General features: G+C 38.0%; 1 protein-coding gene and 1 pseudogene across 1 annotated transcript; one reads left to right on the forward strand and one right to left on the reverse strand.

The window, feature by feature from the left end:
- Positions 1–3,446: 3,446 nt before the first annotated feature.
- On the forward strand, positions 3,447–49,901 carry LOC127442786 (exostosin-2-like; annotated as a pseudogene).
- A 152-nt stretch (positions 49,902–50,053) lies between these two features.
- On the reverse strand, positions 50,054–80,163 carry LOC127442780 (homeobox protein aristaless-like 4). The gene is made up of 4 exons (XM_051700965.1): positions 79,509–80,163; positions 65,071–65,384; positions 56,124–56,252; positions 50,054–53,320 (listed from the first exon to the last, which is right to left on the reverse strand). Exons 1-4 carry the CDS (start codon positions 79,852–79,854, stop codon positions 53,003–53,005), a joined length of 1,107 nt encoding a protein of 368 aa, XP_051556925.1. The 5' UTR covers positions 79,855–80,163; the 3' UTR covers positions 50,054–53,002.
- Positions 80,164–130,926: the final 50,763 nt, after the last annotated feature.

A 130,926-nucleotide genomic window follows, 5' to 3' on the forward strand; every position in this document is an offset into this window, starting at 1 on the left:
AAATGAACAGAGCTGCAATAATTTACAGAGTCCTCCTCTTCCTCCGATAATATAGGTGGCTGAAGCAGAGTCAGTCCATATTCAGTCACTGATATGATGCGACATGGATGAGTTTATAATGTAATCCCAGTTTCTAGGGACAATTAAACAATGTGGTGCACATACCTTTGACATAAGTGCTGCAGCCAGCCACATCTCCAGGATCAGAGCAGCAGCCCCCGACTCTACTCCGTATGACAGGGCCATCCACATCATTCTCAGGAACCAGCTCTTCTGCAGGTGTGTACTCTTTTGTTGGGATTAACAACTTCTGTCTTCTACACTGCAGCTCTTCTCTTGTTGACTAAAGTATGCGCATCCTTGCTGTTATTCAATTCTAAGACACTTTAATATACTGTAATTTAGCCCATAGACAACTCATTACCTTGAATTCACCTTCACTTGCATCCACGTCCTCTTAGGGCCCATAGGGTTGGACCTGTAATCGAAAAGGTGTAATTATCAGTACAGTTAGAAGACAGACAATGTCATTTTATTGTTGGTCAGAACAAGTATACTTCATGTATACAGTATAAAGCAGGGGTCTTCAACAGAGGGTCCACAAATTACAGTCATGGGAAAAAGTACACCTTCCTTTTTTTTTAACATATCAGGACATAAAGAAAATAATAAAAAAAATAAATCATCTGGTCCTTAGCAGATCTTAAAATTAGGTTAATACAACCTCAGATGAACAACAACATGACATATTACACCATGTCATGATTTATTAAAAACAAAGCCAAAATGGAAAAGCCATGTGTGAAAAAATAAGTACACCTTGATTCAATAGCTTGTAGAACCACCTTTAGCAGCAATAACTTCAAGTAATCGTTTTCTGTATGACTTTCAGTCTCTCACATCGTTGTGGAGGAATTTTGGCCCACTCTTCTTTACAACGTTGCTTCAGTTCATTGAGGTTTGCAGGCATTTGTTTATGCACAGCTCTCTTAAGGTCCTGCCACAGCATTTCAATCGGGTTAAGGTCTGGACTTTGACTGGGCCATTGCAACACCTTGATTCTTTTCTTTTTCAGCCATTCTGTTGTAGATTTGCTGGTGTGCTTGGGATCATTGTCCTGTTGCATGACCCAATTTCGACCAAGCTTTAGCTGTCAGACAGATGGCCACACATTTGACTCTAGAATACTTTGGTATACAGAGGAGTTCATGGTCAACTCAAGGACTGCAAGGTGCCCAGGTCCTGTGGCTGCAAAACAAGCCCAAATTACCACCCCTCCACCAGTGCTTGACAGTTGTTATGAGGTGTTTGTGCTAATATGCTGTGTATGGTTTTCGCCAAACGTGGCGCTGTGCATTATGGCCAAACATCTCCACTTTGGTCTCGTCTGTCCAAAGGACAGTGTTCCAGAAGTCCTGTGGTTTGTTCAGATGCAACTTTACAAACATAAGCCATGCTGCCATGTTCTTTTTAGAGAGAAGAGGCTTTCCCTGGCAACCCTTCCAAACAAGCCATACTTGTTCAGTCTTTCTAATTGCAGTGTCATGAACTTTAACATTTAACATGCCAACCGAGGCCTGTAGAATCTGAGATGTAACTCTTGGGTTTTTTGCAATTTCTCGGAGAATTGCACGGTCTGACCTTGGGGTGAATTTGCTGGGACTACTCCTGGGAAGGCTGGCAACTGTCTTGAATGTTTTCCACTTGTGAATAATCTTTCTCACTGTAGAATGATGGACTTTAAATTGTTTGGAAATGGCCTTATAACCCTTCCCAGATTGATGGGCAGCAACAGTTGCTTATCTACGGTCATTGCTGATGTCATTCCTCCTTGGAATTGTATTAACACACACCTGAATGCTCCAGACCAGCAAACTGCTAAAACTTCAGCTTTTATAGAGATGGTCACACTTGCTGATGATCATTTAATCAAGGGTATTTGATTAGCAGCACCTGGCTACTACTTACCCTCTTAATTCCTATGGAAGCAGTAAGGGTGTACTTAGTTTTTCCACACATGGATTCTCCATTTTGGCTTTATTTTTGTTAAATAAATCATGACATGGTGTAATATGTCATGTGTTGTTGTTCATCTGAGGTTGTATTAACCTAATTTTAATACCTGCTAAGGACCAGATGATTTTTATTATATCCTGAAATGTAAAACCATAAAATTCAAGGAGGGTGTACTATCTTTTTCCCATGACTGTATTTCTTAATCTAAAAAAAATTTTTTTGTGAAGAATTAAAATATGCATTAAAAAAAAAAAAATACAGTATTAATCTCATGCAAAACTTAGTTGAGCAGCAAAAAATCAGCTAAATGTTTTATTGTGCCTCCCACATAAAATGTATCAAGTCAATGATTATTAATTTTGTCAGTGTGATTGTCCAATTATTTGACCTGCCCTTGCTATGTTTTCTTGTTTTTGTAGTCATTTTCTGATTTTGTTATTCATTAATTTGATGTTTTTTTTTTTTTTTTTGCTTTCATATTTCTTTTATGTCTTTGTAAAGCGACCCTGAGAGTGTTAGAAAGGCACTAAACTTGTTATTATTAAGTCAAGTTAAAATGTAGCCTAATGTACAAGAGTATATATATATATATATATATATATATATATATATATATATATATATATATATATATATATATCAATAATGATTATTTCAATTGCTTTGCAGTATATGCATCATAACAAAGTATGTAAATACTTTAAGCCAGACTTCAAATGCAGCACTGATATGCAACAGGGGGTCCCGGCTCCATCGCAAACACATAAACTTAAGCATTTAACTGCTATTTTACGCCACGCATCCTGTCTGACTTTAGCAGCTGCTACAGTGTTCCCTTTGGTTTTTATTAAATGCCTTATTTCATCATATCCTTCCATCATGAACTGCAGTTCAGAAGCGCTGAAATAAGCCACACGCTGTTTAGCCATGTTGAAAGTTATCACTGTTTTTGTGTTCGGTTAAGCGAACTTTTGACTCTTCAGTTATCTTAATAAGCAACAGTCTGGTTTAAATGATCTAGATACTTAAATCCGAGATACGTATTGAAAGAACCGACAATCCCCCATATCAGTTATCGAGCTAGCTCAATCCGGGATATGGCAACTAATCCGGGTTTTGTTAAACCACAAAGACTGTGGGCAGGACCCAACCAGGGGAGTTTCTCTGGTGTAAACACATTGAATATAAAGATTAAGCACAGCTCTAATCTTTACACATTAATAACTTTTAAAGTGATTTGTATTCATGTTGCGCCATAAGTAACAATAAGATAAAATGGTGGCTAAAACTGATCAAATGAACGTTGTTATGCTATGGTTGTGGCCGAAAACCTCGTGAGCTGCCTATCTTGACACCGTCGAAACGCCTACGTCATGCCTTAAAATGCTGTCTAGCTAGGTGGCTGACTAGCTGGATTTGAAACACGTTCATTCTCCCAATACAGCAGACGGCGCGACAGACCTCGACCTAAAAGAAGACGACTTCACAGCAGTACACACGAAGAAGAGAGAAATGCTTGCATGTCACCTGTCGGTTTGGAGGGAGGAAAATTATGTCCCATCTCACATTCATTCATCACATCCATACTTAATGAAATTATGAATTTAGCGTACTTAGATTTAAGGCCGCAAACCGGACACAGTGAAGGTTTGTTGATGATTTTGTAATGGCTAGCCAACCTGCTAACCTTAGCAGTTAGAGTGTGTTTTGCATTTATATTCCTACTCAAGACAGTCAATTAAGCTGTTCTTGTAAGGATGTTTTGTTACTAAATGTAGGAGGTGTAACCGCTTTAGAAAATGGTCAGCAGCACTATAACATTTCATATGTGTTATTAGTTTACAGTCAATTAGAGCACTCTGTGTTAATAAATTACCTGCCACACTATTTTTGGGTCATTAATACGTCCCTAGTACAATTATGCAAATTATAATGTTTACTTTGACCAGATTTTACCATTTTAGTAAGCTTGTTAAAAAGAATAAAGACCCTTTATAACATTGCACACTGCTGTGGGGCTAGAAGTCCAAATTTATATAATTTAATAATTTTAATTTCTTGCACTAGTATCATTTCCTCTTATCCCTTACAGTTAAGTGCTTAGTTTTACATTCTCTCGCATACATGTATTTATTTGTGGTGTATGTGTCATTTTAATACTGATTGTGGAGTTTTTGTCATGCTACTGTGACTTTTAATTGAAAATCTATGTTATGAAATGATAACAAACACTGGAGGTGGTATCAGCCATTCAGTAAATAATGTTGGGGCTATTTGAAGTGTGAAACTCTTCTGCTTTATTTACATTTTCCTTTGTTTTGTGATGTTAAATGTATATCTCTGACAAACCATGGTGGCTAATTTATCCACTGATTGTGACCTGTATGACTTATAAAATCTTAAATGCATCTCTTCAGTGATGAAACATAAAGATGCTTATAAAAGTATGTTCAAAAGTATTTCAAAAGTTTCAAAGCTCACTGAATTGTAGGAATGGCGCACTTATGCAATGTCCTTGAAAAAAATTGTATGATAGGGTCTGACATTTCTAGATGTGTATCATTGTGTTTTTTGTGTCTTTGCAGTGGTTTCGGCTCTGGACATGCTCATTGTGGGTGCTTCAGTGAAGTATGGCTCTCGTGGCCCTGCGCTCATCCTCCGAATGAAGACTAAGCACCGGATCTATTACATCAGCCTATTCTCTGTGGTTTTACTGCGGATGATCGCAACGGGGATGTTCCAGTTCTGACCGTACTCCATTGAGTCCTCAGCAGAATGGAGTCTGGACCGCCGCAGTGTGCATGATGCCCCTTTGGTCAGGATACCTGTGAGCAGCCCTATTCCAGAGAGGGGTGACCTGAGCTGTCGAATGCACACCTGCTTTGATGTGTATTGCTGTGGATATAATCCCAAGAATAAAATCAAGGTGATGTACAGGCAGATACTTACTATTGTGTAACTGATGAATGTTTATGTAAGTTTGGCTGTCATTGCAGTGCTTCTCTAAACATGCCTTGATCTATTTGTTTCATCTATTTGTATGCAGGTGTACATCTATCCTCTTCAGCGATTTGTGGATGAGGTAGGGGTCCTGATTTACAGCACTGGCCTGTCCCAAGAATACAATGATCTGCTGAGTGCCATCTCGGACAGTGACTTCTACACTGATGATGTGACCAGAGCGTGCTTGTTCATACCCTCCATTGATGTGCTGAATCAGAATTCCCTGCGGATTCGGGAGACTGCTCAGGCTCTAGCCATGTTGCCAAGGTAGATATGTTTATCCCTCAAAGTCTGCAAATCAGTCTTGCCTACTTGTGCTCTATAGTTTTCTCGATGTTTCAATTGATCTGCTGCTATCTCTTTTTTTTCCCTAAACTGCTGCTCTGTTACAGTGCCACTGCTGGCACTCTCTATATTTTACATATAACACTTACATTTACGCTGTTTTAACTGTCTGTTTGTGAACTGCGCACTGCACTCAGCATTTTTAATTATACATTTACAGATGGGACGAAGGCATGAACCACTTGCTGTTTAACATGCTTCCTGGAGGACCACCTGACTACAACACGGCTCTGGATGTACCAAGAGACAGGTAAGATTTTCATTCTGAGCTAATATCTATACGCAAGCTTGATACTTTACCTTTTCTAAGGTATTTTTGCATATGAAATATGTGACTTGCAACAGTATTCAGGTCCTTTTTTTGAACTGCAGTTCATATGCCTTTATTTCCCAGTTATTTTTTTATTTTTATTTTTTTTCAGTTCTCCAGTTCATATTGGCAGTCAAAGAATTCATTGTTTCCACACTGATTGCAAGCCATCCAGATCCAAGGTCTGCTAAGTAGCCTGAAACCGCAATACACAACATTATGGCCTGTGGCTTGGATGGCATTCTTTTGTTAGAACACAGTATTTAGTCTTTTGTCTCATCTTTCCACAGTAATTCTTCTAATAGATGTGTTGATCATCTAGGTAGTTTTTGAGTCTGCTTGGTAATTCTTTATGTATTGTACTTTAGTTTAGAATTGTCCTTTTGGTGAATTCTTGAATGCTGACATTAACAAATGCTCTCCCCTTTTATTAACGTGAAGTTCCACAGGGAGGATTGAACAGCCTGCTTATGGAGTGATTATTATTATTTATTTATTTATTTATTTTTTGTGGGGTAACCACTTTAGGGAAAAGTGACAGTTGTGTTGAGTTTCTTCTGTTTCCACATTATCCACAAAATAATGGGTTTAAAAGAGCAAGGTTTTAAGTAATGGGTTTGTACATATTTCAAGCTTGATGACCATGATGTTCTCAGAAAACTAAAGTGCATTCTCCAAGATTGCAACAGTTTGAATTTGTCTGCATATTGTATTGATCTGGGCTGCTTTCTCAAAAGCATCGCAAGCGTAAGTTGATCGTAGAGAGCATTGGCACCAGTGGATTCTACGATCGACTTAGGCTTACGATGTTTTTGGGAAACGCAGCCCTGAGCATTTGACTCTTAGCAGTCCCCTTCATACAGCTGCTTATCCTGTGTGTCCAAACTTTCTAAATGTTGAATCAAGACATAAGCAGTATATTCTTGTTGTATGACTATGTGCTTTTCCCAGCCACCCTCTTTCCACTGCTTGCTGCAGTCAAGACAGAACTTTGTTTACTTTGATCTTGATCCCATATTGGGTATTAGGTGTTTAAAGGAATGTTCCAGGTTCAATACAAGTTAAGCTCAATCGACAGCATTTGTGAATAATATTGATTACCATAAAAATGCATTTAGAGTCGTCCCTCCTTTTCTTAAAAAAAAAAAAAAAAAGCAAAAATCGGTGTTATAGTGAGGCACTTACAATGGAAGTGAATGGGGGCCAATGAAGATGTAATGTCAACAAACCCTAAAACGATTGTAAAAATGACAATTCAAACAACTTTACTGCTCAAATAATACAGGAGTTTTAAGTTGCAAGTGCTATTAGAAAATTATAAGCTTCACATTTCTGTGTTTAACCCTAAAAAACAATTGGCCACATAAATATTCGCTGTGAACAAGACTTTGATTTGAACTATTCAAAGAATGAATTATTCACTCCAAAAGATTTGTCAATGACAGCATGACAAAAAAAAATTCAGGGAATGTGTTGATTTGTTTTTTTTTCTTTGTACAGCAATAAATAAATTAGTTAGTTAACTTACCGACCGATATGATATAACATTTTAGGACATGTGTCTGGAACTGCGGTATTCCAGATATATTGATATCACTGATCTACCTACCTAAAAGTACACCTTTTGCTGTTGTCATTATACCTCATATTCCTATATCATGCCACTGCATTACAGTAAGTGAAGTTAGATTTGTATTGTCAGATTGGTTGCATCATACAGTAAAGCATGTGAGTTACAGGAGTTTTTTTTTTTTATTTTGCTCTTGGTGTGAATAGACCTATCATCAGCAATTGTTTTCTTCATGTTTCCATTTCTTTCTTGGTCTGAACTGACCTTTAGTATAAGGATTTGAAGTGTGTGCCATGCTAAGCCATTTGAGTAAGGAATAATAAACTGGATGTAATGTGAGCCAGCAGAGGGCAGTGTAGCTCTGTGTTTGAACTTGTGGACAAGCTCTAAATGAAACTATAGAAGAATTTTTGATCTCTGGATAGTTGTTTACAGTTATTTGCAACATTGCACTATTTTACCTCTGTTTACTGAATGAACGTTACATTTTTTTAACATTTTAATATTTGTTTGGCTTGGCTTGAGAGAGACCGTAATGCTTGCAAATTGCATTATTATGCATAAATCCATCATCTAATCAAATAGACATCAATTCCAGCAAGGCCATTCACACAGATAAGTTACTTACCATTCCACTAAACTTTTCTTTTAAGATGTGTGTACTCATTTGATACTTGCATTGACCTATTTCCCAATATATACAGTATTTGAAATGTGTATCATCACCCTAGTTCCCTAGACCCCAAGATCAAAGATGCAGTTGAGAGTAGTCATGAAAGAGAAGAATACACTACCGCCTAGAGCAGACAGACAAACATAATCTTCTGGTATTTAATGCAACAAAGGCCATGTTTCCGCTCTTTTGCTTTGGGTGGAAAAGGTGAGTTTTATGTACTAGAAATCCCTGAAATAATGAACACTTATCTGGAGCTGTAGGGAATTTCCTGGGCTCATCCAGCTGTACTCCATTTGGCATGCAGCCTCATCAGAACCAGCTGCTCGGGTGGACATATGTGTGGGGTGAGATATAAAGACAGTGTATGTTGCGTGGCCATATTTGCATCTCTCCCTTCACTCGCTCCATTCCCCTTTAAATTGAGTCTTCCCTCAAACCGAGCACCTTTTGAAGTTTTATTGACTCGTAGAGCGAGTACACAAAGGCAACTCTGTTAAATGCTTTGGAGTGGCATGTTCGCACATTTGTCATTTAAAACCAGATTAAGGAAGTGTTTTATCTTCAGTGCCTTTTGCAGATATTCATGGTGACAGAGTTGTCATCTTCATTGCTTTCGTTTTGCAGAGCTCTGTTGGCTGGGGGGGGGGGGCTCCTCCACATGGACTTACAGGCAAGGTTATGATGTCAGCATCCCCATGTATAGCCCCTCATCTGCTGAAAAGTGGACCTTCCTGAGAGGCAACCAGGGTGAGATCCAGTTCATCTAATTGTACTGGGTTTCATTTAAAGCAATTAAAATCCATACCCATATGGCTTGCTTTCTTCTGTGGAACACAAAAATGCAGAATGTTTTGGAAAGACTGCCTCAGTCACCATTCATATGCATTGTATGGAAAAAAAGATTTAATGAAAGTGAATTGTGTTGAACATTCTGCCTTACGTTATCTTTTGTTTCCACAGGCGAGAGAAAGTCTTACGGGTTCGGAACCACATGAGATTGAGTAAATGATGTCAGATTTTTCATTTTTAGGTGAGCTATCCCTTTAATGATAGTAGAACTCTGGTAGCTTAATAGCATCTTGTAATATATTTTTGGTTTAGGCCCTGCCGCTACTTCATTCTGTCATCTCAGACGGCCATCCATCGGGAATACCGTGCGGAACTGAAGAGGCTGAAGGAGGAGAATGGGGAGGCCTTGCTCCTTCTAGACAAATGTAGTAACCTCTCTCAGGGATTGGCTTTGGTCAGAAAGTGTTGCTACAAGGGCCAGGTCTACGACTACTCACAGATCCTTCAGGTTTGTGTCTCCCTACATCATTTCATATTAAATGACTATCAGTTCACATTTTGATAATTGAAGGAATAGTTCAGCCAAAAATGAAAATTCTCTCATTCATTTACCCTGATGCCATCCTAGATGTGTATGAATGTATTTTTTCAGCAGAACACAAATTAAGATTTTTAGAAAAATGTTGAAGCTCTGTAGGTCCTTATAATGCACAGTGCATTCAGAAAGTATTCAGACCCCTTAATTCTTTTCAAATACTTTATTTTTTTTTCACATCAATCTACACTCCATACCCCATAATGACAAAGCAAAAACCAGATTTTTAATAACTTTGCACATATATTAAAAAGAGAAACTGAAATATCACATTGACATAAGTATTCAGACCCTTTGCTATGACACTTGAAATTTAGTTCAGATGCACCCATTTCTCTGGATCATCTTTGAGATGTTTCAGCACTTTGATTGGAGACCACCTGTAGCAAAATTAATTTATTGGACATGATTTGGAAAGGCACACACCTGTCTATATAAGGTCACACAGCTGAAAATGCCTATCAGAGCAAAAATCAAGCCATGAGGTCAAAGGAACTTCCTGCAGAGCTCAGAGACAGGATTGTGTCGAGGCACAGATCTGGGGAAGGCTACAAAAAATTTCTGCTGCATTGAAGGTTCCCAAGAGCACAGTGGCCTCCATAATTCTTAAATGGAAGAAGTTTGGAACTACCAGGACTCTTCCTAGAGCTGGCCGCCCGGCCAAACTGAGCAGTCGGGGAGAAGGGCCTTGGTAAGAGAGGTGACCAAGAACCTGATGGCCACTCTGGTTGAGCTCCAGAGATCGTGTGGAGATGGCAGAAACTTGCAGAAGTACTACCATCACTGCAACACCACCAATCTGGGCTTTATGGCAGAGTGGTCAGATGGAAGCCTCTCCTCAGTGCAAGACACATGAAAGCCTGCTTGAAATTTGCCACAAAAAAAACACCTAAAAGACTCAGCCTGTGAGAAACAAGATTCTCTGGACTGATGAATTGAAGATTGAACTGTTTGGTCTCAATTCCAAGCGTCATGTCTGTACTCTGGAGGAAACCAGGCACTGCTCATCACCTGTGCAATGCCATCCCAACGGTGAAGCATGGTGGTGGTAGCATCATGCTGTGGGGGTGTTTTTCAGCGGCAGGGACTGGGGGACTGGTCAGGGTTGAAGGAAAGCTGAATGCAGCAAAATACAGAGATATCCTTAATGAAAACCTGGTCCAGAGCACTCAGGACCTCAGACTGGGCCGAAGGTTCACCTTCCAACAGAACAATGACCCTAAGCACATTGCCAAGACAATGCAAGTGTGGCTTAGGGACAACTCTGTGAATGCCCTTGAGTGGCCCAGTCAGAGCCCAGACTTTAACCCCATCGAACATCTCTGGAGAGACCTGAAAATGGCTGTCCACTGACGGTCCCCATCCAACCTGACAGAGCTTGAGAGGATCTGCAGAAAATCCCCAAATCCAGGTGTGCAAAGCTTGTCGCATCATACCCAAAAAGACTTGAGGCTGTTATCACTGCCAAAGGTGCTTTAACTAAGTACTGAGTTTAGGGCCTGAATACTTCTGTCAGCGTGATTGTGAAAGATCTCTACTTGTCTGGGTAAGAAGGAAGCGGGAGCCGAGTGCACATCCAACGTTCAACATCTATTAAACAAAACACAGACATAAAACATTGATGCACATACACAGTCTCGTTGTTTCTCTCTCTCCCTATGTCTCTCTCCCGACTGCAGCTCTGGTCACGGCTTTATCCCTCGCCCGCCATCACCGTAATCACTAACAGCTGGGTGAGATCATTCGCCCCTGGTGTACAGCTCGGCCTCGCTCTGCGCCATCATCGCTCTGCCCCGCCTGCCCTGCCACAGTGATATTCATTTTTTTCATTTTAATAAAATTGCAAAGTTATCAAAAATCTGGTTTTTGCTTTGTCATTATGGAGTGTAGATTGATGTGGAAAAAAATTATTTAAAACATTTTAGCATAAGGCTGCAACATAACAAAATGTGGAAAAACAATGAAGGGGTCTGAATACTTTCTGAATGCACTGTAAGTAAACAGGTGCCATCAGGCTGCTGGCTATTTGACTGTCCAAAAGGCATATTTAGGCAGCATAAATGTAATCCACATGACTCCTGTCGATTAATTAATGTCTTCTGAAGCAAATCGATAGGTTTGTGTAAGAAACAAATTGATAATTAAAATGTTTTTAAGTTTAAATCGTTGCTTCCGCCCAGCGCTGTATTTCTGTTTGAAATGAACTAACTCGCGTGACGTTCGTTCCTCCATTGTATACAAAGTGCGTGCTTCCAACCTCTCGCGTGAATGCGCCATAGCGCTTGCGTCACTAATGCGTTGACTGCTGGCAGGAAGCGATTTTTTTTTTTTGTTTTTTTTTTTTTTGTTTTTTTTTGCCTCAAGTAAATTAAGTTTTAATTATCGATTTGTTTCTTACACCAACCTAGCGATTTGCTTCAGAAGACATTAATTGGTCGTGTGGATTACTTTTATGCTGCCTAAATATGCCTTTTTGACCGTCAAACAGCCAGCAGCCTGATGGCACACATTTACTTAAATGACCTACAACAGCTTCAACATTTTTCTAAAAATCTTCATTTGTGTTTTGTTGAAAAAAGACAGCCATACACATCTGGGATGGCATCAGGGTAAGTGAATAATGAGAGAATTTTCGTTTTTGGATGAACTATTCCTTTAAGCAAAAACACTAGAACATCTTTAGCATTTTCACTAATAGTAGAATCATTTCACACCTGAATATCAAAACGATTTTCAGTTTGCATACATTATCTGAACTACAAGACCAGATTGATTGATAATAACACAATAATCAATATTATTGGTGATTGATTTTCATCATTGCACTGCAGTGTACATATGAGCTGATACAACTGAGACATAATTGTTGTGTAAATAAAATCTGTCTTGCATCTGAGAGCTTGACTCAAAAGATGTTAAAGATTTTATATCTGCAACCCAACCAGCAGTGATCTTTGCCACCATAACACATTTCTGTGTTGGTGAAAGCAGTTGAAACAATCTTTGTTCTTGTCCACCACGCTCATCTCCCATCTAGCCCTGTCTAGACAGGAAGTATGCTTATCATCTGGGCTGGGTGCTGTAGCACATCTGGGAGACGTTCCACAGTGGGGAGGAGTGGAGGCCAAATCCTTGTGAGAGCACCTCTCTCCCTTTCAGCACAAAGCCCCTCTAGACTCTTTGCACCTTTCATTACAATCCTCTCATGCACACCACACACCTAGATCACAATACTCTCTGCGTAACTGCATGACTGGAAAGGTCTGGGAGTGTGTCATTATTAGAGATAACAAATGTGTCCCCTGTCTGTTCTTTAGGAGTCATCATTCTGTGTGGTTCTGCGTGGGGCCCGTCTTGGCCAGGCCACTCTGAGTGACGTGCTGCAGGCCAGATGTGTCCCTGTCATCATGGCCGATTCTTATATTCTGCCTTTCTCTGAAGTGCTGGACTGGAAAAGGTAAAACTGCAGACAAAAGTAAAGTGAATCTTTTCATCAAAGTATTGCCTTGGTCACATGAGTATTATGGATTTCCAACTACATGAAATTAGAGGTCTGCAATCCCGCAGAACTCCATCAGGGACTGCGGGACCCGATTAGATTTCTTGCAGCACAGGATTTAATTTCTGAGTTGAAGGTGGGAGCGGGCTCTACATTGATTAGTTTTAGGCGGGAACGGGCTGTCAGAGAGTAGCCTATAAATATGCGATTTGGATATCTTTTTTTTTTATTTGATGAATTAATGAATTCAAAAAGCAGTAATTATTATTTTATTCAACAAATTTGTTTTTTATAATAACAAATAGAAAATGTGATGTAAAAAATGTGCACACAGCACCTGCATCAAATGACCCAATTCTTATTTAGAGCAGGTTATGCAGGTAGTCAATGGTGCTTAAAGAGAATGGCAGAGCAAAGCATGGGCATGCTGTGTCATCAAAGGATGTTAAACTCGGACTGGAAAATTGTCAATTTAGTGTTAAGAAACAACCAAGTCAGCATCATTTTCACACGTCATCTGATAATAGCAAAAACTGAAAATAAAACATTCTTTATGTAAACTTGTCTGTTTGTCTGGCTTTTGCTCTATGTGGAAAAATAAATGCGGAGTTGCAGGAACAGGAGCAGTCGGGAAGAACATAATTGCAGGCAGAGAGCGGGTTGACGTGGAGTAAAATTTAGCGGGAGCTGGCTGGTGCGGTATAGAAACTTGCGGGAGCGGGATGCTAAAAACAGACCTCTATATGGAATGACGTTTCATTTGTACCTGTGTCCTTGCAGGGCATCTGTTGTCATTCCAGAAGAGAAGTTGCCAGAGATGTATACGATTTTAAAGAGTATCCCGCACAGACAGGTGGAGGAGATGCAGAGACAGGTAAGAATGAGATTTCACCATTGAAGAATTTGCGTTGTGTTACCAAAATAAGCAACGGCTGACCATCATGGTGGTCGATGGGTCATTTTATAACTCAAGGGCTGGAAAAAAAAATGGGCACACTTTCTTTTGTAAAATTAAATCCATCTCTTACTGCTAAAGTTTGAGCGGAATTACAAATACACCCAGAGCTATTTGTGAAAAACAGTCCAACAACCCTCAGCCCACTGTCACAGTTGCTAAACAGTACCAAATGTTGTCCACACCGATGGCTGCTGCGTTCAATAGCAGCTGAGTCATTCTGAGAATAAGCGCAAGCAACTCTCTCAGGTTTAATACTGGGTGAAGGCGAGGTTAAATGAGCCACAACCTCTCTTCTACTCTGCGAACATTCTTTTTTCCTTTCAATGGAGTGCTAGCTCCACTATGAAAATAACCGTCAGACAGGTGGGTTAATGCCAAAAATAATATTCCTGCAAGTGTGTGCTTTTGATTTTCTCAAGATGAAATTTCTCCTGCTATAGTAAATCACGATGAAAGCTAATTTGAGTATTAGTGATGTATCTTTATCCAAACAAATTGTTAACCACACACTTCAACTGTATTCTTATGTTAAAGTGGCTAAATCATTCCATTTATACATGGAATATATGTAAAGATATGTTTTGGTTCCACTCTGTAATAGTTATGTTTGATTGGCCATGTTTAATACTATATATAACCATAATTAATAATTATAGGATACTTACTCTATTGGCTTTGGCTTCTTTAATAAGTTCTTCATCTTGATGCTGGACATTTCTGTGTTCCTCTTGTGTGTGAGGGTAATGTTATAGCTTAGTTAGACGGGTATTGGGGTAGTGTTAGGACATTGTGTGCAGAAACACATCTTGCTCTGGAGCTATGACATGGCATGAAGCCAATGTGATATCAGCCCACACTTGAACACATCTTGATCCACTCCTTTCTTACTAGCCTATACTTCCAGACAGCAGACCGATTGTATGGCTGCCATTATACAAAATAACTGGTCTTTGAAATATACTTTACTTAGATTAAAAAATAAAATCCCACTGCTTTGTTCTTTTTTTGTAATTAACATTTTTTATTGATTCAAAGAAGAAAAAAACACAACAGAGAAAAACACAACATATACACACCGAAACAGCATTTAACTTTTAACCCTCATTAATATCCCTCCCCAAACACCAACCCCACCCTACCCCAAAGAACACCCCTGTGGTCACATAAAACAATACACACACACAAACTAAAAATAAAATAAAAATAAATAAATAAATAATATATATAATAAACATACATAATTAAACTAAACATCTTTCTCCTCATCCCTTCACCTAGAGTCCCCCAAAACCGCCAGATACCTACCCCACTTCCTGAAAAACAAGTCCTTCAGCCCCAGCCTTCCATCTATCATCTTCTCAAAAGCCGCCACCCTCCCCATCTCCGCACACCACTCCGGAAATGATGGCGCTCCATCTGACTTCCAACCCCTTAAAATAATTTGTCTGCCAATCATCACGCCAGTAAGAACACAATTTTTTATATATTTGTCCCCTGAATTTATAACTTCCCCATCACCCAAAGTCTGGGCAAAGTAGAATTTGAGTGCCCAGAAAGTCACACAAATAATTCTGAACCTTTAACCAAAAATCTTGGAACTTAACACATCCCCCAAAAAACATGGGTTTTGTCTCCAACTTCTGATTGGCATCGCCAGCAGGTGGGTGTGTCTTTAAGACCAAGCCTATATAATCTAGAGGGGGTCCAATAAAATCTTTGTAAAATCTTAAATTGCATAAGGTGAACTCTTGCATCTCTAGATGCAGACTTGACATTTTTCAGAATCTTAGTCCACACTCCATCCTCCAATACCAAGTTCAAATCTTTCTCCCATAATCTCTTAAAAGAAGTTAAAGCTCCATCCCCCAGACCCTGAATCAGCAGGGAGTAATACACTGATGCCTCATGACCTTTCCCAAAAGCAGTAATCACCACTCCCAGAGTATCTGCCGTTTTAGGGGGGTGTGTGCTACTCCCAAAAACAGTACAGAGCATGTGGCGCAGTTGTAAATACCTATAAAACTGAGATCTGGGAATCCCAAAATGATGACCCAAATTCTCAAAAGATCTCAACACTCCACTCTCATACAAGGCGCCGAGTGTAACAACCCCCCTCACAATCCACTCTGACCAACAGAAAGGGGACTTGTTGATACATAATTTTGGGTTAAGCCATATGCTTGAGGCAACATTTAAATAAATGTCAGAATTAAACACTCTGGCCACTTTTGTCCACACCGAGTGCAAATGTGAGATAACAGGGTGTGACTTAACTTCTCCAGTTAGTTTGATAGAAATGCTTTGCAATAGTGAAATAGGGGCTAGGACTTCCTGTTCTATAGAAAACCAGGGAGGGGCTCTTTCAGGTGGAAGCGACCAATGAGCCAAATGCCCAAGACCGAACGCATAATAATAAAACAAAATCTTGGGTAGGCCTAGCCCACCTTTTTCAATTGGCCTATGTAATTTGTTGAAATGTAGTCTGGGTCGTTTACCATTCCAAATGAAGGACTTTGCTATGTTATCAAATTGCTTGAAATAAGAGAGGGGGACGTCTATATGGAGTGACTGTAGTAAGTAGTTGAATTTTGGAATACAGTTCATTTTAACAAAATTAACCTTCCCAATCATCGATAAATGTAATGAAGCCCATTTGTCCACATTGCTCAAATCTTTTAAAGGGTCAAAATTAACTCTAAATAAATCAGACACATTTGGAATAAAATACCCAAATACTTAATGCCCTGTTTGGGCCACTGGAAGGTGCCCGGCTGAAAAGCCGTTACTGGGCAGTACGCTGTCAGAGATAAAGCTTCTGATTTAGACCAATTGACTTTGTATCCTGAGAGCTTGGAAAAGGAATTAATAATTCTGTGGAGGCAAGGCATAGATCTAGTAGGGTCAGAGACAAATAATAAAATATCATCTGCGTAAAGCAAAATCTTATGCGCCATACCTCCCACCACCACCCCTGGAAAATCATCCTCCTTTCTTATCGCGGCTGCTAATGGTTCCAGGGCAATACAGAACAATAATGGGGAAAGAGGGCCATTACTTGGTTCTTGATCTTTCCAGAAAACAGCTCTTAGTGTATGACATTTTTAAGTGTCAAACTTTCTTGCATTATGACCAATAGAGGGAGCAACCAACTTATTTACTGTGTGATCTCTAAGTCCAGCCTCACACAGCAGGGAGTTTCTGAAAGATTGGACATTTCATGGACTCTCATCAAGTCATCGTTCCTAAGACTTTAACTGTGTCATGACTCATGATGCATTCAACAACACCATTTCACTGATAGTTTCTTCTTATTAGGGAGCACTGACTTCAAGCAGTGAGGTCAATCAGTTTGTTAGATGAGTGCTACATAGCTGCAAAATGTTAAATGAATAGTTCACCCAAAAATTTTAATTCTGTCATCATTTACTCACCCGCAATGTTAGTCTAAACCTTTATGAAATTCTATCCTCTGAGGAACACAAAGGAGAATTTTTAAAGAATGTAGCTGCTGGTAGTTTATCCAGTGCAATTAAAATGAATTGGCATTGGAGCGTTGAAGCTTCAAAATGGACCCAAAAACAGAGTAAAAGCACCATAAAAGTATCAGAAGTAGTCTATATGACTTGTGCGCTATATTCCAAGTCTAAAGAAGTCATACGGTAGCTTTACGTGAAGAATACACTGAAATTTAAAGGGATAGTTCACCCAAAAATGAAAATTCTCTCATCATTTCCTCACCCTAATGCCATCCCAGATTGTATGACTTTCTTACTTCAGCAGAACACAAACAAAGATTTTTATAAGAATATTTAAACTCTGTTGGTCCTCACAATGCATGTAAATGGTGATCAGACTCTTGTAGCTCCAAAAATCACATAAAGGAAACATAGAAATAATCCATAACACTCCAGTGGTTAAATCCATATCTTCAGAAGCTATATAATGGGTGTGGGTCAGAAAAATATATTTTTAAATATTTAAGTCATTTTTTACTCTTAATCTTCACTTTCACTTTTACATCTGAAAGTTAAAGTTAAGGTGGAGATTTAGAGTGAAAAAGGAATTAAATTTTGTTCTGTTTCTCACCCTCACCTATTATATTGCTTCTGAAGATATGGATTTAAACACTGGAGTCATATGGATTACTTTTATGTTTCCTTTGTGATTTCGGGGCTTCAAAGGTCTGATCACCATTCACTTTCATTTTATGGACCTACAGAGCTGAAATATTCTTCTAAAAATCTCTGTTTGTGTTCTGCAGAAAAAAGAAAGTCATACACATCTGGGATGGCATGAGGGTGAGTAAATGATATAAGAGAATTTTCATTTTTGGATGAAGTATCCCTTTAAGTATTAAATTTAAGGATTCACTGATAGTCTTCCCCTGCAGTAAGCTTTTAACCACTATGACCAGCGAGATCTCAACCGAATCAGAATGATTTGTGAACAAATAATTTAGACCAATCATAAACAGATTTGACAACCGATTTGTTGAAAATGTGCTGACTCAAAAGAACAAATCAGACATCACTACTTCTCTCATTAACTCTTTCCTTTTGTGTCCATGGAAGAAAGTAAAATGAGGGTGAGTAAATTATGGCAAAACTTTCATTTTTGAATGACATATTCCTTTAACCATGGTCCAGTCTGGCTTCCTGCCCTATATAGTGTGCTGAGACGACTCCCTAGAGCATTGCTTGGGTCAGCATCCTAGAACAGATCACATACGTGCCTCATTAAAGAGGTTAGAGTATGAGCTTTTCAGTTTGAGCGCAGTAGCATCATGCTGATGTAATCCTGTCTGAACCCATGTTAAAGAGTGGAGACACTCAGATCCACAACATGGATGTTGCTGATGAGTTTGTGTGCATGTTATACTTATGACAGGCCTCATTACTTTTGCCAAGTTGTCATGTAGCATTTTTAGCACATAGAAGGATGACAATATTTATTAGAATGGCAGTTATTATAGCAGCAAATGTAGTATTTTATATAAAACCAGTGTTATGCATAATATGGGTGTTAGTTCGAGGAACGTTTTGGGTATATTCAAAAGAGTATAGCCTGCAGCGTATGAAGAACCTTAAGTGTGTAAGATGAGCAGTCAGTGCTTTCTTGTCTCACGAGACTCCGTCTCTTCTCTCCTCATAAAAATTCTTGCAAGCGCTCGAATGGGGCGGGTTCAGTGCCTGGTGGGTGCGGTTTTCTTTCTGCCTCCTCCTGGTCGGAAAGGAAACTTTCATCACAAGCTGATTTATGGGTGACTGCGCTCCCCCTGGGATCAGAAAGTCTTTTTGAATCCTCTTTCCCTCTCCATGAAAAGAAAAGCTGTTTTTGTGTAGTTATATTTCTTCAGTGTTTTAGGGCCAGGGCTGGGGGAAGGGGGTGTGACAAAGCTCATCTAATGTGCTGCACTGAGTTCTATGTTGGCAATATGACAACAAACGCACCAGTGAACAAAATGACGTGCTGCACTGCAAAAGACAACTGAAATCATGAAATATCATTGCTGGAGTGAATTGAACTCATTTAAGTGAGGAGAGCTGGAATAGTTGGACTCCTTTGGTTAAAGGAATAGTTCACCCAAAAATGAAAATTCTGTCATAATAGTATTAATGCGAGAACTTGCATTTAGTTCTCACATGAAAATGTGGGCCACTGTGAAAGAGCTTCTCTCATGGCTCTCATGAATATGATAACTGACGTCACTGAAAAATGACTTACATTTTGGGTTGTTTCTCACCAAAACCTATCGTATGTCTTCAGAATACTTGAAATATGATGCACAAGCTGGACTACTTTCATGATGCTTTTTTTAAACTTTGAAGTGAGTTGCTATCAACTGCCATTGCATTGAATTGATGTTGCTGGATATTCATAAAACATTTATTCTTTTGTGTTCCGCAAGGAAAGAAAGTCAAATGAGTTTGGAATTACATGAGGGAACGTACATTTTGACAGAATTAAATTTTGGGAGAACTATTCTTTTATTGTGAATTTGCTAGCAATCATCACTTTGTTAATACAAAGACCATTAGAGGTCAGAATCGTTCAGTAATTGGCCCGGCCAATTTTAAAACTTAGCCTGGTCTCATTTGACTCTTTGTAGTTGGGTGTAGTCTGACACCATTTGCGGTCAGGCCAGGTAATGAGGCTGCCCCCAGCATTCACATGGTTGTCCCTGTTAAAGAGCGCAGGGTCATGCAGGACCAGGAAGGGTGGAGCTGGGTCACTGCGGCATGGCGCCTCCTAGCTGGAGATAGCACTGTTTAATGGGTAATTAACTCTTATGTGCTCCTCACCCCTTACTGCTGGAGCTTTGGGTTTGTTAATGGATCGGGCAGCGGAGAGTAAAGTCTGTGTGTCCTTGCAGTGACAGATTATGTATTATTTATCTTTTTAATTGGTGAATAATATAGTTTACACAAAGGTATTGCCAAATTTACAGTCAGGTTGAAGTTTGACCAGTTACCAGAATTTTTTAGTAACTGATATCAGTGGAAATTAACTAGAAGACTCAAACTAGAATTGGCGAAAAGACTCCAATAACCTTTGGGGGGGAAAAAAAGGAAACAAATGAGAGGAACTTTTATCATGGATCATTCCTAAGGCATTTTTTTTTTTAAGGATTAGTTCATCCTAAAAGGAAAATTCTGTCATAATTTACTCTATTATCATGTCGTTCCAAACCTGACTTTGTTTCTTCCGTGGAGAAACTTTGAAGAATTGTACTGGTCGTTCTTTTCCAATCAATTTCAGTGAAAGGGGACTGAGGCTTTCAAGCTTCAAAAAAGGAGCCTAAAGCACCATAAAAATTTGATGAACGTGCCAGGCGGTGGAGGCTAGGGTAGATGTCAAGATTTTTAATGTTAGTTAATAGCAACTAAAAATGTTTTTGTCTGTTCCACACTCAAAGTTGATGGCTTCAAAAGACTTGTAATTTTGCAAAATTGGCATTACATTGGAGCACGTCTCTGTGCTAGTATGGTGTAAAATTACCTGACCTTTGCCCTTAAAGTTTAGCTGTTGCCTCGGTACCATTTGAGTTAAATTTTTTTAAAAGACTGATAGTCTAAAGGGCTCATAACAGTCTGGAATGGTCCCTGCAGTCATGTCATCAGGCTTTAATAGGCTGTTTTGCCTTTGAAAGTGTGCAGGGGTCATAAAGGCACGAGCAGGATGGTGGGAGTACCGGGATCCAAAAGGCCTTATCGTTTGTCTTTTGGTTTGCATCTTTCACATGGTTTTGTGTGTGTGTGTGTGTGTGTGTGTGTGTGTGTGTGTGTGTGTGTGTGTGTATATTTATATATATATTTCTGTTTATCAGTTTGTCTGTGTTTTAGTGCTCTCCCAAAAAAATTGAATTTGTTTCCTAGGCCCACTGGTTCTGGGAAGCGTATTTCAGCTCCATGAAGGTTATTGGCATGACGACTCTCCAGATCATTAATGATCGCATCTACCCATATGCAGCTCGCACCTATGAAGAATGGAACAATCCTCCTGTTGTTGTAAGTAACCGTTTTGGTCTCTTTATAGTACTCAACTGATCAACATGTACTGTAAAACAAAATGGCTTTGAGGCTACTGATATAAGTCTTCATATCAGACTTCAAAAGTACTATTCATTTATTTATGTACTGTATGTATAAGGCTTTTTGAAAGAGGTGGAGATTAGTGCAATTTTTTTAAGGCCTGTTGACACCAAGTTGACAGATGCGACTAATGTGTAATTTTTTTTACCAAAACGAATGCGATTATATATCATTTTTATTTTATTTTTTTTTTATTATTTTTTTTTTGCTATTCAAACATTAAAACAACATATCATTGCAGTGTTCTATTTTGAAATTCTGTGAAGTTCCTAGAGATGCATTTTTTCATTATAAATACTTGAAAAAATGCATGTGTTTCATGCTATAAATTTGGACATGGGGTGAATAGGCTTTTATTCAGGCAAAGTGCAGAATCAGTATCGGGTATGATTGTAATAGTGTCCACTGTCCTCATGTCTTGCAGACAAATTTTGAGGTAAGTAACATGTTTTTTTTGTTTTTTTTTAAGAACAGGACAGTTGTGTTTACTGAAAATGGTAAATTTTCCATTATATTTTGATTTGATGTGGAATTCAGGCTTTACTTTTTTTTTTTTTAATCCAAATTTTAGTAATTTGGCAATTTATGGATATCTGTACTTCTGAAAGGGAGCTCTTGATAAAGAAGTGGACCTGTACTATCCAGCTATGTGTTATTTCTCTTTATTCTGGTAGTAGAAACCGACAGCTTGGCAAAAGTCATTATTGCAGTGGGTGCGTTAACCAGTAGCAGTCTTGGTCTGAGCTTCAGAATGCTGAAACCTCTCATGAATGGCCACTCGCCTGCCAGTCAGCCCTCTATAGAGCTGGGGTGTCAAATTCAATTTCAGCCCAGGCCACATAAGCGTTATGTGTGCCCTCAAAGGGCCAGCTGAAAATGTGGCACCGGAACATGTTTTTGTAGCACCCATGCAATTACAAATAATATTGCATATTTTGGGCATTGATATTCAAATTCGACTATAAGTATTGATTTTGAGTTTGGGATGCAGATGTAAATGATGATATTAACAGTAACATCTGTGAAAAAATTACACCATTTATATAAGGCTAGTGTAAACTGAAATATTCTGACAGAGTGACTAATTTGTGTCTCCTTTAATATTCCTTTCATCAGGCTCCTACTTATGAAAGTGCAGTTATCTCTTGGACTTTCTGATGGCAAACAAATCCAGTTAAATTTTCCTACAATCAGACATAAAAAAAAATAATAGCTATTAATTATTTGAAATTTACCATGGCATGGTTCTTCCAGAGCATCCATAGTTTTAACAATGGTATTTATTATAAGACCATGGTGACCACCTGTAAAACCATGCATGACTCCTCACTACCATGGTTAAGTAACCATGGTTTCATTTTTGTTATGAAAAACTGTAGTCTAAATACATTTAGAAACTATTTCTGCCAAAATATTAAGTGTTACTACAGTGAATCCATTGTAAAAAAAGGTTTGCGATGTGTGGATTGAAAAGCCTTCTTATTTATGTCATGGCACAATGTGGTGTTTTCTCCTATTTTCTTTGTCTGTGTTATTTAGAATGTATGGGCTGTTTAATATGATTTTAAACTAGTTTAATCACCAAGACATTTGGAGTTTTGCAATAGAGAATTCTGTGCCGCATTCAGACGGGTTTCGCTATCAACGCTTCTCACGAGATTCGGCCCGTAGGCCTTTAATTTGACACTTGTGCTAAAGAGCATGGAGCATAGATCCCAGTTTCATGAATGTTGCCTTCATGTAGGCAATGGCCCAACATAATTTTGTTCGTGACCTCATCTCTAATTTTCAGTGCTGTCAAAGCTGAGACCAGAAATAGAAGAAGCATGCAGTTCATTAGGAGTTTCTGCCGATGTTGTCATTCTTTGTCATTTCTCATTGTCTCACCACCTCTCATACAGCTTGTTTACATGGAAACCAGAAAGCAGTTTATTGCCAGAAATCTGCTTAAGGCATGAAAGCAGCTTTCCTGTTTACATGCGCTGTGTTAGCAGCTATCTGTTTACCCCCATATACATGCTGCTCGAGCTTTCTCCACAGCAACATATTTTCTCTGCGACAATTGTGTAAATGGTCTTGAGGGACAATAGTCGATATTTTAAACTGGTGTGTATAAATTGGTGTAGTTTCCCCCTGTACTCCTTGAAATGTTAATTTATTTTTGCTATGTTGACTATGTTATGTTGTAGGGCTACATCCTATGATGTTAGTTGTTTGGTCTGTTCCACACACATGCGTTTACATGGCCACATAAGCCACATTTGCCGGGGAAACCTAGGTGTGTTACACCTCTTTCTTATAATGCCTTTAGTGGCATAAGGAAAATGCCGTTCGCATTTACGCGATGTTTCAGAACACTGCTTCCTGCAAAAACCCTGGAATAAACCCTTTTCTCAACCCTTGTGCTGTGTCCTCATTGGCTACCACTCCTTGTGTTCCCGGGCCAAAATGATGCCTTTCTAAATGGTTTATGAATCTGACATAATCCATATATTATTACTAAATATTGCTTTAGATCTTTTTTCCAACTTGATATCTAGTAACTAGTAATAGGCCTAGATTACCTGAGCTAAAGCAATTCTTTTATATTTTTACGGTATTAAATACCATACAGTTTTCTGTCCTGTTTATCACACTATAATGTTTAACCAATGTTTTTTTTTTTTTTTTTTTAAACTCTTTTATTTTTTTAGAAAATGGCAGAAAGTCACACTTGGGGTGTTCCCAGTCAAAAATGACCTGCCCATTAAAATGTATATAAATCTCTCATTATGAATATATTTTCACTAGATATTTCATTAGATATTTTTGTTAACTTGATTTCCAGTACTTTGAACAGGTTTTCTACTTTTTTTTGGAACTTATTGATAGTAGGCTTTCTTGACCTGACCTCATACAAGGTAAAGCCTCTATATATTAGTAAACGTTGTTCTTACACTTTGTGAGAATGTGAAAGTTCCCAAAACACATTGCTATAAAATTTTTCCTTTATTCTTGTGGGGTCAAGAATAGATCAAATGTTGCCTGGGATATCAATGGGTGTGTTTGAATGAGTGAATGTGAAAGTTCCCAAAACACATTGTTATAACATTTTTTCAAATGTTCTTTTGTTCCTATGGAGTCAAGAAAGGTTAAGAAGTTGTTAGGGATGTCAAAGGATGTGTGTGTGTGTTTATGTTGCACATGTACATACAGTATGTGCTCATCTAATGGTTGAACAGTTTCCTGAACAATCATTTTTTTCCTTTTTGTAACCTCATCCATTCATTCCTTATGGCCAGTCATTTCTTACTGGGAACACCACGTGTGTGTGTGTGTGTGTGTGTGTGTGTACACATGTCCAAGCTCACCCCACATGCCCTTTGGATTTCTAGGCAACCTCTGAACCTTAGCTGCATTGGTAAAAATCATACAGAATTTCAGAGCTTGCCTAGGAAACCAAAAGGTGTGTGTGTGAGTGCGTACGCATGTCCGAGGACTTTATGTGTGCAAGTACACATACTCATCAGATGGTTGGACTGGGCCCTGAACACAATATTTTTTTTTTCCAATGGCCGGTCATTTTTGACCGGGAACACAACAGGTGCAACAAAGTGAAATAAAACATAAAATGTAAATAAAATGGTCAATTGTTTTTGTGTTTTCAGATACCATATGTGAACAAAGTCAAGGAATTTTATTCCAATTGGATTAAGTAAAAAAACAAAAAAAACAACAACAACCAGGTCAAAAGGACCAGAACACAATGTAAGGGTTAAGTACATGTAAACAGGTGTGAGTAGTGTCACAGAGATCCAACAGAGGGATCCGGACCCACAAGAGGCTAATTGACTTTTGGCTGCTTTAGAGTTACGAGAGAGAAGAAATACTTTCTCAACGTTCGTTAAAAGCACACTGAGCAGAATTGGAGCAGTACATAAATCTTGTGCAATTCTTGTTCTGCTTTTCTACATCCACTGGGATTTAATTGAAAGCACATTTCTCCAGATCTGCCTTTTGAGATGTCAGTACAGGCAGCTTTTTGTGCTCGAGTTCTTAGGGAACTTAAACTCAGCCTGTGCTAAGCAAATGAATGCTTTATACTCCATTGTACATTTACTAAGAATCTGAGAAGAATTCCTAACATCACTTGTTTTTGGGGCACCAGTTCAGCCTTTTAAGTGCTGAAATAACAGAATGTTAATAAAGTGTAATGTTTTTTTTCCAGCTACTACTTTGCGTCTTATGCGTTTCATTGAAGGATACATTTCTCATCTGTGGCACCTCCTTTCTTGCATTATAAGAAGGCAGACACTGTTCATCTGTTTGAGGGACGAAATTAAAGCAACGTGACCACTGCCTATTCCCGACAGTCCAAATCTGCAGGAAGCCGCTGTCTCTCCTGTCACTTAAAATGCAGCTCTTATTTTAGCCCAGTCTGTGATGTTAGCAATCGCTGCCTATCAGCTTCAATGAGAATCTGGAGGTAAACGTTTCAGCACTGAGCCTTTGCAGTTGAACAGGCGTCCATGCTTTCATCTGGGTTCCATTTTCCACTAATCCCAAAGCTGTACTAGTATGATCCCAGCTGCAAGACTCGCCAAGCTCCCTCGGCCCACATGAAACGGTCTGCAATCCCTCAACGTCACTCGAGCCGCCTGTACCACCTCTTACGTTCGACAAAAGAATACTGGTACCCAATAACAAGCTCTTCATATGTGGTTATACCCAACCCCCACACTTTCATATACAAGATGAGATGTTAATAACAGCCTTGTCATTAGGTGATGGAATTCCTCTCCGCATAATCTATTTTTAAAAAGAGATTAAGAGATTCAAAGAGGACATTTGACAAAGTATTTCAGACCTTGGAGAGTCTGTTCTTACCGTATACTACTAACTTTGGTTTTGAGCAAATTTACATTTACAGAAATAAGCCAAAATTTGAGTACCCAGACATTTACCCAGGTTCCACATAGAAGGTGAACACTTGCGTTGACTGTCGGAATGAAAAATTTGTCTTGTTTTCAAGCTTATTTACTTTTACAAAACGCAAAGTCTCAGCATACACTGAACCGCACTGGAGCCTGCCCAATTAGAGCAGAGCATTTTGGCTGAGCTTGCATACACCACACCCCTGTGTTCTTCTTTATTCATCTTACCACTTATATGTCACAGTGGTACTTTAATTATTTCCCCCCTCTGCTTTAGTGTCTGTCAGGCCCCTCAAAGAAATTTCCATTGGCATATAAAGTTCGTTTTTTTATTAGTGGGATGGTTGACTGATGTTGTGCGAAGGACGGCTGTGTCCATGGTGACAGACCGTGGCGGACGCTGCTAGAGAGCTGGTTAACCACTGCTCTGTATTTGTGGGCACCTGCAGCAGCTGCTATATTGGAGGGTGAAGTGCGCTCACAGCCATGCTGTAGGCTATCAGTGACATAGAATCTACCCTTACAGGCCTCATTTTTTGGGGCCTTTGAGTTTTTAATCAAACTGCAACCTCTTTTATTTGCAGGAAGTGTTATTACTACAGTTATAAAGGAAAATTAAGTTTAAATGAAGACCTCACACAAAAAATGGAAACTTCAAACAGACAAAAAAAGTGTTTTTTATTTTTATTTTTATTCAGTAGTCTGTCAGAATGTTTACATGCACTTTTTCAAAAGTTTGATTCCTGTCGGACTACAAAAATGTGTCTTTTTAAAATGTAATTTAAATGCTTTAGTCTTCTGAAATCAGATTTTTCAAAGTCAGCCTAACAGACCTAGATTATGCAATCCAGTGTGTATACACGTTAATCTGACCACAGCTGGCCTCTGCGAGGTGATGCATGATGTGCATTACAGGCACTTCCTCAGCTGACATTCTTCCTTCAAATATTTGATTACTCATTGTATCATGTATACTTGGAGTCTTAGGAATCTAAACATCCAATCCAAATCTTCACTTAATATTGCAGCAAGGTAGAATGTTGAAGAAAAAACAATGTTATTGTAGCCATTATGCCTCTTTTACACTGCACACCAAAGCTGGGTAGAAGCAGAGCGATTGTGTGTTTTTTTTTTTTTTTTTCTTTCAGCGCTCATGTTAACAAATGAGTGCATTACAATGGGAGTTTCGGCGGCACTGAGTCTATTTTTGCATACGCTGCTCACGTTGAATTAAAGTGACTGTTGATTGGCTTCATAAAGATGAGTTGACATGAGAAAGTAGATATTGCACAGAATAAGCATATGTTTGTAGTCTTGTGTGTTTTTGTATTAATTACTGCTCGTAGGAAAACAAAATATAATAACAAAAAATTTAAATGACAGAGAGAGTCGCGTGGCGCCATGCGGGGTTCGGAAGTGTGAACTGCGAGCGCTGCACACTTTGCTAGTTTTTCAATCTTTTTGTGTTATAAACCAGTAAGATTTGATACACTCTGTTGCATAACTGTCCTATGAAGACAATATGTCAAAGAATTCAAAATCCTTGGGCTCTGGAGATATTAAAAGACACTTACGTGCTCAAGCTGATACCCCTGACAAGGCCGCACACCAGGGACTCAGTTTGGACGGTGCGGTGGGAGAAATTCAACGTCAACTGTCCAGCATGTCGGTGATGCTGACGAAGGTCGTGGCAGATTTGGAGGATCTTAATACGTCTAATACGTCTATCAATCATTTCCAGGGAGACGAAATTCTCTGAGTTGGTTACAAGAATCGGGGACGTCGAGAAACGGATTGATTATCTGTAGTCATCGGAGAGGGATTTAGCTGCTAACCCGCTAGCAACCAAAGTAGATTTAGAACGCGTTTGGGAAAAGTTGGAAGACCTTGAGAATCATAATCAGCAAAACAATGTACGAATTGTTGGAATTCCTGAGCATGAGGAAGGCCGAAATATGGTGAAATTCCTAGACAAGCTCTTTCCGACATAACAGGCTATAAGTTGGAAATTGAGCGAGCTCAGAGATCTGCAGAAATTTCTGGGATCATCCGATGAAGATCTCATGTTGTGTGGGGCGAGGAGTGAAGGAGGGCTTTCTTGGAGGAACCGCAGCATTTTGCATATTCGACGGGAGTGAAACGTAATCGATTCAAGGAGTGCAAGAAACTCTTGCATCGGTGGGAGGTCGCTTTTGCACTGATGTTTCCGGCTAAATTGGGAGTGGATACTAAGGATGGCCATAAAATATTTACATGCCCACAGCAAGCATTGTCCTTCATATAGACAATGGGGTGAGTAAGCCATTTGGTGATATTCATGTTGCATCCAAATGAGCTTGACTCATTGAACATACACTGGATTGTCTGAGGAAGCTGGGCACCTTTTTGTTGCTTTTTGTGTTGGTTCCGCCTAGCGGCTGGAGTTTGTTTTGTGGAATATTACTCCTTCAAGAAACTCTTACATCAACGGAAGGTCGATTTTTTGCACTGATGTTCCCGGCCAAATTGAGAATAGATACTAAGGATGGCCGCAAAATATTTACATGCCCACAACAAGCGATGTCTTTCATAAAATCAATGGACTGAGGAAGTCATGGTGTGTTTCTAATGTTGCTCCCAAGTGAACTTGAGTCACTGAACATTCACTTGACCGTACGAGGAAACGGGGCGCCTGTTTTGTTTCTTTTTGTGCTGCTTCCGCCTAGTGGCCGGAGTTTGTTTTGTGGAATAACACTCTTTCGGGACAGTTATGGATGAATCTGCACGTGCCTTGTGTTTATGCCTCCTATTGGCTGGATTTTGTTTTGTGGATTTTCTTCTGTTATGTAATTCTGTCTCACAAGGTTTGTGTGGGAACACCGGACTTGAGCAGTCCGATGGCAAAGTTGTCGCGGGGGCTCTCGTAGGCGTACATGGACTGTTTGAGTTTAGAGAGATGGACGCCGGTTGGCGCTGTCATACGTGGAGTTAATGCGCATGTTTTTCTTTTTTCTGTTTGTTTGGTTCAGGGGGAAGTTCGGGTTGACTGTTGCACTCATGTTGGACTGTGGTCTTTATAATTGTATTTATTTATTTATTTTATTTACACAGTCTATTTTTTTCTCATATGTCAAAATGTCGAATGTTAATATGAATGGATTCTCTCTCTCCACGTGGAATGTGAATGGATTGGGGCACCCCATAAAAAGAAGGAAGGTTATTTCTTTTCTTAAATGTACGAAATATGATATTGTGTTTCTTCAAGAAATGCATCTTTCCCTGTAGGAAGCTGAAAAATTTGGGAAGATATGGGGTGGACATGCTTTCTTCAGTGCTGGCTCAAGTAAGAGCAGGGGGGTCATTACATTGATAAGTAAACATCTACAATTAAAATGTCTCAAACAGATTAAAGATAAATTAGGAAGTCATTATTGTTTTAGCAGAAATTCAGGGGAAATGGTTGATTTTGGCTAATATTTACGCACCCAACACTGATGATCAGGGCTTTTTTATAGATCTTGAAGGGATGTTGCAAGCCGTAGGCACCCCTCATGATATAATATTGGTAGGAGACTTTAATCTTTTGATTGATTCAGTCCTTGGTACTCAAACCCATCTGGTAGGGACTATAAATGTTTTTCATCAGTCCATAAGATATATATATATATATATAATTCTCTCATTTCATCTATTGTTGATTGTTCAAATGAAACATCTTAGTCTCAGATCACGCCCTGGTGAGTTTAGAGGTGAGAAATAGAAATCATATAGTTGGTGCTTTAATGTATCCCTTTCGCAAAATACTGATTTCCAACAAATGTTAAAAGCTGAAATCAATGTTTATGTGGAGACCCGCTGGTCCTCAATATCCTCTGTGGGCGTGGCTTGGGAGGCACTTAAGGCGGTTCTTAGGGGACGGATCATGCAGTATGCCTCATTCACCAAAAAATCCAAAGCACGAGAACTCGTGGAGTTGGAAGGGAATATTAAAAGTGCAGAGGCAGAGCTGAAGCGCCGAATGTTGTCTGATGGCCTCAGAGAATTGACCCGATTGAAATACAGATATAATACTATTTTGTCGCGAAAGGTGGAGTTTTGATTATTCAGGGCAAGACAGTCATACTTTGAGTCAGGGGACAAAGCAGGGAAGTTTTTAGCTAGATATATAAAGCAGAGAGAGTCTTTTTCTACCATTCCCTCAGTGAAATCTGCTGGTGGTGATATTTTTACCTAGGCCACTGATGTTAATAATGCTTTTAAATAATTCTATCTTGATCTTTATAGTTCCACGTCTTCATCTACTGATGAAGATATTAGAAACTTTGTGGAACCATTAGAACTCCCTAAACTGACAACTGAGCTAAAAAGATACTGATTCTGAGATAACCTTGGAGGAGCTTGGCCAGGTAATTAAGGCCTTGCCTACAGGCAAGGCTCCGGTGCCAGATGGTTTTGCCGCTGAATTTTTTAGATCTTATGCTACAGAACTGGCTCCACTTTTGTTAGAAGTTTATATGGAATCATTAAAGAATGGAAAGCTTCCACCAACCATGACACAAGCCCGGATCAGTCTGATTCTTAAAAAAGACAAAATCCAAGCGAGTGTAAGGGTTATCGTCCAATTTTCCTGATCCAGCTAGACATTAAAATATTGTCAAAGATTTTGGCTAACCGATTAAGTTATGGCATCCCTTATACATAGATCAGGTGGGGTTTATTCTGCACCTCAGCTCTTTTGATAACATTAAGGGTTTCATCAATATTATGTGGTCAGTGGCGAATGATCAGAATCCGTTCGTGGCCATCTCACTTGAGCCGAAAAGGCATTTGATATGGTAGAATGGGATTATATTTTTAAGATTTTGGAATACTTTTATTGGATAGATTAAGTTATTTTATAGACACATGGTAGCGGCTGTACAAACAAATGGATTAATTTCAGATTATGTTACTCTGGATAGGGGCACCCTGCAGGGTTACCCTCTTTCCTCATTATTGTTCTGTCTTGCCCTGGAACCATTAGCAGCCGCAATAAGAAGGGAAGGTGATTTTCCAGGGGTGGTGGTGGGAGGTGTGGCACATAAGATTTTGCTTTACACAGATGATATTTTATTATTCGTCTCCGACCCCACTAGATCTATGCCTTGCCTCCATATAATTATTAATTCCTTTTCTAAGTTCTCGGGATACAGAGCCAATTGGTCTAAATCCGAAGCTTTGTCTCTGACAACATACTGCCCAGTAACGGCTTTCCAGCCGGGCGCCTTCCAGTGGCCCAAACAGGGCATTAAGTATTTGGGCATTTTATTCCCAGAAAATTTGTCTGATTTAGTTAGTTAATTTTGACCCCTTAATAAAAAGGTTTTCGAGCGATGTGGGCAGGTGGGCTTCATTACATTTATCTATGATTGGGAAGGTTAATGTTATTAAAATGATTTGTATTCCAAAATTCAACCACCTGCAACAATCTCTCCCTGTTGATATCCCCCTCTCTTAATTTAAGCAATTTGATAACATAGCGAAGTCCTTCATTTGGAATGGTAAGCGTCCTAGATTGCATTTTAATAAGTTACATAGGCCGAATGACAAAGGTGGGCTTAAGATTTTGTTTTATTATTATGCATTTGGTCTCAGACATTTGGCTCATTGGTCGCTTCCACCTGAAAGAGCCCCTCCCTGGTTTTGTATTGACAAAATTTTTGACTATTGACTATTTTACCATTGCAAAGCCTTTCTGTTAAACCAACCGGAGAAGTTAAACTACACTCCGTTATCTCGTATTTGCACTCGGTGTGGACAAAAGTGGCCAGAGTGTTTAATTCAGACATTTATTTAAATGTTGCCTCAAGCATATGGCTGAACCCTAAATTATGTATTAATAAGACCCCTTTCTGCTGGTCAGAGTGGATTGTGAGGGGGGTTACTACACTCAGTGACCTATATGAGAGTGGAGTGTTGAGAACTTTTGAGAATTTGGTTCAACATTTATAGGTATTTACATCTGCGCCACCTGCTCTGTATTGTTTTTGGGAGTAGCACACACCCCCCTAAAGAGGCAGATACTCTGGGAGAGGTGATTACTGCTTTTGGAAAAGGTCATGAGGCATCAGTGTATTACTCCCTGCTAATTCAGAGTCTGGGGGACGGAGCTTCAAATTCTCTCAAGAGATTATGGAAGATTTAAATTTGGTATTGGAGGAGGGAGTGTGGGCTAGGATTTTAAATAACGTCAAGTCTGCATCCAGAGATGCAAGGGTGCGCCTAATGCAATTCAAGATTTTACATCGATTCTATTGGACACCCTCTAGATTGTATAGGCTTGGTCTTAAAGACACACCCACCTGCTGGCGATGCCAATCAGAAGTTGGAGACACTACCCATGTCTTTTGGGGGGGTGTTAAGATCCAAAAAATTAAATTGTTAAAGGTTCAGAGTTGTTTGTGTTGTCATTTTGGGCACTCAAATTTTACTTTGCCCCCGACTTTGTATTTTGGGCGATGGGGTGGTCATACAGTACTGTGCAAAAGTTTTAGGCACTTGTGAAAAATGTTGCATAGTGTGTATGTCTCCAAAAATAATGACATAAATAGTTTATTTATCACTTAATGTCATACAGAGTCTAGTAAACATAAAGCTAAATCAATATTCAGTGTGACCACCTTTGCCTTTAAAACAGCACCAATTCTCCTAGGTACACCTGGACACAGTTTTTGTTGGTTGATGGCAGATAGGATGTTCCAAGCTTCTTAGAGAATTTGCCACAGTTCTTCTATATATTTAGGCTGTCTCAATTGCTTCTGTCACTTTATGTAATATCAGACTGACACGATGTTCAGTGGGGGGCTTTGTGGGGGCCATGACATCTGTTACAGGCCTCCCTGTTCTTCTGTTCTAATCTTTTATATTTGCAAAAGTAATGTTTGTGAGTCTAACATTTATATTTCCTATTGACACACTAAAGCTGAAGATATAAATAACCATCTTAAGACAAAAGCTTTTGTGAAACAAAACATCAGTGTTAGGTGCTTTTGTGCCTAAGTGTTTTGCACAGTACTGTAAATTTGGGGGATAAACATATAAATAATTGGGTTCTTACCAGTATCATGATTGGCAGACAAATTATTTTAAGGGGTTGGAAGTCGGACGGAGCGCCATCATTTCCGGAGTGATGTGCGGAGATGGGGAGGGTTGCAGCTTTCGAGGAGGTGGCAAATAGAAGGCTGGGGTTTGGGGACTTGTCAGGAAATTAGGTAATTATTTAGTGTTTTTGGTGGACTCGTGGGGAGGGGATGGGGAGAGAGAAGTTTAGTTTTATTATGTATGTTTATTTTATATATATATATATATATAAAAAAAATGTTGTGTGTATTAAATGTGACCACAGGGGTGTTCGTTGGGGGTTAGGGTGGGGTTGGTGATTGGGGAGGGATATTAGTGGGGTTTAATTGTTAAATGTTGATTCGATGTGTATGTGTTGTGTTTTTCTCTGTTGTGTACTTTTGAATCAATACAAAATATTAATTACAAAAAAAATTAAATGACAAGAAATAAATGCATTTTAAATATATAGCTTAATCAGACATACAGTTTAATCTAAAACTAGAGTACACTACATATAGGCTTAAACAAAATAAACTGCCTGTTATATACTATTATTATAAAGAGCAGGTCTAAAGGGTTAAAAGCAGTACCCATATACACAGCGAGTACTAACAGTTAGACAAATGCATGCGACTCCACGTGTGGTCAGTAAATTTAGAACTTACCTCAGTCTTGTATTGACGATGGATGACACAAGACTCACTATGGAGAAACAAAGTGCGCTAATTACCCTCAACTTACTTTTTATTAGGATTAATTAACAAAGAAAAAAGCATGGAAAGCATTTACCTCTACCTGTAGAGTTAACACATATTCTTGGAAGTGCATCCTTTTTGTGTGAGAACTCAACACTTAAAAAGATTTGTCTGGTGTTTTGAACAAAGATATATCTGTATTCAATGGTTGTGCATAATTACAGTACTTATTTCTGACAATATTATTAAGCTATATTAAAAAGAGTGATCGATCAAACCATCCTCTGTTGTGCAAAACAACATTCAAAGACTCATCATCCTCCCCTTTCCATTAAATGATGTTTGAAATGAGCAGAGCTTGTTGTGTTGGCTGTCACTGCATGGAATAATTCTACAAGACAACATTAGATTACACCATCATCCTGTAAATAAGACTTAATCACAATCAAGTTGGTTATATTTATCAACAGCTCACTCGTGAAAGCCATTTAAACTTTATTTTCTGTATAGATTGAGCGGTTTCTGCAGCAGAAAATGCTGCCAGTGTAGAAGCACAGGCGTTGTTTGCTGCGAAAGTTGTCGTGACGCACCGCTTCGGCTCGGCTCACGTACTGCTTCGGCATGTGATGTAAAACAGGAGTTAGTGCTAAGTGCAGTATATTGCAGGCTCCAAAGCTTCTCAAAGCTTCTAAAATAGTCTTTAATGCTGTTGTTGCAGTAAGCTGTTCATTCTTTCTTGCTTCTTTTTGTGTCTCTTCTCCACTGATGAAGTCAAAGGGACCATGAAATGGCAAAGAAAGTGTGTGTGTACTCAGCCTGCGTTCAGTCCTTATCCTTCAAGCCAATAAACAGCAGTCTTCATGACCGCATCAGAGGCCCTTTAAGTGTTCGCAATATTTACTTTACAGCGTCACTTGATCTGGGCTCCAGTCTGTGCATCTTTGGGAGTTTACAAGCTGTTTTAAAGTGGGCCAGGAAGATGAGCCAAGCCCCACACTGGCAGGAGACAGCCACTGACGCCGATAGCGTTCCAGCACCCGTACTTCACCCTGGTCCTACCAGGACTCATCTGCACCCCTGCTGCACTAGAGTTCACAAGAGTGCAATCATAAAATTCCACTCTCGACAAAACAGCTCATGATAAATAGCAACATGAAAAATGCAAGTCCAAATTTGAATCGGAATTGTCCATATTAACGGGTGTATCACTTTACATTAAGACTTTGTTTTAAACTTGCTTTGTTGGTGGTCTAGTGCATTAACAGTGACCACAAACAAATTGTATATATACCCAAAGACTGTAGACATACAGAATAACATATGGAATAAAGTAGAAATTTATGTAAAACAGATAAGCATATGAAAAAAGATATCCAGTAATAGACTTAAGAATATACTGTGTTTATCTAATTGCTATATGTAATATTTTTACTGTACTAAATCATAAAATTGCCATAATATGTCATTAGAGAGTTAGGAAACATGCTAAGTTGAAATACTGGCTTCTCCAATAACAATGCTACAGCCAGTATATTCTACTTTGAACTTTCCATTCAAGACCGGAATTTCTGTTTATGATTTGGCCTGTGTGATCCCACCCACTGCCCACTCACCAACAGTATTTCGACACCGCCGGGTTGCCAGATTTGAACAAGTTTGCAGGCAAACAACACTGCGTGCTGCAGACATGGAAGCCAGCAAACGAACTGGATCTGAGATAACAGATTCCACCCGACCTAAAAAACCTCGCCATCCGTCTAAAAACCACCATGACCAGAGGCGTAGTAAAACAAGGATAAATACTGGAGATGCCTTTGGAAGATGGAGACAGCTTAAAGCCCAGAAATCCTTTAAAACGGATGCTGAGTTGGCTAATTTGAGTGTCAGCATTCTGACAACCCGCATGAACTTCGAGTCTGGGGTGGGGCAGACAACTCTCCAATATTTTGAATTTAGACTGCAGTACCCATTTCAAACGCTTGTTGTCAATCTTACATATAGCACCTTTAACTATATGACAGCTCATGGCCTAAGTATAGAAAGAAGTAGGTCAGCATATTATGGAATGACGGGGAAGGCCTGGGAAATGTGGCATCTCTACTCTGGAGTCATGTGGAAACAGATCATCCGTAACAGGCAACTAATATTGTTGATGTCTTGATTAGATTAACCCTAGTCAATTGGTGTGGACTACAACTGCTTCTGTGATTTTATGTTAATCACAGTTGCTGGAGAGAAATGTTTCACTGTCTTATTAGGTGCTCAGTTTCTATCCTTTTTTCACAAGAAGGGGAAAAATACGAAGAAATATTAAGAGTCATTGATGTTTTGATCTAGCTTTGGTGGATAACAGATGTTTGCATTTTATTTGGAGAACAACACCAGGAAGTTTAATATTCTAATCGAATTCAGATACATAGCAGTTAACAGGAAAAGGATGGAAGGATTCCATGGAGTGACAAAGAGCCTAAAGCAAGGAAGTATTTCATTTAGCCAATGCAAACACTGCTCTTAATATCTTAGTGTATTTGTTTCTCCACGTTGTGTACTTTTCTCCAAAAATCACTGCCAGGTTTCACTCAGGTCAGCTAAGGAAAACATTCTTTCTTAATCCGTCCTCTTTTAAAAATTTAGACTACCACAAGGAATGTAGCACCTTTACACACAAAGCCTTTAGTGGATTAACTGTGTTTTAGATGACTTTAATGGCAGAGATGCTTTCAGGATAGCTCTATATCCATCTCATAATATTTCTTTAGATTATGGGGAGTAAAATCTTTGCTTGGCTTGCAAGCTAATAGATGCTTATTGTACTTGCATATTGCCTAAGTTTGAAGTGGAAAGTTTAGGTAAATGCTTTGGCTCACTGAAAGGTCATGGCATGCTGCACCAGCTGTTTGTTAACTCTGTCCTAACCTTTGTTGTTTGTAAGCTTCACGTTCCATGCCACTTTTAATTGCCTGCTCACCACTGCTGGTTATTAGCATTCTCAGAAATCTTTACATTTTATAGGCTCTGCTAGTTTCCAAATGTGTTTCCAAATAAAGCCATGTTTTGGCTGGGGGTGGAGATTATCAGTCTGCCCATTAAGTCATTAAATAGGTTAAAGTCATTGAAAGTGCTTACATTTATTTTTGAAGAGAGGGAAGTTACATTGAGTTGGCTGGTGAATTGGTTGTGTGTTTTCCCAACAGAAATGGTCAAGTGTGAACAGCCCGCTCTTCCTTCCCCTCATACCACCACGGACACCTGGGTTCACGGCTGTGGTTTTGACCTGCGATCGAATCGAAAGCCTCTTTAGGGTCATCACTGAGATCTCCAAGGTTCCCAGTTTGGCCAAGCTACTGGTGGTGTAGAACAACCAGAACAAGAGCCCTCCTGAAGGTCAGTAACACATTTTAGTGTGAACACTTGAGAATTATAATGATTATATTGATCTCCAGGTTTGAAAAAGTCATGGAAATTACAGGAATAGTTCAATGAAAAACAAAATGTTCTATCATGTCTTTGTATCTAAGGCTTCAGAAAACTTATATGACCCACGAGTCTCATGGACTACTTTTGTGGTATTTTTGAGTCCTTTTGTAAGCTTTCATTCACTTTTGTAAGCTTTTCAGAAATCAACTGCTATTGTTTTAAAATTTGACTGTGATATTCATTAAAAGGGATAGTTCACCCAAAAATAAAAATTCTCCCATCATTTACACCCTCATGCCATCCCAGATGTGTATGACTTTCTTTCTTCTGCAGAACACAAACAAAGATTTTTAGAAGAACATCTCAGCTCTGAAGGGTCATACAATGCAAGTGAATGGTGACCAGAACTCGGGTCCAAAAAGCACATAAAGGCAGCATAAAAGTAATCCAGACGACTCCAGTGGTTTAATCTGTGTCTTCAGAAGCAATATGATAGGTGTGGGTGAGAAACAGATCAATATATAAGTTATTTTATACTATAAGTCTTCACCTTTGGCCAGTTCCAACCAGTAGGTTGCAGAATGTGAAATTTAAAGTCAATTCTATACCAGAATGTGGATGTGAAAGTGTAAATTTACAGTAAAAAAGGACTTAAATGTTGATGTTTCTCACACTTATCACATCATCACATTGCTTATCATATCACATCTGAAGACAGATTTAACTACTGGAGTCTTATAGATTAGTTTTATGCTGCCTTTATGTCCTTCAAAGTTTTGGTCACCATTCACTTGCATTGTATGGACCTACAGAGCTGAGATGTGGCATGAGGGTGAGTAAATGATGAGAGCGTTTTCATTTTTGAGTGAACTATACCTTTAAAACATGGAAAAGTTCAAGGAAATTTGTATAGTGCATTAAAATGTTTCTAGTTGTGAAATTCATTGGTCAAATGGGGTGGAAACAAGGAAATACATTCAGGTTAAATTAAGTTAATGGTTGCCATCAGCATTCAGGATAACAAAATGCATTTCATTTGAAAGTGATTGACTAAATGCACCTTCTGATGCACCAAATTAATGAAAATGTGATACCAATGTGAGATGCAGTTGTGCAGCTTTCAGAAAAGACATAAAACCCCTGATATGGAACAGATGAATGATAAGCCAGTGAGTAGCCAAACTCTTGTTCCTTTAGAATGGATAATTGAAAGCATGACATGCTTGGGTCTGGGGCCAAACCTCCCTGGTTTATCTTCAAATATATAGTGAGAAACCAAGTGTTAGGCACATTAGCTGGCAAATGGCTTGACATTAAATATTATTCGCTTTTCATATTAGCTTGTTGCTGTCCATGAGCTATTGATGTCTAGAGGTCCCATTGCTCAAGACTAGACAATTTAAGAGTATTTTAATTCATTATGATTTATGGTGTGTTTCACCAGACGTCCACCCTAAATTTTATTATGAAACCAAAAAGATTGTTTCTCTAACGGCCTCCCTTTCCTAGAGCTGTGGTCAAATTTATGGCCCATTAGAGATGTGTCAAAGTAAGCTGATATTAGTAGTTATTTATTGTGGCTCTGCCTCTAATTATTCTGCTTAACAAGGCGATTAGGTATGCGTCTGTTTATGGAGTCTTCGGAGAATGGAAAAAAAGAGCAATTGGGAATTAAATATATCCTCTCCATAGATTATAGTCATGCCATTATGAAGGGAAATACTTTGAAGTGGACTAATGGCTCACTGTTTCCTTTGATTAGAGGCGTCACTGATGCCAGGCTCAGGCTTTGTGACCCATTAGAACTAATAAGGTCTGTTCACGGGTCAACCTGGAGCTCAGACCTTGATGAAGATGGATTTCCTCCACACCCTTTTCCATTGCTGATTGTGTTTGTTTATTTCCAGCAGCCGTAGCTGCCCAAGTCTTGACTGTTTGTCATTTTAATGACATTCTGGCAAACACTGACAATAGGATTGTGTCTTGGGAGTTTCTCAATTAGTTGAATATGTCTCGGAGGGGAGAGCTTTTATATGGTTGTGTCACAGGGGATATTGTTTGCTAAAGCTCTTTTAAAATGATTGTATATGAAGTACAGCCCAAACTTATTTTGGCAATTTTCTGTACAGTGCAAGGAAGTGATTACAGGCATTGTGGTGCAAAAGTTGTTTGCTGTATTCAAGATTCTTGTTGGTCCTTATGGCACTGTAGCAAGAGATTTTTGATGTGTGGACATATAAATTTGTGTACTGTGTGGCGCTCTGGATTACGTGAGTTAGTGTGTTTAGTGTGTTAAACTGTTACTCATCTTTGTCCTTACTCCATCTTGTCTGTGTTTGTTTTTGTCTTTGCTAAACCCTCTGTGTCCGGCTTGGAGGTGGCGACAGGACCAATTTGCTTGCTTGAGAAGATCTGGCTCTTCTTTCAGTCTTTGTCCGGTGCCACAGAGTCTTTCTGGCAGTTAGGAAATACTTATTATTTTTTTCTTCGTAGTTTGTTGTGATCTCGTGGAACACACAGGCTAGGCAGAACTGTCGGCCCAACAAGACTCAATCAGAGATGAGCTCATTCCAGATCTCCTGAGATTTCCCTGGTCTCTAAACTGGGCTTTGGGATAGAGTAATAATTGCAGACTCTTCCTCAGTCTGAGGGTCTCTGTGTTTGTGTTCCAGTATACTCTCTCTCTCATCAGTTTTATTAGGTGACACTGTGTGTGCCATCTGTCTTCTGTGTGCTCTGAACTCCTCCCAAGCTCTTACACAACTGAAAATAAAGAGCTTTGTCTCTTTTGCCCTGAGAAGAATTAAGTGTGGTCAGACTCATATGTGCTTTTACTCACTGATGTGTTTAAACGTATCCACACACTTTCTCTTTTCTACAGTTGCTGCCATCTCTCAAAGTATTTCATCCTCTCCAAAAGAACACAGTCAGTGTATTATTATTATTAGCTTTCATACTCTCCTTCTTTCTACAACAGAGTCACTGTGGCCCAAAGTGGCCCAAAGTGGCAGTACCTCTTAAAGTGGTCCGCACCAAAGAAAACAAGCTCAGCAATCGCTTCTTTCCATTTGATGAGATCGAGACAGAAGCTGTGCTGGCCATCGATGATAGCATTATCATGTTGACCTCGGATGAGCTGCAGTTTGGATATGAGGTAAAATTTAAATTGACACATCTTGTGGAAGAAATCTCGATTTGCACACTGTGCTCATTATGGTGTAGTACACTTGTAAGCATGAAGTAAGTCAGTATGCTGGTATTCGGTCAAATCAAATAGGTCTTGCCGTTTTGTTTTCTCTGAAAAGGCAGGCAAGGCAGTGCCTCCTCAAAAAAATAACTGGCAGGACAGAAATAAAGCAAAATAAATTCATAGACGACATTAGATTTTGCCGATATGATAACTAAGGTGGTGGAAATAGCTGATAACTGATTCATTGGCTGATAACTTCTAAAATCGATTTATTGAATGTTAAAACCTTGTTGATTTTTGACCCGTCAGTCAAAATCAACATGAACTCAACAATCAATAAACTCCATATAAATAAACATTCAATAATGTCTTGCTTCATATGTGTCTTTTACAACATCCTGTCTTAATAGCCATGCATTAGTCCATAAACAGTGACGTGACGGAGTCTGTTACAATGCTCTACATGTAAGTAATTAACAAATTAAGATTTCTATAGCCTATACATTCACCAGATGAAAGATTTTGTATATATACATATACAGTATATATTTTGTATATAAACAGGTTATTAATTAAAAAATTAAAAGTTATTAAGTGGAAGATGTGACGTATGTGCTGAAGTGTATGTGTGTCCTGCGCCGCCCATGGGGAAAAATCTATCAGCGAAGTGTCATAGTTGATTTTTGACGATAACAATTAACGTTTCGAATAACATTAACTGATTTTGCTGATTATTGGCAAAACCGATTAATCAGTCAACCTCTAAAACAAATTTTATGAAATTTTAGATCAAATACAATGTAAACTACTTATTTTTCAAGAGTAACACTGTCTAACCACAATACCAGTGGTTAAAGTTTTAGAGGGTGGCACTGTCTCTTACCAAAGCCAATCTTCTAATGTAGCAAAAGAGTGGTGGGTAATATTAGCCCCATTCTTTTTTTGCCATGTACTGTGATTTTGGATGCACTTATTAATTTACTTAGGAAAGCCAACCCTTGTAGATTCACCATTGTTTTCCTTATGTAATATGTATATATGAGACTGGATGAGCATCTTGAAATCACCTTGCCCCCAAGAATGTTTTTTTTTTTTTTTTTTTTTTCCAAGCAGAATAACTGCAGTAATATGTTCTAACATTACTTATCTTTAAATACAGGTAGATGCTTTTTACCCAACTGACTAGAGTACACTATTTTCAGAGGCTTTCCCTGGAGCAACCTGGGGTTAATTGTGTTCCTCACAGGCACTATGGTGATGGAGAAAAATTGTGATTCTTGGACCATCCACTATTGACCAAATCTATGTTCTGCATCTCAAAGCATTCTTTGCAGCTGTAGTCTCTATTTTTATTTAGGCTTTTTCTGTTTAGGTGTTTGATTTGTAAAGGATGATGACAGGACAAGTAATGCACTTCATAGCTACAGGCTTGTCTTCAGCTCACCTGCAGGCATTTATATACTATTGAGAGAATGGAGTGTAATTTATGGGTAATTATATGAAATGGAAGACAGCTTTAGAAATGGCTGCCTGGCTGAAAAACTAGCTGCTTATGCCATTCAAGGATTTCTACATCACATACTGTAGGCCTACCTATCATCTTTGGAATTAACGAACTGTTAGACCTAAAGTTTATTGATTAACCCCTGATATCCAGGGTTTACCTTCCTGAAGGCAGTATTATCTAAAACCACCCTAATTGTGGAAAAGTTGACTGATCCAGTATGTTTTTGAAGATTGTGACAGGCTTTATTGGATTTCTCAGAGGTCTTCTGTGTCACTGTTTGTAGGTATGGCGTGAGTACCCTGACAGGCTGGTTGGATATCCTGGGAGGCTCCACTTGTGGGACCACGAGATGGGCAAGTGGAAATATGAATCTGAATGGACCAATGAAGTGTCAATGGTGCTGACTGGAGCTGCATTCTACCATAAGGTACAGTAGTGTGCAGAACTGTGGCATGGTCCGTAAACTCTTTAACTTTAAGACCGCAGTTGCTTTCTGCCAAAATAATACAACATGCGTGCTCATTTTCTCAGTGTCCTGGTCCTTCCTCTGTGGTGTGGTCCAGTGGTTCAGAGGTTATCTCACTTGTAATTCAAAATCCTTGCTGATTTCCATCCCTGTCTTCCAGAAAGTCACTAATTTGTACAGGGATTAAATTCTCAAACATAGCTGGTTATGTTTATAGGTTGAATGTTTTCACTTAAGTTTATTTTTCTTCCTTTCCAGTACTTCAACTATCTCTACACATATAAGATGCCGGGAGACATCAAGAACTGGGTGGATGCTCATATGAACTGTGAGGATATTGCTATGAATTTCCTTGTGGCCAACATCACTGGCAAAGCCCCAATAAAGGTAACACGACCTCAGAAACTGTGACCGATAGTGGCTGTTTGTTTTGATTCTACTTTGAACTACTTTGGAGGGAATTTTCCAAAGACAATATGACAGAAAACAAGAGTTACCTTACTTGTTTGAATTAAGAATTTAATATGCTATATAGACATATTATAACATTCTCAATTCAAAGCTCCTTTCCCAGCCTACCCAGATCATTTAGGGAAACTAAGCTTAAAAAATGGGTCATTCAGAAATCTTCACAAGACCTCCCCCATTTGCATAGTTATTAAGCAGTTTAGTATGCCCTGATGAATGGGACAGATACCTAACATGCAAGGAGGTTAGCCAATCACAATCATGTGCGTTCTTAACAGATAAATTAATCAAGTGCTCTGGGGGTGGTAGTATCGGGCAAGTTCTGTTTACCATTTTTGTTCTATGTAGACAAGTGTCATGTGGATGTCTTTGGCCATGGCATCAATTCTAGCTGTTTTTCATTGACTTTCAACAAGGGCCCCTTTAAGGTCTGTTGAATCAGTCATATTGTGAGAAGCATTTGCTTACAGAGTGTTACAACTTCCGGAATGTACGGTTCCTTAAATAATGTGGCCGTACTGACAGGGTGCCCTAGTGCTCTGTCTCTGATCAGCTCTCGCCCTTCTCCCCTGGCCTCTACAGTCTGTAGTCTGCAGTTACTTCGTCTAGGTGCTGTGCAGCCTGTAAAGCCCTGGCCTTAACCTCTGTTATCTGGGTGTCACTGTCTGCCTCTCTCCTTTGCGCTCTGTTTTCCTAAGCTCACAGGGGCACGTTCATTCTGCAGTCATTCATGTTGTGAACCTTCTCCCCTCTCTCCTCCACATTCCCACATCACCAACACCTCCAAGTGCCCCAACCCTGCGCTCCCACTGTGAAGATTGTCAGTCAAGTGTGTGTGTTGAGTAAGGAGGGACGGGACAGAAGGGTCGTACATCATTCTTCTAATGAGTGCGGCAGATATGGTCATTTAGCTAGGCCACGGGCACGAACGGCTCTCTCATTACATCTGACTTATACGACCTGTCATCGAGCCATCTCCTCCCACCCAAACTCACACACGCTCTCTCTCTTCACAGTGTCCCGTCATTGCAGCACCAGTTCATTATTAAACAACCTTATCAATTTTGTGTCAGATTTTGTTGTTTTTTAATAAGAGGAGTGTGTTTTGACTTCTGAGCCCCAAATTGGGAGCTACAGATAGATTTTAGGTAAAAAGGTTAGGTAATGTCTTTCACTTTTTTTTTCTTTTTTTTTAAGCACAGATAATCTTGCACAAACTCAATAAAAAATAGAATCTCAAAGCATTTTTTTCCCTCTTTCTAGGTTACTCCTTGTAAGAAATTCAAGTGCCCGGAGTGCACGGCGATTGATGGTTTGTCTCTGGACCAGACACACATGGTGGAGAGGTACAGTAAAACCCGGGATCCCCTTTTGTGTGGTGGAAGGGGTTCTGGCAGCATTCTGACTCTGGCATGGCTTTTGCCTGCATCTGAAACACATTGTGGGCTTCACCATCAATTGGCTCATTGTACCTCTGCACAGGAGATATGCCTCAAGCCACTAGGGAGACTCAATACTTTGTTCTCCTCTCCGTCCATTTTGAAATATGCTTGCGTGCCAAACTCTAGTCCATGCTGCAGTATTCATGCATTCAAAAAGGTCTTTTATTATTGTGTCTGCACTTGTGTGTCAAAAGTTTTTTGTATGAGAATAATTTCTCTCCAACACTTTGCATCCCCTGGCAGAGTAAAAATACTCCACTTAGCATTTCCAAAGTCTAGTGGGGTATTTCCTGTGCTCTCAGATCAAAACATTTACATTTAGTGAACTTTAAAACAATGTTCCCTCTAAAAAAGCTGTGACTCTCCTGTCTGTCAGATGATGAAAACAAAGAATTAATTCATTCCAATATAGGTATGAACTAGTCAAAGCCTGCATCAAAAAGGCTTGAATTGATTTTCCTTGAATTTCCTCATCTACTGAACCATAAGTCTTGATGATTGGTTTCATACTTCTAAGCTGTGTTTGAGAAATTAAAGCAGGGGTCTGGTTTACTCCAAACCGGCCTGTGAGAGAGTGTTTGACCTTGGAAGTGAATACGGAGTGGCAGCAGCCAATCAGGGGCTCCACTGACTGCTGAACCCTTTGAGGGTCACACTGGTTAGATTGATGAAGGGGTTCCTGCCTTTGGTCATGCTTCTCTCTCGATATATTTTCTGTCATAAATGCAGGGTCTTGCACTGCTCGGAGAATGCCAGGAATCTCTGATCCCTGGTAGCCTTCATATACACATGTCCTCTTCTCTTCTGATTACTTTGTTTTTCTCTTTAATTTACTCATTTACTTTCTTTGATCATATGAGTCAGACAACTCTACAGGAAGGATATTACAATTAGTTGTGTACTATGCATGAATCTTCACAAATGTTCATTTTCAACAGAGCCATTTTTCAGTATTTGTGAAAAGCTCTTACTATGTCAAAGAATAGTTCACCCAAATATGACAATTCTGTCAAAAATTGCTCACCCTCATTTCACTCTAAATCCGTATGACTTTCTTTATGCAGAACATAAAAGAAAAATAGTAATGAATATCCTGAGCCAACCTTTCAATACAACAGTGGTAATGTATTAAAAAAATAATGCAATTTCTTGCATGAACACACAAGCTGCTGTAAACACGCATTTATCATTGACTTCTTAACGCACAACGGACGGCAAGATTTTCACAGAAAGATGACCTTTTGGGTTGTCTCATCAAAACTTATAGTATGTCTTCAGAACACTTGGAATATGGCGTGCAAGCCATATGGACTACATTTATGATAATTTTGGTCCTTTTTTAAAGGGTTAGTTCACCGAAAAATTTAAATTGTCACCCTCATGTTGTTCCATATCCATATTATTTTCTTCAGTGTAACACAAAAGGAGATGTCTTGGTAAGGAAGGGTTAATTCACGGCAAGGTGTGCGTTTAACTATTTTATTATATGGCTCTCTGGAATACTCGATTCTGATTGGTCAATGGCGCCATCCAGCGGTCAGATATTGCTCTGTAACAACCGCATATCCGGAGATTAAGACGTATCACACCGCTCATCCGGGTTCTGTGAGCCGTCTCTCCCGCTCTGATCACTGTGCGATCTCTACAAGTAAGCTAATAAAATAATTTTAACTCAAATCAATGTTTCATGTGCATTTATTTATTTATTTGGCAAGTAGTCTTGTAATAGGCTGAATAATGAGGGGTCAGATGGTCATTTTCACAAAATAAACACCAATAGAACCGCTTCGCATCTGGGTCCTATAACCCTGTTGGGGTTTATTGTGTGGTATCAACCGGCTGTCTGTACATTATCCCTTACTTAATGCAGACGTTTTTCGTGTGGAGACGAAAAACCTTGGTTGCCACCGTGAAGTGCATTCAAGTTGTTTAAAGCACACCAAGCCGTGGATTATCCTGCATGTACCATGGTCACCTGCCAGCACTGATTAATTAAAGCCGTCATTTGTTTTTCATTTTAATAAGGAAAAAACGGCATTGCGGACATGACAGTTAAGGGAGAAACCACCCAAAACAATTTGAAACCTGCATACTTTGACCTCTGAGACATCGTTTCATCGTTTTTGAAGCTGCACGATTGATTGAATTTAGAATGAAATCACCATACTGTATGTCCTCACGCAACAACTAAACCGCAAAATGCATTCAGCACTTCAGTCAGCTATGCGTGATCAAGCAACACCCTCTAGTGGGTGAAAGTGCAGGTGCATTCCTAATTATGTCCAGGTCGGAATCAGGACTACAGGGCTGATGAACACTGGTGTCTCTTCAGTTTTTTTCCTGTAGCGGTTCACTGTTGATTTCAAGATGGCATTGTTCATTACATAGGACAGCAGAGTAGGCGCATTAATATCGAACAGTGATTTAAAGTGACTGAAACTACCTGTGCATTAAAACGGTTTTAACGTACACATTCCAGCCAATCAGATTCAAGTATTCGAATAGATCATAGTATAAAATGACTTTAATGTATGGAAAAAGAAGTAGTGAAAGTTAACGATGTCTGTGACTAACATTCTGCCTAATATCTCCTTTTGTGTTCCACATAAGAAAGTCATACTGGTTAGGAATTAAATAAGTATCTAAAAAAATCTTTTTATTTTTTAAAAATTTCTTTCAGGTCAGACATTAATAATTGGCATTTGAGGCTTGGAAAAAAGTTGGCATTATTATGCATATTGTGCTTTGCCTTCACTCTTTCAGCCTCTTTCTTTTTCCTTTTCAGGTCTGAGTGCATAAACAAATTTGCCTCAGTGTTTGGCACCATGCCTCTGAAGGTTGTTGAGCATCGTGCTGATCCTGTCCTCTATAAAGACGACTTCCCAGAGAAACTCAAAAGTTTTCCCAACATTGGTAGTCTGTGACACTACCATGGCTTTGTCCCACCACTACTCTCTCTCTCAAACCAGACAATAATCCCTCCAGCATTTGTCTTTCTCACTCTGTATCTGACTTAATGACTTAAGACAAGTGCTGTTGTGCTGGTGGTGTTATGGGAACTTAAGTACTATATTTTATTAGTACTATATTGAGGACAGCTGCTGAAACTGGATGATGCAGCGAGGTAACTTTTGGATGACTGTGTGTCAAAATCGGGATCTGTCTGTTCATCACAGCCTAAAAACCCACCTTATTGATCTGTATTATGGATGATATCATATCTGTGACTGGATAAAGGTATATTATGCCCCACTGACAAACAGTGGATGCAATATTTCTGTGTAATTCAACTTTTATAGTTTGACTTTTGTTTTTGTTTTTTTCAAGAATATGCATTATATTGAACATATTGTAGCACAGTGGCTCTCAACCTTTTTTTGATGAATGCCCCCCTACTTAAAAAAAACATAAAACACAAAACTCAATATTTGCATAATTTTTACGTTTTGTTAAAAAATTCAGCAGGCTTACACGTCATGAATGTGAGACCAAACCTTGCGTTTCTTGAATTCAAGCAGATGGAGGGCTATATCTGGGGCCTATAAAATAAAAATGTGCAGACAGAAACTAATAATAAAAGTGATATTGTTAATATATTTTACATTTGCCTTTTTGAAAATGTTAATTTATTCATTAATTATTTTTTTTTTATGGTATTTGTAACAAGACCATAGTAAATACATGGAAGCATGGATCTTCGCTACCATGGTTAGATGTAACATGATTTCTATAAAACAAACTATGGCATTTTTGTAATTGTAAACAGTAGACCTACTCTACAAACAATAAATACAAAATATAATGTGATATTAATTTTATGGGTTTTTTTTTATTCTCCGTATTTTTTCCTTTTTTTTTTTTTTTTTGGACAAGATTTATTGTGTAATAAACACAGCAGGTCAAACTTAATATTTAATGTTACGTTGATTGGATTCTGGTTGATTTGTCTTTTTCTCAGCTGTTTTTGTTGTCTAGTCCCAGAAGCAGATGTCGGAGCTCTTTGAGTGATTTAAGTTCAGGAGTTTGCATGTCTGAGATAAATTAATTTCATCTCCATGGGGAGTGAACTTGTGAAGAGAAATATATTCCTGTACTGACTCTTCCTGCATAAACAAAGTGAAAATCTGGTAAGGAGGTTTCAGCAACAAGTTAAGAATTGGAAATGTCTCTGAATAATCAATTACACGCAGAGAGCCAGATTTGCAGCTCCCGGCCTTGTGAAGTGTTTTTTACAGCCTAGGGGAAACTGCTATAGGAATTACTGAATTTTTAATTTTCTACTAAATAAATACAAATTTGTTTGCGAGGGAGCACTGAGCCGAGCATCAGAGTTGAGGATTCAGGCTTATCCCCGTTGCGTTAAGCTGTCGTTTGGGATTAGGCACCATCTGATTGGTCAGAATATTGCCTCTCCACAATTAGGCAGTCACCTGTTACTAATATTTGTTCCATAATATACACTTATAAATGTCAGCGGTTAAAGAGGGTCAATTAACAAGCTTTTTAAGGTGTCTATTATAATTTCAAACCTACTAATTTTAGGTCTTATACTATGCAGTGTATCTTCATGGGATGCCAATTAAGAAAAAAAGTTACTGATAATATTTTACACAGGAATGTACTAAATGTATTTTTTCCTTCTTTTTATTCTGCATTTAGATAAAAACAAAACAAAAAAAAATAAACAGAAAATTTCAATGAAATGTCCACATCCACATTAGAACACCCAGCATCTGTAATGGTCATTTTAGATGTAGACTTTTAAAGCACACAGTCTCAAGCCAGTGCTAACTTGATGTCTGCAGTGTCTGTAAATGTTAGATGCCTTCTGTTGTATCAGGTTTTGACTGGGCCAGCAGTATGTTACTGTATAGTAGGAAATGTCCTGGAGGAGAGTGACTCACTCAAAATGAGCATAAGCAAAACGTTTTCAAAGATAATCTGGGTAGTAGTTTGAGCTGTGGTTACAATGCCTTCCACTACACTGGCTTTGATTTGTACAGCCCCAGTTTATACAAAATATACAACTTCATGTCTGGCTTGTTTTTTTTTTTTTTTTTTTTTTTTTGGATGTGAAGAAAACTGAAAATCCACATGGACAATAAACAATTTATAAGCTTGTAATACTTCACCATTATTTCCTCTGATTACTTTGTAGTTTGAGTACACACTTTTTAAAGTGATATTCTGCTGAAATCAGATATTATCCAAATGTTCTTAAAGCAATTCAAACAATTAAAAAAAGTTTGTAAGTGCAATAACTTACTGTTGTAAATCACACTATATATATATATATATATATATAGAACATAAGCTTGAAAGTAAATAATTATTCAAAAAGCCATACATTTAGCTTAAAGCCATCACAACAGTGTTAGGTTCATTTACATACAAAAAAACCCAGATTTATCGCATTTTATCCCCAAAAACCCAGCGTACAACAAATGCAAGAATCGCCAGTCACACATAAAATAATATATTTCTAATAAGGATATTTTACAAAAGAAATTACAGCTCCAATGTTGTTGTTTTTTTTTTTTTTTTTTTTAGCAAGAAAGGAATCCAAATTAAGCTTAAAGTACACTGTACATGCGACCACACAAAACAAAGCATTACATTATTCTAGTACTTGGATATGCCTACTTCAGTAGTATACGTTTTGAGAGATGGGACATAGAATGACTTAAGCATCTCTGTAACTCAGAGGCAACCGCAAGTTACTATCTGACAATTAACATTTCCTCCTAATCTATTCTCACACAATCTCCATAGTGTCCACATGTTGCCCTTTTAAATGTTTAGTTAATATTTTTGATTTACCTTCAAATGAAGTACAAGGGTGCTAAACGCAAATGTGATGACTTTTGTGATCTGTAAGCTATGTGCAGAGTAGCTCATATAATGGCGCATGAGTGTACCGATGCAACTCAAACAAATGGTAGTGTTGGCCTGGATTTCATCAACCCCCCTCCTGGCTCCATTTTAGTTAAAGATAGGCTAACACGAAGCTCAGGCTGATCCGTTGTGTCACAGAATCCCTCTTCACAGATGTCTCGGTGTTAATTAAAAAGACTGCCCGAGAGCACGGGTGTGCGTGGACTCTGAGTCGCTGAGGGGCCAATGGTTTGGTCGTGGTAGCGGGCCAGGCCCTGTTCAGCATGGGGCTTTGAAAGAGGAGCCATGACAGCTGAAGGGAAGCATGTGCAAGGCATGTTTGTTTTGCATTTACCCTGTGCACAGCTGTGTGGATTGTCCTTTCCCAGAACACCGGAACACTAGAGTCACTTCACCCTCTCAGTAACCTCTTAAAGGCCAAAGGGAGAACACGAAGACTCACGATTCTGCACTTGGAGAGCTCCTCTAGGCTCTTCAGGTTAGTCTGTTGCTCTTGTCAATAAGACCAAATGTAGATCTGCCCTACTTTACTAGCAAGAATCTTCTCCTGGTGAAAAACATGTAATCAAAAAACATTAACATGTTATCATTGCCTTTTTCAGTATGTCCCTTGGTGGAGTGGGTGATGTGACACTCAGTCTTGATATGCAATAAAGACTTCTGCCAAAAATAAATAAATAATGAAGCATGGACTTCAGGAAGCCCCAACACCATACATATGATATAGCCACACCTTGGAGTATGAGTATGAGCAGCAGTAATCATCATTTTAAAGAGTCACTGTGTTCTGTAATGATATTCTTGTCCATTATGTTTACAAAGAGATCTTGTTTTTTTTTATTTTTTTATTTTTATTTAAAGAGTATTGGAAGCTTCGCTTTCTGTCGTTTTCAACGGGATTTCAAGACAGAGTCAAGTATGTGAGTTTGTATTCCATGTTTCAACCCTCAAATCAGGTAAGTCACTGCTCTGGTATTATCATAAAAAGTTCTGTATGTGTGTACATATTCATATACACATAGATCCGGATAAGCTTCCCACCAGAATGAAGGAAATGTGGTTCTCATTTAGAAATTAGAGGGACCAAGCATATCAGATTCAGTTGAAGATTTCAAACATATTTGTTTTTACCTGATCTAAATCTGACACCGGAAAAGCAGAACGCCCATAAAGTACATTGCAATGGTGCTTGCTTTATATTTCTGTCACCTCAGAGCATGGCAGTGAGGGTGATTATATTACAAAACCCTGCATTGCTTTCACCCAATGAGAGTCAGGGTGGTTGATGCCCAGACTGGCAAGCTGATAATTTCATTTGAGACGAGAACTTGTGCCACAAAAAAATTAAGTATGGCTTAAACCTCTGACAGCCCTAAATCAGTACAGCTATAGCCAGGAGCCATGAAGTATGAGGGCAAAGTAGTTAAGCCAGCAGTATTCTTTGTTATGTTGCTTCATGACATGAAAAAAAAAAAAAAAAAATCAGATGGGACATAAATATTATAACCAATGAAACAAGTCAAGAGATTTTTTTCATAGTGTCTGAGAAAGACACTATGGACCATGTTTAGTAGGGTGGCTCTGAACATCATTGAGTTTTATACTTCTACATTCCTTTGAGCATCTTTGCACTCCTATATGGCACTTATCTTTTCCTGGCACTACAGGTACTGGAGTCACATGATTCCTCAAGGCAAGTAGAGCCCTGCTGTGAAAACATGACTACTTTAAATCACTCTCTTTCTTGTCCTGCCTCATGCTCGCTGCTGCCTCACACCCTTGTGTCTGCTGCAAAATCATGCTCAACTGTTCTGCCTCTTCACACTGTGGCCTTTCACACACAAGTGCAGTCTGTATTTCAGGTAACTGATCAACTTTGATGCAGGAATATTGATCCTTCCATAAGAATTTAGTCAGCTTTTAAATGGGAAATTTGTAAAAACAAAAGCATGTGCATGTCAAGTTTACCCTGATTATTGTTTAGGTAAAACAACATGCAGTTTCTCACAGTGAAGAATTTGCCATTATGGCAAATACTTCACTGTGAAAAACTGCATGTTGTTTCGAGTCCCTTGAAACTGTCTAGGCAAAGATATTGGCATATTTGGAAGATGATTCTGTGACAGAACTAGAATTCAACAAGTTTTGATTATACTGACAATGAAAATAAAGCCAGATGAGTTTAGATAGATTTTACAAACTGGACTCTAGTGTTCAGCGAATAAGTGCAGGGTTTATTTTTGTGTGTTTTTATTTGTTACTTCATTTATTTTTTAAATAATTTTGTATGCATTCCAATGTCAAGTTTCTGTTTTCTTGTCTTAAAGCCAGATTGTTCTCAGTTTTATGAACATCTCTGATTTTCCCCATTTTTGATTGTCTCTCTGGACTCTAAATTTAATTTCACATGGTTTCTCTATTATTTCGCTTATCTTCATCAATCCACACACTATTTGTCCCCAGGTCATACTTTGTATCATGTCTTGATGGCTAACTGATGTTCACATTTGCTCTTGTTTTCTTTTCTATTTATTTGTCGAGGGACTTCAGAGATAATGTCCTGATGTTGAGGGGAGTCATGTAGCCCAAGAGATGGCTGCACTGTGTTCCTTAGCTTTCATTCGCAGCGTTGCAATGCTGGAGGATTTTCGGTCGGGGTCCATGTTTAGATCGTACCCGTTAATACCAGTGCTTATGCCTGGACTCCCAAACAAGCTGCCCATGTGTGTCTGTCCCATGTGACCTCCAGGACTGGGCACTCCCAAGAAGTCAGACACTCCGCTAGCAGTATGTGGATGAGGAGGCATGCAGGAAGTGACCGAGTCACATGGTACGACACAGCCCGGCACGGGGGACGCTGCACTGCTGCTTCCTATCCAGGAAGGGTTCTGAATCTGTAACAAAGACAAACACAAAAGTTATAATACATGCATTGTGTGGACTGGTAATTATACTGTATGTGTGCTGCAACTTCAGCATCAATAACATTAATATTATATATAGTTGTGAGAGCATTTATCAAGTCCAACTCCTCTTGTTTTTATTTACTGCACTGGCAGTTTTGCAGAATCCTCAGTGGTACTGATGTGGAGATTTATAAAGTGATGTGAGGCATTCATCTGGCCCCGTACTGAGTGGGAGCTGCTTTGCCTAGTGCGGAGGAGGAATGCCTGTCTCTGTATGCTCCTTCAACACCCAGCCTGCCTCTCCAGAGTAACCTCCTCTGCTGGGTGATGGGAGCTCAGAGTGAATTGATAGGGCTGTACTGTGCTCTGGTACTGAGGAGGGGGAAGGGGGGTGTCTGAGGGGAGGGCTGTGGAGGGAGATGAAAGCCCTCTTAGGGAGATGCCCCAGATGTTAGCAAAGCTGCATTCCACAGCTGCAGGCTCGCTCCCCAAAGAGCCACCCCTGCACTCCGACCTGGCCACATATTCATAATAAATCGAGGAGACTCTCTTGCTCTCCTGTCAGGGCGTCACCCTCAGCCACAGCATTGGTCTGACCTGATTCTGGGGGCTGGGGGAGCCTATGGCTGAGAACAGAGGTGCAAAGGTGTCTTCCTCAGTTCCTAACATTCAGTACGTAAACGTGCAGGTATAATCGAGCTACAGTGCGTTTTTGCATAGTCAAGCTACAGTCTTCATCTGTCTGTTCAAGTAAATATGCACAATGCGTAATTAGATATATGAAGGAAGGTCATCAGCTGAGGAAGTGTCTGTAATACACATTAGGTACGTCACCTCTGGCCTTTGGAGAAAGCACACACCAAGGCCAATTGTGGTCCGAATAGTGGTCCATCACTGTCAGAAAAAAATGTGCAAACTTGTACTTTTAGGGGTACATCAGCTTGTCACTGGGGCAGTACTCTCAAAGGTACACCCACTGTACATTTCAGTCGGAATGTATTTGTACCTTATCTGTCCCTAAAGGGTCTAGATTAGTACCTCAAAGCAGTTGCCACACTAGCAGATTCCAAACAACTCAATTTTGGTTGAAGGTGTCACACGTGCAGACTGTTTGGCTGAGATCTTCAGTGGGAGTTATGACACACTTGCCAAAGCAAAATGTTGGAGGGTAACAAACATACCAACTCACTGCAACTCTCTCTTTGATTCCCTGTCAGATGGTGCTCACTGAAATAACAAAAGGACTATTATGTGAGCATAAACGATTGCAATAGAGTGATTTAGGATGTTTTCAGACCTGTTGCTTGCTTGATTTGTTCTGAAACAGGGGCTAAAATAGTTACAATGTTGCATTTTCTTCAAGGTTCGATTGGCTTTCACAAGGTTATATTTTAAAACTGACCAAAACAGTAAAATTTCCTTTGTGGTTATTTTTATCAGTCATTAGTTGCTTTTGCATTATTTCTGCATTGAAATGTACCTGTTTTCAAAGTCACAGAGCTCGCTCATTCTTTCTCTCTCTCACCTCGCACATTTGCGCACACACACACTTGTGCACACACACATACACACAGAAAGAGAGAAGCCATGTTTTTATCTGTGAAAAAGTTGCTGACGGCATCCTACCTTTGTCTGTTCTGCCAATATCCAAAAGAGAGAAGCGATCATGAAGATCAACCTATATCTAATATAGCCACCAAAAGGCTATATCTGCGTTTTAAATGATGAATTACAGTGACAAGCTGACCTACAGATTTTTTCTCTGTCCAGGTGGATTGTTTTGGTGCGGGTGTGAGTGTGATTGCCATATTCATATATGCCTATTCGAACCAAACCAAGGGAGAAATAGCATCAGTTTCTGAAAAAATACTGCAAATGAGCCAGGTGTAAAAAAAAAACGCTCTTAGGATGTGATTCATGGAATGACTTTACCTCGTGAAAGTGTGTGATTGTGCATTTATACATTAGAAGCTTGCCGTAGAACATGTATGTGCATATGCAGTTTTCAGTGAGTAAAGAAATTACGTTCAGTAAAAACAGACTGATTTGGCACCGCTTTCTGATGTCAATTTAGTGTAGTAAAAAAAGCCAGGAAAAATGCTTGGTGACAGAATCACTATGGATTACAGTCAGCATTTGTGATGATATGCAGCTGAGTCCGATGAAAGCGTTCAGATCAGCTTGACATCTTGCCAGTTCTTCAGTAAAAGAAGCTCATTGGTTACTTGATGAGAACTTAAGACCCCACCTCAGCGACAGAACGATTTTTTTGTGTTTTTTTTTTTTTGTGTTTTTTTTTTTTAAAGCCATTAACTCAGCAGGTAGTCCCAGTGGGCAAGTGTTTAATGACCTCCTGCTGGTAGCAATAATGCATGCTTCGTCTTCCTCCGCCTGCCTGGCGATTATTTTAATGAAATTCACACCTAAAAATCACTGGAAAAATCGGCAAGTGTGGCACTGGCTTAAGGTGTAAAGTGTACCTTTGAGGTGCATTCGCATTGTCTGTGTCTGTTAGTACGACTTAGCAAAAATGTGACTGTGTAAAGTTTTTATATGATATTTTAAAGACGAATTATTGTTTTAGTCTGAATGAAATTAAACTTTTAAAGTGCATGTAAAAATACTGAATATCAGTGGTGCAGATCTGCAATCCTGTTGGTTTTCAATCCTTATACTACACCTTCCTGAGCCCTTTATTGGAAACTATCAAATACTTGTCAGCAACATTCAATATTCTGCATTAGTAATATTTCCTTGAAGTTTTCAGCTAATATTCAAAACGTCACTATACCTGAGCGTAGTTCTCAGGCCGAGTGAGAAGGGGCAGTTCATAGGCAGTGGAAAAATGTGTTCGGACCTGCTGCATCTGTCCAAAGCGCTCTCTCTTCCGCCACTTGGCTCTACGATTTTGGAACCACACCTGCAAGCAAGACAGCAACCGTTAATAATAATAAGAGTATCACATTAGTGGAAATGCGATTAAGTGACCTCATTGTAACTGGCCTTTTGCAGTGTTACATCATACACAGGAAATGTTTTCTTAGTTGGAGATTTATTGACAGAGTGATGAAGCATTATTTATCCAAGTTAAGTGATATAATCACTTTGTCAAACTCCACATTATTGCGCCTTACAGTATATTGAACAGTGATCACTTTGTGACTTATTTGGGATCAGATGTTCAGTTGTGGATTTTCTGGTGCCTAGAGACTCAATCCAGCCACTATAATTTTAAGTCTAGAGCTCATGTTGGAAGTCCCACAGCTATATTATTTTTCAGCATCTTTTCCAGGAAAAAGTTCAGTGAGACCTGGCCGTTGTTTGATGTTGTGGGAGCTGACAGATTGTGATGGCCTCCTCCGAGTTTCTTTTCTGTCAGAGCCATAAGCAGCAGCAGGGTGCAGGGAGGGGAAATCAAGAACCCACCAGGGCAAGAGGCCTCAGAGAATGGTGTCACTCCTCCCCACAGACATGTTCTCAAGCCTTTCATCTGAAGTCCGAGTCAAGTCTAAAGTCTTTAAGCTGGAGTCCGAGTCAATTCTCAAGTTTTTCGTCAGGAGTCCATGTCATCTCAAGTCACTAAACGTTTAATCTTTTATATATATGTATTTTATTTTGTTTTTGTTTGAAAAAATACTCTACTTAAAAATTATAAATGTATGATCTTTGAAAAATCTGGGATATTAATAGGATTCTACTTGAAATTGTAAAAATGTATTTTATTTTATGATTTCACAGACTTAATTTATCCTGTATGTCTTTTTGTAATAAAGGTGCCGCAGTTTTTCTCATGGTCATTTCAACAAGGCTCAGAACGTGCACACAAGCAATGCAATATGACATTTGCCATGCAATGTAATGCAATATCATTAGGTAGGGCTGGATGATTTGGCCAAAAAAAAAAAAAAAAAAAAGAATCACAATATTTTTTCACACAATATGTACTGTACATTTCATATAATTAATGAGGCAGAACTGCATTCCACATGTTTGTTAGACCTCAAGAATGAATTAAACATAACTTTGTTTACAAGTAAATTCAATAGGGTAAGAAATCTTTAAAGTACACTCAGTTTAGGATTTAATCCTACATAAGGTGTGTGACCTCTTTTTGATTAAATTTAGCCAATTTCACTGTCCAGCTCATTGGGTGGCGGTAATACACCATAAACTGGATTGCCAACTGGTGATAAATATCACAAGAAGAAAACTTTCTTGCCTGTGACAGCGCTATGGATCATGATAAAACGTTTAACTAATAGTACATAAATAAACTGCAATGGTGATGTCAGAGTTGTTGCTGTGTTCAGTCGAAAGCTGTTGTATTGCATTGTCAGTGCTGTCTTGTTCGGTACACAACAATATTAAATTAGCCGGATAGCTAGATAATGGCTAGCGGCTACCGAGCCTGATTGGTTTGCATGACAGCAGGGCTGCCTGTTAATACTTCCTAACAGGCTGATTTCATGTCTGAGATTCAGTTAGCTAGTTATGTGTATTACTTTACTGAACATTCCCTTACATCTGTATATAGCAAATTTGTATATTGTACATATATTCACTGGCGGCCAAAAGTTTGGAATAATGTACAGATTTTGCTGTTTTGGAAGGAAATTTGTACTTTAATTCACCAAAGTGGCATTCAATTGATCACAAAGTATAGTCAGGACATTACTGATGTAAAAAACAGCACCATCACTGGCCCCATTTCCAGCACTCTAGCACCTTATCCTTGAGTAATCATGCTAAATTGCTAATTTGGTACTAGAAAATCACTTGTCATTATATCAAACACAGTTGAAAGCTATTTGGTTCGTTAAATTAATCTTGGCATTCTCCTTGTGTTTGTTTTTGAGTTGCCACAGTATGCAATAGACTGGCATGTCTTAAGATCAATATTAGGTCAAAAATGGCAAAAAAAGAAACAGCTTTCTCTAGAAACTCGTCAGTCAATCATTGTTTTGAGGAATGAAGGCTATACAATGCTTGAAATTGCCAAAAAACTGAAGATTTCATACAAAGGTGTACACTACAGTCTTCAAAGACAAAGGACAACTGGCTCTAACAAGGACAGAAAGAGATGTGGAAGGCCAGATGTACAACTAAACAAGAGGATAAGTACATCAGAGTCTCTAGTTTGAGAAATAGATGCCTCACATGTCCTCAGCTGACAGCTTCATTGAATTCTACCCGCTCAACACCAGTTTCATGTACAACAGTAAAGAGAAGACTCAGGCGTGCAGGCCTTATGGGAAGAATTGCAAAGAAAAAGACACTTTTGAAACAGAAAAACAAAAAGAAAAGGTTAGAGTGGGCAAAGAAACACAGACATTGGACAACAGATAACTGGAAAAGAGTGTTATGGATCTTAACCCCATTGAGCTTTTGTGGGATCAGCTAGACTGTAAGGTGCGTGAGAAGTATCCGACAAGACAGCCACATCTATGGCAAGTGCTACAGGAAGTGTGGGGTGAAATGTCACCTGAGTATCAGGACAAACTGACAGCTAGAATGCCAAGGATCTGCAAAGATGTCATTGCTGCACGTGGAGGTTTTTTTGATGAGAACTCTTTGAAGTAGTTTAAGAAGTTCTGAAAATATATATTTTTTAAATTGTAATAGTAATTTTTCACGTTATTAATGTCCTGACTATACATTGTGATCAGTTGAATGCCACTTTGGTGAATAAAAGTACCAATTTCTTTCCATAAGAGCAAAATCTGTACATCATTCCAAACTTTTGGCCGCCAGTGTATGTATATATACATATATACATAAATATATATATATATATAAACTCAGCAAAAAAAAAGAAACGTCCCTTTTTCAGGACACTGTATTTTAAACATACTTTTGTAAAAATCCAAGTAACTTTACAGATCTTTATTGTAAAGGGTTTAAACAATGTTTTCCATGCTTGATCAATGAACCTTAAACAATTAATGAACATGCACCTGTGGAACAGTTGTTAAGACACTAACAGCTTACAGACGGTAGGCAATTAAGGTCACAGTTATAAAATACTTAGGACACTAAAGAGACCTTTCTACTGACTCTGAAAAACACCAAAAGAAAGATGCCCAGTGTCCCTGCACATCTGCGTGAACGTGCCTTAGGCATGCTGCATGGAGGCATGAGGACTGCAGATGTGGCCAGGGCAATAAATTGCAATGTCCGTACTGTGAGACGCCTAAGACAGCACTACAGGGAGACAGGAAGGACAGCTGATCGTCCTCGCAGTGGCAGACCACATGTAACAACACCTGCACAGGATCAGTACATCCGAATATCACACCTGCAGGACAGGGACAGGATGGCAACAACAACTGCCCGAGTTACACCAGGTAAGCACAATCCCTCCATCAGTGCTCAGACTGTCCGCAATAGGCTGAGAGAGGCTGGACTGTGGGCTTGTAGGCCTGTTGTAAGGCAGGTCCTTACCAGACATCCCCGGCAACAACGTCACCTATGGGCACAAACCCACCTTCGCCGGACCAGACAGGACTGGCAAAAAGTGCTCTTCACTGACGAGTCACGGTTTTGTCTCACCAGGGTGATGGTCGGACTCGCGTTTATCATCGAAGGAATGAGTGTTACACTGAGGCCTGTACTCTGGAGTGGGATCAATTTGGAGGTGGAAGGTATGTCATGGTCTGGGGCGGTGTGTCACAGCATCATCGGACTGAGCTTGTTGACATTGCAGGCAATCTCAATGCTGTGCATTATAGGGAAGACATCCTCCTCCCTCATGTGGTACCCTTCTTGCAGGCTCATTCTGATATGACACTCCAGCATGACAATGCCACCAGCCATACTGCTCGTTCTGTGCGAGATTTCCTGCAAGACAGGAATGTCAGTGTTCTGCCTTGGCCAGCGAAGAGCCCGGATCTAAATCCCACTGAGCACGTCTGGGACCTGTTGGATCGGAGGGTGAGGGCTAGGGCCATTCCCCCCAGAAATGTCCTGGAACTTGCAAGTGCCTTGGTGGTAGAGTGGGGTAACATCTCACAGCAAGAACTGGCAAATCTGGTGCAGTCCATGAGGAGGAGATGCACTGCAGTACTTAATGCAGCTGGTGGCCACACCAGATATTGACTGTTACTTTTGATTTTGAACCCCCTTTGTTCAGAGACATATTCAATTTCTGTTAGTCACATGTCTGTGAAACTTGTTCAGTTTATGTCTTAGTTGTTGAATCTTTTTATGTTCATACAAATATTTACGCACTAAATAAAGCAGTTGAAAGTGAGAGGACGTTTCTTTTTTTGCTGAGTTTATATTGTCTTATTGTGTATTTCTGTATGTACTTAGGCTATATTTTCTAATCACTTTTTATTTTTATTCAATTTTTATTTTTATTATTATCTCTGTCTTGTTGCTGTATTTTTTATGCACTGGAAGCTTCTGTCACCAAGAAAAATTCCTTGTTCCGACTGGCTACTCTAGATGTAGGACATAGGCTAAATATAGAAAATTACTCAAAACATTCTTCGATATCAAAACTATCGATATCATTTTATTGCCCAGCCATATCATTAGGTATAATTTTGACAAAAACTTGCCAGCTGTTTTAAGTCCACAAAAAAAATACACGTGTTGATTGCAAGACAGTAAAATACAGGACAAATCTCTCTCTCTCACACACACACAGAGACAGAGAGACAGACAGAGAGAGAAAGAGAGGGGGGAGTGGCGGCATATATATTACGAAATATTAATAAAAGTGCTAGGTTTAAATTGACGTAACCTCTGGCCTGCATCGGCGATCCTAATGAGCTATGTAGCTACACTACCCAATGTTTGTGACAGTACAATATTAGCTAGCTTTGTGTGTTAATTAATGTGACTATAACCTTTGAGAATGTGTTCTTCCTGAAGTTTCTGATTCTGAGGGCACAGCCAAATGTGAGCACAAATAGCACTGTGGTGCCGTCATGTTTAATGGGACTCATCACATTTATGGGGTTTATGTGAAAAACATCATCAAATTCTATGATGTGAAGCAGATGTAATAAAACCATGCAAATAAAACACAAATTCTATTTATATTAATAGTTAAGGTTAAAAGACTTGAGTTGTTTTTGAAACATTCATGAGTCCTTTGTGTGTAGTCGAGTCAAGTCTGAAGTCATTTTAGGTTACGTCTGAAGTCTTTTAAAATGCGACTCGAATCCGAGTCTCTAACTCGAGTCCCCATCTCTGCCTCCACCACATGCTCGCTTTGATGGATTAGGAGATTGCCTCTCAGCTTTTAGAAACTTAACAAATAGTGTTGGAATTTATCTGACGCTTGCATTCTTTGGACTTACTTTTCTTTTTTAGTTTGCCTTGCTATAGAAATATGCATTCAGTTTGTCTGAATAGACAGTTGTTATTTAGAGACTTGGGAATTAGAGAACAAATTATACATAAAGTGATTTCTCATGGCTCACAGTCTAAAGAGCTGCCAAAATTCCATTCTTTGAATCTCTGCTCCTCTCTGTTTAGAACTATCTGTTTATTGATTTGTGGAGTGGAATTTTTTTATTTTTTTTCAAAAGCAGACTTTCTTTTGTCTTGCAATCTGCATCTGTCACGGAGCTTGAACTTGGATCTGGGGATAGGTCTTTGGTCAATCAGTTTGTGGTTTTTGCATCTACTGATGTCAGCCAATCTCTGTGTAACCTGATACCTCTTTAGCTCTGCTTGCACTTAATGTAGTGGTGGACATCAGCGTCCCTTGGCTCCACATCATATGTTTGTAGAGCTTAGCTGCCTGGAGAAAAAAGAACATTTGTTTTCTGAATTGCTTGGATTTTTCAGAGACCGCATCACTTTTGTAGCTCTCCGCTTGGGACCCTGGTAGGTTACATGGCTGTCATGTTTTGAAATTATGCTAGTAATTGATACTGTCTGGGCACCTATCAATGCAAAATGTCTGCCTAATATGTCATGTCATATAGATGACGCACTAGCACATAAATTGTGTTTGTTTTTATTAATATCTTTCTTTTTATCTTAGTCTCAGACTGCCTTCCCCTTCATAAATGTAAGCAGCGATGTTGGGAAATTGAAAAGAAAGAAAGTGAAGTTTGTTTTCATTTGATGTTAAATTTCCTGACGCCTAAGCCCCTGGCTTTCCATATCTGCCCCTCCAACCCTGTAGAGGCGTGTAGATAAGAGGTGGAAAGATTCTCTCACTCTTCTCCCTCTCAAATGGATGAGCCTGTACAAAGATGTGCAGTTTAGACTTCCACCTAAAGCCCACATTTGAACCTGACTAACAGAGAGAGACCATGGCTGGAGGAATATTTGGGGCTTTAGTTTAGTCATATGTGGTCTGCACAATGCTGGTCTTTCCTCCCTCTCTCTCTTTCTCTCTCTTTCTGTTTCTTTTCTACCCTCTTCTTCCCTTCAGTGGTGCTGCCGAGCATAAGGTGGAAGCTGACAGCATTAGTACATAAATTTTCGGCAGCATGTATTTAGAAAATAGCATTTTGCTGGCAAGAAACAATCTGCATGTTGCCCATACATGCAAGTACCACAGTAATTGGTAAAGATGTTGACAGCTAAAGCGGCTTAGAGGCTTATTATGAAGCTTTATTTATGTTCCAGCACCAGGGGAGAGAGAACAGAAACACTGGACTAAACGAAAAGGGGAAAGAGCAGCTTTGAAGTCAAGAGTAGCTTTGAGGATTGGTGGCCTGCCTCTGCTGTCAATCAAGCTCACCTCTTCTGTTTCAAAATCATTCCTTTTGTTTGTTTATTTGTTTTTGTTTTTTACACTTTAACTTCAAGATTGAATTATTATTATTATTATGTATACTTTTGTGATTCAAGCTTTTATGAATTTTTGGGTGGTTCTTATGTACACATCATGGCTGGAGTACTGTTATGCTCTTGACACATTTCCAGTCACAGATTAAATTATTGGGTGAGTGAATTGGCCATATTTATGCTCTTTACCTTTGACCAGATATGTCCTGACTGCTCAGATTTTAAAATCAAATGTAATCTGCTCCAAGTCTCACTGCTTTTAGCCATAGTTTTTGTCTTAAAATATACTCAATATTTTTCATGTCATATTCATTCATTTTTATAAAAACATTTCTGTCCATTTTGCTCTTAATGAAATACATATAATTTTTTGGAATATAATTTTAGTCTATGAAAATTAAATTGTAGTTTGCCAAAAAACACAAACATGATGTGGAACATCAAAACAAAATCGTGCTGTGAAACGTCAAACTGTAAAAGACCAAACTTCAACCAAATTTTCAAACATTTTGATACATTTTTAATTTATTAATTCAAGCATGTATCAAAAATTATCATCAAAGTATAACATGTGAAAACTGTTGAGAAAACTTGAGGTCCTGAAATAAAACCATATAATGTATATATGAATTATTCAATACTATGTTATAATAACCTGTCCTGCTCGACCCGCTCCAAGCAGGCGAGCGTGCTAACGAGGAGGTTAAAGGCTCTAGCCTCTAGCATCAGTCACTAGTGTCCTCTTGAGGCCAGAGGCGTGAGTCCCACACATACCGCACAGTTATCACGTACCAGCTGGCTCCAGTTACACTCATCCCCCTAAACCTCACTCCCATTCGGGTCACGGCACCACTTTAACCAGTCCTACTTGACCTGCTCTGAGCGGGATTCGAACCGGCGTCAGCCGGCATGGGAGGCGGGCGTGCTAATGAGGAGGCTAAAGGCTACAGCCTCTAGTGTTAGTCTCTAGTGCTTCTTGAGGCCAGGGGAGTGAGATTTAAACATCTCACAGAGCTATCACATACCAGCTGGATCCCGTTACATAAGCAACATCATTGTCTGTGCAAATGAAAGTTGTAATATTATGTTTATGTCGTGGATATAGCTGATTACTGTATTCTCTTCATTATTGTTGGCAAAATCCAAAAACCCTTCCTCAAAAAATATTTTTGTCAGTAATTTTGTTAACTATAGATTAACACTCTATGTGTGATAAATCATTTTGCCCATTAACTTGTCCAGTGCTAAAAAGCAAGAAAAGTAGCTAGCTATTTAGCTAGAGAGAAAATCCGAATAAAAAGTCTGCAGATTCTGGGCTAGGCCAATTTTTGCCAGAGATAAGAGCCATGTGCACTGATGGAGGCTATAAGCAAACCTCACCGCATGAAGGAGATTCAGGCCAGGTTCTCTCGCCTACCCTTGAGAGCAGGGAGGGACACATTCTTTCCTGTGTGGGACATTAATGAAAGACAAACAGTGTAAATCCAAGGCTTCTAAGTAAAGCGTGCATTTGGGGTTGGGTAAAGGGATCTCCTGGTCTGTCTGTCAGTGCAGGAATGCAGCAGTAATGTTGGAAGGATTATATGCAAATGTAAGGGTAGGGGCAAGAACATTTCTGGTTTTCCAGACCCAGGCTCAGCTGGGCTCAGAGGTTCAGGTAGAAGCTGTAGATAAAAGCAGACCCTGCACATGTCTAATCTGAAACCCCTTTTCTCTTTATGCTCTCTTGTGACAGTCAGCTTCAGTCAACTTTTGCTCTGTATTGTCTATTTACCTTTAATAATATGTGCACTTTAAGGAATCTCTCACTTCAAATGTTGTTGTTCTTTTACAGACATAAAAAAAAATATTTGTTGATTTTTCATTTAAAATGAATCCTGTCCCTCATTTCTCAAAGATCAACAGAGACTCATTTAAAAGTTATTCAAAACATGGGGTTGAATTTTATGATGGATATGTGGAATTTAAGGGGGCTCACTCACCTGTACTCGAGCTTCAGTCAGGTCAGTCCTCAGTGCGAGTTGTTCTCGGGCGTAAACATCAGGGTAGTGTGTTTTCTGGAAAACTTTCTCCAGCTCCTCTAGCTGATAGCTTGTGAAGGTGGTGCGGTTGCGCCTTTTCTTGCCCTTGTTGCTCTCTCCTTCACCCTTGTCTAGTGGAGAGGCCAATTCAGAATTTGGCTGCTCCTGGGGGCTCTTCACTCCTGACTCCTTTGCACTGAGGTAGCTGCCATCCATCCCTGTGGGATCACTTTTTGGGGTCAATTCTGAATCTGTCAGCCCTGTGTTGTCTTTACCTGTAGACAGAAATGGTGATGAAGTTTTTGCATTAATTGGATATGGTAGTGATATGATTGAAATAATTCTCCTGAACTCTCAAGGACTGCCTATTCTTTCTATGTTTTCAGCATGAAAACATGCACTTTATTTATATAAAAATAATAATAATAAAAATCACTGCATCACTATGAGCTTGAACTTGACAATTGTTAGCATCCCTTCTCCTATCAAAATTTTGCTCTGAACCTTAAGTTTTATCAGGGGCCTGTTACTTTAGATAAAAAGTGTTGGTAAAATCTTGGAATTATCATAACATTTTAAACATTATCCCAAAGTTGTACACATTCCTTACCCCTCATAAATTCATTTATTAAATATTTTGGTTAATTGATTATGTTTTCGGAGTGACTATTTGCACCCCAATAGTCTGCTGAAACCACAGAAATATATGACAAACAAAACAATTAATGTCGCTGCAGTGGCGTGGGGTGTAAAGTGTGATTGTGTAGTGTTGTCCTAGCGACCTGGGTTCAATTCTGCCTTTTATCCCACTCTTTTTCCCATCCGATTTCCTGTTTTCTCAGTGATTTGGTCACGGTGAATGTCGGGGAGTGTAGAGAAGGGTTTGATCCGGAGGCAGGGTCTGTCGATCGCACTTGTTCCTGCAGCTCGGCATTGCTTGTGTGTAGATTGCATCACTGTTTTACTATAGTAATATTGTAGTAATTTTTTTACAATTTTTGTCAGAAACCATAGTTTTAATGCAATTAACCCTGGTTTTACTACCGTAATATGATAATATAGTAATCATGGTTAATTTTGTGGTTACTGTAAATTTACAACAAAACACCATGATGAAACTATGGCTACTGTAGTAAAACCAAGGTTATGGTTTTCTAAGGGAAAGTTAAGGTTAGGTTTAGGGATTGAGGTTAATGTTGTGTGTCTGTGGGACTCTAAATAAACACAATAAACTCTGCAGTGATGCCCATATACTGTTAGTATTTATATATGGGTGCAAATAGTATCTGACACTATTTGCACCAGGGTGCAATTAGTATCTACCATTATTTGCACCAGGGTTGGGGTGCAAATAATATCTGCCACTATTTGGACTGGGGTATAACTAGCATATACCATTATTTGCACCACTCTGAGTCCGTTTAACACATAATAGAGCCTTTCCTACTGGCGGTACTGAAGCCCGTTTTAGGTACTTTTTCCTGGGACTAGTGCTTTTTGTCACTTTCGCACCAAAGGAACTACAGTTCCTCAAGCCGTTTTAGGGGACATTTTTAGCTCCTATTCCGGGGTAGATACTTTTTGGGGTGTATGTGGACTGTGGGATGTGCTGCAGCCTGTGATTGGTCAAAAGCCTGCATTGAGAAGGGAGAGGAGCTCCACAGCCACCGTTAGTAAGCAAACTAACTGCCAGCCTGCTACTTAGAGGATTGCGCTAATTTTACAATTCCCTTAACAGAAATAACATATAACAAACAAAGTATCCAAAGAGAATCACCCATTTCGTGTGTATGTGTGTGTGTGTGCGTGTGTGACTTCATCAGGAGATACGCTTTAAGTTTTCTGCACTGTGTGACTATACAGAAAGACATAAGCTGCATCCGAAAACTGCATGCTGCCTTCAGAGGCTGTATAAAGATGGATGAAGGTAGGATGAAATAATGTGCTTTTTAAACTGTTCAGATAGTTCATCCAAAAACACAGTTGTGTAAACCATTAACTATTAAGGCAGCTGCCTATATTTTCTGATGCAGCCACAGTTCGTATAAAACAGCCCTAAACATACAAAAGTTTAGTTCCTATCCCGGTGTCCTCCTTCGGGGTTGTTGATTTTATTATTGTTCCTATTGAAAACACATGTGCAAATAACGTCAGAATGAAAATAGCTGATACTAGATGACATGACTACGGGGGTTACTTTGTGTCCTCTGTGTCCTCGGGTGTTCCGTTCCTCCTAAGAGTTCTCATCTAGAAAGATACTGAAGGAAAAGTACCAGAACTGTAGGTGGGAAAGGGACTAATATTTAAATAAAATTCACAGATTTTCCCCATTCAGTGAGTGCTGAAAATGTTGTAAAAGTCAGCAGATTCATTCAAAGCAACTTTTTTACAATTATTACAGGTTTGATTCCCCTGGAACAACACAAGTTTAACTGCTGAAGGGCACAATGGTGATAGCTCTTTGACAGGGTTAAACCAGAAATGAACATAAACTACTGAAGTTTTTCAATGATAAATTAATAATAGCTTTTTTAAAGTATATGATAGCTATTTCAAGTTTTTTTAAGTTTATAATGGAAAACAAAAACCTCCATTATGGAATCTGTTGTATAGTAACACTGTGTAACAAAAATGTGCAATTACAGAAATTACACTTTTAAGACATGTTCACAGTTTGAGTATAAATTAAAGAACATTATTAAATACAAAACTGAGAAATTAAATACAATATTATCCATTGTGTAGTGTTGTCCTTCATGAATTTACTTTCACAATTAATTTACTTTTTTAGGTCCATTCTGTGTGTGGAATAGAGAGTCTGTAAGGCATGTGGCTTGTATCAGACTTGCAACAGTAATGGCTGCTGGTCTTCACTTATAAATCTGCAGCTCATGTGAAACAGACACTGAGGCTGTTATTGATGACTGATATAAAATTACAGGTTTCCCGCCTCTGTGCCCAAGCACGATCTGAAAACTGCAGCCCTGCTGATGAGCACAGCCTCAATCACGGTTTGTGGCAAGGGTGCAGAATGGAGCTTAGCTCATTATAAGGCCGCACTAGGCCAGTGACAAGACTCTAGAGTGGTAGTTTTCAGCATCAAGCCACTGGAAACACACAGCAGCTCAGCTGTGAAACCCCAGTCAGCGTGCCGGTCATAAATTCACTCGAATAAATAAATTGGAGGGTTTCAGTACATTAGGTCATTCCTCCTGCTCTCTCAGTGCTCATTACCTGTCTGTGCTCAGTGGAAGCTATTCTACCGAGAACTGAATGCTTCCTGAAATCGTAATGCTTTACAAAATTGATGGGCGTATTGGCAGACTTTTGGCTTTTTTGCCCTGTTTCTTTTACTTGGGCTCTTGGAGGAACAGGGTGTAAAGCTGGATTAGAGTTCCTTTGGGAACATTCCCTCTGATGTGATCCAGAGGCGACCCAGAGCAGTTTGTCTTACTTTAGCTCTGCACTCAGTGACACAAAGTTATTTTAGGTAATGCAGTGCTGAGATGTGTTCATTTTCTCATCTGACCCTTGATTAAAGCCTTCTCAAGTTTGATCTGAGAGGATAATGTGTAGATGCTACTGGCGCACATGCTTTTCTCAGCACTGTAGGCCTACTCACAGAGCAATGTTGAGTAATGTGGACAACATGGAAGGACATGTTTGCACAAACAGTCTTTAACTCCTCCGAGTACTTCTCTTCCAACTGCCAATGGATCTTAGCCAGAGTAGCGCCATTTTTAATTTTTAGACTGTACCTCTATCCCTGACAGCCTTGTTGAGAATGAAAACAAGATTGTCAGGGATAGAGGTACAGTCTGTTCAATGTGTTGAACTGTTTAATATCTTCATGTTGATCTTTCAGCTGATGAAACATTCAAAATAAGTCATGCTAAAAGAAATCCAGTTGACAAGAAGCTTCATAAAACACGGGTTGTGATAAGTGGATACGATCACAAACATTTTGATAGTGGAACCTGTTGAACAGAGATTGAATGTCTACCCCTCACAGCGTCTTTTCAAACATGAAAAATTAAATATGGCATCTACCCTGACTAAGGTCTATAATTGTGAGCTCTGATTTTCAGGACTGCAACTAATGTGACTTTTAATGTGGTTTTGCGAAAATTATTTGCTGACAATGGTTCAAAAATTGACTCCCTTGGGAAAAAATATTTTCAGTCAGTATTTCTTTCTCCTGAAATTAAATATAAATGTCATTAAATTTTTCACTAAACTTCAAGTTGATCTACTTAGTTGTTCAGGAGCAAAGCAGAGACCTCTGGCTCAGTAAATATAGCAGGTTTTTTTTTTTTTTTTTTTTGCTTTTTGTCAATACATACACCTTAGAGACTGCTCTTTCTCCTGACCCCAAAGCAGGTTATATATACTCCCACCCTTTTGGTTGTCTGCCTGTTTGCCTTCTCAAGGCCCCGTGGGCTCATGACAGACATGGAGCCAGGCCTGGGGGTCTAATGGCTCCCACATTGCCTCTTGCCCAGGACTGACACATCATGATAAGCAAGTGGGAGCAGCATATTTACTCAAACATAAATATTTTTCAGCTTGTGCCTACAGATGCCTCACGCCTCTTGCCCCCACACAGAAAAGCTGACAGCCTGTTTGGAATCAAGGCCTAGCGATCAAAGGTTTTTGTTTATTTCCTGTGTCACTGATGGCTTTTGGCAGACCTGGGGTATTGTGACAGTCTTGTAGTCCACCAAGGGTTCAACCCAGGCTCTCTGTTGTTCAAGGTGAACAGAGAGTTGGCTGTCCCTGTTGATCCGCCATATGGACGAGTAACGTGACCTGCCTTTTAGGCAAGAAATCTCACGGCAAACCATTTCTGTCAGAGTGGAAAAGTTTTGGACATGAGCTCTGAAGGGGGTTGTGGTTAAAGATTTGCAACAAAGGTTCAAAGCTGAACATGGTCCTGCTGGTTAACCCTGTCTGTGGTATTGGTAGACACACTGGAGATTCATGGGTCGTTTATGGCATTAGGAAAAAACTCTTCCACAGACAGAAATAATCTCCTTCCTTTGCAATGAATGCAAATGAGAACATTATTTTGGTAGCATAGACAAATAGCTAACAGTAGTGTAAAATGCTTTGAATATTGCCCAAAGTGACTTTTTCCTTCTGTCTGCGTAACATAAATTCAGCTCTCTCGTGTTTCTGTTCATTACCATTTCTATGTTTGCCTGTAGTGTTTATTGTGTATGAATATTTGTTAGAGCACCAGTAATTGTGTGGTGTTATTTTGGTTTTAGTATGTTTCCCATTTAGTCTCTGCTCTACATCAGTGCTTTGAGAATTTATTACGTTGGTTCTAAGACCACACATCAGTTGCAATTACTCCTTACAGAGCTAGTGAAGTCTGAAGTAGTGAATCTGAGGTGTTCTTCTTAGCCATTTCAATGAGGGAAATTACTCACAATATATAAAGTGTTCGAAGATCTCTGTTTAAATGCATCACTGAAATCGCAGAGAGTCATTAACCACTTTTCCACCAAAACGTTCTGTGCGTGGTGAGTTATGGTTCCAGTAGCATTTCCACATCAACACGGTTTGGTATAGCATGATTACAAATCATTTTGTCTTGGTTTCTCTGACGATAAGCTAACTGTACTTAGTACAGAGAACCATTCTGGTGGAACACCTTTACTGACGTGGCAAACGGTGATTGGTCACATGGCGAGACACTCCATTCTAATCTTGATTTCACAGCACCTCAGTTGAAAAAGAAACTGTAACCATGACAAAGAGCTCAGATCAGTACAGAATAGCATGACTCAACATAAGCCGTTCAGCCCAGTGGTGGAAAAATGGCTATTAAGTATTCTAACGGCAGTGCTATGCCAACACAGAGGGTGACAGGACAGGAAAAGAAGTTCAGCTGTGAGTTAGGTGACAGCGAGGTTCAGGAGAGGGACTAATTGGCTTTTTAACCTGAGTGGATTCACACCTGTATGCATACATAGAATGGGGCTTGTAAACCTATTTTACAACATCTACTTTTACCTCTGACTCCAGCGACAAATATCTTCAAATAGTTTGCCATTTGATATATCCTATAAACCACTGGGAAAGGGCACCACTATATATTTTCATAAAATATGCATGAATGGCTCACACAGTTGTTCCAGACCAACTTGCTCTAAAAAGGTGCCAGTGGTTCCGGACTTTGTAGGTGTCAGTGCTCGACCCTGTGAGTTAGCATGGGTCACATCTTTACAAGGGGCAGTCATTTAGTACCAGCTGAAAATGGGGGAACACATCAAAGTGTAATTTAACTAGCTGTAAAGCGGCAGGGCATCCCTATGCCTTTTTATGGAATCTGATTGTGAGGGTCAGCAGCAGGCAAATAAAAGAAACACTATAAATTAGGCTACCTGGGGCTCTGTGAAGGGTTAATGGTGAAATATGCCAAAGCCCCCAAAAATGTTTAAAAAAGTCAAACATAAATAAGATGTGCATGTGTAGTAAGACTGTTAAATCTTTATTATGACTGAAGACAAAGGGTAAATGAAATGTGGGATGACTATTTGCTCATCTAAGCTTTTATTTATATCTGTAATTAGATTTGTTTTCTGTCCTTAAAATATGGATTGAATTGTAATAGGCAGCTTAGTTCTCTGAAGCCAGGCCAACATGTCTGAACTTCCCTTCCGCTATCTAATTATTTCAGGCTCTTACAGACGGACATGGCAACATAGGCTTATGATTGATAGGTTGTGATATGAAGAGAGGCTTTGGCTGGAGGCATATGGAAATGGTGAAAGATTTTTTTATTGGTGATTGTGAGCGTGACACCACAAGATATTAGTAGAGAGTGGGCCTCATTAGTAAACGTCTGCATACACAGCCATTGGCAAAACCAAAGCAAATCGCATACGCAAAGGCAGATGTGACAACAGCAGCTCTGGTTATTGGGGCACAATTCTGAGCATAGCCTGACCAAACCACAAGGACTGTCTCCTCCTCTTAATCGCTTTATGTTTTAGGGGTCACCTAACATTCTTGCGTTAGATGTCGTCTTCAGAATTAAGTGTATTATTCTATGCAAAACAACTCAAAAGACAGCAGTTGTTTCAGAGGAAGAGTTGCATCTTGGCTGGTGTGGACTGAAAAAAAAAAAAAGCCCAGTAGTGAGAATATGATAGGTATCCACAGAGAAGTCCAAAAACACCACTAGTCCTGAAAGACGGTTTATCCCAGCAGGCAGCAGCAAAGCGCACATGCTGGGCAAGAAAACACAGCATTTCCTTAAAGCTTCTTCTCACGAAAAATCACAGTTTGCTCAAGTCGCCCAGGTCTCTTGGAGTGTCAGGACAGAAAAATGGTTTAAACTCTAGATGAGGTTGTTCAAACCTGAGAATAGAAGTTTGAATCCACGAGCACTCTCAAACAGGAAGCAAGGGGGTGTCAATCTATATAAAGCAAAAATGTTTGATGGTTTTACTAACACCACTTTGCTTCAGTTGCTGCCTTTCCCATGATTGTGTTTGTGGAGAGATCATATTTGGTGGTTTTGTGAAAAATATAGGGGGTAAAGTACTCTGTATAAGCTGTGTATTTCGATGATTTCGAATGTGGCTTTTCTTTTGAAACATTCTCAGGCAAAAACATATCACTGTTTTCTTAACACAGAGAGAATCTCTGATGCAGGGGTAATTTGAACATGTTGCAAAGTCTCCCCTTGTTCTATTCTTCCGGGGTTTTTTTTAGTTTTGTTTAGCAGTTGAAATTGCATTTCCAAAACCCTTAGTAAAATCCAGAATCTCCTGGATGGAATTAGAAACCACATTGAAGCGGTGCTGTATTTAACAAGCTTTATGGAATGCTGTTAAAAACAACAACAACTACTACTTAAATCACTGTAATTTAAGATAATGTCAAGATAAATGTTAAAAAAAGAACCAGCAGCTAACATGGCATAAAAACAAATCTGAACACCAATCACCAATCCAATCTTATCTTCATAAAATTTTTGTTTGCTAAAAGAGTGGATGTACTGTAGATGTATAAATTACTTTTCTTCTGTTCATATTTTAAATATATGCCACTAAATGGTGTATAATTTTTTTGTTTCTCTTAAAAAAATAGATTTCACCTCTGCTTGAGCGCTGGTAGTCGAGGACCCATTTGTGGGAAACTACTTTTTTTTTTTTTGATTATGCACTTTTTAAATGGAGACCTGGTCTTTGAAGCATACTGACGACCTGCCGATTAGGCAAGCAGAGTGAGACTAATGTTAACAGTAAAGCCAAATTATGAGCTAACTGGTAAAATGATCCCAAGACCTTGTCACATCTCCTTAGATCAACAGACCGCAGCAATTTGCTTTTTTTTCTCATGTTGAAGAGTACCTGAAGATACTTTATGATCCTATGATATTTTTTATTAATGGTTGAAGTGGTTGTTCTTATTTCTAACTGTGTGATGCTGCACGAGCAGGGCGATGGCCTTGTTTCAGGATTCAAATATGACTTCTGTGTCAATATAATCAGGAACTGTAATTAGACTTAATGATTTATATTATAGTGCAACTTTGTTCTGAAGTGTTATTAAAAAAATATATTATGTAAGTGAAATTTGGAAATCAAATGTATTTCATAGTGATAATTAATGTATGCAGTTATTTTATCATAATTTAAATTCACAGCTTTGTAACACTATATATGTTTCAGTTTTTACTTAATTACTAAGTGATGTTTTGCATATTTCTATTTATTTATTTATTTATATGATTACTTGCCCGTGTTTTTATTTATTTTTATGGCAAATGGGACTGGAACAAAGGTCAGAGCTCAAAGTAATTCTAATCATTTATGAACCACTTTTAATCATTCACATTTTTTGCACCCAACCTGCAATTTTTATGTGCTTGGAAACAAGGACAAGTTCAAAATTCATTATAGAAATGCAGAACTGAACTACTTCCTTTCATGTAGTTATTTCTCAAACTAGCCAAATGCTCACAAAATCATAGTTGGCTAGATTTACTGAGAGTTTTTAAAAAGAAAAAGGTTCACAAGCTCTAAAACTGAAAGGTCATAATTGTTAAAAGTTATTTCAGTCTCTTAATATTATTTTAGGCACAACCATACGATCAAGATGAAAATTATTTTCCAAAATGTCCATAATGAGCTGGGGCTCCTAACAATACAAAAGAAGTCCACTGAACAAGTCACAACAGGACAACACGTTTTGTGTGATTTGCTTTGTAACATAAAAAAGCTGTTCTCAGCTGAGCCATTAGATACAAACTATGTGCAAGTTTAAGCCTTTGAGATCCTGGCAAATACCAAAGTATAAAATAATAATAAAAAAGAAATGATAGCCAAATCTTTACCAAAACAAAGTCATGAGCTCTGTTGCTTGTTTCGCAAGACTGCCTCTTAGCTCTCCATCAAGCTATGATTCGTCAGTGAATCACTGATATGAAAACTATAAACTATAGACCTATAGTTAACAAACTAAATATGGAACTATAAACTTTACAGCCACATGTACATCTTACTATGATTTCTTATTAAATGTAAACTCAAGGCTGCTGTATATTCTAGCCCATGAACACTGTTAAGCCCACTGATACATTTTGTGTATCCAAAATGATTGAATGCTTTAATATGTTGTTCATAATGACTTTATCTAAAACAGGCATTTGCACTGTAAGCGCATAGGTAAAGCACATGTGCCCTTGATATTCTTTACAAAAGTTAGTGATCTGTTCCATCAACAACTCATGTCAAATCTAAAAACTGCAATGGTGACACGAGTATTTTTCCAAGGCATTTGTTTAACGAAGTTTCACAAAGTCATCATCTTTTAACATTTCATAGGCTTCTTTTGGTTTTGCACTTTCTCTGAATGGAAAAACAAATTGAGACCATGTTAATGTACATCTGACCCATATTAGACCCAGATTAATCTTCTGTATATGGAGTCTCTTGGCTAATGGTGCACTTTATTCAGTTCTGTGGTCAAACTGGGCTTTCACTGAGGTAATGAAGGGCTCCCCCTTTAGAGTGTCATTCTTCTTTTGTTATTGATATACTGACCACATAAAGTATGAATTAGTCAAAAACTTTTTAAAACCACATGTCAACCTAAAATGATTGTGCACAGGGTCTCAAATATAGTCTGTGATTGCAGTACCATTTCAAATCTTAAAGTCACACTTAATTCTGGAAAGTGTCATGGTTTTATTTGTTTTATTCTCTGACTTTCCTCCTCAGACATAACAATTCATAAAATCACAATACACAAAGTGGGCCTAAACAAAATTCATTTTTGGCATACAAATTTCTTTGGCAGTACATTTTGCATGTTGTACTTTTTTACACCTTTGGCATTTAATTATTTCTTAATAGTTCTTCCAAGCACGAATAATTATATTTTAACACGTTTTTGTAAATTAAATCAAGTCAAAGTAATGAATTATAAGTTACATTCTGATAATCATTATTGTCTTAATTATCTGCATTTTTAAATTTCATTGACCAATGAAAGGTAGTTATTTGTGTCGGACTGCCTCATCAGAATGCATAGTTGTTTTTGTGCTTCAAAGTTGCTGCTCATATTATATGATCAAAAATGTGTCTCAAATTTTTATTTTATTTTTTTTATTTATTTATTTTTATGTCCACTGCAAATGTATTAGTAGCCTAATCTATAATAAATGTAGCACAGCAATCATAAACTCTGTGCAGGTATGATTAAATTGATTGAAATGTGTTTTCAATTTAACCCATTTAATCCCACTAGATAGAATTGTGACCGAAGTTTAGTTTAGTTTAGAAGTAAAGATTTATGAGAGAGTTGTTAAATATAGATGAAAGTGCAGACTGTCTTGATTTCATGTGAAGATTTTTACATGAGTTGTGCAAATAGTTACATGACCAGAGCCCTGGACAAGCAAAATATGAGAAATGATGTCTGTGTCAAAGCTCCATAAAATGATACATTAATACACATACAGTTTCCATATTTATTACATATAATATTTAAGGGGTCTATTATTGATTTATTAATAGATTGCTCTGCCTCATATAAATCATGCTCACAGGACAAGTAAACATGTAAGCAGTCATAAATGTGACCAGTGGGAAAACACATAGTCAAACATATGACTCCCATTATAAATGACAGATTTCAAAGTATTGTTACTATATATATATATATTAAATTGTTACTTTATAGTTTGCAGTTTTCTGTTGGGTCCTATTGAGCAATTGTGCAAAATTTGACTTTGTAGTTTTCCACCGGTTACAGCTGTGCCCAAGAATAAATCTCTTTCACTACCCTTTTTTTTGTTGTTGTTTTTTTGTTTTTTTGTTAGAAAAGGCATACTGTTTGTTTAATTGGGCTATCCCAGGAGAACAGGCACGTGGGATTAAATTTGGGATTAAATGGGTTAAATCAGTTGCCCAGGATGTTACAGGAATGCATATACAGTTTATATCAATTATTTTATCATCCCTTTGAACTGAGAAAATGAAGAGTGCTTTTTATGCAGGATGCAATGAAAGTCAAGTAATAGGCATTAGACCCGTTTACTAACTGTTGATAAATGAAAAGAGCTGGATATTGTCATTATTAACATGTTCCTGATATGTCAACTCTCCCTTAACACAAGAGACTTTTCTATTCTGATTTAGGATGCATAAGCCCTTACCTGCACTGAATAAAAAGATATCCCTAATTATTTAGCCCAGCATAAATGAGTGCGTTTTACTTTGAAAGAGGGTTTTGTATTTGTAAAACTACGTTGAAAATGCAGCTACAGGTTACTGCTGTTTTTCTTGCAATGACGAGCTATAATTTAGAATCAGCTGCTGAAGATCTCTTTGCCACTTTTTTGTACATGTTTTACACATACTTTAGGCCAGTATTCGCTTCAAAATTTCACTTTATTTAGAAGTAGGTCTAAATCCACCTAATTAGGTTTTTCTGGCACTTACGTCGACTTGTTTTGTATTAATTTGACATTTTAATGTTACAGTAGGCAGGTCGTACACTTGGCTATAAGGTGGCTCTTCAGAGAGGTTTAGATTCGCCTGGGAAACTCGATGTTTATATGCTAAAATCTGCACAGCTGACCAGTAGACTTTTAAAAGTAGGCTAGCCTGTATGTCGATGTCTTGTTGCGTCATTATGCAGTTTATTATGCAGCGCGTTCCCGAAAGCTGTAATCTATATCTGTGAAGCGGATAATGGGTTGTTTGGTCGTTTTTTAATGGTTCTTCCGATCTCAATCACTTTCTTAATGCTCAAACCTCTCATTGTGTTACTATTAATGTCGATGTTACTGTGTTGCATGGTGCTTTTGTCGAAATGTATTATTATGATTATTATTATTATTTGTATTATTTGTATTATTTGCTTTTATTACGTTACAAGTAGGCCTACCAATTCCCTTTTGCATTTATTCGGTAACATTTATTTGCTAGACTGACACTTTTCTTTTTAGACAGTCGTTTCGACGTACAGTGATGTTTACGTCTTTTTGACAATTGAAACCGAGACGTGTAGCCTACCAGTAACTATGACACATTTTTATTCCAGCCCAGTCCCACAGGCTTCTTAGGCCTATATCAGACTGAGAGAGAGAGAGAGAGAGAGAGAGAGAGAGAGAGAGAGAGAGAGAGAGAGAGAGAGAGAGAGAGAGAGAGATTTATTCTTGTTAAAGATGTCTTTAATGACTTTAGTGTTCCAAATATAATCATCACAGGCTTATATTGTTTCAGGCTTTTTTATATTTAAATAGATGTTATGGCTGAAGTTGCATTGCGGTAAACTGCTAAAAAGTGCTGAAACGCACCTGAAAAGCGAATTAGCCTTCATTTATTTAAAGCGCTGTTTATAATGTTCTAGTTCTGCCCTTATGTTCTTTCATTTATTTGATTTATTTATTTATTTTCATTATTTTCACATATACCAAAAACAGTGTATTCTTGGAAATAACTCATTTAGTGATAAGGCTATAAGCCTGTTATAATTCCAGAGAAGTTGTCTTGTATCTGGCCGCACAGCACATTACGCAGATGTGTAGTCTCCTTATGATAACGTGATCATCTCAAACAAATTAGTGTCAGTTCAAAATATGTGAATTGTTAAATATGCATTAACTAACCCAAACATTTGTGGACACCTTGAAGCATTTCCCAACGTCATTATTTGTAATCGCTAAAACGCTTTGTATTTCGGCTCGTGATTTTTATTTATTTTTCGTCTTTTTTGGCTTTCTCTATAATTTGTGTAGCCCGATATACAGTCACTTTTCCTGCCTTGTAGTTCACTTATTGTTTAACAACTTTCTGTTTAAATGTGGTGGTTGGAATAAAAGTGTGGAAAAAATTATGTCCCCAAGTTCCCTCAAAAGTTGCTCGCATGTGTTGAAAGAAATGCATTGTGACGTTTTTATGATAAATGTATAGCTAAAGGGATGACTCAGTAGAGTTTATCCATGAAACAGAAATGTAAAATCAATGTAGGCTACTAAATAAACAAGGTACAGCTTATTTGCGCCCATGTGTTTTTGATCAAGTTCAGTTTTTCGTGCCGTGCCTCGGTATCCCACTTTGACATTTGTGTAATAAAACATAGCAACGTTTTCAAGCAGCCTTTGCGAAAGCTCGCCTCTCACTGCAGTGTCTTATGTTTGCATATAATTCCAAATAAAAGCACATCACTTCATTTCCTGTCTGTGCAAGAGGCCGTGCGCGTGTGTACAGTTGTGCGACATGTTCCCCAACTTTAAATTTATAGACTAGAGGGGTTCTTATATTAGTTTACATATACGAGGCTGCAATCACAATTAATAATAATAATAATAATAATAATAATAATAATAATAATGTGCTGCTCGACAACCTGTTAAACCATACAAATTACTGCGTTCGCTTACCGAAAATGTGTTAATTTAATTGTCCGATTCAGATCAAATATTAAGAATTGTACTTGATTATCGTATAATTTAATTCAGTCTTCAAAGGTCACATTTAATAATCGGGGAAGCTATGCCTCCACCTAATCGTGCTGCTGTGATAGCTGGGACAGTTATAGGCTATTGGTAGTAAGTTGTGAAGTCCATTGCATTTGCTTTGTAAATATTACAGAGACTTTACTCTGATGTGATTATCAATATAAATAACCGCCTCTTCAGCCGCAAAAGGGGTGCTAGATCTCCGTTCTGATGAATTAAATAACCTGGTCTAATTGTAGCATTTTCCTTAAGGGCTTTGCAGATTATCTTGTCTTCACAGGGTCAGAGAAGCATGCCATTCAGATCCTAGAACTGCTCTTTTGCTCTACATGTATAAAGTACGAGAGAGTGGAAGACTCTTCTCGCCGCATACTAAGAATATTCCACTAATACTTTATTGTAAACTCACCATAACAAGCGATGAGCCCTCCGTTGTGTCCGCTTTCCTCCTGGAGTTTGCTGCTGTCTGGGGGAGTTTTGCAGGAGGACCTCTGCATGAAGAGGTGGTATTTGTTAAAGGTGCCTTCCTCAGCAGTTGCATCCAGTGACTGGCATTGTTGCTGGAACGGGCTCCGAGATGTTTCCCCGTACGTCTGACCTTTGTTGGTCAGGAAAGCAGGGATGTATTTGGTGTCACTCGCCTGGAATGTCCTGGACGGGTTCGCTTGGTGATCCCTACCTTGCGGTGCAGATGGACTATAATATGAATCCATGGATGTCATGTCGCAGTATGAAACGCACGTCTCGGCGTTCATTCCTAAGGAAAAAAAAAAAAAAAAAAAAAAAAAAAGTTTGGGGAAAGAAACAGACGTCCAGGCTTTTTTCTCTGGAGAGCAATGCGAACAGATACTCTCACACTCTCTCCCTCTTCCTCATACAAACGAACACACACACACACACACATACACGCTCACACACGCACACATAGACTTGAGCGGCAGCTGGGTTTGGTTATAAAATGATTCAGATGTTTTCCAGAAACGGATAGCTAAGCAAAAGCTAAAAAGCCCCCTTAAGGTTAGTGGAGTAACAAAAATAATGCGTCTTCTGAAGATGCAGCCCAGATCTCCTCGGTGTAGACCACTAGACGGACTCTAAGTTAAGACCTCTCCTCGGTTTTTATGTAGATGAAATGAATGGGTGAGGTCAGAAGAATGTTTTTTTTTTTTTTTTTTTTTTTTTGGAAATATGTGGGGTGCTTAACACATGACTTTAATGTAATTGGGATATGAATATATAACTGATTGAATGTGAAGGGCAACACAGAAGATGCAATTTAATGGTTGATACGTAATAAACCTTTATCCTGAAAACAAAGAACAGGGCTAGAGCCCTATATGTAGGCCTGTTTATGATAGTTGTGCATCTCTTAAAGTATTTTCACTATTGCTTTTGTAATGGTAAAAGGCTTTCAGTTCAGTGGCCTGTATTGTTACATTTTGATGTGACGTGTCAGCAGGTCTGGTGATCACTGCTCAGATTAATACAATAATATAGATAATATATTCTATCTAGAAGACAGGCTACAGGCCACATGAGAAACCTACAGTTCTCACTAAATTTACATTTACTGGAAGTTCACGATGTCATGCTCCATGTTTGTTTGTGGTCAGCTATTTTAGTCTTTGGATTTGGTGTTCAAAAAATTAACCACAAATATTTAGTGCTTTAAAAAAAACGCCTTTCATAGTTTTCTCATTCTATTGAATCATTTCATATAACCCTTGCTGAAGCAACATTGCTCATCCATATTAGGCTACACGTATTATTTACCTTGGTCATGTGGTCTCAGAGCGGCAGTAAAACTTTTACGACGCTTTAGTTATGATAACGATTTTTTATTTTTTTTTTTTTTTTTTTTTTGTATTTTCTCATTTTAAACGCATCTACTTTTCATTTAATTGTAGAAGTGAATTTAATAAGGGCTTATTCATACAAGGAAATCTTAATATCACCTCATAAAACCTCCATTCGTTTTTGTTAAATAAAAACACAAGTTATTGGGAAATTGTGTCGTCTAAAAAATGGCAATTCTGCGGTACATCTGGATTATAGGGTTTCTCTTGGACACCACCATTCGAACATTTAGCCTTCATTAACGTCTCTTTCGATCATTCCTGGACTTTGATTTCATTTTAATCTTAGTTACAATTTTGTTTGTTTTGTTTTCTTTGCATCAATGTTTATTCTAATGCACAGGAAGAAATGTGTCCAATAAATCAAGGTATTTTGCCAGCAGCTTTTAGGAGTCGATTCTATTATTATGTAACCACCAAAAATTAATTGGATAGCATTTTATTAATTCCTTAGCCTAGGTGTTTTAATTTACTGAGATCGACATTTCTTTTCGCATCTAGCCGACTATTCGAGCCACCTCTCGGTTGATACATGGGGAGCATAAACAGCGTGTGACATCATTTACTGTAAGCTTTTGCGCCGTCCATGCAATTCCTTTGATGATTGTCATAACGTTATTATGCATGGCCACACAAAAAAATAAAAATAAATAAATAAATAAATAAAATAAAATAGATGGTTGTGGTTTAAAAATAGACAAAACACAAATGCCAAAGTTTGGAATATGAAAAGCAGAGGGGGAAACCTGGGCAAAAGAACAAACCTGCCCTAATTGCACATCCGAAATACGGATCCAGCAAACGCAAGATGCAGGGCCTTGTCCAATAAGGTGGCCTGTAAAACTGCAACAGCAAAGTGAAACAGCTGCAAATAATTCGAAAAAAGTGCATATTTTACAGCAGTCTGGATCTTAACATTATTAATAAGAAATAATAATGATACCAGTGTTATTTGGATTATTTTGCCATATGATCAAAGCAATTAATAAAGCCTATATTGTGGGCAACTTATTTTAAACGATCGACACAAGTGTCTGAGTGTCATTAGAAAGTAGACGGCTATAAATAAAGAACGTAATAAAACAGGGTTAGCTAAAGCCGCGTTCCCTATAAAAATCAATAGAGCACACATTCTTGATTTGCTGCTTTTTGAAGTTCTGTCACACCTAAAGCCTTCCCTATCATTGATTGTATCATCTAAAATAATAATTGATCGTTCTTTCCACCACAACCAGTTGGATTTTTGCACTGCACTGCATGGGTCTGTTGCTTGCAGTTGTAACAATATTCAGATGGGAATAAGGCCTACTACGATTATTAACCGCTAGACTACTAATAATAGCATTTTCATTTTTAAGCAGCTACTTTTTGTTACTACTAGGCTACTATATTGTTATTATTGTAGCTAATGTTTTTTTTAGTTCATCACTGATTTATAAGTAGGCTATGTGTACAGTCAAACTTTAACGGGTGTAATGATCTGTCTATATGCGTCTTTTTAAAGAAAAAGACTTCACTTTGATTTATATTGTCTTGATTATTGTGTTCTGTTTAATCTTTCATTGTTCTTGTGCTTATTTTTCCCCGAATGCAATTGTACGGGATAATAATAATAATAATTATTATTATTATTATTATTTTGAATCCCGCTAATTATTATTATTTTTTTTACCCTATGCTGATGATTGTTAGCCTTTTTTAAACTCATACATCGCTTTTCAGATTCTGCGTAATTTAAAGCGTGAATCCCAGAGTTGCTTGTCTGTCCTTGCAGTGTGCATGAAAAGTTGAAACATGCACGCAAGTAGTTTGCAGTATTTTTTCTTTTTATATTTAAATACAACTATATTGCAAATAATCTCGCAATGTGCAGACTCCGAGGTCAGTTCATATGCACAATTTGCTCTGCAAATATCTGTCGCTAAAGTTCACTTTCAGAGAAAAGTGCATTGATTAGATGCGTTGCAACCCAGGGCGAAATGTAATTGAATTAGCCCAGGTTTCAAGTTTGGGTCTCGGTTTTCAGATCGCCCTCGTGAACCGACAGAATCTGCTCCATTGGTATGTAGTCATTTTGTCGAACACGCATGGATATTTTTGAACGTGTTTGGGGCGGGCTATTATGTTTTGAAATATTTATGGCTGTCAAATATCACAGTCTCAACACCGGTGCACGTGTCTAGGATTATATCATTAGAGCAGAGAGCATATTAACAATGAACTACAATTCCCACTCCGAGGAACTCAATAGATGCAGCCTAATTAACTGATCGGCTCAACCATGCTTCTTCTAAAAAGTGTAGACTAGTTCAATATTTACCGTTCACGGAAATAAACGCCAATAATATCTCTGCGGGTGCTATAGCCCTCTTTGTTTTTGTTGACTGCCCGCACATCTTGTTAATATTCATTTACACACGGAATAAACCACAACAGGTTTAGCATGCTTTATTTATTTTGATGTAGTGTCCCATACTCTGCTGAAAAAGCGCAAGAGGCACAAACAAAACTGGCACCAATACCTCGCAGATGGTGAATAAAACAGCCATTCAAGTTATCCAAGCATGTCTCAGAACCTGCCTCCTCAAAAGGCTGCAACAAACACTATTTGGTAAAAACAAACCAGAAATAGAAAGTCTAAGTAGAGGAGGACGTGCAGGGATAATGTTGTTTGCCACCCACGATGGCTTTCTCGATGCTTGCAGGATGTGGCTTCTTGTTTGGACAGGTAAAACCCAAAGATGTGATGGAACTTATTTTTTTACATCATGTTGTGCTGCAGTGACCTGACTTTCACTGTCATAGAGATCAGTCACTGGGCTGAGCTGCATCAACTGTACAGCATAAGGGTCCTGTAGGGTGTATTCTACAGCAGAACAAATGCAAACCAGCCATAATCTCTTTCCAGCTCCTGATTGGATATGAAGGGCAGTTAGTCCACTGAAAAAGGTGCCTGTAAGTTTATACATCACTGTCTCCATATGTCAGGGTAGATTATTCTCAGCACAATCTCCCCTCACCTTTCCTAAATCAACCATCCATGGTCAGTTCTGTCAGAGTTTGCAAACAAGCAACATTTAAAGATGACTAATGTGATCACTATCACATTCATTTGTTTGGTGAGTAGTACGTGAGTGACAAAAACTGCTAGTTTCATTTGGATTCGTCATCTAATCTGGTTTAAAACGGCTCATATTAACCTGTGCTATCACTGTGCAATCTGCTTACAAACACTCTTATTTTCTCATGTTCTGGCAATTTAGAGAAAAATTCAACATTGTTTGATTAAAAAAAAAAAAAAAAAAAAAAAAATAGAATTAACTAGGCTCTTTTTCTAAAAGGACTTGACAGTTTTATCCTTTGTCTGCTTTACATTTCTAGCATTTTCCTCCATACTGATCCTCGATTACTATTCAATTCCACTGAAGAAATTTGGAATTAAATGCGTAACGTGAGGAATATATTCAAATCAGTGAATCAGACTCATAATATTTCTATTAGTAACTAATGGTGGCATGTTTTGCCTGTCTGTAAGCAGAAGGTTTATCTTTTTCCTGGGGAGTAGCTGCTAAAATTCATATTCATTCTTCACTGTAATGCTTTTTGCCACTTCAATGCCCAGTCAAGGGGTAGATTTAACTTTTAGACAACTCAAATGTGCAATATATGTAAACAATACATAGTTTTCATGCTTTTGTACTGTACATTTACCTAAATGTGTTACCTTATTAATTTTTCTAAACATTGAAAAAAAGAAAAGAAAAACATAGTATCCAAATTAAATAAAGAACAGGAAATGTATTCTATATATTTTCAATGCTATGGGGTTGCCTGTTTGCCCACATCTCCAAACTGGTGGGTGATTCCAGCCTCACTCTCTGGATTTGTTGTACCATGGTCCATCAATGCGAGCTGTAGCCCTATAAAGATATGTGAAAAATAACATCCCTGTCTATTGAAAACATGTCAGCTTGGAAGGCTAATGAAAGTTTACACTAAACCACATGCACCTGTCTTTAATAAGTCAGGAGACTGAGTATGGCATTGTAATGGCACTAAATAAATATAAGGCAAAATCTTATTTGCAACAGTAACGTAATAGCATTTTATGGAAAATTACATTTAAGGTACGTTCAACTAGTCATGTGAATGATGTATGTCCTTTAGAACCATTATAAATCAACAAAATCTAAACTAAAATGTTTGGTGTTAGTTTAGGTTTTCTAAATAGAATACTTACTATCAATAAAAAAAGAAAAAAAAACTAATCTCTTCTTTTTTTTTCTCTTTCTTCATTTACTCTAGCTACTCTGGTTTACACCTCAAATTCAGAATTGCGACACTGCTAACATTGTTGGCTCCTGTGTGATACGGTATTGCTTGTGCTTTGCCGCATTTGTAAATGGCTTTAGATAAAAGCATCTGCCAACTGATTAAATGAAAATGTAAAACATTAGATTTTTTTTCTGTAAAATGTTTTCTTGAAAATGTAGTAATAATCTTATTTCGTGGTTCCAATAATACAAATTAAAAAAAAAACATGTTGCTGCAATTAAAGAATGGTCATAAAAATTCTCAAGATTGTTGCTAAAATGAAATTATTTAAAAGTATATTCATGAAATCTGCTGCTATTTCTAAATATTAGTTATACTAATATTACTATATACTAAACTTTTATTTTTCATTATTCATCTCCTCGGATGGCATTTCATTAACTGCATCGGTTGCTAAATTGTTGGATTACTGTATATGCTCAGAAACAACAAAAATTAAGGAAAGCATATGCATCAAAAGACAACTTAGAAATGTTGACAAATTTCCTGATATATTGAAACTTGACATTTCTTTGTTACTTCTCACACATGCAATACACCACCCAACAAGTGACAAACCATATCCCTGTGTTAACACACAGAGCCCACACTCTCATGAAAGCCTTAAAACTGGAATCTCAGCTGATGACTTTATGACAAAGAGGGCTAAAATCTCCAAGAATGAAGACATTTTTGACTTTTTTAATCAGCTCTGGCAAAGGGAGTGAAGCAATATCTTTATTAGACACATTTAATCACTGAGAGGTCTGGCATGTATGTATAGTATACTAGAAATGTTAACACATTTTTAACTTTTTCATTAAGATATAATGACTGAAATCTTTGCATCACTGAGACAATAAATTATTTAATGACTCATTCTGCCAGACTTATAATTTGTACATAATAGTCTGTTTTTCTCCATGCAAAATCTACAGTAAAATGTAAGTGATCTTTGACAATGTTCTCTCTAAATCCTTGTTTTATTGGCCTGCTGTTAGTGCCTTTTTTAGGGCAAGTCACGCAGCAAATAAATGTTACATTTTACAGTGCAATTTTTCAACATGCCCTTTCATAGGCTTGCACAATTATCAAGTACTGAGCTCAGAAGGGAAGAAAAGTCACAGTTTGAAGAATATTTTTAGTACATAATTGCAAGTAATAATTACTACCGTTCCCAATCAGGCTACCAGACAATAACATTTTGCAGTTTTAGTTTTCGTAAAACACAAAGTGGAAAAAAGAGGTTTGCTCAGCCAAGATGAGAATTTTAAAATAAAAAGATAACATTGTGACATAAAGATAAGGAATGGATTTGGGGCATGTTATGAATCTTGTATTTATAGACAGAGAGATGAAAACCTTACCATATGTGTAATAGATGCGTTCAGCTCACACATAAAGCATAACAGATTTGTTTCTTATTGTTTGTGGTTTGCACTGAGGTATAAATAGCTTTGTATGTTGAGATGCCATGGGTTGATTATTTTATGATATGCTCTGCCTTCATCTAAACAGTTCATGTTTTTTAAAAATTTACAGCAGCAGATTTACAACCCCAATTCCAAAAAAGTTGGGACAGTATGAAAAAACAAAAAGGATTGATTTGTAAATTATATTCACCCTTTGCTATAACGAAAGCACCACAACTAAACATTATATGATGTTTTACCTTGTGAATTTCATTTGTTTTTAAATGTACAGTAATTTCAAATCAGATGACTGTAACACACTCCAAAAAATTTGAGATGGGCAATTTAAGGCTAATAACAATTTGAGGAGTTGAAATAACAAGGCGATGTGAAACAGGAGATGTTAAACAGGTGAGGCAATCGTGTCATAGTATATAAGGAGCCTCCAAACACAGCCTAGTCCTTCAAGAGCAAGGATCATTCAAGACTTGTCAATTTGCCAACAGATGCTTCAGAAAATAATCCAGCACTTTGAGAACAATGTTCCCCAAAGACAAATTGGATGGATTTGGGGCATTTCACACCTTACAGTGCACAATATTGTTAAAAGATTCAAGGAATCTGGTCAAATCACGGTGAGTAAAGGGCAAGATGAAAACCACTTCTGAATGCGCTTGATCTCTTATCCCTCAGACATCACTGTCTTAAAAAAAACGTCATTCATCGGTAATGGATATCATGAACATGGGCTTGGGATTACTTTAATAAACCTTTGTTAGTCAACACCAGTTGCCGCTGCATCCACAGATGCAAGTTAAGACTTAACTATGCAAAGCAGAAGCCCTACATCAACACTGTCCAGAAGCGCCGATGACTTCTCTGGGCTCGGTCTCATCTTAGATGGAAAGTAGAACAGTGGAACTGTGTTTTTTGGTCTAAAGAGTCCACATTTCAAAGCGTTTTTGAAAAGCAAAACTGTCGTGTTATCCAGGCCAAAGAGGAAAAAGGCCATCCAAGCTGTTATTAGCGTCAGGTCCAAAAGTCAGTGTCTGTATGGGCCAGGGGTGTGTCAGTGCCCATGGCATGGGTAACTCTCATGTCTGTGAAAACACTATGAATGCAGACATATATGTGCAAATTTTGGAGCAACATATACTGCCATCTAGCACCATCTTTTCTCCCGGCATTTTCCAGCAGGACAACTTCAAACCACATACTGCCCAGATTACAAGTGCATGGCTGTATTAGCAGAGAGTGTGGGTGCTAGATTGGCCTGCCTGCAGTCCTGAACTGTCTCCAGTTGAGAATGTGTGGCACATTATGAAGTGCACAATACAGCAATGAATACCCTGTACAATTGTGCAGCTCAAGACCTGCATAATGGACGAATGGGGTAGAATTCCACATTCTAAACTTAACACACTTGTGTCTTCAGTGCCCAAATGCTTAATAAGCGTTATTAGAATAAATGGTGATGTTTCACAGTGGTAAACACTCGACTGTCTCAACTTTTTTGCAGCGTGTTGCAATCATCTGACTTGAAAATACTGTACAATAAAACATAAAAACAATGAAATTCACAGGTTAAAACACCATATAATGTTTAGTTGTAGTGCTTTCAATATAGCAAAGGATGAATATAATTTACAAATCACTCATTTTTGTTTTTATTATCATTTTTCATATTGTCCCAACTTTTTCAGATTTGGGGTTGTATGACAGATGTGCTCACAGATATAAAGTTGACTAAAGTAACTTTCCTCTAAATTTGTTACACCAGTATTTATTTGTCAAATTCAGTTTGTCAAAGGACTTGTGATTGATTGTTATAATTTATGCATTACATCTGTAATTGGTGTCAATTTTCTCTTATTCTGATAAGAGAGGGAGGATTACTGTGTGAAATTACCTCTCTCCATGCAAGTCTTTTTTTTTTTTTTTATTCCAGTAAATTTGGGGGGTTCTATTTGAGTATTCCTAAAAACATTTTGAAAGGATACAGAAGCAATTCCAAGCTAACCATTAATGAAACTACATTGTTGGTCACATGGGGCTCATGGCCTGTGGCAAAGTCAGTGGATGCTTCTTTTTGAAGATGATAATATAGCATGACAAGTGAGTCATAATTGATGGTATTGTTCAGTAACAGTGGCTCACGATAGCTCACAGAGCAGATGCAGCACTGATAGACAGCAGGAAAAAACAAGCAAGGAAATTATCTTTCTCATTTTATTTGGAAATGCTTTGTTAATCGATTTGGCTAATACAATTAAGGCAGTTCCCCTTTTTATTTTGATACTTCTGAGCCAGATTTCATTCCTTGAGAAAATGCCCTGGGCATAGGAAATAGGATGCCACTGTAGCTAAATCACCCCAATAGCCCTGTTCTATTTCAATGGACTGCATGCATAGTATGAAGTGCATCTCTACCTTCAAACAGACCTTCCGAGGCAATAAACAACACTAATTGCCCTTCAAACAAACTTGACATGTCTTACAATCTTCAGATGAAGTGCAGGCTCCAACAGAGTTCAGTTTTGCATCAGTATATGTGCAGTACACACCATGCATTTATTCTCAATGTTAAATCGGAACATGGTCCAGATTTGCTTCAGGACTGTTTGTGCCAGTTCCTACAGCTTGTGTGATGTTATCGCTGTACAATAATTGTCAAAGTAGGTCAAATGTTTAGTATACTGCTGTGGGATATATTTGGAATATATCAGAGGTTTCACTGTTAACACCCATTGTCTACACACTAATGTGTTTTTTAATGCAACTGTAATTTCATTGTGTCATGAATCTCTGCAGCCCTTTGTGTCACAGTATAATAAATAATATCATAGAGGAGAATTAATAACAAAAGACAATGAGACAATTCATTTAGGATTTTTCTATTTCACTATTTCTGGTCTTTTTATTAGCTTTAAGCTAGAGAAAAGATATTAATCTAATATATCCAGACAAAAAGATTAATAAAACATGAAATCCAATCATTTACACATTTTCTGTCTGAGGATATAAAGGACTTAATGGTGTTTATTTAGAAAAAACCTGGGGAAATTGCATCAGACTAGTTTAAGAGTATACATGTTAATGGTATTGTCAAACTATCGTGATATTTGATTTTTATATTTAAGATGCAGAGGTATAGTTTTGTCATTTTAACAGGAATTATTATTCCTTGATTAATGATAAATCTATGAATATTTGCACTCATCTCACAATGTACAGTGAACCGCTCATGTAACACTGTAAGTGCAATGAATTATGCTAAGATTCTCTGATCTGCCTACTGGATTTTGAATAGGTCAAAGGAACAAAATTAAAGGGACAGTTCACCCAAAAATTAAAATTCTCTCATCATTTACTCACCCTCATTCCATCCCAGATGTGTATGACTTTCTTTCTTCCGCTTAACACAAAGTTTTTTTGAAAAATATCTCAGTGCTGTCGGTCCTCTGAAAGTGAAACTAAACAGGCACTACATGTGACTTTCAGATGTAAAAGTGAAAGTAAAGGTGGAGATTTAGAGTAAAAAAGAACTTACATTTTGATCTGTTTCTCACCCACACCTTTCATATCAGTTCTGAAGACGGATTTAACCACTGGAGGAACCATATGGATTACTTTTATTTTACCTTTATGTGATTTTTGGAGCTACAAAGGTCTGGCTACCATTCAATTGCTTTTTAAGGACCAACAGAGCTGAGGTATTTTTCTAAAAACCTTTATTTGTGTTCTGCTGAAGAAAGAAAGTCATACACATCTGGGATGGCATGATGGTGAGTAAGTGATGAGAGAATATTCATGTTTGGGTGAACTATCACTTTAATATTATTATTTTAACATGTATAGCATTGGGGTCTTTGGGACCCCAAACATAAAGAACCTAAAGTCAGTCTTAAAGGAATAGTTCACTCAAAAATTAAAATTCTCTGATCATTTACTCACCCTCATGCCATCTCAGATGTGTATGTGTAACTTTTTTTCACTTCTTTTGCTTTTGGTGATTCACATTCTTCTTGCATATCGCCACCTACTGGGCAGGGAGAAGAATTTATAGAAAAAAGGACTTAAATATTTATCTGTTCTCACTCACACCTATTATATATCTTCTGAAGATACAGAATTAACCACTGGAGTCACATGGATTACTTTAATGCTGCCTTAGTGCCTTTATGTGGTTTTTAGAACTTAAACATTTTGCTATGTATTTAATTGCATTGTGACAATCCACCGAGCTGAGATATTCTTCTAAAAATCTGTGTTCGTGTTCTCCAGAAGAAAGAAAGTCACACACCTGGGATGGCATGAGGGCAAGTAAATGATAGGAGGATTTTCATTTTTGGGTGAACTATCCCTTTAACAGAATATGAGGGTTAAATTTAAAATCTACTGCATGGGTTAAAGAAAGCATACAAAGTCTCTAACTGTGCTCAGTTTCTCCACAATGCAATCCATAGGACACAAATATATCAAATTGTGTTGCCTTTTTGCCATTGTAAAATTATCAACTCATTTTCCTGTCACCCTGGTAGACCAGACATTCTGCAGCAACATTTAACATCTTCAGACGCATAGGGAGAATAACTATGTCATAAACTGAAATAATCTGAAAGGCAATTCTTTTCCCATCAAAATTATTCCTACGTTTGAGGCTAGGCGAATGCTTGGGAGAGGAACGCAATCACTGCCATCACCTCACCATGGTTACCAGATGGTGTGCCTCCACCACAGTCATGCTGTGGTCCTGCTCATATGAAACATGACTCACAATCTTGGCTGTTGGCTTGTTTATTCCGCTGTGTGTGTGTCTCTGTGTGTGTGTGTGTTTGTGTGTGTGTGTGTGTTTTTGTGGTGGTGTCTGTGCACTCTGAGACACATGACCACCAATTCTAATCCAGCTCCTGACTTCTGCATGGGCGTGTGGGTATACAGCCTGGCCCTGAGCTCTGAGACTTGCCCAGATATGAGAGCATCTCCTGGATGAAGATGAGCTCTGTCTATTTGGAGCTTTGCTTCAGATTTTTATGTGTAGCTGAAATTGGTTTCACATGAGTTGGGGGCAGGCTGCATCAGCAGATTTTCTGATCAAATTAAACAGAGAAAGGGGGAAAATAGGCAGCGGTTGTACTGATCTTTAATTCAATAAACAGGACTCAAAGAAGGGAGGCAATCAGTACTTGTTCTCACAACTCTTTTCATGGTCAGAGATAGTTTAACCCCCAGCAGCAGATCAGCCTGCCGCTCTCTACACAGGTCTGCAGCACACTGCCCTGACTTGCTCTTCATCCAAACTTTGTAAATTTGTGTTTAAGGCAAATGAGCTGTCAGATGTGCACATGATAAGGATCATCTTTAATATTTCTTCTCTTTAAACCCTTTCACATACTGTAACAGAGCTGTCTGTTCAATATAATTTGTTGGTGCAATAGAGGATTGGACCGCAATAATACTAGAATCATACCATTGTGATTCTCTGATACATTATCGACAACCAGGTTTGGTTTTTTTTAACACCTCACTGGATTTGGATCTGCTAATCACATTGGAGGTCTAATGCTTGAACCCAGAACACCTTTAAACTATAGATGAAAGTTTATTAAGATTTATAAAAATGCTTCCCATATGTGACTGAAACTGGAGTCTGGTCTTGATCTAATGATTGCTCCTTTAGTGATATGATCACTTGGGTGAATTATGCCACTTCATCAAATTCAGAGCACACCCGCCATAAGCTGTACGGCAGTTAAGGGGAGGCATGGAGTGAAAGGAAAAAAGTGAAAGAGAAGCAGGAAAAAGGAACAAAAGTAAAGAAGAGTGATGGAGAGACAGTATAAGGAAAAAAGAGATACAGAGAGAGGAATTATAGTCTTTAGAATGCTGAAATCATTCTGAAGCAGGACAAGAATGTTGCATTTCATCTGGATTGTTGATCAAAAGAGTGATTTTGAGGATTCCACCGATGAGTTGCCCAATCATGATGCAAATTCTACATTAGGCGTGTAAGTGAAGAAGAGAGTCCTAAATGCTATGGACAAAAAATAGACAAACTTCAGACATTCCATGCATCGGTGTCATCACAGTTATTTGTCAATAGTGAAACACAGGGCAAAACACACAGTAAAGCTGTTCTTCTGGACTTTGAGTTATAGTATCATCTGCTCTCCTGTGAAATGCAGAAATGCACAAGAAGACCCCAGTTATAATCCAGAAACACCAATCATACCTAAAGAATTTCACAAATGGCCACTGGTATGTTAATAACTAATGCTTCTCATGCTTTGGCAGTTATGAGTAGTGTGAGCAGTCTCGCATTTAATTTTTATCCCTTGGCAGCCACTCCAGTACCATGGGTTAGAGGAGTAAAGAGGAGTTTTAACAGTCTATAAAAACAGAAGAATCCTGAGCATCCTGCTACATTTCTATGTGGGTTAATATGCAAATTCTTATTTTCTCAGAGATGTGATCCATTATCAAAAGTACAGTGTATAAGACCTAAAAGTATTTGGACATTTTTGGACACTAAACCAGACTTAAAATGTTATTATTATTATTATTATTATTATAAAACCAAATTAAACAAATAATTCTAGAACTTTTCTCAGAACTAATTTCTGAGCTGTTTTTTGCACTAGGAACAGAGGTGACAAGGTCATTTTAGTTAATGGATGAAGTAAGTTCCCCTCAAGTTCACACAGGTGCCCTAGCAGGGTAACCACAATTCATAACATCAACTATGGACATGTTCAGGTAATATCTGACAAACAAAAGGTGTCCAAATACATTTCTTAATTTCAAGCAGTACGTTTTGTTTTATAACTTCTAAAATTATAACTATTAAAATATATTAATATATTTTAATATATTTTTGTTAATTGCTTGAAATTCGTGGGCGTACTTGTGCTTATTTTAAAATAAGTGACACTTGGTTTGATGTTTTGCTATTTAATGCAATGACATTTGTGCATTTTACAATCTCGAAGTTTAGGAGCACGTTGTACAATTTACTACTTCTTTTTATAAGTCTCTTGGAAAGTTATAGCATTAAAATAAGTCTATATGTAGCTGTGCATGAGTATCGAGTACATAACACTCCAAAGCCATTCTGAGCTTGTAGACAAGGGAACATTTCTCACAGATAATGCTGTGCAAATGGCTTGCAGACAGCAATTTTGGTAACAATTTATTCTGAATAAATTACACAAATGTCTAGCAATTGTCTCTCTCTCTCTCTCTCTCTCTCTCTCTCTCCCTCTTTCCTTCATTCCTTTGGGGAAAGCCAGATGTGGGGGTGTTGGGTGCTGTGGTTGCTTCTATTATGTTTGAATTTGTGATAATAAAACAACTGTAATGCTTCTGTAGACATTTTTTATATGTTTTGTTTTTTTGTCTGTTACTCACATTGAAGAAGATGTCTGTATATGTGACCTGCCGATGGTGTCTGGGTTCAGAATATCTTATATTCTGCCTTGAGTTATCTGTTAGAAATAAGTCTAAACAATCAGAACCAGTGCCATCTGGTTAATTTAGAGGTATTTTTTGTTTGTTTGTTTGTTTGTTTGTTTGTTTTTTGGAAGAACAGTCAAGGATTATTTATGAGTGTAGTCAAAGGACAAGGCTTGGCAAACTGCAGCACTAAGACTTTGAATTTTCTTTAAAAACAGATTCAATCTCATGGATATCTAATTGGCGGCCAAATGCTATCAATTTGAAAAAAGAGCACATGGCTTTCCCAACTCTCTCTAAATATTATAAAAATTTATGAGCACTGAAATTTGTAAATTCATCTGTTACTTTTCCTATAATATTGTATCTTTTCAATAACTTCGAACACTGATCGAAATCTGATTGGTGGATAACTGGTTGAAAATCTAAATTTCAGCGGATCTGTCTACTGCATTCTTTATATTTAATAAAATTTCATTTAAGGTTTGCTGTAGACAGCTGCCAGAGTCGCTCTCTTGTTATACATTTCGTTGTGGTTCAGGAAGAATTATATTTCATTATTTTTTCAACACTTGGCCTGAAATGAGAAGAATGACAATACATTTGATTTGACGTGACACACAACATGTTGAGAACTGCACCGAATGAACAAGTTTTCACACAGAGAGTTTCAATCTTGAAAATCTCCAATGAAATTGTCAACTATTCAGAGCATTTATTTTTATATGTGAGGCAAAATCTTTTATTATACTTTTTCTGCCTTTTTCTGAAAAGTAGTTTAGAATGCATGGATGGAGTTTTTTTTTAAATATACACTACCAGACAAAAGTTTTGAAACACTTGACTGAAATGTTTCTCATGATCTTAAAAATCTTTCGATCTGGAGGCGGATGCTTAAATATTTGAAATTAGTTTTGTAGACAAAAATATAATTGTGCCACCATATTAATTTATTTCATTATAAAACTAAAATTGTATTATTTGTTTCCATTGATGTTATTTCATAGTTTTAATGACTTCACTATTATTCTAAAATGTGAAGAAAAAAAATTATAATATAGAATGAGTAAGTGTTTCAAAACTTTTGACCGGTAGTGTATATATTATTTGATTTCGTGCTTTAATTTTTACACATGAAAAGAAACCATGAGAAACATGGTTGTCATTATGCACAAATTGGGCTGTTACTGTCTAAACAATGTGCCAACTCTCTTCTGTCTATGAAAGAAAAACAAGCCCATAATGTTCAAACAAATGTGAATTTGTTTCAGATTGTTATGTTGAAATAAAAGAGAAACATGGTTTTCACTATCAAGACACTGACTGTTCTTTAGTATGAAAGATGGATTGCTGCTTTATCCTGAGGTAGCTAAGTTCAAATGGCTGTCTGACCTAAGATGCTAATTCAACCCTATAACGATTTAACACAAAACAAAACCACATGAATTTGATTTTTGTAGGTGATGCAAGTAGCCTAATGTTTTTTTTTTTTTTTTTCACAAGGCAAAAAGAAAGAGTAAATGTCACAAAGTGCCTCCAACTAAACATTATAGAACAACATTTGTTTTAATATAGGTTGAGTAGTCCTAGTACATTTTCTGGAGCATATTGAATACAGAAACTGACTCTGACATCTCTTCACATCTGCTCAATATAAAACCTCAATGCGGAGAAGACGAATTCTCGCACAAAATTATATTACCCCGCTATTTCCATGATCACCAAAAGGGCTTTCTTTTCTGTTGGAATGAATTTGTCTTTGGGTCATTATGGAATTGCCTTTCAACAACTTTTCAGTCATGAGCAACAGTGACTATGTTCAAGATTACTGTTTTTCTTCCAATTTTTATTTACTATATTCATGACAATCGCAAGCCTAATACACTATGCAATTACAGTGGTATCATGCTATGAAATTGTTCTCAGAATATTGCCCATTGAGCTGCAAGTAATGATGGGTTTGTAAAGATATGCTTAAAACCCAAGTGCATTTGTGGCCGGCTCAAGCTAGAGAGGCAATGGATTTGTGACACATCCAAGTCTAGAACTGGCACTGCTTTGGACTCCAGATGTTCAGGGCATTTCTGTAATGATTTGGGTCTTATCCTCACACTTTCCAAGACCAGTTCACTCAACCTAATGTAAAATTTTTGATTATACATTATGTGAACTGTTTCTGTCTTTGATGTGTGGATTTGACTTAAAAAAGTTAGCTGTGGAACATCCACGTGAGGTGCAGAGTTATAGACTTGGCTACGTTTTAGTGTCTTTTTATTTGTCCCAAAACTGTAAAAGCAACCGTATTACATCTTGTCTCTGTATCCTTCTCACCATACAGTCTTGCCCATTGAACATTTTTAATCATTAAAATGATCTCATCATTACTCACCCTCATGCCATTCCAGATGTGTATGACTTTCTTTCTTCTGCTGAACACAAATTATGATATTTAAAAGACTATCTCAGCACTGTTGGTCCATTCAGTGCAAGTGAACTCTGAGACACCAAAAAGCACACAAAGGCAGCATAAAAGTAATCAACACAACTCCAGTGGTTAAATACGTGACTTCAGAAGTGACATGATAGGTGTGGGTGAGAATCAATATCTACATCCTTTTTTTTACTATAAATCTCCACCTTTGACCAGCCCTAACCAATAAGTGGCAATATGCACGAAGAATGTGAAAGTGAAAGTGGAGATTTATGGTAAAAAAGGACTTAAAAATGGATCTGTTTTTTTTTACCCACACCTATCATATCGCTTCTGAAGACATGGATTTAGCCACTGGAGTCGTATGGATTACTTTTATGTGGTGTTAATGTGATTCTTGGAGATTCCAAGTTCTGGCCACCATTCACTTGCATTGTGAGAACCTACTGAGCTGAGATTCTTGTAAAAATCTTTGTTTGCGTTCAACAGAAGAAAGTCATACACATCTGGAATAGCATGAGGGTAAGTGAACGATGAGAGAATTTTCATTTTTGGGTGAAATGTCCATTTAAAATTGGTCTCTGCTTGCTGAATTACAAACTGCCCCCGATGGCCAATGATGGAACTACAGCTGAATGCTTTCACATACAGTTGATGCACTGTGCAAGTACAAGACATTATCAAATTAAACATTTATGTAGTAGTAATTACATTAATATAGCCTACTTCTAATCCAAACCCTAACCCTGACCCTAACAATACTGAAACCAAAACTGCATTCTTTTACTTGTTTGCGTAAGTACTATTTCGCTAGCAGGAGATCGAAAGGTATGTGACGTTAAAGGAGCAATGCGGGCGATTTTGTTGGTTGTGCTTATCCAAAATTCTACACATCAGGTCCCAATGTAGGTTTAATTTTAATTTTAATTTTTAAATAACACTAATTTTCCACGAGATGCATCGATTCAGATTAATTTATCTTTTAGCATTTTTGGTCTTTTGTGAGGGATTTTAATGAATTTGGAACATGCTAACATTATTAACCACTGCTCTCAACTGGACTAGGCAAAGTAACGTGTAGAATAAATAATTTGTTTCTGCCAGTGTCCAACATGATTCCATTGCAAGAAAAACAGGGTAGGTCTCTGCAGGCCTGGCCGAGGCAGCATTCTCTGTTAGTACATTTGGAAAGGATGAAAGCTCAGTGTGAACCCAGAGGTCATCTTGTGACCCTGTCTGTGTTTTCACAAGCGGAGACCTGATCCTCAGTTCTACTCTTGGAAGTTGGTGAGCGGATCGGCTGGTGTTGTCTTAGTGAGGTGTGCCACACTCTTACAGTAAGGTGCCCGCTGTCATCATTGTGACACTCTGAACTAGCTGATGGCTAGACCCAGGACTCCCGAGACTGAAAACCAAGGACTGAAATTTGTAGTGGGGTCAAAGATCCCAATCCAAAGTGCAGTGGACATGGTCTTTATTTATTTACTATTTCTATTATGAAAACAAATTCTTATCTTTGGTCAGTTGTGCTGGTATTTTATTAGATACATTTTTAACACATATTTTGGGTAAAACATTCACAAAACATCTCATTCTCATGTGTTTTGTTTACATTCTGCTCCCTGCTAATAACATCAAAATCTAAAAGTGTGCCTCATAAGTAAAATACAGAAATAAAAAAATTCTCTCAAGATAAAGATGTAGATCAGTAATTGTAATCTCTCCTGATACTAAGTGAACCAGGAGAAGAGGTTGCGGCAGTGGGGATCAACTGAACCCTGAGCTTTCCCCATCACAGGTTCTGTGCTACACCTGTGTTTATGCAGGATTTTACTTCCAGCACCCCCTGAGTTAAATGTTTGTCGAATGTGCACAGCACTGTCAAGTCAGTCACACTTTGGCCAATGCCTAGACACATACTGTAACTGCACCCATTCTAACAAATAAACACATGGCTTCTTATCTGAATGCCAGGTCACCCACCTGCCCTCTAGCATTTAAACACACCAGGTTACACTTTCTCTTCCCTTCCTTGCACTTCCCATGCCCCCACCACCACAATCACAGTGGCTGCAAGTGGAAACGTTATCACTGGGGTTTGCTTTGTCCTTGCCTTCCCCTCAGGCTCTCAATCATAATTTAATTAAACATTCACTTAAGAGGATCATGCAGGAAGAGTGCAACTGGTCACAGACAGGTCAGGGCAAAATAATGCAGCCAAACCGAACTGCCTCTGGGTAGAGGAATATAGTTTCTTTTTGCAAGTGCACAAAGTGTTGTGTATTGATCGTGTATTTTATTTTTTTAAATTATTTTTACAGCTGTTTTGTGAGGAATTATAGCCTTTGTGTGTTACTTTGATTTGAAAGTTAAAAGATATGCTTTTGACTGGTGAAGTGGATCTATGTGGGTGAGGCGGCCTTCATGACAGGCTATAGAAACAAACTGAAATTGAAGAGCCCTTTAAGCCCTTTAAGCTTTAAGTTAAAAAAATGAATAGTTTCTTCTTCTTTAAATTCCCCAAATATTCTTGAACCCAGAAAAATATATCCTGTAAATTGTGACTCTAAATCTAAAACGTAAAAGTTTTAAATGCTCTCTTAGATACAGTACAATCATGTTTTTTCTCTTAATCCAGACAATGTATTTTTGATAGTTGTATTTTCCTTGAATGAGTATTTTCCTTGCTCATGCCTCTACTGGGTTTTCCATTGACCTCTGGAGTGACAAGAGTAGCAACTGGAGAGCAATAGTTTTCTTATGGATTTTGTTTTACTCATTTCAATATTGCCTTTTTGATTTCCTAGAATAGCCTCCTCATTATTGTAGACTGTATTAGATTACTATAGCTATTACTCTACCTACAGCCATGTTTTCTTCCTGATAAAATTATATAATATTCAAAATAAGATCTGCAAAAGAAAAGATAACTGCTTTGTTTCTTATCTATTTGCATCCTTTCACATAAACCACGATACAGGCTGATGTATTGAACACAGGCAACAGCTTCCTAACTTGACAAGCCATTCTGTTATTGTTCATTTTCTATGTTCTTAATTTATATTAAGTCATGAGGTTACTATTCAAATGCTTATTTTGTAAAAACGATACTTTTTTATGAATTAAGCCACATATTGTACTATTTTCAAGTTAACGAACTGTAAAACAGCGAAATAGATTTTTTCTTAAAACAGGATCCTTGTCCATGTTTAGCGGAGGTGTAAAAATGTTATGCTCATTTTGTGCGGTGGTGACTTTGGAAAAGAGACGCCTGTCTCTCTTGCATCTGTAGTGTCACTGAAGGCTTGCGGACTCTCTCTTTTGGTCCTATATTGGATAATTACCATAATCAAAAGAACTAGTATCATTTATTTGGAAAAAGAGAAGCAGTTGTTAAGAGCTCTCAGTGACACGGAAGGTGTTACAGTACTTGGTGAGGGGTTGGAGATGGAGATTTGGCGAATTGGAATCACACTCTGGAATTTTAACACTGTGCTGTTCACTTCGCTCACCTGTTTAACAAGCATTAGACCACATCACTCAGTTTACAGGGTGAAATTCAGTGGACCAAATGCAATGATATTATCAGGTCTAGACTGAGGGAAGTAGAGTAAACAGCCTCTCCTTGATGAAGGCACTGGTCTCAGACACAGTGAAAATTAGCTGCTGCAATTCTAGGAGCTTCTGTTGGAAGCCAAACAAGCTGCAAATTTTATAGATATCTTTGCCTGTGTTTTAATGATAGAGTGAGTGTTTCTGACATAAAAACACTGCTATTAAAACCTTCATGATGGAAGAAGCTGTTGACCATGGTTAGCTGCAGTTTTTCTCTTGCCTTCTTAAAGAAAAGCAGTTAAAGTGGACTGTTCAAAATGAACATTTAGTTGTTTGTTGGAGTTTGTTTGGTGTCTGACATCAAGGTTGGCTGGTGACTCAAAATGGACCACAAGTCTCTGGTCATTCACTGCAAATGGAGCTGACATCATCTTCCCATCATGTCAATGCAAATTTCTGAGACTAAGCAAAGCACTGTCTGGATAATTTTTTGGATCTGCTAAGTTTCGGATTCTGACTCCTCAGCTAGCCATTCAGCAAATAAAATGGGACAGCATATGGAGTGTATTTTACACATATCGAAGCACCAAGATGTATTTGGACACTTAGGCCTAACAAATGTATAAATGTCATTGCATTTATTAACAAAATATCAAACCAAATGGCATTTATTGTTTTGCTTTGTTTTTATTTTATTTTTAACTTTATTTAACCAGGTTATTCTCCTAAGAACAAAATTCTTATTTACAATAACAGCCTGGCAGGAGGACAACAAACTCCTGAGCATCAACAAAATACATACAATACATAAAAACATACTGATATATATATATATATATATATATATATATATATATATATATATATATATATATATATATATATATAAAAAAATAAAAAAAGGACAATTGCTAACAGTTGATGATGTACTTATAGGCAAAAGTATCCAAAACATTTACAGGTGTTATCTAAAATGCTTATTAATGATTTCTTAAATGCTGAGATAGCGATGTGAGTTTAAATTTTCAGCCATTTTTGTAAATTATTCCAGTCACTTGGAGCAGCAAAATTAAAAGCACAACAGCCATAGACACCTTTTCTTTTGGGGGCATTCAAAAGGACACAGTTTGATGATCTGTTTAAATAATAGCAACATGAAGATGTTATGTAGCTTGAAGATAAGCTGGTCTCAAACCTAACAAAGTTCTGTAAAAAAACATATACAAATGGAGTTCTCGCCTAGTGTGTAATGAAGACCAGTTTATAGTGGAATATACAGTCAATTATAATGATGAGTTCCATAGGGGGTATTAGTAATAAATCTAATTGCAGCATGATATAAAACATCTAAACGTTCAAGAGCTCCTTTGTGTGCACACCTGTACACTACATCTCCATAATCGAATAAGGGGACAATAGTTGTCTGAACAAGATGTTTTTTAGCAGAAGTAGTAAAAGCAGATCTATTACGATATAAAAAACCAACCCTAGATGTCACATTCGCTTATAAGGTAGAGAAGGACAAAGATACTTATATGAAGTAACAGACTCTAGTTTTATTCTAGCAGTAGTAGTGATATTGCTTTGACCTGATTTATTCCTTCCGAACCACATTACTTTTGTTTTTGAGCTATTCAAAATGAGATTCAGATCGAAGAATGTCTGCTGAATGCTCTGAAAGCTATCTTGAAGATAGCCTAAAACAGAATCATGTGAGAGTCCTGCAGAATGTAAGATAGTGTCATCTGCATAGAAGTGAATATTAATATTCTTTTTGCAAATAACATGAGAGATATTATCAATGTAGATTGTAAAAAAGTGTAGAAGCTAAAGCCTTGAGGAACACCCTTGCTGACTGCTGATAGCTATTGTAAAGAAAGATACCGGTAGCACTAGAACTGCACCTTTGGTTACTGTGCTACGGCACCTGTGTGAACTTGTTGAGGGGAACTTAATTCATACATCCACTAGTTATTAGTTAGTGATTAATGATTGCAAAAATGGCCCATACATATATTTTTTAAAATGTATATAGAGTAAAAGCATTTATGTTATAAAATAGATGATAATGGATAAAGTGATTTGTATTTTTTGTCTGTGTCTTTAAATGTTTTACATTGTCTAACCTATTATGTCTCTGTGCAGTATCTTGCAATGTTTTGTATGTTTTAAAAAAACAAAAAAGTCTGATAAAAAAGATTTCAGTCTTTGTTCTGAATTTTAGACTGTGCTTCGTGGATCATCTGCACCTGAGTAAAGTTAACCCAGAATGTTTTGAAACACTGTTGCTTGTAAGCTCCCATGCTTATCTCTCCCAGACCACACTATAACATTCAAGCAGTTATTGTGTGCCTGGTTGCCAGAATTTTACCAGAGCTGTCAGGTTTGCAAAAGCTCCAACTCCCATGGCAGAGGTCACCCAAATCAGGAAACAAAGAGAGTCTGTCAGACCTCTAACATCCCAGAATGTCCTGGAATAGACAGAAAGAAGCTCTGTCAAGCAAGGTCCTAACCAGAGTCATGTTCCTTATTTAATTTAGGGAGACACTTGCATGGAAGAACGCATCCTTTCTTCACAGCTCCATTCATTCAAAATGCTGAGTAGGGAGGACAGTAATAATGAGCACTTAGTTCTAACATGACCATCTACCATGCAGCCATGAACTCCCCCTGATTGCACATATCCTACACATGCCTGTCTACACATACACAAACTTTAATTTTATTTAATTTTATTATTATTATTATTATTTTTTTTTTTTAAAGTTGAATTGAGTTGATGGCAAGAATCCAGTCTGTAAGACTGTTTGTTGTATATTTTTCTGAAGCAGCATCAAACAGGATTCAAACACGCATGAACAAGAATCTAACATTTCTGAAGTTACATTGATCTATATCCTTTCACAGTGTGAACAGTTCAGTGAATGATCATGTTGTTTTTGATATGCTAAAAATAAACCTTGGCTGGTGCATCCTGCTGAAATAATGCAAGTAGTGAAGAGAGGTATTGCCCTCAACAAAGCTCTTTTCATCTTGCTTAGGTGCAAGTGATTCCAATTACAGCTACGAGTGCTGTTTACTGGATGAGGTCAAAGGGTCATTTGTGAGCATGTCTGATCCTCAAAGTAGCAAAGAGCATTGGGACTTTCTGACTGCCCTCTCTTTCTGGGGAAACACTACATGAAAAAATTTTTTTTTGTTGAGTTCTCCTAAAAAAAAAACAATATATATATATATATATATATATATATATATATATATATATATATATATATATATATATATATATTTTAAACCATCTGTTTAACTGCAATAAGTAATAATTATTGTGTATTATATGATGTGACAATATGACGAGATGGCGATATCATAAGAAATCCTATTATAGAGGAAAAATTTACGAACCAACGAACAATGTTACCAATGTTACCAAACCTAAACCTAACCATAAAGTCCATCCCCTCACCCTAACCCTAAACCTGACTTGGACTGTAATAGGAAAATTACTTTTATGTACCACAGAAGACAGAACACATCAGAAAATGAGTAACCAAGTTTATTCACAGACGTGTCCTTTCTTACAGTACAATAAAATGTTGGATTGAGGCTAGCTAATATTTGTTGCCTGCATTTTATAGATTCGACATTCTGTTTTTTGATTGGTTGGTCTAAAAGCCTTTTGTACGTAAAAGTCCTATAATATCTTACAATTTCGCTATCTTGTATGAATTACTAGGAGCTATTAAGATAGATAGATAGAGAGAGAGAGAGGGATAGATGGATGGATGGATGGATGGATTGAGGGAGGGATGGATGAAGAGAGAGAGAGAGAGAGAGAAGAGAGAGGAATAGATAGATAGATAGATAGACAGATAGATAGATAGATAGATAGATAGACAGATAGATAGAGAGAGAGGGATATATGGATGGATGGATGGATGGATGATTGAGGGAGGGATGGATGGAGAGAGAGAGAGAGAGAAAGAGAGAGGAATAGATAGATAGATAGATAGATAGATAGATAGATAGAGAGGGATATATGGATGGATGGATGGATGGATGGATTGAGGGAGGGATGGATGGAGAGAGAGAGAGAAAGAGAGAGGAATAGATAGATAGATAGATAGATAGATAGATAGATAGACAGACAGATAGATAGATAGATAGATAGATAGATAGATAGATAGATAGATAGACAGACAGATAGATAGATAGATAGATAGATAGATAGATAGATAGATAGATAGATAGATAGATAGAGAGAGAGGGATATATGGATGGATGGATGGATTGAGGGAGGGATGGATGGATGGAGAGAGAGAGAGAGAGAAAGAGAGAGGAATAGATAGATAGATAGATAGAGAGAGAGGGATATATGGATGGATGGATGGAGAGAGAGAGAGAGAGAAAGAGAGAGGAATAGATAGATAGATAGATAGATAGATAGATAGACAGATATTTTGTATTCTTTACGTTCATCATTAAATGGAAAGTTTCAGTTGACCTTTCACCCCTGCTTCCCCAAAGAACTCCGAAACCCACTTCCTCCCCCTAGTATGTTGAAATATAACCAACATTCCCAAAGAGCACCAGAACAATGTCGGCCAATTAATCACATTAATATGGGACCTCAGAGCACAAGAGGCAAGAAAAATCAATTTGTTTTAGCATGCAGTGAGTTCCGCCAGTGAGGCAGAGAAGTGGGATAACCAGAGAGAGGAGAGGAGAGGAAGCCGGGGTGAGGGTCTGCCGTGCCTGAAGGCCACAGGCCTTCCTGTCAACAACGGAATATGATGTGGCACTCGCACACGCACCCAAGGCATTTCAGCAGCAGAGTTTGCATAACTGCCTCAAGCTCATCCTGTCTGCTAAACTGCCAATATGAACATTGCTGCATAGTTTTTGCTGTTGTTTTGTGATAGGAGACATTTGTGATGTGTTATCTTTTCCCTTTAATTTTTTATTAATTTTAATTTTTTTATTTTTTTTGAAAGAATGTTCACGTTTAGGAACGCTGAATATTTAATTCTGTGGTTGTATTGGATTTGTGCAGTGTTTGCTTTTACCTGCAGTTGTACATGATTGAGTCAGGGCCGGAGTGGCAATCGGGAAGCTCAGGAGAATTCCCGTTGGGCCGGTCAAAAATTGGGCCGGTTAGGTCCGCAAGTTGATTGACAAACTTTCTTCATATGTCGCATAACAGTTGCCAACAGTCCGCCACATCCGGTATTTAAGAGATCAAAATTGTGTTCCGTATTATAGCGGACGCAGTCTGTATTTCATCATCTCACACACAAACAAATGAGGGAGTAGCCTGTGAGAGATGAAACTGATGTGCTTCACTTGACAGCGCGGGAAGGATCACGGAAGATCCATCGAGAACAGATAGGCTACTAATAGCTGAATGGATGAATGTGCTTCAGGTACAAGATCATCACAAGTTTAATACTGACTGCAGTCTCACAATCTCAATTAATCTCTGAAATCCTCTTTCCTAGCAGTGCAGAATGATAATAGCTAAATTATTTTTTTGTCACAAAATAACAGAATACTTAAAGTAAATGAATACAGATGCAACAGCATGACACGGTGCTAAAATAATGGGACTTTACAGCTCTCAAAAGATTAAACTCAATGAAACAAACTGCACAAAGTGCCTTCAATGTTGTATAATGCGATAAAACCCTCTTAAAGACACAGTAACCATTTTGCCTTTGTCCTGAACATTTACAATCCAAGTAAAAGAAAAGTACAAATGTGTTATTTTTAGTCTTTTATTTCACTCTTATCATTGTAAAATGGCACGTTATTGAATGACATGTAAAAATGTAAAAACAATCACTCAACCTTAATTGTTTCACTGGATCTGTTGCTATTTTAACTATCTAAAATACAAAGCACTGATCATTTAAAGTGTGAGCCTGTACATCTTGAAAGAGTTATAAACATTTACAGTTCTATAGTGTTATTATGTGCCTAGATAGTCTTTAAAATAAACTTAGTTTACCCACAAATCAAATTTCTCTCATCATTTACTCACCCTCATGCCATCCCAGATGTGTATGACTTTCTGTCTTCTGCTGAACACAAATGAAGCTTTTTAGAAGAATTTCTCAGTTCTGTTGGTCCTTTCAATGCAAGTGAATGGTGATCAGAACTCAGAAGGTACAAAAATCGCATATATGCAGCATAAAAGTAATCCATACAACTCCAGTGGTTTAATCTATGTCTTCAGAAGTGATATGATAGGTGTGGGTGAGAAACAGATCAATGTTTAAGTTTTTTCTTACTATAAATTCTCCTCCCTGCCCAGTAGGGGGCGATATGCTTATGTAAATCACCAAAAACAGAAGAAGAACTCTTAAGAGAGAAGAGTACTTATGAATGTGAAAGTGGAGATTTATAGTAAAAAATGACTTAATTATTGATCTGTTTCTCACCGCTTCTCATTTACTTGCATTGAATGGACCAACAGTTTTTCTAAACATCTTCATTCATGTTCTGCAAAAGAAAGTCATACACATCTGGGATGGCATGAAGGTGAGGAAATTATCAAATATCCCTTAAACATTCACTTATTTTTACAACACATACAATGATGTCAATGTAAAATTTCACAAAGTGAAAATCTTAGTGAATGCCGTATGTGGTATAATGACATGGAGAGCTTAAATAATTTTCAAGTAATTACATGTATTGTATATTTTTGCTGTGATCTTGTTTTATTGTTATCATCTTCACCTCCAACCCCCCTTTTGGGTGTGGGCTGACTTGGACATGACATTCCGGGCTTAATGTGAATCCCACTCCGGCCCTGATTGAGTGTGTTACATTTTCATCATTAATAAAATTCTGTTTTGCTTGCTAAAACAGTAGCTCTTAAACACACATTTTTGTCTATGTAAAAGTATTTTTCTCTGTCTTCAGCAACAGGGAAATTAACAAAAACAATATGTGGTGCCTTAGCACACAAGTTCTTCCTCCGCTAACTGTTGTAATAATCCCAACTTCCTGCTTGGGAATCAGCAGTAATTTGAAATAAAATTTTATTGCCAATCAGAAATAGCAAGCCTTAGCCCTATGAACTCACACAGAATGGGCTTTACTTTACATGCTGCCTATTACTGTAATGAGGTATAAGCATATCTAGAAACACATGTTTTCACTGTATGACTTTATTATTTAGCAAAACAGAAATAATTGCCATGTATATTGCCATAATGATTGCTTTTGGACTGAAAATGTTTGTGTTTTTTTTTTAAACTAGGCACTTTCTGTTATTAATTGGTTGGTGCTTTTTCTCATACTGATAAACAAAATTCTTAGAATCTCCTTAGCCTAGTGTGTTCATTATTTTGCAATATAAAGGCTTTTACATTTTCTTAATGGCATAATTAAACTTGTAAGAATTTGCATGTGAGACTGTGTGAAAAAAAAAAAAAAGCTCATTAGTGAGATGAAAGTTTGGTCAAATGTTAATTTAATACTTTGCACAAGTTAATTGGATCTTGGAGTATGAAACACAATTACAGAAGGCACGCTCAGATGTGGGATTCTGGCCTTGTGTGAGTGAATAGGTGGAAAAAGTCTGAGTCATTAGATTAGGCTTGTGTGGAAGCTGCAGCGGCTGGTCTAAAATGTAGCTGGTCCTCCTGGCCTTGTGCCCATCAGGACTTGTGACTTGCGCTCAAAGGTAACGATTGTGACTGGGGCTTGGAGACAAAAGCCCCACTCAGCGCACTTACTATTATTTTCTGCCTTACATCCATGCATTCTGCCCTTCAGTTGCTAATTCAATAATCGCTAATCACTCAATTAAAATCACATGCACCCAGCAAGTAAATAAGTCCTCTCAATGGGCCACCAAGACAAAAAACTATGACAATCACTATGTTTTTTCCTCTGAAACATTCTGCCTGTGGAAAATAAGTGGAACAGCTTCAGGTCATTGTTCTATCTATAGCACCAGTCGATGCATAAATATCCCAATCAGGGCAAAACTATTATAATTAGAAGGTTTGATTCATATACCGACAGAGCTACTGAAATGTCACTCCAGCACTGGGAACCCAGTTTGTACCATTTTTACAGTTATTTTCTACAGTTATTTAAATGTCTATTAATGCACTACTCAGTTAAGTTGCTTTATTACTTATTATTATTATTATTATTATTATTATTATTATTATTATTTATTGTTCATTTAATATCACTTTACCAATATTGGTTCAGTATTTCCCTCTTCATTGGAATCAGAATCATCATAGTCACAGTTATTAGATTTGTTTTTTCTTCCTTTTTTCTCTGTACTAAAAACTCAGATACCTGGTAACTTGTCTAACATTAAGGAGCTAACAAACTTGCAAGCTACTTTGCCCCACAGTGTAATACAATATTTTGCTTTAAAGGAATATTCTGGGATCAATACAAGTTAAGCTTAATAACAGTATTTGTGGCATAATGTTGATTACAAAAATTAATTTAGGACTCATCCTTCTTCCTTTTCTTAAAAAAAAAATGCAAATCTGGGTTACAGTGAGGACCTTACAATGGAAGTTAATGTGGCCAATTCGCAAATGTTTAAATACACGCTGCTTCAATAGTCACAAAGCGTAAAAAAATATTTTTAAAAAATTAAAAATTTTAGTGTGATAAAATCTCTTACTAACCTTTCCTGTGTAAAGTTGTATACAATTTTACAACTTCGTTGCCATAGTGATGTAATGCTGTAAACCCTAAAAAGGCCTTATACATAAATAACACACACATTTTACCAGAAGAATTAACGTGAGTGCTTTTATAAAATTATAAGCTTCACATTTCTAACTTTAAACCCTCCTAAAATTGGCCCCATTCACTTCCATTGTAAGTGCCTCACTGTAACCTCGATTTTTGCTTCTTTTTTTTTTATAGAAAAGGAGGGACGAGTCTAAATTAGTTTTTGTGCTAAGCAGCATTATGCCACAAATGCTGTCGATTGAGCTTAACTTGTATTAAACCCCGAATGTCCCTTTAAAATACTCTTTTTAATTTAGTAATTTTATGTAAGAGAGAGATGCAAGAAACAAAGTAAGAAAGTGCAAAAATAACAGTTAAGTACAGTTAAGTACAAAACATGCAGTATACCTAATGCTTTCATCACCTGCACCTTATAAGTTGTTGTGCTAATGTTTCATACAGCATGACTGAGAAATGAGAACAACCTCTTTCTGAGGACATCAAGATCACGAACAGCAGAATATCCTGCAAACCACAGCACTGCATCGTACAGTTCTAGTGCAAGTTTACTGGGAGAAAAAGAGGGGAGGAAAAGGAAATGGGGCTTGGCATGTTGACTCAGGATAAAATCCCCCAGGACCCCTCAGTGGACAACTATTAAAGTTTAATTGCCCGCCTGTCTTGAAAGTTATCATGTGTTCACGTAGGCTAAATAGTAGTGACTATTGAGGGGGAACAAACCAAAAATGTGTCCTAGCCTGTGAGCACAAGGCTACCAACAACTGTCTGTAAAGCATATTCGAGATCGGGATTCGGGATTCAAGTCCCAGTCCTTCACCATAACTTCAGCAAATACTGATGTTTTTCAGGAAACACTGTGGATGACAACAGTTCTGAAAATTTCCACAATCAGCCCAATTTTCCGTTCTCTCACAGGAAAAAATAGAGAGTGTCTGAGTTTTGTAGCATTACTATTTGCATAATTCACTTTGATGGCAAGATATTAGCCCTCCATCTTTGCTTTCCTTTGCATCTGAAGATTACAAAGGGACTATTTGCAGCGCCATGCAGACTACCAGGAGGAGACTATCAAAGGAAGGGAGCAGGCTTTCAAGTTAGGACACTTCGATTGTGTTACAGATTGGTTCCAGGTGAGGCGGCTTTGGGAAGCTCGGCCAGAGGAAAATTGCCCTCCACGAAGTGCCGGGTGAGAGGCAGAGAGGCTTCACGGTTGGGATGGCATTCCAGAATTCCAAAACTACTCACGTTTGGCGGGATTTGAAAGGATGAAGGCTGGGCCTCAAAAATCTTGTTGTGGTGATTGCCTACACATAAAACCTAAGCATGCTGAAGGGAGTTTTAAAAGCATGGTAAATAGCCTTTGATTATACCTGTGATACTTCTGAAGAGATATTTTCCAGATCTGTTCTTTATTTTCTTTGTATATTTTTTTCCATGTTCAGTATATGATGAGTGGTTCCTGCAAGATGACAATTGTCGTCATTATATTCCTATAATCTGCTGAAAAACAACTACATACTGTATATGGTAACAATGTCAGACTACGGCTTTGCTGTGATTTTTTAAACAATGGCAGATGATAATGACTCACTGTCATTAGTGTATCCTAGAAGCAGCCCATGCTGCTCGTGCATCAAACTTCAAGTTTTCTGAAGGCATAACCAAAATAATAAACCGAAATTTAACTGCTGTTATGTCTCAGCTGTGACTGAGAAAAAAAAGACAGAGAAAGAGCTTTAACGAAGAACTTTATAATTTATCTTTATTTTCTCGCTGTATTTAGATTGCTCAGAATTCAGAGGAAAATATTTAATTTTCTTAAATAGTAAGTCAAACATGTCTGTAATTTCAAAAATACAGGACATTATGTAATGTAATATAATGTTTCACTGATGCTTGTTCTTGATCATCATCAACTTTCAAACCCCAGTCTTTCTAGTGAAATATGATCAGCAGACATTACTTTACGTTATTGCTTCTACTGTAATACACTTCCATCAGTCATCTTCTTTCAATAGACAAGTGCTGCTCTTGCCAGGTTTCAAAATTCAAGCAAAATTCGCCTGTGCATTTAAACGCATCATGAACCAATTCTCACTGCAACACTGCAGATCTCCAAAGGCCTTGCACACTGGGCATGAGGAGACAGGCTCCTGTGGCAGCCGTTGCTCACCATTCATCATGTCAGGCTGATCTAAAGCAGGCCAGCTGTGGGAGACATGTTTAGAACAGCACTGTGCCAAGTGTAACTGTGTTTGCCAAGACCTGCCCTTCCCCTTCATTCACCTGGGCTTCTGTATTTCACTACACTACGGGCTCTGTTTTCGTGATTGTGCTAGGCATAGCGTTACCTGCACTGACCATGCGCTACGACGCGAGTGCTATTTCTAAGCACAGTTTTTGTGCCAAGTGGGCTTGGGTGGGAATGCTTGTGCTATCTGTGGGTGCATGCGCGCAAACTGTGGGTGTATTGTATGTGAATGAAGTGGCGCAAAGTGCAATTTGCTATTTTCCTGAGAGATAGGTTTTTGCGCTAAGACATCTGAGAAGCACATCAAATCTCAGTGCAAAGTCTAAACTTAGTTCCTGCATTTGCAGTTTGGGGATTCCACCAGCAAATCATATTAAAGAGCTATCAATCACTTTTAAAACTAGCCATAATTTGTGTGTCATAATAATAGTAATGAGGATTTTTTGTATAGCGCTTTCCAAATTCAAGGATGCTGTTCAGAAATTAAACATAAAACATTAAACAGAGAAACATATGATATGACAAATATACATTACAACAATAATGAACAATGGGAGAGAAGCAAAGCATGTTTCAGGCATCCCGTAAGACCGCAGGTGTGACAGGCTGAAAGAGAACACATACGCTGCATGTGTTCGAAAGAATTCGGAGGATGCAAGATGTGTATCAGTCGTTAACACTCACTACCAACAATTCAGTTAATGGTAATGTATATTTGTCAATTCTCTGATTTATATCAATTTGTGTCGATTTAACCGAAAATATGATTGTGCAAATAATGTTAATTCCCTTGCTGAAGTACCTCAGCAGACTGAAGTAAAATATATAATATGGAAAATTATAATAATATATAATGTAAAATTAAGTATTATAAAGTAAATGTAAAATTTTCTTTTCATTTTCTTTTCTCTCCACATTGTCATAACTGTCTTAAGGTTTACCTCAGATGTTCCACTCAGAGAGCAATCCTGCAGGTTGAGAGCGATGTATGCTGTCATAGCAACCATGAAATGTTCTGTTTGCACTTGTCCTACGAAGGCCATCTCGTTTAAACAAAGCTAATTCTAAGTTGAGGATGGTCAGTATACAACTGCCTACAAAGGACGCATCCTACCTAGCACCAGCCTTCATAATGAGGCACACATACATCTCGGTCTGGAGTCAGGAGGAAACACAAACATCCTCAGTAGTATTTCACCACTAAACTACATAGCACTGGAATGATGGCAGACAAAATGGGAGCGAGTTCACATCAAGGACGTAGTTATTGCGCCAAAGAACATTAGACACAAATGGTCCATATTTCTGTTCTTTAAGTGCATTACATACAGCCAATTTACACTACCAAATTCTTATGAATAGGCTGTCTTCATTTATATTTACGTTGCTTGACAGGGAATGGAATACATAATATTATGCAGATGGTGCAATAACTGGAGAAAAACCTGAGAATTAAATTGCACTTGACCCAGCCCATTAGCGCTTTGTGTGCGCAATTTCACCAACTCATTTACATCTAGACTTAGGGCATGCTTTCACGAAAATATAAAAACTTCACGGCCATGCCCATTGACTTGCTGCATATGACGAATCGCATAGCACTCTTAGCGCTTTTTGTCTAAATTTAAATAAAATCTTGGAAACAAGTAATGAGCTTTGTTTGGTTCTTGAACCCCTGAAATTCCTTCACATTATAAGATGGTTCACTGGTATACTTATGAATGGGAGAAATTGTGATATGGCGGCTGTAGGAATCGATGTCCCTAAGAGCCAATATCATTTTTGATAGAGATATCACCTGTCAGTTTACTCGCGCATGTGCCAAAATAAAAGCGTTCATTAGCATGACCTGAGCTAAGGAAGCACAATTTATGATACCATTGTTGTTCGATTTTACATATTTGCTTGTAATCTTAACCAATCATTTTGGAGATTTCCCCATTCAAGTAGATAGGAGCTGTACTTGTGTCAGAAGGTAAACAGGTCGGGTGTGGGAGGCATTTTTCTTATTTGTGTGTTGTGTGATTTTCACTATTGCATGTCAGTGATGTAGGAGAAGCTTAACAGCTGTAACCAGGGAGAGGCTGAGCTTTTGATTTAAGGAGATTTTAGTTTTTTGACTGAAGTGGACTGATTTTATTTATTTTGGGTTCTATGTATGGATGAATTGTGTTGATTTATATATATATATATATATATATATATATATATATATATATATATATATATATATATATATATATATATATATAATATATATAATCCCCGGTTCAATCCCCACAGCCACTACCATTGTGTCCTTGAGCAAGGCACTTAACTCCAGGTTACTCCAGGGGGATTGTCCCTGTAATAAGTGCACTGTAAGTCGCTTTGGATAAAAGCATCTGCCAAATGCGTAAATGTAAGTATATATATATATATATATATATATATATATATATATATATATATATATATATATATATATATATATATATATATATTTTTTTTTTTTTTTTTTTTTTTTTTTTTTTTGGGGGGGGGGTGGATTTTGTTGCATTGAATTTTAAAGATTGTAATAAAAAGTTATGTTTTAAACTGCATCCGCTGGTGCTCTGTGTTTTTGGTTTTTTTTTGCCATTGAGATGAACTGAACCTGTGAATGGTGTACAGTATATGAGTGTGACTCTTGTATCCATAGAAAATAGTGTCCCACAGGCTGCCTGAAGGCATTATGAACTTGGCCGCAGAGTGACCTGACTTGCCTTAAAGGGACTATAGACAAGTGCAGTTTTCTTTGCTATTTTGATGTATTTCCTATTGAACCTGCAAGTTAAAGGGGGACATATCAAATGTCTTTTTTTCTTTCTTTTTTTTTTTTTTTTAATAACCAATAGATTTATTATTTATAGTTCACATTACAACCATGAACCAGGATTTGGTGCTTGCTGTTGCTAGTTGGAGGCAGACTGTATTTGGAGGAGGGATCTTCTTGATTTAGAGAGCATTTCTTTGGACAAAACTTTGGATATGCCACTCATCTTGGAGTGCAGGATGAGTTATTAATGTTTTTGGTTAATTTTCCTGAAAGAGAAAGACTGTAAATTGAATTATACAGAAACTGTAAATAAATGCTTATATCTGCCATAAGTTAATTTGGTAAAATTTTAGGAGTACCGGTACATTATCGATGGCCTCAAAGTTAAAAGACACAAAGTGTTGCTGTGTCAGTGTTTGTTCACTGAAAGAGCTAAGCAGTATTGTTTCTGTTGACTTTCATCACATATTTTCTCTTCAACTCCCTTCAAAAATAATTATGACTATTATCAAGTTAAATCGGACAGCTGAGGTTAAATCAGCGCAAATGTGGACTGGAAAGTCTCCAGTCTGTTTGGATTATTAACGTGGGAAAAAAATTACATCTTGTAATGGTTCACTGAATTCCCCACTGATTGAGTTTACACTAAGAGGAAAGATTGTTTCCACCTTCAGCTAGGGATGAGGCTGCAGCACACCAAAGAGGATCTGGCAGGACCTTAGCGCTCAACTAAAATCCCTCTGCCCTCAGCAGAGGCCACACAGAACAAATAAGCTGTTATTTCACTGTTGTTTGAAAGGCTTGAGGAGGGACTGGTCCTGTAATGAAAAGAAAATAGAGACGATGTTCCCATGACGGATATGGAATAGCGAATCAAGCCAATCAGCACTGCAGTTTGAGTTCACACCTCTTAGCCTTAGAGCCCCCTACTACATTCTCCAAACCTTTTTCCCCCTCAGCTCAAAATCTCACTGACTAACTTACTTTCCCAACAACCTGATCCGGCCCAGAGGCATATGCCATCACTTCCTGTGCCTGATTTGTTTGGGAACTTTAATCCATGCCCCTGCCCAGCAATGCTCTGTTTGTTTTGAAGAACAACCAGCAAACATGAGCTGTAAACTCAGGGGCTTCCAAACCTCTTGCGCAACGCTTGAATTTATAGCTTTTTGGTGTTCATGTAGTATGCCTTTAAAAGGTATATTTTCTATACACCTCTTTTTGAGTTGCTTATATGTACAGGAAAATGGAGGCCATTTGCTAAAGACATTTATTTAAAAAAAAATACTGATGAAATTTTTTTGGCACTCAAGAGCACAAAACACAATTATTAAAGCCCTTGTCTGGGGACACATGACTGTCTTCTCTTCTCCATTATGTTTGTTCACAATAGGGCCATCGTAAGGCCACCACAAGGGTGAATATTTGTGTATTTATGTGTCAGAGGTCACTTAACTTCAGTATGCCCTTAAGCTGATCCACATGTCAGGGTAATAGCTGCATTGAAAATCAAAACTAGAGAGAGGGAGGAAGTTCTCTGTTTATGCTTTTCATAGACCTTCTCTTCACTTTCAAAGGAAGAAAGCCCTGCTGGCAAACGGGCCGGCCTGTGCATTCTCTATGCTGCACAGATTGCCGCTGGCCTGGCTGCATAGTACCATATTTAAAATCACAAGCTTAACTCTTTTCTTCTCCTTAGGGTCACAACTAAGGGCCTTTCCAAATTTGATCTTTCATCTTGATGTCTGGAAAAAGCTATAGTCTGAGCTGAAAGTGTAATGATTAGACATGCACAGATTAACCAGAATTCTGATGCATCTTCTTGTAAGTGGCCTCATTGGACTTAGTTCTTATTTGTGTGCACTGATAAATATGTAAATGAAATCCATCTGCTTATGAACAATATTTTCAGAAAAATTTGATATAGAAGTCACAAAACCTCAGAGCAATAGCTGAGACAAAACAATGAGGGCATAATGAACATATGGTGAAGATATTTTTGCTGGTCCCTTTTACACAGATTAATGTGAGCAGAGTGTGTGAGAGTATGTAATTCTTGCTGGCATCTTTTTTCTCTCATAAATGATGCACCCACCCCCCACCCCACTTCAACATGATCTGGGAGACTGCGCATATGTTTGTGTGGTTTTTGTTAGTTTGCGTTGCCATGGCAGTGTCGTGATGTATCATTATTTTGTCTGCATAGGGATGTCACGTCGTTGCTCTTCTTTCATACAAGTTCTTATGGAATGGAAAAAAATTATATTAGTAGTTTTATTACATTTTGAAATATAATTTACATTTAGTTTTTTTTTCTGCATTTTTCTTACAAGTTCTTGTGGAATGGGAAAAAATTTCTCACTCAGATAAAAGTAATTTTCTTATACAGAAATCTGAATATAAGGTAATATATGTAAAAACACATGCAGCACTGGTATGCTTATGTGTGGTTTTCACAAAAATGATCACTGAAACATACCTTTATGCATCGTATATTACAAAATAGTACAAATAATTTACATTTTCATATTCAGTCTGTAACATATTTTCCCAAATCATAGTGAAATTTGAATATGTACATATGTGCCCATTTAAATTAACTACAGTTTTATATATATGGTCATAAATTGCCATATATCAGATTTCTGTATGCCGTTACATTTTACATTGTAATTTTGTCATTTTTCCTCACATGTTCTAATGGAATGGAAAGTGACAAATGTAATTTGTCATGATGGTAAATGATTTGAAATACTATGAATGTTAATTTTACAAATGTCCACTGACTATGGAAAAGGACCTAACTGAAGACAAGGTTGGATCATGGATATTTGCTGTTCTGGAATGAAAAGAACTGGGTCTTGAACTGCTCAGAAAATTGCTTGTTCTTGTTCATTTACCTGGTTTGGAACAGCAGACCATAATGAATGCACAGTCACAGTCACAGAAGAGCAGCAGGGCTCTAACCAAAACCATAATGACATAATAGAGGAGAAGACCTCTGATGTTAAGCCATACAGTCTACAAACATGCACACAAGCATGCGTATGTGCACAGTTCTCACAGTTCACGCTCCAAACAAACAGACCTTCCGTGACATCCACGTACACTGTTTTTCAGGAGATTCATTAGGTTACCCTTTCCATATAGACCATTGTTGGTGCTCTGAGGTAAACCTTGAAGCCTGCTGCACTGTGTGGGGTTGTGTTCATTTCAATAATATAAATGTGAAGTATTTTTGACAAGGCGTCTCCAAAGATCACCCATGCCGTGTCATACTCGGTGACCCCTGTGGCCTGTGGGGGTGTTCTGCACGTCTGGATCATCCATCTCTCTTACTATGCTGTAACGCAGAGCTCTGTTTGAATCATCACACTCAATCGGCAAGTTGACCCCAGATCGTCTACAGAGCTCAGGCATGTCAACCCACATCCCCATTACTAAGCCATAGTCTGCTACCCTTCTTCGCTTGTACTGGGTGGAGAAGGTTATTTCAGCCTGAAACCTACTGGGAGGGTGAAGGTTTTATGTTCTGCCAGGAGCTTAGCGACAGGTCCATTTGATTGAATTAAACAGACAGACTCCAGTTACCTTTTTAATGACAGACACCACAGTAGACAGTGGATGTGACTTTTGCTTAACCTGGGGGACAGCCTCAAGATATACAAATGTGCCAATCTACGTGGACGCTCTCTTACCAAACAGACACAACATCTGGCATCTACTGTGTATTTGGTAGCCTGTTCCATTGCTTCCTTCAGCAGATAGTTAAATAAACATTGATAATGACATGTATTTACCTGACGCTCTGTCCGCTTGGCACACTGTGGGACACTTTTTCCAGAGAAAGAGTTTGGAGTTGAGCTTGATCTTACAATATTTGTGATGAAATGAGTAGTTCACCCAAAAGTGAAAATTCTGTCATCATTTCATTCATTCATATGCTATATTCCATGTCTTCTGAAAGCATACGATCACTTTGTGCGATGTACTGAACAAAATTTAATTTGTTACTCACTCTCAGTTCAAAGCACTTCAATCAAATATGGAGGATAAATCAATAACATCAAACCTCACTGGGTCTCTATGCATCTCTTGGCCATGATGTCATGAGGTTTGGAGCGACATCGGGGTGGGTAAATAATGACAGAATTTTCATTTTGGGGTGAACTATTTCTTTATTCACTAAGTCACAAGGGTAAATATTAAATCCTTTTATCGTGTCTGTTTACATTTTTATTTGCCTTAATTGTAAACCTTAGCAGTTGTCCCATGCAAAGGATATTACTATCCACTCATTGCCATTGCATAGTGGAATAATTTCTTTACAATCTAAGCAGATGTTTGAATCCCATTCTTCCATGTTCATCCATTTCCCATTTTCTTCTAGGTTCAGTTACAAAGAGAGATCGGAATTTTGACTAAATACTCGTCCTGACGTAATTCTGATTGGCTGATACCATCACATTCAGCAGGAAGGAGGAGACATGCAAACATGTTTCCAGTTTGTGTTGTTTGGATGAAATGTCCATTTCTGTTATCTCTTCATCAGTTTCTATTTTGCTTTTCCAGTATGGATAGATTTTACCCTAGGTAACATTGGGAGCTTGAAACCCACCATAAAACCTAAAGTCAAACATGGACCTGTAGAAACTGCTCCAAGTTTGGGTTTAGATTTCCATCTCAACTGATTTCCTTCTGAATTAAGAGCAAACATGGTGGACGCCATCTGTTTCTTTGTAGAGTGGAAAGAGTTTGATGTTTGCTTCTTGAAAGCTTTTAAGAAGTTCTCTGTTAACAACATTTTCAACTTATCCTGTCCTCTAAAGCGCAGATCCTTGTGTGAGGCTCCTTATTTTATTTCAAAACTCTCTAAGAATTCTGCCTTTAGTGTCTCAATGACAGTGGGCAGAAAGTAATCTTTAAAGGAAACGCTTAAATTGGAGGTGACTTCAACTCTGCATTTATGCCAGTTTGGTCTTTCCACACTGATTCTTGGAAGACAGCTAGGTGAAGATTTGGTGGTTAAACAAGAAGAGAACCAAAGCTGAAAGTTGAGAGTTGGAAAGAGAGGCCCTATAGAGCTCCTCATTTTCAATTGGCCCTCTGAGTTAGTCATGATTGCAACATATCACTAGTTAAACATGATCCTCTCACTGTTGGTAGTGGAATCTGAACTTTCTTCATTGACTTGCCTTACACTTTGATCATTTCAAAACATACCATATCATGTTTACCTTCAATGCTTTTCTAAAAGTGACTTTTTACTGTATTTTCAGACACTCTTTTGCTTGTTTATTATAAAGTTATGATCTTGAGTCTTATTAGGATCCAGAGTAAAGTTCACTCCTATATGCAATGCATCTGGGTTTTATGTGGCAGGAAGAAATGTGCTCTTTTCAAATCGTGAACATTTCTGAGAAAGAAAGAGGTCTAACCCAAAATCCGATGTCAGAAACCATAACATATTACAGAAAACAAATAGAAAAACAACTTAAGCCTTATGTAGGGAATGTACTGTATAACTTCATGACACCTAGAAGTCCTTATATGAGTAGCCCAGCCTTGAAGTACATTGCGAATATGAGTGACAGCTGATTGTGAAAACTCAGCTCTAGTGGTGTCACATGACTCTAGACATCTGGGACGCTCTTTGCTGAGGAGAGAGAGCATCCCAGGAGTTTCCAGAATGCCCTCTGTGCCTGGCTCTGTTTTAGCAGAGTGACGGGTGCGCTCAGGTTTCGTACTGCAAGATAAGATCTAGTTTGTGTGAATTCTTTACAGCAACAAGCACTGGTCAGTGCTAACCCCCTCAGAGCAGATGCAATATCATCCCATGTTTGAGGGCCAAGTGCATTATAGCCCAAACTACAGTCAGTCACGCTAGACAAGAACAGGATCCAAGGTCAAAGGTTGCACTTCCTTCTCATATACCCGTGTTACTGAGTAGTTTTTTTAACATTCTGAAGATTGAGTGTGTATTTTAAGATGTCTAAAATGAATTGTTTGGGTGGTTTAAGTCTTTATGCAGTTTTCAACAGGCTGCAGTCAGTGAGTGAGTGAGCAGCACTTGGTGAAATTTAAATGTGGACAACGTCACCTACTAGAACTATCATTTTTGTGTCCATCTGTGGTGCAACAATCTTCTATTAATCTGTGCACTTAATTAATTTATGACTTATGTAGAACCTTATGTAGTTCCCTATGCTTTTCCCCCATAATGCAAAAAAGGAAATGATAGGCAGAATGTTTACCACAAAAGAAAAAAAAAGTCATACCTGTTTGGAATGACATGTAGATGAATAAATGGTGACAGAATTTTCATTTTGGGTGAACTGTCCTTCTAACAACAAAATCAACAACAAAAAACACTGTGAATTACACTGTGAATTCGGCAACAGTAGGTTGAAAGTTCTGCTGCTCAAATCAATCTGTTTACAGAAATTTAAGTCAATGCCCCCCAGTGACTGAAACTGGAAAGGTTGTTAAATGTATGGGCAGGTGTGAGCTCCATTTTGAGATATAAACTGTCCATATAGTGGCGCCAAAGCGAGTTGTATTTAATGCAATACACAGGGATGGGAGGGTTACTTTTAAAAAGTATTCCACTACAGATTACAGAAAACATGCTGTAAAATTTAATTTGTAATGTATTCTGTTAGATTACTCAAGGTCAGTAACGTAATCTAAATACTTTGGATTACTTCTTCAGCACTGGTAGATTTTTTCACTTGTTTTGACTATAAACAAATTAATAAAGAAAATACATTCTCTGAAAAAAAAAAAAAAAAAACTTAATATTATATGCACTTGTAAATGTATTTTGTTTTAAGGATTTTTTGATATTTTTACAGGAAAACAATATTTAAATTCTCATTAAGAATAAAATTTTTGCTCTAAAATCAAAGGTCTTACTAGAGAAAAAACATTATGCTCTAATGTGAATTTTCTTTATAGAAATCATTATAAAATATAATCACGTCTGGTAACAGATGCATGTAAAGGCAAGAAATAGCATTTAAGCTTAGCATAAAGCTAAATGTTCACATGACATTTTACACAAGATTAACTATTTCTGCTGCTCCAAACTGCTTCAAAACCCCACAGCGTTTCCACAACCACATCCTTTTCTGATCGTATGTGGATTCTGTTCATAGAATGAGGCAGAAAATATATTATTTGTAGCTTTCTATACGATGTAAAAGGCTACATAGGTTAGTATTTCTTGTAAAAATACCCTAACCGCATTAAAAACATTGACAAGGCATGTAATCGTGTATTTATTGGATTTATGTTTCATCTGTCAACTGTTTTTTGTTAAGCTGTAGAAACACGATGTCAGTCCTCTATTAAGCTCCCAAGGGAAAGTTCCTCAATCAATGACATCATATCCACATTTTCACTCACAACAGTGTGAACCCGTATGAATGAAACACGTCATAAGAGTGTTTCACTGCCGTTCAAATGCTTCTCGGATTGCATTATTTATATAAATAAATGTTTTTCAACTGAATAGGCTAAATATTAAATGGAAGAACTTAAATTAAAATGCAAAGTAATCTCTTCAGTAATCAAAATACTTTTTGAAAGTAATTGTATTCTGATTACCAACGATTTAATTTGTAACTGTAGTGGAATACAGTTACTAATGTTTAGTATTTTAAATACATAATCCCATTACATATATTTTGTTACTCCCCAACACTGGTAATACAGTCAACATGAATGCATATTGTACATTAACCATTTGCCCTAATCCAAACCCCAACATCCATCAGTGGGGTAAAAAATGTAATTTTAGAACAAAAATGCAACTTCTGAATTGCGCTGCCCATTGTTTATGTGAATGCGATTACTTCTTGGTTCCAATACGACCATAAGTCATGTCTCAGAAATTGCTTGCACAATGCATAGTGCTAGAGGGAAATGTTGAATTGATGGAAAAATGTCTGATGAGAATGGTGCTTATCAGTAATTTGATGAATGGGGTTGATTTCAGGGTACATGAACATTTGGAAGCAACCTGTTGATTTCCAGTGTGATACGGTTGCTATTTTTTCTACTTTTACTTAGGATTACTCTTGAAGTATTACTATTACTACTATTACTATTCAGTATTGTGGCATTGCTAGCCTTGTATTTTTGGCTCCTGTATGAAAAATTGCTTGTGTTTTAATAATTTGTGAGTGGTTTTAAGATAAAATCACCTGCTAAATGTTTAAATGCAAATGTTACGAAAATGTAAATAATACAAAAAATCTTAATATTCAGTATTTTTGTCCATTTCTATGGGCAGTAATGGCCATGCCATGCTTGCAGGTGATGAATCAAAGAGCGATTTCTCGTATTCTCTCTGGGTCAAGAGGAGATCTGCTTTCTGTAAGCCTCAGTCCTGTGAGACTGCTTCAAAGAAAGAAGATCAGCTGCAGTAACTGAAAGACAGAACGAGGAAGGAATGAGTACAGTGAGTGAGTGAGTGTGGGCCTCTGAGGCTCTTTCTCTCAGATGAGAGGTATGCTGGAGAGCAGCGGGAGGTCACGAGCGGGGTGCTCTCTCACACATGTGCACATGCACTAGGGACTCACATCTCCACGGCTCTTCGGTAGCACCGAACCAGGATTCATCATGTGCATAACAGCAACGACAGTTTGACTCCTACAATGTGTCAGGCACTGAGTGATGTGTTTATTACCAATTCATGAGAAAAATCCTTTCTTAATAATTGGTCAGTGTTTGAGCATGTTTTAGCTCAATATTTTCACCTGCACTGGGTTAAATATGAATTATCAAAAGTAGCTTCCGGAGATTTATTGTAATTCAATGTCATAAGTATTCTATAAGTAAACTGAAATATTTTTCAGTCATATGTATCAAGTGCACTGCTATTTAGTTGAAATAATAGCATAGCATGTAATGTACACAACACTGCATGATACCACACCTTATTTTTTATTTTATTTCATTTTTAATTTTTTTTTTTTTTAATGTATTTTGCAGATGGTTTTATCCAATGCATTATGCATTCAAGGTATAAATGTTTTGGTGTGTGATATGTGGGAATCGAACCCATGACATTGGCATTGCTAGTGCCAAAAAAGCCGTACAGTTGGGCCAGTATCACTCTTGTGAGAAAAACAAGGCTTTCACCATGTGCTCAACAATTAAGTGTTCTCTTCTTTAATGTCAGTCATTCCACTTTTACTGCCAGTGGAAAGTACGCACTCAAGAGCTGTGGACGAAGAGTGAAAGGAAGGGCACATTGGGGACTACACTCAACACTCCACAATAAACCACACTCAGCCAACTCATCTGGCAAACCTTAACAGCCTTTTGGAGATGAGCACTTTTAAAGCACTAGAACTTTTATTTAGGCCTGGGTTACATGTACATCAAAAGTCCCAAATTACTTTCCAAGTCTTCAACATCATTTTCCACAGTTACAAAGAAAGCTGTTCATCTGTAATATAATTGGTGCATCTATTCAGAGTGAAATGTCTTACACTTCTCATCCTCTCCCAGGGCTATGGAGATAATTAGAAGACTAATATCTGCATCATGTGTGCATTACAAGGAAATAAAATGTCACTGCAGTTTACGTGACACATGTTATGAATCATGGCTGTAAGCAATGGCTTTCCATTAAATAACAGATACATTAAATTCCATATGGAATATTTGAACTATTAGCAGATGAGGGAAATGGCCCTAGAAGTCCTGCAGTTGGTGGGCACACAAGTCTACAGTACATAAGTGACAACTACGGGCCACCAAAGGAAAAGAGCTAACCAGATTGTTGAGGTGTTAGAAGACCCCCAAGTAGTGTTGGGGAGAAGACCTGCATTCATTGCTCCAGCTCCTCCTTTCTGCCTCTCTCTCTCTCTCTCTCTTTCTCATTTGCTGTTCTGTCTCTCTTTTGGTTCCCTCCTGGGGAAAATAATATTTCTCTCTTTGATTTCAGTCTTGGCACCAAATGCAGCTCCGCTCTCCCATATGGGAAAGCATCTTTATAGAAAAAGAGAAAGGGAGAGCGCATAAAGGACCAAAAAGAGCAACAAATTGGAGGCTTCTTTCACCTGCAAATGGATGGATCTGTGTCCTGATGGATGTCAGTAGTAATTAGGAATTGACATGACACCAAGTCCGGATTCAGGGCAATCTTCATTGCAGACTCTCAAAATGCACCAGTTTCTGAAACAAATGCTCCAAATGAGCCAGGTGGGCTCTTAGACCTCTACAGGTTAATGCACTGCCCAAAAATAACTGATAACTGCCACTGTGAAAGTGTTTTTTTTTTTTTTTTTTTACCTTTTTCCTTATACCTGATCAAACCCTTAAATTCACACAATTTCACACAAAGTTAAATAATGTTTAACATAATAATCAAGCCAATTAATTTAGATGTTATCACACAACTTTTTAATTAATTAATTTATTTCTTTTTTCATTGTAATGTTGTGTCCGTCCAGAGGAAAATGTTATTGCCTGGAGATTGCTCTTTCAAATGGCACAAGACTTATTGGAGATCTCTGATATGTTTCATTCAAGTATCAACTTGTCTCAGATGTTTCACTTAAAAATCCCTATTAGAAATAATTAGAGACACAAATGAAACAATTGTTGACATACAGTAAGAATGTATAGCTATGAAATTACATGGGTAGCATAGATATTTTGGTCTTGGAAGTACTCCAGTCAGGCTTCCTAAGCAACCAACTGGCCTGGTTACAAGGGTGGGTAGAGTCACATTGGGTTAACCTCCTCGTGATCGCTATAATGTGGTTCTCACTCTCGGTGGGGCGCGTGGTGAGTTGTGCGTGGATGCAGTGGAGAATAGCGTGAGCCTCCACATGTGCTAGGTCTCCACGGTAATGCCACGTGATAAAATGCGTGGATTGACTGTCTCAGACGCGGACACAACTGAGATTTGTCCTCCGCCACCTGGATTGAGGGGAGTCAAGATGCCACCATTTGGACTTAGAGCGCATTGGGAATTGGGCATGCCAAATTGGGGAGAAAAGGGGAGAAACAAAAAAAAAGTACAGTAGGAACTAGGGGACAAAAAGCACCCCCATTCAAAAAAGGGATTATGCAAAAGATTGTCTAGATTGAGAGAGGGAACTAGAACACATAGTATGTATTAGGAAAGTGTAAAACAAAATTATCCTGGACAAATAATGGGTGGAGTAAGAACAAAATATAAAATAAAAGCAGATCAAAGTACACAGAAACAGATAAATACATAATATAAGCTAGACAACTGAGATATAATATAGATGTGTAGCGAAAAACCAGTCAAGCCGTGCTACCAGTGATGTGTACAGATATGTAGACAGGCACAGATGGATAGCAGGTCAATGAGGGAGAAGTGGACAGACAAGAGGAAAGATGGAAAGGGGGAGTAAGACATGGCGGGTCGCTGTAAGAGAGAAAGGATGAAGAAGAGAGTGCAGAAATCGGAGGGGCATCTGGTGAATTCCAGCACTGGTCTGAAGTGCAGTGGGAGCAGGGCTTCAGCTCAAGTGTTTGTGGGGCCCCTGTGGTTTTTCAACTAATAAATCCACTGCATGTCTTTAATATGGGCAGAATGTGCAGGCAGAGGAGTGCTGAAGGATGTATGGCCATTACTCAGTGGCCCACATCTAAAGAGAGTAGCTTGGCCTGGGACGGTGCAGAAAACTCCCTCCTCTTCCTCAATCCCTCAATCTGTGAGCAGACTGTTGCAGCTCTGCCGAGGTGTGAAAAGGAATGGATCTCCTGAAGCTCAGGCCACTAAACTATGAACTTTATGACAGCCAGGCACCAGACAGTGCTCACAGAGTGTTTGCTGAGTGATGCTAAAAGTGGGGGAGACCATTTCTGTATTATAAAATAAATCACTAGAGCATCTTTCTCCAGAGATCTTGAGTCACAGATTAAGATCTTCTTGGCTCAAGGGTTTATTGTTCAAGTCAAGCATTTACTTAATTCATATGTACTGTAGGTATGTTTCTATTGACTGGTTATGTTTTAAAATTGGACATTTTTACCCCATTGTTATTCATCAACTTTTTTCTGTCTTTCAAAAAAAATATTTGAGAGATTAGCGCCATCTTCTGTTTCAGAAAATACATCTTCCTATTACTCAATTAATAAATACTGTAATAGGACTGGTACTACATAAAGTCCATCTTTGATATGCTTTGATATGATTAAAGGGATAGTTCACCCTCATCATTTACTCACCCTCATGCCATCCCAACTGTGTATGACGTTCTTTCTTCTGCTGAACACAAAAGAAGATTTTTAGAAAAATGTTCAACTCTGTTGGTCCATATAGTGGAAGTGAATGGTGATCAGACCTTTGTAGCTCCAAAAATTACATAAAGGACACATAAAAGTAATCCATATGATTTCGGAAGTGATATATTAGGTGTGGGTGAGAAACAGAACAATATTTAAGTCATTTTTTTACTCTAAATCTCAACTTTAACTTTCACTTTCTGAAGTGAAGGTGAAACTAAACAGGGACCACATGTGATATTCAGATGTAAAATTGAAAGTGAAAATGGAGATTTAGAGTTAAAAAAAAGGACTTAAATTTTTATCTGTTTCTCACCCAAAACTATTATATCTCTTCTGATGGATTGAACAACTGGAGTCCTATGGATTACTTCTATGCTGCCTTTATGTGATTTTTGGAGCTACAAATTTCTGGTCACCATTAACTTGCATTGAATGGAGCTACAGAGCTGAAATATTCTTCTAAAAATCTTTGTATGTGTTCTGCTGAAGAAAGAAAGTCATACACATCTGGGATAGCATGAGTGTGAGTAAATGGTGAGAGAATCAACATTTTTGGGTGAACTATCCCTTTAAATGAATGTCTTCTTTGGGTGAGAAACAGATCAATACTTAAGTCCTTTTCACTATATTGTTTACTTCCAGTCACTCTCCAATGCATGTTCATGAGAGAACCGAGTACACGCAGCCTCTCGTGGATGTAAGTGTGCTGGCATGTTCAAATGAAAGCAAAACCAATAAAGCTTGTGAACAGTGTTCTGTTGTAAATAAACCGAGCTGCACTTCCGGTTCTATCATGTCAGTTCTCACGTGAACATGCCAGCACACTTACAGTGGCGCCAACAATTATAGTGAAAAGGACTTAAATATTGATCTGTTTCTCACTCAAAGTGATTGTATCGCTTTAGAAGACGTTAATTTGACCACTGCCGTCGAATGTCTGTGCTTTGTGGAGCCTTAAAGCGCTGATCACATCCAGTTGCATTGTATGGACCTACAGAGCTGAAATAATCTTCTAAAAATCTTTGTTTATGTTCTGCTGAAGAAAGAAATAAAGCCATACACATCTGATGGCATGAGGGTGAGTAAATGATGAGAGATTTGTCATTTTGGGGTGAACTATTCCTTTAAGGGTAGTAGGTGAATGGAACAGGCATTGAAACCACACATTCTCATGCAGTTTATTCAAATTTACATTCAGGTTGCTAAGACGAAAACCGCTTTCACATGAATGCATATTAGTTTCATGAACTTCAGTCATAATTGTATTCATGCAAATCTATGTTTGGCTTTTGCATTTGTTCTTTGCTCCAATTTGAGGCGAGAACATGCTGAAATACAATGTCATCACAGGTGGACACATTAGTGGGCATTCAATCACAACAGAGAATGCTCCCGTATGGGTTTATGATTATATGAATAAACTCACTTCAGTGTCTCTGTCATGCTCTGTATCTCTCTTCTCACATTTGAAACATGAAGCAAACATTTTTGGACACAGCGCTGATTGTCATCATAACTCTCTGTCTGGGATGCTGCTCTTGGCTCAGGCTCAGAGTCAGCCTGTTTGTAGTGTGCTATATGTCACTATTGCCTGCAGATTTGTGAGCTATCATCAAGTCTTATGTGTGAGATGATTGCTAGGAGTGGCCTCTCCGCATTTCTTTTTGCTTTTTTTGGGGGGGGGCGGGGGGGCTCCTCAACTGTCAAGAGAGGCCAATAATCTCACTCTCTCATGTGGTTGGGATCCTTTCACAATCCAAACACTTACCATTTGTTTGTGTCTGTTGCTGCCATCTCTCCTACTCTCGACTGCGACAGATTTAAATGCTCTCTGGGACCTCACACGCATATGAAATAACATGGCAGCAGCAGCCATGGATGCAATTATCCTCCTCTTCAGTCTTCAAGTCTGGAGACCTGTCTCCTGTCTGTTTCGATTAGTGAAGATGAGATAACAGAGTGAAAGAAGAAAGACCAATGTAGTTTGTCCTTGGTTCTTTAGGTGTGTCATAGCCCGGGACACTCTGTTCTTTTAGAATGTTATCACCGTCACTTACAAAATAAAATGGCCCACAAAAAAAGAAAAAGACCAAAATTGAAGTCCTTATTACCTATAACTATAAATCTTGATATCTGGCCTGATTGAAACAGATACATATTTTAATATTTAGCATTAGATTTAAAATAACAATTAAGCCAGAGCTTTTCTCACATCTAACATAACTTTTCTGAGTCAGCTGCAGTTACTTTGAACTAAAGTCTCAAAGTCTCAATGTGACTGCTGAAATCAGTCTCGCTCAAGTTCCCTCACATGTGTCTCAGGTGTCCTAGCAGAGTAACCACAGAAATATTTCAACACATCAGCTATGGACATGTTTGACGACTATGAAGTGTTCAAATACTTTTTGTCATAATTTTGAACAGTGTATATATTGTTTTAAAATTTGAAACCTAACAAACATATTTTTGTGAAATAAAGTGTGTTTGTGCTATATTACTTTAAAATAAATGCCACTTGGTTTGATTTTGTTATCTTAATCTATTTTAATGATATTCACATATTTTTAAGTGTGGCTTAAGTGTCCCAATATGTTTTGGGGTGACTTTATATGAAATGAGTTAATATACTGTATATATAAAATGGCCCATTATTTGATAACTAATATAACTTTTGTTTTTTGGGCCTCAATTATGTTACTCACTTATGGCATAGTTCACTTTTGGCTGAAATATGTCAAAATTGCAATCAAAATGCTCTTTAAATAAAGCCCTTTTTGTCAACAAATTTTATTTGTAGATTCTTACCATAAATAATGTGGTAATGTCAATAATGGTCCCACACACAACTCTTCATATCTCTCAGCAATCTTCTACAGGGATGAGACAGTAAGAAATGGTGAGCCAAAACCAGACTATACTAATGAATAACAAATACATAAATTACTGAAACATGGAAGAGACACAGAGCAGTTCAAATCCCCAATGACAGGAGCATCAACAGCTTCTTGTGAGCTTGATTTGAGCTCTATTGAGAATGATTAGCAAGCACTGCAGGCATTACATTACTGTGACAGTATAGTTTCAGTTTCAGTTCATATGTCTCTCCACTGACAATATCTGTATAGGTAATATTACTAGAGACCTCTGCAAAGGGTAAGTTGTGTGATATTGGTGTACTAAATATGATACAACAGTATCACTGCACTCAACAAAACAGACTTCATCATAATCTTGATGGTGTCAGGCTGGGGTGCTAGGACATGGCATGAGGTCAGCCCAATGTAGGTGAGTGACTAGGGCCAATCAAAATGGAGTGTCTTCAACAGGGTATTCTGTGAAGGCTGGCACCCACATAAAATATTATTCTCATTTGATTGAGCCTTTTAAGGAGGTCATAAATGCAAGACTCACATGTGTGCAGTGTTGCATGTTTGTGGGTGGCAACATCACTCTTGCTTGTCCTTTTTCTAAAGGGTTGAAAAGAAAGCTGAAAATCTGGAGCGGTTCCCTTTCCCGTCAGCGCAAATAAATTCCTTACTCCTCAGCCGAAAGTCTTCTCTTACCACTCTACTTTGCGGCGAGACTGTAGCACACAAAATAGTGGGGCAACTTAAGCTTGTGGGCATCAGACACACTAAATCAGGAAAGAGAATATCCCTGCACATAAAGCACGACATGACTTTCACAGAAAGTATCTAATATTTCAAGCCACTGAACTATACCATTTCTGAACACTGATATTATAATGATACATGTATAATATTATTCCAAGACATTGAAGTTCTAATAATATATATTTAATATTAGTGTCAATGTGGAGGAGATTGCTTTGGTGGAAAGTGAGAGTGTATATACCCTGATTCACTTACACATGGTAATTGGTTATTTGTCAATGAAGCTTGTCACCATCAATGAAAGATATTCACTGAGAAGAGCTCTTGCTTGGAGTAAACAGTAATCCAGTTCACATCACTTTACAACTCCAGTCTGCTTCTGGCCTCTAGTGGAGGAAATTTTTACTACAGGGTCGTATTAGAATGATACTAGTTTATTTTAATTTTAGTGGTATTTTGCAATTCAAAGGGTTAGTTCTCCCAAAAATGAAAATTCTCTTATCATTTACTCACCCTCATGCCATCCCAGATATGTATGACTTTCTTCTGCAGAACACAAATGAAGATTTTTAGAAGAATATCTCAGCTCTGTTGGTCCTCACAATGCAAGTGAATGGTGACCAGAACCAATAATTACATAAAGGAGGCATAAAAGTAATCCATAAGACAGTGGTTTAATCCATATCTACTGAAGCAATATGATAGGTGTGGGTGAGAAACAGGTCAATATTTAAGTCCTTTTTTTACTATCAATCTGCACCTTTGACCTGCCTCAACCAGTAGGTGGCTGAATGTGAAAGTGAAAGTCACTTGTGTAGATTTACAATTAAAAAAAACTTAAATATTGATCTGTTTCTCAACTATACCTATCATACCTATACCACTTCACAAGATATAGATTTAACCACTGGAGTCTTATGTATTACTTTTATACTGCCTTTTGGGCCTTCAAAGTTCTGGCCACCATTCACTTACCTGGATTACTTTTACTACAACTTTTCCATCTTTGGGTGAACTATTCTTTCAAATTCCTAAACATATTTTTGGTTTGTGAAGTTTTTATTCCAAATACTCTAGATTGTTTATATACTTTATTAAAGGGATAGCTCACCCAAAAAAGAACA

The sequence above is a fragment of the Myxocyprinus asiaticus genome, chromosome 1 (assembly GCF_019703515.2).
Source record: "Myxocyprinus asiaticus isolate MX2 ecotype Aquarium Trade chromosome 1, UBuf_Myxa_2, whole genome shotgun sequence".
NCBI lineage: Eukaryota > Metazoa > Chordata > Actinopteri > Cypriniformes > Catostomidae > Myxocyprinus > Myxocyprinus asiaticus.

Excerpts from the sequence above, each read along its gene's own strand:
- LOC127442780 (XM_051700965.1), bottom strand. The coding sequence starts at position 79,854 with ATGAACGCCGAGACGTGCGTTTCATACTGCGACATGACATCCATGGAT. Across the intron at positions 65,385-79,508 it reads AGGGCTCATCGCTTGTTATG|GTAAAGACAACACAGGGCTG; the intron begins GTGAGTTTACAA and ends TTCTGTCTACAG. Across the intron at positions 53,321-56,123 it reads GGCCTGAGAACTACGCTCAG|ATTCAGAACCCTTCCTGGAT; the intron begins GTATAGTGACGT and ends TCTTTGTTACAG.